The 144,179-nt window shown below is 40.2% G+C and overlaps 2 protein-coding genes across 4 annotated transcripts; one reads left to right on the forward strand and one right to left on the reverse strand.

Moving 5' to 3' along the window:
* Positions 1-31,803: 31,803 nt before the first annotated feature.
* EIF3H (eukaryotic translation initiation factor 3 subunit H) lies at positions 31,804-119,636 on the reverse strand. Of its 3 annotated transcripts, none has more exons than XM_021546491.4 (8): positions 116,520-116,649; positions 98,780-98,936; positions 48,603-48,770; positions 47,080-47,179; positions 45,528-45,677; positions 37,372-37,492; positions 34,067-34,199; positions 31,804-32,066 (listed from the first exon to the last, which is right to left on the reverse strand). In XM_021546491.4, exons 1-8 carry the CDS (start codon positions 116,637-116,639, stop codon positions 31,969-31,971), a joined length of 1,047 nt encoding a protein of 348 aa, XP_021402166.1. In that variant the 5' UTR covers positions 116,640-116,649; the 3' UTR covers positions 31,804-31,968. The 3 variants fall into 3 exon arrangements, with proteins under 3 accessions (XP_021402166.1, XP_085428593.1, XP_085428592.1); XM_085572467.1 differs by lacking the exon at positions 116,520-116,649 and adding an exon at positions 101,112-101,177; XM_085572466.1 differs by lacking the exon at positions 98,780-98,936 and having other exon boundaries at positions 116,520-119,636.
* A 10,994-nt stretch (positions 119,637-130,630) lies between these two features.
* UTP23 (UTP23 small subunit processome component) lies at positions 130,631-134,649 on the forward strand. Its single transcript, XM_021546404.4, has 3 exons — positions 130,631-130,863; positions 132,826-133,000; positions 133,877-134,649. Exons 1-3 carry the CDS (start codon positions 130,676-130,678, stop codon positions 134,261-134,263), a joined length of 750 nt encoding a protein of 249 aa, XP_021402079.1. The 5' UTR covers positions 130,631-130,675; the 3' UTR covers positions 134,264-134,649.
* The last annotated feature ends 9,530 nt before the right edge of the window (positions 134,650-144,179 follow it).

Raw genomic sequence — 144,179 nt, forward strand, 5'->3', positions numbered from 1 at the left:
ATCCCCAGGGAGCTGCCTTCCTCCAGGCTGTGGGAAGCACAGATCCTTCTGCAGATCAACAACCATGGCCCTTCAGTGCTTTTCTTCAAGGAAGAGGCTTTGCTCTTGTGTCTGACACGTCCCCAGCTCCTCGTGAGTGGCACTGGGACAGTGTGGCAGCCACAGGGGTGCTCCCAGGGAGCGGCTCTGGAGCCTCCAGACCCCACAGGGAGAGGAGATGTGTTGTCAGACCTTTCCTAGGGAGGCGTGCAGGAAGGAATTGTTCTCTGTTCCTGCGTCCAAAGCCAGGGGGAAGGGGAGCCCAGCTGAGTTGGAGAGGAGGGAGGGAGGGTTTGGGGAGACAAACACTGGATGGCAGGGGAGGAAGGCACTGGGACAAGCCTGCACATAGATGAGCATCCCTCAGTAGGTGGCAAAGGCTGCCAGCAGGGAAGAACAACACGTGGCCATGGAGAAACAGGGTCTGGGTACATGAGTGAGCAAGGAGGATGAACACAGGCCTTGCCAGGGAGCCAGCCCCATGAAGTACCCACAGCCCCAGGCCCACAATGCCTCCCTACATCAGTCTTCAAATAAACTGGGACACCACACCTTCAAGAAAAGATACAGCTATTTATAAGCATTCCAACTATGCCTTTGATTCTATTTCAAAACCCTAAGATATAATTTAGGTTTGCTTTTTTTTTTCTTTTTTTTTTAAGAAAAAAAAAAAAAAGAGAGAGAGAGAGAGAGTATCAGAGAAGACAGAAAAGAAAGAAGTTTAAAACCAGAAATACAATTCTACCATCACATCTCACCTTTGACTTACAAGCCTATAGGTCTCACTCAGCCCCTGCCTTCCTGGCAATCAGACCTTTTAATTCACTGATTTATCACTAAAATGTTATACAATTAAGTGTGTATTTTTTCCAAATATGAATTTTACATTTATCACCTGCTAAACACACATCACCCATGCCCCTTCAGGAAATGTAATAGGTATCACCATTTTACAGATGGCAAAATTAAGACATCAACACACTAGGTGACATATCAAGTTTGCCAAAGCAAGCCTATGTCAGAGATAAGGTGAGAGCATGACTGCTTCATTTTCTGTTCTGATGCTAAATGCCACGTTTTTCTTTCTAATCTATTTTACTTCAACCTGGCAACAATCTTAAGTCTGACTGGAGAAATAAAATCTTCAAATTGAATGTCTCTCAGTGATCTCAATGTGACTCTTACCTTCTTTTACACCAAAATCCTGCCATGGATGGAGTTTTTTGTTTGTTCTTGACAATAGTGTAGATTATACATTGTCTTAATCCTTGGACATACCCATCTTTTTTGGATACTTCTCTGTTGTATTACAAAGGTCATGAAGTAGTTGCAAGATCCAAGCTTGAGAAGTCATCGATCCAGATCCATGTTATTATCCATGACAGAAAGTTCCTTTGGATAAAATAAGCAGAATTTATGCTGCTGCAAATGGGTCACCTCATCAAGACCCACATTTTGCATAGCTTGGTTCACACATAGTTGTGAAAAGTCTCTGACTAGGCTTTGCAGGGGGAACAATCAACTTGTAAGGGGCAGCTCTGTCCTGGCCTCCTCAAATGAGGTGAGAGGACTATCTGAACCAGCATTTCATAATCCTGAACATGCACATCAAATCTGATAAATTTTAGAAGGCAGCATTTTAACCATGGCTGTGACCTTTTTTGGTCCTGGCCTTGTGCCCATGATATCAGTCACACGCTATGAGAACAGCAGCTGGGTTTATCACAGCATACATTTTCTTCTATCTAATTACAGTCCTGAAGACTAAATTATCTGCACAGCTTTGTTTGAAGTCTACAATGCCTGCTTTGAACATCCCTTAAACTTCCTGCCGGTCTTGCAAAATCGTTCTCTGATTGCTCTGGAGGGTTTCTCAAGGACCCAGCACACTGAGCAGGAGCCAACAAAGGCAGTGTCTTCAGGTAAGTGCAGGAGCAGAGTCTAATGTGCTAAAATTCAGCAACAGTATGTAATTTTACATTTTATGTCATATTACAATATATTTATATCCTTTCACTCCAGAAGTGTAGTTTTAATTCTTCTCGTCTTTAAGGCTTCTTGATGCTGCTTAGATGATACAAAAAGAAATGTTTTAAGGCATCAGAGCCCTTCTGCTAGGAAACATCATCCTTATAAAACAGCTTGCCTGCTGGCTTGGGAATGATGTAATGACTCGGGCCCTCTCAAGCCAGTGACCCTAGAGGGAAGGAAGGAGAGCAATGGGAAGGGCAGAGCAAGGACAGGGAAGGGGAAAGGCATGCATGGAGAGGGCAGCATGTAGAGTATGAGGATACCGTGACACAGCTCAAAGGATGCTGCTGCAGGGCATCCATCAGAGTGTGTTTAATTGCCACAGCCTGGTTTTTGGTAGCAGGGGAGAGCCACGGAAGTGGCTTCTGTGAGAAGATGCTAGAATCTTCCACCATGTCCAACAGAGCAATCACTGATGGTTCTGAAGATAGACATGCTACTGGGTCAGTAAGTGAGGCTGGTAACGCCTCTGTGAAGACATATTTAAGAAGAAAACCAAAACAGCACAAATGTAGGTTTTTTCCCAGGGGCAGGCTGTGGCCATGCATCACGGCCACCACCATCTTGGCATGGCCCCAGTGACCCTTGCCTGCCTGGCCACCCCTAACCAGCCACGCGCTTCCTCTGCCCAGTGCCCCCATGAAGAGAGACTCCAAACAGCGCCAGCGCCGCGGCCACCACTGCGGCAGCACTGAAACAACTCTCCAGGACAGAACCTAAACGAGATCCACCTCTTGGCACTGCAGGATCTGGCAGGAATCTTTAAATTAGTGGAACTTGTTGGAAATGGCACCTATGAGCAGCAGTTTTCATTCTGGTCAGAGAGGAGGAGGAAGTGAGGACATGTGAGGGAAAACAACACAGCGGCACCAAGGTCAGGGGAAAAGAAAGAGAGGGAGGAGATGCTCCAAGCACTGGAGCTGAAATTCCTCTGCCAGCCAGAGTGAGGACTATGGTGAAACAACTGTCCCCCATAATGCATGAAGTCCATAGGGGATGCAGAGACCAACTCACAGGCTGTGGGAAAAATACTCACACCAGAGCAGGTGAATGCCGGAGAAAGCTGTGATCCAGTGAGAGACCCAGATAGAGAGAGAGGATCCCTGCTTCCAGAGATAGAGAGCCTCTGCTTCCAAACTAGAGCAGCCTATCCTTAGAAGTCTGCACCCCATGGATGAATGACCCACGCCACAACAGTTTTGGGAAGGGACCCCATGGCATAGCAAAGAGGATGCCTCTCTCTGAGCAAACAGAAGAGGATCGCAAGTGATGAATGAGCTGACCAAAACTCCCACATCCTGTCTCCCTGTGCTGTCTGTAGGAAAGAGAGATGGCCTGAGAAGAAAAAAAATGTTTAAAAGGCATATTGTACTTCTCATTATCCTCCTCTAACTCTGTTAATAGTAAATTTATTTTATACCTTTAAATTTGAACCTATTTTGCCCCTTACAGTGTTTTCTCCCAATTCTTATCTCAACTCCTGAGCCCTTTATTTTTTTTTTCTTTTCCTCTCCTGTGCCCAGCTGAGAGCAAGAAAGGAGTAAGCAAATTACTTTCCTGAGTGTCTGGCATTTGGCCAGTGTCAAATCATGACACAGAGTCCAAGAGGTGCCCTGAAACCCTCGGAAATGCAGCCCTGCCTCCTGACCTCACAGAGGGTATTTTAGCCATACTGTACTCTTGGAACTCCATTGATACCTGCTGAATTTAACATTTGTGATAGCCTGAGTGCATCACTGAAGACACTGTATTTAGTTGTACAGTACGGGGGAAGTTACCAAAATATACTGTGAACAGACTTTTCATAAACACCATTTTCAAAATGCCTTAAGTATTATTCATCTCATTTTAAATACATACTGTATTTGAAACCTGCTTAAATATATCTTTAACTGAAAACTGGACAAGTTCCAGCAAAGTAATCTATACAGTTGAGCAAATGATACTCAATTTATGACCATATGTTATTTTATTAAATAAACAACAAAAAAAATTGTCATTCCCAAAGACAAAATGAAAATATCTTCCCAGAAAACATGTATTTACTTAATATTATGGTTGCTATACAAGTTAAGAGAAGCCAAGACATTCAAAATCAAGGCTATCCTTTATGCTTTTACCCAGCAGCTATATGAGGTAAGAGTCAAGCGCCAGCCATAACTTGCATTTCTTGTCCAGCACTGGTTGATGTACCAATTTGTATGTTATGGCAACAGGCTTCATCTGTTCTTTCAAACGCTTTCCTGCTTTCACAGTGCCTACAATAAGTATCCAGAATTATCCTCTTCCTGACTCTTTTATCTTCCATCATTTTTAAAGCCAGAGCTGCTGCAGCTGAGCCATCCTGAGAAGGTGCCACTGCAGAGTTGTGGGGCTTGGCACTCCCAAGTCCTTCGGTGGTGGGGCAGTGCTTGACAGCCTGGCCCCAAACTCAAGGACAGACTTTCCTGGGAGAGGCAAAACCCCAGAGGCCTGAGGGATGGAGAGGTGGGATGGGGGCCAGTGGCTGGCTGGACCAAGGGACCAGTATGTCCTGGCACAGGGCGTGCCTGGAGCTGCCACACACCACAGGCAGGGGAACATGATGCCTGTTCCTGCAGCTTTGGGCAGCTCCAGGCACCAGCTGCCTCCACCCAGCCTCTCTGGACTCAGATCCCTGGACTCATCTGCTCTCTCAGAGTACACTCCAGGCCCTACAGGCACTAGTGTGAAGATGATCCTTGCCCTGAGCAATGGTCACACTTAGGATCCAGCAGGAAGGAGAGCAGTGTATCCCCCATAATTTAGGAGCACTCAGGCAAAGCCCAGGATTTCACAAGTCCTGCTCAACCTTGTGATAAGGGCTTAGAACCAAGAAGAGCTGAGCATCAGCCATAGCAGAAGTAGCTGGTGAGCCTCAGTCCACAAACTCTGCTATTATTTACAGTACAGGTTGCATTAAAATAAGCACCTGAGCCACAGAACAAGACACCATCCTATCAAGTTCTGCGCAGCCTCCGAACTGAGGGATGATCCCCTCTCTGACAAGCACACTGGAAGGAGAACCTGACATTGTTCTTGCAGATGAGCTCTGTTCGTTTCTCTGAAGCAGTATCACAACATAAAAGCAAATAATTCCCTGATATATTTTCCTTGTCCACAGTATTTAGCAGCACAAGGAGAGGAGAAAAGGATACATTCAGGGACGGGTGTGGGAGAGGCAGAGGGCTCCCCAGCCAAGGGCTTGTAGGGTGAATGGCTTGTGCTTGAATTCAGTGCATGCTGGCTGACAGGCTAGAGGACTATAGGGTTGCATACCAACTGGAATTAAGATGTGCTAGTTTTCCTAGCTCCCATAATTTTTAAAGAACAGAAAGAAAAAAAAATTCTCATGGAATTAATCTATTTCTTATGCTCATTCCAGCTGTGCTTAATTTACCCTCTGCTATTTCTCCCCTCTGATCAAGGGATGCTGTATCCGTACATTCATATTTCCCCTTAAAATCCCTGTGTTGAGCAGAGCTTTTCTTAATTGCTTTAATATGCTGCATTTTGGGATGGGAGGAGCTGATCCAGAGTGACAACTGCTCCTTGTCCCCCAGCAGCGCTGCAGCCCCGCTCCCCACGGGGGTCCATCCTTCACCCCTGCCCGCTGCCTGCTGCCCCCCAGGCTGTGGTGCAAACAGGCTCTGGCTGCAGCCCACACTGGCCCATCTGACCCAGCTGTGTGTGCAGAGAAGCAACCACGTTATGTGCTCGACACAGTGACACCAAGCACCCTGCAGCAAAGCCAGAATATTCCCCTCTGCCTGGCTCACTTTCATTCATGGATTAAAAGGCAAGAGAGAAGCCTTTGGGCGGTCAGATGGAACCCAGCATCCTGGCAAGACTGCCCAGCCGTGATTTAGCAACCAACATGCCAGATGGGCCAAGCCTGGAAGAACAGGGATGGGGCGATGCCAAGCCAGCAAGGCAAGGGGAGCACAAAAGGGAGAAACCAGGGAAGAGGAGGGACATTCAGAGGAGTTTGAGTTTTTGTGCGAATGTGCTTGCCTCGACTTGCATCTGAAGCTTCTCAGATAACCTGAGTTCTGCACTTAGCTCTTGCATATCAGACGGACTGCTAGACAGAACATCTATGCTGCAGGCAGCCTAAACACTTGCAACAAGCTCTAATGCCACAGGAACATCTCTCTGCAAGCAGAGCAAGAGCCTTCCACCATCAAGTTGCCTTGGCTGGACCAGTGACACCAGTATGTTAGCCCAGACCCAGAGCAGGGACACATCTCCCACCACCTTCACGTGCCAGTTGCCTACTGACCACCCTGCAGATGGGGTGCTGCAAGACTGTGAGAGTACTGGCTAACAAACCACAGCCCTGCTTTCTTCAAGTGAAAGGAGTTTCCATGAGTTGTCCCGCTGGTTTCATTTTTCTTGTCCTTGAAACACTATCCCATACCCCAGACAATGTGCTATTCTGTTCAGCAGTACAGGAGTGTCCAAGAGGAAGGTACAGACCTCTCCTGAGGATGAACCACAGAGGGGTAATGTATCTAGACCCCTGCATAATGACCAGACTGAATATAACATAGCTCTTTGCCAAAATAATCACCCCATGTAGGCCAGTCTCATGCACTGTGCAAGTCATTAGGTCTCACATATGTGGCAGAACTGCTTAGCCAAATAGGAATTACATAATAATTTATGGGGGATAGAATGCATATTCTATGCCATAACTTCCTCCTCATGGAAATTTCTCTGTAGGTATTTCTTCCCAGCCCTGTTTCCCTGCTGAAGATGCCCTGACCATTATTCAGCCTCATGTGATGCCCTTTATTAGGAGTCTGTGGAGACGGCTCCCTCTCTGAAGTGTTTAGGATTCATTGCTCCCCTCTTTGAAAGCCACTCCAGGGAAGCCTGGGAGAGATCATGTAGCAGGAATTTTTTTTAATTTTATTTTCCTATTCTGGCCTTCCCAGAGACAACTGAACAACCATAAATAGACCAAACTCTTGGAAGGAAGGAAAAATAAAAGAGAGAGGCAGGCAAGATGATGATGTGAAGTTATGCAGTGAGACCAGGAAGCTGACAAAGAGGTAAATTATCTGGCCTTTTACAGAGATGGTCAATGGTGGTGTGTACACTGTCCCCTGCCTTTGGCTTTGGAACAACCCACAGGCAGCAGCCCAGTGTCTGAAACAAGCTGGGCTGGGTCTCCTGGGTGCCAGGGAACACCAGCACCACCATGCCCACTAACAGGCCAGCCTGGGGTTTCCTCCTCTTGTGGCCACAGCTATGCTTCACCACCGTCTGGCTGGCTGCTGCTATTTATTCCATGATTTTCTAAAAATGTGCTCAACCTAGATGTTCAGACTGCTGCCAGCCTCCTTCTTTAATAAAAGTAACAACAGCAAGGTATTGAAAATCACGAGGCATTTAGAAATATACAGACTCCTTTATGGGTGAAATAATCTAATAGACAAGCTGTTGTTAATTTACAACCTCAATTTTCAGACACACTTCTTGAGTCAAAAGTACTTCCTGCTCCATAATTCCTACAGGGACACAGGTGGCCCAAATTGCAGTATACATCTACTGTACATTAAAATGTATTTCGGACTTAGCTTAAACATTTTTGAAATCTCAAGTTTATGTCTAGACTATTTTAATCAGCTAAATGTCATAATAAGCCATATGTTGGGCTTGATAGGTTACATATACCAGCCCTGCTCATAAAGTATCAAAAGGTGTTTTTAAAAAGGAGTCTGTGTTTGTTTTACCAGGAAAATGGTGCTTTTAGTCAGTCGTATCAAACCTACTGGCAAAGTGCACAGGCTGTGACGTAACTACTGGGAAAGAGGGAGGCCAGAGTGGGCGCGGTGTGGGGAACAGAGATGGCTCAGTCCACGCCACGGGCACACGCCAGCTCTGCTGGCAGGGAGCCTTTCCCCTCCTGCCCTGGCAGCAGGCAGCTTCACCCGCGGGATGGCTGCAGGCACAGCCACTCACACACCCCACAGCTGCTTCTCCTTGAGGAGCATTCCTGGGCTGCACTGGATGAATGTTTTTTACGAGACCCTTCCATGCAAGAGCAAAGGGCACCAGCCAGGTCCTGAGCACCACTTTGCATCAGGTCTTACCTGTGTAGGGGGTGACTTGCTAGAGCAGAGCAGTGCTGGCAGGTTCTTTGGGTTACACCAGAGAAAAAGAGCTTTCACCAATAAAACTCTGCCATTACCAAATTAAATTAATTAAGCATAACTGCAAAAAATCAACCATTTTTTCTCCAGGGATTTCGTTAGTATAAACCAGAAAAATCAAAGTCTCTTTCCTGAGCATTGTTAAGCCAAAACGCCCAGCTTGGGAAATGACCCATGACTGAGGGATGCCTCATGCCAGAAGGACAGTTCCCTACCACGTAGGCTGAAAAGGATCCTCTGTTTGCTCTGGGCTGCAGAGGGCCTATGGCACACAGACACGTAGCTTGGACTAGCTCCAGCAGCCAAGGATATACATGCACACAAATTCATCACACTGCTGTATGAGATTATTTCCTTATGAAAAGCTGGCTCCCTTCTTGATGCAGAAATTCCCCTTCAGCTGCCAGCCCCTGCCACAGGGAGGTCTTGCAGCCCCAACTCAGGCACCCTGACCACCAGAATGGCTATGGGCCATGCCATGCCCAGTGTCCCCTAGGGCAGTATGTCCATCCCCCTCATTCTGTTCTCCTGACAGCCCTGGAGCAGAAGACTTTTATTGGAAAAACCACATATGGCCCTAGGAGACATATTTGTGTGTCCCAGTGGATTAAATCCCACGAGTTCTACGTCTGGGCACTTGCCTTTGGAGGTTCCCCAGAGACTATATATACATACAGGAGAGCTTAAAGAGTATTTTAATTATAGTCTTTCCTCAGGAAAAACAGTCCATTCAATGCACAGAGCTCCCAGGGGCAACACCTGATTTGCGACTAAAAGTAGAGTAACCCTCTGGTTACCCCATCATAGTTCCACAGGATGAACCATTTGAGATAACGGCTAGAGTAACCCACAAACTGTACATCAACCCCCCTCACACTATCCCAATTCTTTGGCTCCTGGGTAACTTAGCCAGTCACTTTCCAGATGCAATTATTCTTCCTCCTTTTAACAAGCCTCCAGGGCAGAGGATGAGAGAGAAGTTGTCACGTTCTCATTCTGCAAAGAAAGTGTATTTCCTCTGCAGTGTGAAATGCAGTGCAGTGGGGTGAAACCATGAAGAAGCAGAGCGTGCCCATGGTACCAGGTAAGAATACTGGCTTTTTTAAAAATATATTTTACTGTCAGTTTCTCCACCACAAAACGTAAATCCTTACGGGATCCCTTTTTTCAGAGTTCTCCTGTTTGCCAGCAGTAAACATCTGAGAGCTGTTTTTATTCCCACAACAGTTTATTGCCATGCAAATACCATAATTTTCAGTCTCTACAAACAGAGAGAGATCGTCATCCACCCAGTTTGTTACTATACTTGCTGGGCAGAAGGATGTAGTAAAAGTCATTATTGCTCTTGATGTCCAAACTGGAATTCCAGATTTTAACTCTTTCCCTGCCTCTGCAAGCTTGGGGTTACTTCCTCTCATGCCAGATAGTCAATTTGAACTCTGGTGTGAAAATCCACCCCATCTTCTCCCTGCCATGCTGACCACCTGCAGAGGAAGGAATAGGCACAGAGTTACTAAGACACACTGGTAACTCATCAGCCTGTGGAAATTGGTACAGCTTCACTGAAGGTGTCATGCTGAAGATATGCAACATTAGGGCTTATGGCCTTAGTTCCAAAATAATAATGAGTCCATGGCCATGACCCACAATTGGTCATTTCACTTTCATCCAAGACCCTGTATCACTGCAGTGTAGGTGTGCCCAACACCTTCCAGTCTGTCTGTCTGTCTATGCCTGGACATGAGGAGTGTGCTTGCTTGCCCCAGCAAGAAACTTTGACATGTAGCATTGCAGGAAGGGACAAGGCCAGCTGGATTTAGGTGGCCTCTCAGGGTGTTACTGGTATAGGCAGATCAGCCCCTTTAAGAGAGGACATGCATGCATATGTTGTAATTCTGCAGCTTCTGGGTGACTGATTCCCAATATGGGTGAACAGGAATCAAGAAAAGAAAGCAGGAAGCAACTAGGAATAAAATGGCAAGAGTAGACAGTACCAGCTGAGTCTCTTTTCTCAGACACGTAGTTCAGCTGGGCTGGGGACATCTAGTTTTCTGTAGAAGCAAATTATGATACTAGAACAAGGATAAGGAATGGGACCTGTATTCATCAGCAAAGAGAGGGTAAATTCTGTTGTTAAATCAGAGACACACTGAGCCTTGCCATCACAGTCACTAGGATTATGCATGAGCTTTCAGTCCCTCTACCTGATAATGCTCTTTCTTGCTTTAGCAGTTCAGTTTCAGCAAGGTGATAATTGGTCCAGGTAGGATCAATCCACTTAATTAAGGCTCTTTTAAAGCTTAATACAATGGTTCTTCTAATTCCTAATATCTTAATCATGGAAATGACATGCCTCCAGAGACTTCCAAAATGTCAGTCCTGGCTATGTCCTTAACAAGGGTCTAGAAAGAGCTTCTCACTCCTAGGTCCAGACATGTAACTTAGCCACAGTCTTTTCTTTCTGTGGGAAGAAAATCTGGATGTGTTGGAAGGGGAAAAGCAGTGTCCCCTCTCATCTGGCTGAAGGGAAAACCAGGGCTGTGAGGCACCTGCTCTTCCTGCCTAAAATCAGCTCTACAGGGAAATCAGGCACTTATTAAGGAGACCCAGATCCCATTAACAAGTACATCCATCTTTCCTGCCAATTTGATGCACCACTTTGTTCCCAGATGAAGGGAGTTGAACACAGCTGTTACCTTGAAGGTCAAACTCTGAGTTCAGTCTTGCACCTGAGCAGGCAAAGGACACTTCTTGGTGCGATCCTGCAATTATACTGAGACATCTCATCTAAACACTCTCACACACATTCTTGACATGAAACATTTTCATAAGCACATACATTCCTTTTATCATTGAAATGCTCTATGTGGCTTGTTTGGGGTTTTTAAAATCAAATCCTTGTGTAAGGTGGTCTCATTTTTAATCTATTTCTCATTAAAAGTTGTTGGGTTTTTTCCTAGAAGTAGCTTTGCTTTCATTTTTTGAGGGTCTGTTGAGATTTCCTTTTTTAAACTTACAACAAGGATGATATTTTTAACAAGCAGTAATTATAAAACACAATACCTGATAGCTTCACAGACAGATGGATCACAAGAGAGTGTAACTGGAGGCGGGTAGGAAATTACACCCCTACCATTCACAGATGCCTCTGTTCCTTAGACAGAGACACTTCTTCTGATCCTTGAGAGCTCTTTAATCTAACAAGCACACAGGGAAGAAAATATCCTCTTCTACATTGAATGTTGTTGACTACAGCTCTGTCAATCAACACAACATTTCAATTAGGTTTTACACAGTAGATTTTGACAAAACACTGTCTGTTAGACCGAAGTTGCTGTTTGTACAAGTTACTAAATGGTGTGATGGATTTTTCATTATTTATCCAGTCCTGAATCAAAATCTCTATCTTTCTAAAATATACGCTGCAGTTTCACCATAAATTGTTATGTTGGGAGCAGTTCTCATAGCACAAAATCTACGGCTTGTGCAATACTAGTCAAAACAGGAGTAAATTCAAAAGGAGCTTGGGACCACAAAGAGCAACCATTTTTTGGATGAGTTTTATGTTTTTAAGTACCAAAGAAGTACAAGGCTGCTAAGTCACCCAGGCATTTCTGAACATGCCTAAGTCTTGAGTAATCTCTAGTGTTTCTGTACCATTTCTACTTCCAGAAATAACCTGTTCAGTTCTATGATGAAAGGCACACACCCACACAGAAGTGCACAGAGACACCAGTGGCGCCTCAGTCAGAGACAAGAAACCCTGTCCCAGCTGCTCCAAGGCTGTCCCAGGAGAGCATCAGCCCCAGGGACTAGGAAAGACCCAGGACCATGAGTCCACCGGGGCAAATCTCGGGGGTACTGCATAGGACAGGACTGACAAGAGGACAGGATTGGGTAATTTGTGTTGTGTTTGTGTATTTCCATCTGCTTTACTCTGTGTTGCTTTCAGGCTGTGCTCAAAGGTAAGTTTGTGCACTCATGTGCTGCTGGGAGCATGTGCTCAGTGCCACTGTTGCCTGGGCCTGAGGCTGTGGAGCTGCAGCAGCTTCCCCTCTACAGGGCTACTGGTTTTGGCAAATTGTAACATAAATCTTGTGGGTATTTTCAGGCAAAGCTTGAAATTAAGCATCCATAACTCTTAAATGAATTGCTTAATGTCAGATTAAAATAAAGCATGAGCTGCAATGGTCATTAATAGAAGAACCTTGGGAAAAGTAAATAACAATATCAGATCCTCTTAATAAAGCCATGGTATCTCCATTCCCAGCTCTGTCTTAAGCTCTTCTAGGAGTGAAAAAGATAGACATGATATGGAAAATGATGGAGGGAAGGTCACAAAGCAGGGAAGGGCACATCCTGGGAGGTCTGCAGGCTGTCAGCTCTGTCAGGGCAGAGGACAATTAGATCAATTTAGCTCATATTTGTAGAAGTGTCCTGACCAAGCAGATCAGCCTTAAAGGACCTGATCCCTCCCAAGCTGCTGAACCCACTGACCCAGAACAGAGGCAATCAGGGAGGCAGCAAGCAAGAAACCTGAGAGGAAAAACACAGCCAAGCCCAAAGCAAATCAGATTATGGTGTTTCTCCTGGTGTCTCCCCTAGAACAACACCAAACACATCCAAGAAGAAGCAGTTATAAAAATATCATTCACAAAATTAGAAGACAAGGGGGAGGAGGAGGAACAGAGGGAGTTATTGACATCATCAGTCCAACAGACAGATGCCCACACCTCTGCCATCCCCTACCAGAAACTGGGCTACATCTTTATTTGTTGGGTTGGTTAGTTGGTTGGCTTGCTTTGTCTTGATAATAATACCCTGTGGCTTTCTTCTTGTTCACCTTTTGCATTTTCAGCCTTGAAGTTGAAAAACTCTAAAGTTTTTCTTCAACAAACTTAGAGCATTACTTAGAAAATTGCGTTCGTCTAATACAAAAAGAAACCCAAGATTCTTCTCTGCTCACAGAAAATGATAGGTAAAGGAAATATCAACATCAAGAACCCCACAAGATAATTGCTACACCATCATTTTTTCAATTGACTACAGGAAAGAACACATTCTTAGAGGGCAGATGGGGAGGATTCCCCTCTCATCTGCTCCTTTGACTAAAAAAATCCCAGTTGCTCATCTGTGAGGGATGATTTAGTTTTCCTTAGCTACGGGACAGGTAAGGTATGAGGAGAGTACAGAGGTCCAGTGCTGTCTCCACCAACTCTGCTGGAAGTCATGCACTTGGCAGGGCAGAAAGATTTGCTCTTTGAGTAGATTTGCTGTTGCTATTATGAGGAATGGGCTGCAAAGTGCCTGAGGCAAAACAGCAGGATCCCTCTATTTTAAAGAATGTGTGTGTACATCCGCTGAGTATATAAACCAGATCTGACAACCAAAGCAGCAGCAAAATTAAAAGAAAATGAAAAGAATGCTATTTATGACTGAAAAAAAATCACTTTAAGATTAGGAACAAGCAAAAGAGAGCCAGCAAACTATATAATCCTGTTGCCTTGTCTCTTCTAGTTTTGAAACAGCAACAAAAACAGCCATGACATCCATGTTTAAAATGTAGCACATGCCCCAAATGTTTTTACAGTGGCTGTTCACAAGCAGGGTTAAGCTCTACTGCAGCATAGCCAGATTTATCACTCAGCCAGTTGCCCACAGAACAGGATGTATGTACTGGAGACATTAAGTGCTCCAGACCATCAGCCACTCCTGAAAAAACTGGTCTGACCAAACAGATCAAAAGCCCAGTTACTCAGTGGTAACCTGCTCACTAATTACCCTTTGAACACGCAGTGATTGATTTACCTTTTCTTTATTGCAAGTGCATCATCACTCACCTTTCCTAGGTGGGTACCTTGGGCTCTGTTGCCCTGGGAACTGTGCAGGTGGATGCAGGAAGTGGGAACCTGTCACTGCTCCAGGACCAGCAGGTCTCAGCCCAAAGCCATGAGCTGTGCACTAAATATTGGCACGTGACATCTTTTGGAGGTGAAAGCAGCTTTCTCTTAGCATTTGCCCAAGACCTTGATTACAGGAATTAAGAGAAGGTAATGAAGTGATGTCAATCAGTCACTTCCCGTGCTGTGCGCCAGCCCTGCACTCTCCTGTCAGACACCCAGTGCATCTGTCAACTCCTCCTCAGGGCAGGTTGGGACTTTGAGTTTAACCTGTGACCACCAACTAACTACCAACCCCAGTGTCCATGGGCACAACAGAAAGACCCCACTGCTGGGGTGCAGGGCAGAGCAGCAGCACACACTCCTCTGCAGGGCAAAGTCCTGCTGACCAGTCTCCTGACCGTGTCATTCATCCCTAGGAAGGAGCTTGGATTCCCTGTGAAGCAGCAAGCTCAGCAAACCAAGACCACACTGAACTTGAAGTCCAGCTCCTGTGAAACTTCTGCTTCCACTGGGCTAGAGGAGAGTATCCAACTTTCAATTTCCTGCCTGCAGCAACTTTGAAGCTGGCCCATACAACTGAAATGTATTTTTTTTTTAATGTTAAATTAAAAAATTCCTACATTTAATACAGAAAAATTATAACAGATGCTGAAAGGTTTCTAATGTTTCACCTGAAATGCACACATTGGATTAAGCCCTTGGATGCAATGTCTGAATTAATGTAGATCATTGTAAAGAAATAATTGCTAAATTAAAGTCTATATGAGAAAACCAGTGGAGGTAGATAATTGCAAAACAAGGCATGTAGGACTAGATAGGAACACAAATTCTACCTCAGCCACTTATCAATATCAAAGTACTTCAGGCAGAAGTGATTATTTCAGGGAATATATGTAACAGCACATAAATCCTTCATCCATAGTGCCTCTGGTGCAGCCAAGTTCTAAACAGTCATCCAGCTCAGCATTGCTCCGTGGGGCCCATGGGCAATCCACAATCCGAAAGGCAACAGAAGGTGGTCCGGGAACTGATTGCAGAAAAATAATTAAGAAACTAAACCAAAACACACACACAGCATCCCACGCAGTTGGCAGGCGTTTATGTCAGTGCCTGCCTACAGGCACCGCTCACTCCCTGGCTGCTGGTGCTCAGATCAAAAAACCTTGTATGTCCTTTGATTTTAAAAGATTGAGAAATGCTCGTTTAGCTTCTGTGAAATAGGGCAGAGCTCTGACTTGGGCTCCCAAAGCCTGAGTCTTCTCCCACTGACTCAGGAACGTGCCACCTCCTCCCCACTGTTCCTCCATCACACAGAAACTACCAGCAGAATGGTCCCTGTCCAGTAACATGCAAAATATGCCTCTCAAATTCACTCAAAATTCTTACCCTGGTCCCAGCCCCATGGGCCCAACCCTCTCTTAGGAGCATTGCAGGAGCAGGACTGGACCAACTGTGCTGAGGTGCTGGGTGGGCAGTGCCACAACCCCAGAAGTGATGCTGCTTCACCTGCCCTTGCAGAACTGTGCCACCCATGGCCACCCCATCCCAGGAGCATGACAAGAAATGCCTGACCCTGAAGAGCCTGCAGGGCAATGGAATTAAACCATAGCTACAACTGAGAGATGCAGCTCATCCAGTAGCTAAATTTGCTATCCTGACAAGTACCAAAGCTTGAAAAATAATAACATAATAATAAAAATAATATTTTCAGGTATGACAGACTCTGCAGTGTTCCAGTGAGCAATTTGCATGACCCTGGAGGAATTATTGGGTATGCATGTTTAGCTGATTGATAGATTTTATTAGTAAAGCAGATTTCTTTGTTGCAGTCTGTTCCAGTCTCCAACTAGGAGTAAAAGAACATTGCTTCTCCCCAATAAAGAAACCAGCATCTTGTAACTGCCCAAATTTAAGAAAAATGTAGTCCAAGGATTTTATTTTTTTTAATTACCCTGTATTTAAAGAATTACCAGCAAGCACCCTGTTTCTCTTGTTGGGAGTTAACATCAAAAAATTGCCTGACAATTTTTCTAAGAGCCAAGAAAGTCAGCTAGTAATCATGTGGAGTTGTGTGGCCAAAGGTACATAAACTGGCTTCACATGGGACCAGCAGTAGATCAGATTGCATTGGGCGGAATGAAATAAAAAATCCCAGAAGTCTAGTTTCTTTGGAAATGTACCAAAACTGTCTAACCATACCAACCTGGCACATCGTATGTAAAAAGTGACTATTTCCTAGTACAGTATATGGGGTGTTTTATAGAAGTCAAAAAATCAGAATGGCCTTAGTCTGACATCGTAAACACAATATACTGTAATGTCATTGAGAGACTACTTGTTACCTACTTGTCCCAAGATTAATGCTGAAATTGAGCACACAGATCTACCTACAGGTTCCCTCTGAGCACAGACATGCCTGAAAAATCTCTTTGACATACAACTTGGAAATAGTTACAATAACTATGTAATAGCAGAAACCACTTCTGTTTAATTCACATATATTATTTACATTGGCCCAGGGAGTTTACAGCACTGGGAAGCAACACTAAGGGAATGACACCTTGTTGTGCAGCAAATCTTCTTTCTATCTGCAACACAGCTACCTTCCTGCTTGCTGTGACAGCAGAACTGTTTGGAGATACAAAGAATTTGGTTATTCTTTCTCCTCCAGTCCCTCCTCACTGGGGCAGCAGGGCAGGGACAGAGCCCACAGCCACCAGAGCAGGGCAAGCAGGTCTGCAGTGAGGCAGCTCCTCAGCTTGGGTGGCTTATCAGGTGCCATCCAAGAGGTAATTTTTCTCCCCCCTTTTGAAGACCAGGCCTGCAAAGGCAAGTCTGTGTGTAGAGAGGTTGCAGAAGATTAACAGGTGTCTGTTGCTGTACCCAGTTGATAAGGGTTAGGTTTTCCTGATAATAACAGATGCAATTCTCCTGTGCTTCAGATGCAGATGGAGGTTTGACAACAGGGAGGGTGTTGTCATTAAAGCCCATGAGCCCAGTCACAAACTGCAATTCTGAAAGTGACTACATCCTTAATCTATTCATATTTAGCACTTAGATTAGATTATCTCTTTTGACAGGCTGCACTGTGTCTTGGAGTCAGTGCATCATTCTTGCTGAATTAGATATATTGTCTCCAATGTAACTTACAGATCACCAGCAGCCTGAAGGCACGAATCACTTAGTTTTCAATAATAAGAAAGAATGGTAATTAAAAGAAGTTGCAGGGGAAAAAAAACTAACACAATTTTATGCAAATCAAAGTTTTTAAAAATGCAAATCAATATTTGTTAAGATTATAGTCTCAAATATAGTTTGTGAGCTCCTAAAGGAAAACACTATGACTTCAACTCTCATGTGAGATGCCAAGACTGCTAGAGCCACAAAATATAAAACGAAACAACAGTTAGATTTTATGACATTTGCTCTAATTGCAGATACTAATCACCAGGTGTTCATAGGCATGCAAAAAAGATAGCAAAAAAGAGTGAGAAAGCACTAGGAAACCAACATGACCAATTGAATTGTAAATAGCACAGCACCTAAACCTGGAAGTTTCTGCCCACAGCTCATTCATGCCAGCTTTCAACACAACTTTATGAAGCTGTATCCTAGTGAGGGCAAATCAGTCATGCTTGTAGCAAGAGTGTCTCCCACAGTTACTGGTTAATAGATTTGTGTGGTGATCCTTTTGGGTCCCTTCCAACGCAGAATGTTCTGTGATTCTGAATCTAACAAAGGTAGCCTTCCTTGCAAAAGTAATGCATGCAATGAAGAGTCTAAGTTCTATTTATGACACTTGCTCCTAAAGTACAAAGGTATTTCTGAAAATGGGAGTCAGACACAAAGATTTTCATGCTCTTCTTTTTGCCTTGTATGGTTATTAACTTGCAGCAATTAACTCGGCCGCGGTCCCGCTGGTGCCTCTCTCCCCAGCAAGCGTCAGTGGGTCTCAGTTTGCTCTCCTCGCTGCATTCCTCAGCTGCACCAGATGTCAGTCCCTTCCCTTCCTTCAGAAGGGCTAAAAGCTCATGCTCAGAAGGTCCACAGCCCTTTCTAGCCTCTCCATGTCTGTCTTGGGGTTTTACTCCTTCTTTTGCCATGAAAGGACAGAGCACAGAGGAGCTGAATCAAGTACAAGGTTTTTCAAGTTATCTGCTTGCTATTAGGTATCATTGTACAGCACTGAATTATTTATTCCAGCTTCCTAGGCAGGTGTGTGGCAAATTTCCATACAGCTTTAATGGGAATCAGATTGCCAACTTCAAACCCAAATTCTTCATCTGCACCACAGCATGACTGTGAAGTGTTGCTGAGCAAGGGCGGGGTGAACAGCTATGTAGGAACAGACCGCAGCCACAGCTGGGAGAAGTATGTGGGTCTCACTTAATAAAACTTGATAGAAAATATTTGTAGCTATTAAAAAATATAGACAAAGGCACGATACACTTCATGTAACCAACATGATTGTCTCACTAAGATGGACACAATCTGGATTTCAGAGTTTGATCATCAGCGGGGACTCACTCCACTTTCAGAGCACATGGGAGCACACACACACCTGCTGGCAGACACAGGAGAGGGTGGCACAGCACAGCAAGAGCACTCCTTGCATGCAGACTTGCTTTATTCCCATTTCCAGGTGCAAATTCAGAGTTTTCAGAATATCACATGCCCAGCAGGAAGAGGTGGATCTCATCTACATACAAAAGATATTGGATGAGCTGGGAAAAACAAGGTGGGATCCCCCATTGCAGTGTGATCTCAGTGGAGGTACCAGGGGGATGTGCACAGTCTGCATGCACCCGAGCAGGTAACCCCGTGCCTCCTCTGCAGCCGCCAGAGCTCAGGGCACAGGCATCCCATCCTTCAGCTGGTGCCCTCCCTGACCATCACACACTTCACAGAGAGGGATCAGAAGACCAGGTCCAACACAGGCAGCAGAAGACAGCTGAGATGAACCACTCTGGAGGTAAGTGGTACACAAGAGCCCTTGGCAGGTGGTAGCCTCTAGATCAAAGCCAGCTTGTGTGGTCTCATCAAAGGGCTTGCACAGGCCAGCAACCAGCAATCCAGGTGGCATGGCAGCCAGGATCTCAGTGGTATTGCTGGATCTGCTCTGGGAGTAGGCAGTGGGATGCTCCCTGGGTGGTGGCTCCCAGCAGTGCTTCCCCTGCCAAGTTGATTGCTAAATATTTATCCTACCAACCCAGAATCAGGAGAGTTTCGTGAGGAACCATGCACTTTCTGCATAGCACACTACAGACGTAGATGACCAAAAAAACCTCTAACCAAAGAGCAAGAAACACCCCTCACCCCAAAGAAACCAACAAAACCCCCCTCATTTCACAGGGAAACAACAGAATGTCTTTACTTGTTCCCTGCCATTGTCAAATATGATTCACAGTCAGATATTAAAATAAAATGGCCTCATTTTTACTGTCACTACTACGTTGTGCTAATTTAGTCAAAAATAAGACCTCTTAAAAATTACAAAAACCTGCACAGCTTCTGGAACAAAAATCCAGATCTGAGTGGAAGAACAAAAAGTTAGTACAAACTGACAGTGTCTGAATTTGTTTCTTTTAATAGATAAATGTCTGTGATTATCGCAAAAGGGGTAGAGCCAGCAGTTTTACTGAAGAGTCCTTGACTGAAGGGTCCTCACGGTCTCCCTAGGCTTGCACAAATTGAATGACTGCACTGCTGGCATAGCTGCTTGCCTTGCCAGCAGGGCATCGAGGGACGGTTGGGAAATTATGGTCTCAGTTATGGATGGGGAGAGGGAAAGCTGTGCCTGGATACTGGCCATGTTTGCAATGCTGTAGCTTGAAAGTGTGCCAAGGGCAAGCATGCCTTTATCACAGCAGAGCAGACAGAAGCATTCAGCACACCTGAAATTTAAGAGTTTTAATCCGAAACATCTCTAAGGGGGATTCAGTTGTCCAGGGTACCATGAAACCTTGGGTGAAGCACATATTTGGGAACAACTAGTGAATCCTAATTATTCACTTAAATAATTATTAATAATTATTCTTAAATAAGTAAGAAAATAAAATGGAAATTGAAATAAATGTGTGAAGGGGCTTTATTTTGGCCATTGTTTTGAGTCACAACACGGAGTGCAATATTGCTGCTGTCTCATCTGGCTCCATCTCCAAATGAGATGTTCCAAACCAGGATAACTACACTTGCAAATTGATTCAGTGAGCTGAGTATTGCAAACTGTGTGCAGCAGTGAAGGGGAAGCTCTGCACTGCTAGCAAAGCTTATTCTGAAAGAGACACACACAAACAGAAATGGCAGTCACTGGACAACAGCAAGATGGTGCTGGGGGATGTGATGAGTTCAGGAGCCTTGGTGAAAGCTCTGATTTGCAGACATAAGGGGTGAGGATACATTCCAGTTCTTCAGAATGTAGTGTCATCTGTAAACTAATACTTGAGAAAAAAGTTTCCTGTTCCACCAAGACCATTTTCACTTAGCATTGCCCTACACAGACACCTACTCTCTCTTCCCAGGTCACCAGCATAGTCTCACTACTTGCAGAAGATTGCTCATCACTGGCTTCAGTCTGCTCACGTTCATATTTATACCTAGTTTGAGCTGCCTCTCAGGCAGAAATCTTCACACTCAGTAATATGAAAACCCATCTTTGCATCTGCCCTTTATGTCTCCCTCACACATGGGCATTTCCTCAAGTCAGTTGATTTACTAGGGCAGGTAAATAGCTCTGTGCCTTCCTAATTCCTAACTTTTCCTCTCCCCCACCAAGACATTCCAAAATGATCCCCCTTTTGCTTACCCTCTTAGTGATCACCTTCCTACCAGTGTCTTTGAAACACATCCTGTTTTAAAGCTGGTCCCAGATCCACTGCCCTCTGACATGCCAAAGAACAGGAACTCACTCCCCCAGTCCTTCCTGTAACCTCAGTGTCCTCCTGCCAAAACCACAACACTCATACAAATCCAAACCAAGAAACATGGACCTAAAGCAGGTTTTTCAACCCTTCCATGTCAGAAATGACACATATTCTTAATAGCCATTACTTTTGTTATACCCCCCTTTGGAGACTTCAGACTTCATGTCTTTGGCAAACCAGTCATGTCAGAGCAACCTGTGATGGGCTCTGAGCTGGTGAACTACTAGCGAAAATCTTGGCCTGGAGATGACAAAGCTTTTCATAACCAGTGTGAATAAAATAATTCTTGCAAATAAAAATTTAGAAGTTCAAAGCAAAGGCTATTACAGTGTAACTTTTTTTTTTTGCTATCCACAATTTGTGATGACTCAGGAAAGGCCCTGCTATTCCTGCATGTATCACCCTTCAGTGATGAACAGGATTCAGGTTGAAAAGACTACAAGAAAGCAGAGACCAAGGTACCTACTTGTCAGAAGTGTCTCCTCCTGTTTGACTAGAGCAAACATCTCTGCCCAGCAGCCCACATAGGCTGTGTGCCAACAGCACACTCCATCTGCTCACAAACCACCACGTTTTTGTAAATGGTCACACCTGAGCCTGCTTTTGTCACTTGGGGAAATCCATCTTTTTGTCTCACTAGTTGTGAACACTTGTTCTTCACTAAAGTTAGCCCTCTTCATGTCTGCAAACTGCAGTTCTCTCCTGGCTTTCCCACTTTCTCTTTTCCCCCTGCCTTTACCTCAGGCCCAGATGCCAGAGCATCTCACTCCCTGCTGCACACACACCCCTTCTCCAGCACCAGCCAGCACTGCTGCCCCTGCTTTCACTGTGCCCTGCCCTCACCACCTGCAGGGAAGCATTGAGCAGAGCTTTATCACCAAAAGCAATGAGAAACTGCATTGAGAAATGGCATGGCCTAGCAGCACCTCCCAGCACTCATAATGAAAAACAATGCAGGAATTGGTGAGGCCTAAAAGATTTTTTAAAAATAAATTCTCTGTATCAGAGTCTAACAGGAGGTGGGTCTGGACCTTTTTTTTTGCCATGCTGAGCAATAGAGATGGAGAAAAGTGTGAGTGGTCATCTCAGGGCACAGCACAGAAGCAGTTATGATCTTGAGATGAGAAGACTTCATTCAAAGGGACAAATAAAGCAATGAATTAAGGCATCCTGGTGGCAAAAGGGCTATATTACATGTGAAATAAACAACTTTAATGAGGTTGCAACCCTGGATTTATAGTCCCATCTTCATGTGCAGGACTTCAGGTGCAGAACTCCATTAGCACTAATGGGATGTGCACAATTAAAGCCCCATCCAACAAGATGAGACTGCTGCTATTAAAATCAGCCATGATCAAGCTTCAAAGCTTCAAAGTTGTTCTCCCATTTAGCTCAGCAGAGTGATCTGAAAGAGAGCAGCTCGTTTGTAGCTGAGCTGATCACTTTGCAAGGTGCTCAAGTACGAGCACTTACTGTGCTACAATTCTCTGTATGGTGGATATGAATGGGTTGGATGCTACTCCTGCCCCTGGACATTTTAGATCTCCTCTGCCAGGAACAGGCTTCTGCTCTCCATGAATGGTCAGTAAAAGTGCTGGCTTCAGTCACCATCAACTCTTGCTTTCAAACTGGGGAGGTGCTGGCACAGAGGATATCCTGAAACCTCCCTTCCTCTCGATTCCTTGGCACGTTGGAATGGCAGAGGCTGGGCAGCGTGGCTCAGCTCAGACACAGCTCCCAGCCCAGGGCTGCCTGTGCCGTGCCCAGCACTCAGAAGGGACTCCAGCCAGCTGGGCACCACGGCCCAGCCAGGTGACTTACCTCGGGCAGTCATTCGTGCCTCTGAACTACTTGCTGCCAAAGACAGCTCTGGGCTGGACCATGCCCTGCCACAGCAGGTATTTATCTCTGAAAAAAAAAAAAAGCCTCTGCGGATTCAAAATGAACATGACACAGCATTGAAAATACTCCGGATTTTCATGGGGACAAAAAAATTGCCTAACACATACAAAATACAGGACAAAATGGCTCAGTATTTTAAATCTGCAAATGTCTCAACTGTTCTCAGGAGCAGAGCACATATTATACATCCCAGTGACAATATGCCAGCTGGGACCCTACTTGTTTGCCTGCTATTAAATAGTGCCACCAGGCAGACATCTCCAATTGAAAAGGGCAGCAGTTTATGTTATCAGTTTCTTTAAAAAAAACAATGCAGATAATACAATCAGAATTGCTTTCTTGCCAGAGGTAAAAGCTATTTAAATCTGAATAATTCCACAGCATATTTGAGGGTAATGGAATAAGGTGCAGAGGCTGAAAGCAGAACTACAATGACAAAACATTAAATACCAATATGACTTTAGATATTATATTGTGGTCTCCCAAGAGTTATAATTCTTCAGATATATGAAGCATTCAGAAAAATTGAATTGAACCCTTCATCAAATGATTTTTTATACAATATTAAAAATGTAATTTTACCAGAAGCCATGGGAACTCTTATGTTCTTAATACACTTAGAGATTTTTACAAGCTAACGTTAAAACTGACTGAATTGTCATACACATTCTTGTTCACACTTAAGTCTGGTCTGAAAGTTATTCTCTTTAGTTTTGCACTGTAATGCCTATATTCATATATTCTTAATACTAACAGATTTCAACAGTACAAATTTTTCACATCATCCCTGAAAAGTCCATGTTCACAGAGAATCCAATAGTTTCACCATCAGCTTTAGTGGCAGCAGGCTTAAGCCTAGAAGTCTCAAATCTGATAGACATTAAAGAATGAGCAAATTTCCTAGTTAATCTAATTTAGCTAGCACAAGAACATTCTCTACAAGGCCAAGGATATTACTGGCAGCACAAGTAGCTACACTTATGAGGAAGCTACTTAACATTTTCCATTGTAATACTCTGCTTCAGGATAACTTTGAACAATTCAGGCTAAACATTCCTGATGTTAGCTGTCTGACTAATAGGATCTTTTTTGGGAAGCTTTAGCTCAAGGGATTCAGTTATTTCCAAGGTTGAGGTTACAGAAAAGGGGAAAAAAAAGAAAAATAAAAAAGAGAAGGAAAACTAGAGTTTCATATTAAAAGCTCTGGCACTTCCATAAGGAAAAATAAGTTTTGATCTTAAAATTGAAAGAATGACCAAGGCTGAAGGCTGACAATAAGTAACATGGTGATCTAATTACAGAATTAAGAAACATAAGAAATTAAAATCAGGTGCTAAGAAGAGGGGAGGCAGAACAACCTTGTCTGGCTGGTAGCATTACCAGACCATCACATCTATGCATTTTGGCCTCAACACGGCTTTGCTGTTCGGCAGGCAGCAAAGCAGCTCATTAACACCTCTCTGCTGTCAGGTACACATAGCAGGTAATTGCATTGTGCTGCTGCTTTCCACTCTCTTGGCTCTCAGAGAGAGTAACTGTGTCTCCAACACAGCCTCAAATACAGCTGGCATGGCAGTCTACACAAATTCATACAATAATTTCTGCTTTACTAGACTTTGGAAATCTGAGCCCTCAAGAGACAGGAAAAACCTGAATTGTCAGTGCAATCTTCATCCTGTTACTCAGTACACAACCTTTTAATAGCCTAATCATGTACTATTTTCTCCATAAGATGTAATAATAAGGCAATTATACTTAGATTCTCCAAATGATATCGAGAGCCTGCTGAGCATGGGCTGGATTGAGCACATGAAGTACTTTAAATGCATATGACAGATGACAGCATCTGTCTTAAGGAGCATACACTCAGAAAATACAAAAGAGAGAATTGCTACTTCTTGTGCTGGAGGAATGGAGCACTGGGATTCAAGGGCCTTCTCAGGGAGAACCTTTATCTGGATCTATTGTATCTGGGTTTAGATAGGATTCCTGTTGGGCTCACATCTGTACTGCCAGGCAGATGTGAATGAAGAAGCAGCTCATATGTTTCAAATCAAGAAGAGCTGCCCTCTACATAAAGAAATTATTCACCCATGTCTATCAACAGCACTACTGACACTCTAGTACCTAGAGTGGCACATCCACTGCTATGGCCTGGTGGCAGGCAGAGCTTGTGGCTGGTGAGCAACAAGACATGGACAAGCTTCTCGCCAGGAATGGGGGTTTCCTCCTTTGGGATTGCTAAGCCCATGGCCCAGGTCCTCTTTCACCTCCCTCAGTAAGGAATACCCTTCTGTGTTTTGTAGGCGAAAAATAAAGTTTGGTTGGCCCAAGAGAGGAAGAATCAGCGGCCGCCTATGAAGGGGATGAGAAATTTCAGACAGATGCCTGATTTGTGCCACCTATTTAAGAGAGATGAAAAATACCATATATAAACAAAAGGAGCCTCTTTTAATAATGCAGTGATCTAATGAAAGTTCTTATGATTTAAGAAATATTCACACCCACAAATGCTGACTCTTCTGCCAGCATGTGTAATTTATAGACAAACACAAACCAGTCACTTTACAACCATGGAAGTGGTTTGGTGGTTGATGCAGAAGCCTCTCATAAATTACCTGATTTCCCTTCTATCAATACCTAAAATTAAAATGTCTGGCTATCCCCCCATAACAGACGTTTTCCTTGGAGTGTGGGAATTAATTAAATGCTCATGGAAGTCTTAACAAAAAATCAATTTGCGAATGGGAGTTCTTCACTTCCAAAGAGCTTGTTTGACTGCAGTCCACATTAGCCAGCCCAGGATGGATGCTGGTGGTCCCTGTGAATGCAGATCTGCACAGCCTCCCCTTCACACACTCTGTGCTGTGCACAGCTGGTGGTGTCAGCATTAATGAAGGATGATGTTGAGCTTTTCTAACGAGGCAGAGCTAACACAGTCATGCAGTCTCTTAGCTTGTCTGATACCTTCTGAACTCACTGGCCAAGTACCGTTACGAGACAGAGCAGCGGGCTGAGCTCCGAGGTTCTGGGCAGACCCGCAGGACAGGCGGGAGCCGCGGCCACGGGCTGGACCAGCACTCGCTCAGAAGTGAGAAACTCCTGGAGAGAGAAATGAACATCTAATGTGGCAGCTGTGTGTAGGAGTCATTGTGAACAGCTATTTGTGGTTGAACTAAGAACACCAAAAAGCCACAAGAAACCAAGCCCAGGACTGCTTGTGCTTACATATATAACTGTAGAAAGTGCTCTTCTATGAACTGAAAGGGTTTTCCCCCCTAACAATACTAGAAACACAGATGTCTTAGAATATGACTGCAGGAGTCACGTTAAAAATTATTAACTTTAATATGACCTTAAAGTCCATGAAAAGAAGTTGTTAACATCACTGGAATTTGTAATTGCTAATCATTTTGGAAACTATTTTCTTCATAGCCAGTAACAACAGATTTGCCAGACTTCTGCACAGCAATTAATATGATCATGCCTTTTTTAACTTTTTTTTCCCCCCAATGAAAAAATAAATATGTATGTGTGGAAATCACACATTTGGTCCAAAGCAGCTCATGTATTAAAATTCTTGCAAGACAGACTAGCCTTGATCTACTTACTTCTAAAATACATAAATTGGTCATTATTAGTCAGGACTTCCCTTTCAAGCACATTTTTTACGACATCTTGAAAAAGGCAAGTCTATTGCAAATGGCGAGTTCCAATTATAGAATATGCTTTTCTGCGTTAGATGCAATCTGTGAGCTAATAATTAAATGTGCTAATGTTAAAGAAGCAAAGTGAAATATTTTGAAACAAACAAACAAAAAAACCCCAAATTTTGTGACAGAGAAAGCCTATTTAAGTGCTTTGTTTTCAAATATCAGGATACATAAGCAAGCAAACACTGCATGTATTATGAGACCCCTAAAAGCTTTCAACCAGATTTCAACTTTCTAACCTGAGGGATATTGCTCTCCATACGTTTTACTGAGAGATAAGGGATGAAATCACACACTGAATAATGAAAACATGACATATATAAAACTATATATGTATTGGTCAAATCCAGAAGGGAAAAAAAAGATTGATGTATCGTATGACATTTAAGCAACATCACCCTCGGCAATGGACAGAGACTGAATAAACTGATCATTCAAACTAGAATGGTAATCCTTGTTACACATATTCTTTTCATCTTATGAAGTTTGGAAGGCTTCAGTTGTGTTTGTGATTGATTAATACATTTCTACTCTTCCTTGTTTATTTTACTGACACTAATGCCGTTTAATATCATTGTAAAATGGATATCGCCATTTTTCCTCACATATAAATGTTTGCTTTAATTGAATAAGACATTAACTTTTCTTTTATTAAGGAGTCTTTTGCTTTTCTCTCAGTAAGGAGCCTTTTGCAAAGCTGTTGTTTTTAGACATCCTCCACAGCTCTGCACAGTTCACTACTGCTAAGCATATGATGAGTTCTGTCAACAGCAATCTGTTCTGTCAATAAAAGATCAAAAATAAAACACAAGCCAAACTTTGTATAAACCTCCTTCCAGTAGTGAAGTCGACATGAAAAGGTTCCGAATGAGTTCCTCTGGACTAGTCCAAAGAGCAGCACCACCATCTCCTGAGCAGTGCCAAGGCTTTAAGGGCCCTGCAGCTGAAGGGCAGGGGCATGAGAAAGTTGAACTTGGGATCATATCTGACACCTGAGCAAATCAAACCTCCACCATAAGTGGAACGTTCAGATTACAAAATTTAAAGCATCATTCCAACTGCAGACAAAGCTTTCCAGAAGAATTCATGGAAAAGTAAATATAATGACAGAAGGCATGGGTTTTAGAGCAGCATGCTGGTTTTGCTTAAAAATCAACAAGCTCTGGGCAAAATCTGAAGAAAATTAAAAGGCAGTATAAAATTCAAGGGGATAAATGCACAGGCATGGAAAATCATGAGGGACGTATCTCTCACCCCAGGGCTGTCAATCCCGATGAGAAGCCGTTCTACAGACAGCAATTCAATTCCTCTTGCTGCACACACTGCACAGATTTTGACTGGGATATTATTTGCACCACCAGCTCCTAACGACATCTCAACAGAGCATTCAGAGTCCTTTGGCTGCCAAGTGAGAACCATTAAATAGTGCTTGCTTCTTAAAGATGCCTCAGATTGTCACCTGTGATTTGTCATATCAGAGATTTGTCAGAAGGCAAAAAACTGAGCAATACAGACCAACAAGATGAATGCATGGGCACAGAAATTTGCAAAGTATAAGAGCACAAACACAAAGATGCCAAATGTTCTTTACAAGTGTTATTGGTTGCCAATGCCAATCCCATTGAGCATCCTTGCTAGCACCAAAAAGGACATCTGCAACCTCACTCAGATCTTCTCTACTCTGCCCCTCTATGCACATTTCCATCTGCACAAACACTACCCATCCTTATGTGGCAGTTCCTTATACCCACACTGGTCAGCTCTGCATACATGTCCAGACGTCAACAGGACACACAGGAATAGAAATTATGCCTCCTAAATGTTTTAAGTATATGGGAGAGTATCATGGGAGCAGAAAAGAAAAGAGAACATGATAACCTGGGGAAAAGTGGGGGAGCACCCTGTGCTTCCTCCATGTGGGCAGTCAGCAGCAGAATGCTTTACAGCTTAGATGGAGTCTGGTCCAACTTTGAGAATACCAAACAGAGAATCGAAACAGTGCATCATATCATGATGTCAAGGCAAGGTCACATCAAGTATGTTCAGATAACAGAAACGCTCTCCCATTTAGTTTAATTTTCCTTAAATATTAATGTTAAGGACTAGATTCTGACGACAGCTGTGGCAGTTAACTGTATTTTTTTTTGTTTGTTTGTTTTTTTAGTTAAACCCATAGATGCTCCAAAGTTTAGCACATTTTCCTATGGCCTGTCCTGAGCATAACTGGGGTGCTGCTCCAACCAGACACATTTCAGCTGTTAGAAATCTGTTCCACCTTGCTTTGAGCTGAGTGGGAGCATGTACCATCCATTGCTGTGACTACCTCAAACGACCAGAGCATGGAATTTCTGCCCCTTTATGCAATACCAAGCTGCATCCACCCCACCCTTCACCAGCAAAGCCTTTTTGCCTACACAGAACAAGGGTACTGGAAAAGAGGCACCTGTAAGTGGCAGCCATGGCACTGGGACCTGAGCTAGTGTTGTATTTAAGGGAGACAGTGTTTCATATCCATGCTGGCTACAATTATCAGTACAATTAAACATTTCACAAGTAGCAGTGGAACAGAGACAGTAAATCTCACAGCAAAATCTCACCAGCAATACTGGTGAAGATCCTAAGTATTAAACAACTAGAAGAAATGCTGTTCTTCTCCAGCATCAAAACTAAGATAATTGTCACCTTTTTTCTCCCTTCAGATGTCACTTTTGAAAGACTTGCACATCTAGCTCGGACAGCCTGTAATATTCACACCAATTAGAGATGGATACCATAGTAACACTTTCTCTTATAAGGATTACAGTTCTGCAGAAATAAAAAATAAATTACAAGCCAATTATCACAACACAAACCTGCAGGGTTGGGAGCCTGACAGGAGATGACAACTTTATGCAGACTGTGTGTGTAACTAGTAACCACAGGGTAGGTTTTCCCTTGTGTGCACATTTGTCTTCTGTGTGCATGTGTTACCTGTGGAGACGGAACCATGGGGCAGAGGCCATGCCTGCCTCTGCAATGGCTTGCTGACCAAAAAGAAGTTCTAACTTCTTTATACGCATTTCTCAAAGACACTATGTCACACTAGTATATGTCACTACATATTCACTAGTATACAAAAAAGCCTTTCACAGACAAGAAAGCAGAAGAAACAGGTAGTGCTACGATGATCAGGAATAGAAAGGACGTATCTTGTGGTGAATGAGCTGCCAGGTCACTTACATTAAAGAACAAAGAACAGGGAAAGAACAAGTAAAAGCAAAGCTATAGAAATACATAGATAGTGGGGAAAGTCCACACCGAATCCAGTATGAAGATGCAGCCCCAGCCCTATTAATCTCCAATCTCCACAATGTCGATTCTCTTTAATTGATCAACACCTTCAAGTGACTCCACCTCTCTTGCCTCCCAGAGAAGCTTCCTCTTGATTATTTCCACCATGACAGAAGACCAAAGTGTCATTCAGCACAAAACAGTTAAATCATCTCCAAAATCTGCTTACACCTCACCTACTTTTGTAGCTCATTTCCCTTTCTGACACAGGTCTATGCCTTCAGAAGCTACAAATCTCTTCTGAAGTCTTCCTTATTTCTTAATGGACTTTAATTGACATTTAGCACATTTTCAATATGGCTAAAAAAAAAATCCACTGAGCTTGTTAAACTTTAGCGCAGATTACTGCTTCCTTCTTTCTCCATTTACATCCTCAACCCTAAAGAAGTAATTCAAAACACACAGGTTGTTTTTAACCTGTTCCAAGTATTTGTTTTGCTAACTTTACCCCTCCTAGTATGTATAATGTTACTGCTGCTTCTTTCCATACACATACAGAATCAGTCTTCTATTCCCTGTTATCCAGAAGATCGTTTTTTCTCTCTCAAATGTCTCATCTTAGCCTAATTATCTGCTCCTACTTCTGTTCCCTGGTGGTTATTTTGGTGCTACAGAAAACTAGAAAAATTAACACAGTTTGAATATTTTTGTATAGGAAATGAAACTCAATTATGTGGCACTGTAGCAGGATACTTCAGTGTTCTTTGATTTCAGAGGAGTTCACTGTATGAAAGCTAAGAGAAAGAAAAGGTGCCAAAGGTTTCCAAAGTAAAATATCAGCCTGGCAATTTGACAGATATGTGAGGGCTGAACAAAATTTGCATGCATATCTACATAAATACTGCAATCACTATAGTTTAGACTGGAAAAGAATAAGTACTTAGTCTAAACCCCAGGTTTCACACACTTCTGACTTTCCAAAATATTCACCTTAGAGGATAAAATATTCCATGCTAGGTCCATATTTAGAGGATATTATTTTAGAAGACCAAACCACACTTCTTCAGCCATTTTAAGCTCTTGGTATTCATATAATAATACGCAAGACCTCAAGAAGAAAAAAAGACAAAATCCTGACAGCAACACATGTAAGTTGCCATGTACTAAATATCTAACTTTCTTGTTAAAAAGATAAGTAGACCAAGTTCAGGAATAAAGACTCATCCACATGACAAACCTCCAGCAGATGCTGCTCTTTTACACCACACTGGCTGCTCCGGCTACTTTCTGGACTTTCTGTCATGAACAATTCAATAGCATTACTGGATTGTACAGAATTGCTTAGGTTGAAAAAGACCTTTGAGATCTCCAAGACCAACCATTAACTGGTTTTCATTCCAGCTTTTTGTTCCAGATTCTGATTTCAATCCAGCTGGTGGCAGCTAGAGGAAATGGGAACAAGACTAAATATGGTGGTGACCAGTCCCCATGTCCCACTGGTTTTGTATGTTCTGAATGTGAAGTCTAAGAAACATTTGTTATACAGAAGGACCATTGCACCAGACTGTCCAAAAAGATTAAAATAAAAATGAGCAACTGCCCCAAGTGCCTACAACATTGGAGTTGTAACTTCTCAACCAAAACTGGGAAATCTTAAATTTCTTCTCTAAGTCAGTTATACCGAACATTTGTAATATTTGTTTTTATTTCTGACTCCAAGTTAAATAAAACCTGTATTATTTGCTATGACTAAACATGAATAACTGCCAAACATTTATAAAACATGAGTGACCACAGAAAATTCCAGTTCAATTTGGCCAACAAGTAAGAAAATACTAAAATATCAGTAAAATGGGCCTTTATTTTTCTATTAGAAGAGAATTCTACATAAACCAAGCTGACTCTGTTTTACAAGACTTTCCTCCCAATATAATAAAGTTTCAAGATGATCATGAACATTGTAAAGTTGTAAATCACTCTTCTTGTTGAAGGCTTCAGCAAGGTTTCTTCAGTTGTTGTAATCTTGGAGCGCTTGAGCCATGAAAAGCTTGCCCAGGTTCTGTGCATTGAACTCCTTAATATTCTGGCAATAGGTATTAATTTGACCTGTCAAAAGGAAAGAGTAAACCCTTGTCAGTTTTGAAATTCAGAAAGACACCCCAGAACACAGTTTTTCAAAAGCAAAATGTGTGTAAATCATTGAGGATTTATAGAAAAGCCACTAACTCTGCTCATCTATTCAACACTTAGGAATTTTACATTTTCAGGATGCCCAAATATATTTGGAAAGAAGAAGAAACTAAATTAGTAGAACAGGTAAATTCGTATGCTCAAAACCCCCTTAATTTTCCAGCAATACTACATATGATTTCTGAAAATACATATGACAATAAAAAGAATAAGCAACTCTTGCTGCTGAACTGAAAGCTCAATCACATTAATTCTACAATTTAGCTGCTTCTAAAAATTCTACAAGACTAAATTTCAGTTCTGTTCTTATGCATATGCTTTCTCTATTAAAATATTTGAAAGAAGTATTTTTCAGCAGCACAATGAACATTGTGCCATTCCTCTCGGACATTCTGCTAGCCTTTTTTCCTACCTAACATTTAACTTTATTTCAAAAATCATCAGGGTATGAAGATTTGTCAGCGCTTGACAAATCAAATGTGCCCATCAAAACATTATACTCTTACAGCTACAAGTTATTTCCCTTGTTAGCTACAAATAGCAAAACCTGAAGCCAGTTTAATCAAAATTAAGTCTGTTTAGAAGGCAAATAAACTCTCAATTTAATGCTCTATTCGAAAAGTTTTTCAATGCCTCAGAGACAAATAGCTAAGTTTTATTCTTTATCCACAAACTTTACTTCATCAAAGTTGAAGTGGATGCTTTCAATTCTTCCCCTGACTATGATAAACGAACAAAGAAAGAAAGTGCTTTGGCTGTCTTTTCCTTTAAGTATAATAGTTTTCAATTCCTTCTCTCATAAGGGGTGATTCATCCGAAGCTTTCACTTTCATAAAACACACGTCTACACATATACACTCTTCAGTTGCATTTATAAGCCCTGCTAGAGCTGAATATTTAAATACTTTAATGCTGTTAGGATTCAGTAACTGCTACAAACTATAAAAACAATAGGGTTTTCTAAAAGCTTCTGTAAGGAGTGATAAATCAAGAATATTCTTTCTTCTAAACACAATATTATCACTGTGAAACTATTAAATATTAAAATAATAATCTCTTGGTCACATCAAAATTCAGGTAATTCAAATCCACTTTTTCTTTAACGTCAAAGCACTCTTTGATGTACAGTACACTACCAGGATTTTGAATTTTCTCTCAGTAGAAAACAAGGTGGTAGCTATCTGGACCAAAAAGCCTGATACAATTAAACAATTTGCTTTCTCATGACATTTTCCAGACTTATTTTACTTAGCAGGGAACCAAGGTTGCCTGCTCTCTGTTGACACTGTGAGGTCCCAGGTATTTTTACCCTTTCAGGAAGCACAAGACAGGCACTGACAGTGGCTATGCCTGCAGCCCACCAGTGAACTGAAGGAACTGGGAGGTGATAGCTCTATCTATGCTTTGTTCCCAGTTATATTTTTTCTCTCCTGGCAGTGCAAGAATATGGGGATAGTTTCCCTAAATCTCTGGCCATAAAAAACAAGTAAATATCTCCATTCTACTTGAAATTAAAAGCAAAACCTTCTCAGTTGCTGCAACAACCCGTTCAAACCTAGAAATATCAATAACCTGGGACTGCTCTGAATCAGAAGCTCAAGCCCAAAGAACTTATTCCTGAGTCTTATCTGTACAGATCCTGGATTTCTGGAGCTGAAGGAGGAGCTGGGGCATGAGTGAAGGGGTCAGCTACACCCATCCATGCAGAAAGTCTTCCCTGTAGAGCATTTCTCTTATTTAAAATCTCAAATTTACAATATCAAGGATAGGATCTGCAATGCTACCAAGCCAAAACATCACCACATAATGGCAAAGGTAATGAAAACTTAAAATGCTTTCATAGAATACAAATGCACTTTTCCCCAAACAGATATTCTTATGTTAAAAGGTAATTTGAAAGCACTGCTAAACATTACCTGCAATAAGGAGTGACTCCATTCTTGGAGGTGGTTGTGGTGGTTTGAAAAGCTTATTGATGTCCTCCTCAGGAAGAGGGGGCTCTCCTCGGCTTTGACGCTGTATATTTTCTTGCTGACGTCTCTGCTGATACTGAAAATAAAACAACAGCATCAAAATGCAGCAGGATTTACAAAGCTGTAAAACAAAATTTATTTTCAGATGTTTTCAACAAACCAGCAAGGGTGTTTTAAAAATTACATTATTTAATGCAATTCAGGTTACTACAAACAATAAAATGCAATTCACAATTTACTGTGAATTCACTGGCAACAAGGCATTTCCCACCCCACACACTGGCACCTTAAAAAGGTGAGATAATGGAGATTCATATAGTACTGAGGTAGTGGGGTTAGCTTCTAAAATTTTTCAGAGATAAACACTGTATCTGATGGAAAGAATACAGCATGGTTGAGAAAGGCCTCTACTGCCTCATGCAATAGAGAAAAGCAAGGGTGGAATATGTAGGTATGAGAATCCACCATCTCAGATAGTTGCACAAATCAAAAACTCTCCATTTTATGCAAGTTAAAGGTCAAAACAATATTAATGTTAAAGGGGAAGAGAACTTGATTAAATAAGGTATTTTAAGCCAAAAAATATTAACTCCAAACTGAGAACAAAGTGGTGGCTGAAACCAAGCACAATAGTTCATTTCTCCAGTAATATGCTAGAACAGCAGCTTGTAAAAGTTTTTCTGATATATATATATCTATAAGGAAAAAATTATTTTCTGTACTTCTCTTTGCCACAGAGATTACTCAAACTTTATAAAAATTAAGACAAACGTTTCTGCAGCTATCAGATAAACATTTGTTCTTGCAAAGCTCATAAATTCAGGAACTATGTGAGATTTCATACTGTATGTGGCAGTGAGGCTTTAGTTACAAAGTTTTTCCTCAAAGTCACACATTCAACATAACAAAAAAGTATTTAAGGAGACGAAGAGTACAGAGTGTTTTCTCTTGCTTACTTAAATGTATTTGTGATCCATTGAGTTTGAAAACAGTTCTTACTTGGTGGCACAATCAAATGAAGTAATTTTTTTTCCAGTAGTAGTGACAAATACATGTTTTTGGACAATGTTAAAAATAAAATCTTAAATGCCCATATTTGTATGTGAATTGCATGCAGTTTCTTCTTTCTTTGCATTACCCCATTCACTTCTCAGCAGTCTGCCTATTATTCTTTATTGAAATGGCTTGCTCTTAATCACAATTGCTCCATTTTAGAAATGAAGTTACGACCACTAAATATGCTGCAATGAGCCACTACTAAAGCAGCTATAGTTAGTAAAGAAATTAAGTGAGACACCATGGAACGTACTTTGCTCTGCTTTTCAAAACAAATAGATCCCCTTGTTGTTAACAAAAACCTTTGAAGCAGATGTCATCTTTCTATTCAAATTAGGCAATAAGGGAAAAAAAAATCTGAAGATACCATGCATGAAGCTTCCATGTCCTTGGGAATTCCATGGCCACTGATCATGTGCTGCTTCCCTAAAATATTCCCTGTTCAAGCTACACTTTACTTATGTGAAAAATTGTAGCTTTGATTTTAAAACAGTCAGTGATTAAGTCTTTTTAATAATCATTTTGTGTGGCAATAAATGCAACCTTTTATCTTAAAAGTGATCTGCCATTCTCAGTTGGCCAATATTGAATCTTGTCATATCTCTGTGTGCCAGATAAAAGAGCTCAAATTTATTCTTCATGCAGGAATCTCTTGAGTAAGCAAGTAACTTGTTAACTTATCACATTATGTGAATTCTGTTCATCAAAATCTTCTCTCCAGAGTTTCAAATAATTCTCATAGTGCTTTTTTCCCATTTATCACCATCCTCCTACAGTCAGAGCATTGTTATATCTGTGCAGAAAGAGCAAAGAAAGTAATACTGTCTTCAAACACCAGAATAGTTAAGGTTGGAAGGGGCCTCTGGAGGTCACCTTGTCCAACCCTTCTGCTCAAGCAGGGTCACCTAGTGCTGCTCTTCATACTCAAGATTCTGTAATCAATGGACTTTAATTCTAATTCGCTAATGCTCTGGATTTTAAAGAGGCCCTTTGGCACCAGGAATTGAAAGTCAGCATCACCCAATCAGCATCACTATTCATTGATACTAAACATAACTCAAATGTCCTTTTCAATCAGAGAACAGTCCAGCTTCTTCACAGTCCACTGGACTGTGTCTCTTTATTTCTAGATGCATGACCACATGTGATGGTACTAAGACACAGTTTGGTTTGAAGCAAAACTTGTAGTTTCATGCCTTTCATTTACTGAATGTATAATTCCTGTGTCCATGGTATATTTGTAAATTATTTTGGTTTATCCTAAATCACTAATAAACATGTAAAATAGCAAAGAAAGCTAAATCCATACCATATACCACTAGAAGTGAATTCATTTGGTAACTGCTGAATGAACAACCCGTTTTATAAATCTTCTTGTACTGTGTTTGTGTGGCAAGATTTTAGTAGCAGGGGGACTACAGGGGTGGATTTTGTGAAAAGCTGCCAGAAGCTGCCCACATGTCCAAAATGGCCAACAGCATCTGGCTTTGAGATGGACCCACCACTGGCCAAGGCCAAGGCCAAGAGTGACAGTACCTCTGGGATAAAACATTTCAGTGGGGGCGCGGTGCCGGGGGGAAGGGAAATATGCCAGCTAAGAGAAAGGAATGAGAGTATGTGAGAGAAACACCCTGCAGACACCAAGGTCAGTGAGGAAGGAGATTCCTCTGCAGCCTGTGGTACACAACATGGTGAAGCAGCTGTGCCCTTGCAGCCCATGGAGCAGGGGAGGAATGTGAGGGGACCTATCTCTGAGGAGGAAGGAGCAGCAGAGATGTTATGATGAACTGAGGAGGAAGGAGAGAATGTTGGGACTGAAGTTCAACCCAAAAAGTAGGGATGGGTGAAGGGAAGGTGTTTTAAGATTTGGGGTTCATTTCTCATCATCCTACTGTTTTGATTGGTAATAAATTAAATTAATTACCTGTTTTGCCTGAGATAGTAATTGATGAGTGATCTCTCTCTGCCCTTAGATCAACCCAAGAGACTTCCACATTTTTTCTCCCATGCCCAGCTGAGGAGAGGAGTGATAAATTTGCTTTCTGGCTCATTTGGCACCCACCACACTGCTTAACAGGTGTATTTTTGAAAGATCTTGCTTAGATCCCAATTCATCTGTCTTGGGTAACACAACCTATACTGTATTTTGTGTGAAAAAAATGCTCTCATTTAGGTTTCTCCATGCTACTAACCTGATGTTTCTGCTGCTGCTGCTTGCTTACGTTCCTCAGATAGGTATTGTATTTAACAATGTCTTGGCTCATCTCATCCACTCTGTCCATCAGCAGCTGCAGACTCTTCCCAAGATGATTACTGAAATAGGAAAAAACATTCATGAAAGATTGAATTTATTACTAAAAAAAAAAAAAAATTAAAATTAAAAATTCATTCTGTCTCTTGACCAGTATTTCTGCACAAATGGCACCATTTGCAAAATTTTAAGTTCCTGACTATCTTTGCTCATATATTTATTTGATGATACTTTACAGGGCATGTCCTTCTCTAGTATCTTTGCCTCACTGCATATACCAAGTTTAAGTGTTTCAGTCTTTCCAGGAACCTCCCACTAATGAAAAAACAATGCCTTGCATGAATTTACAGTTATTAGAGATGCAGGTCATACATCTAAAATAAAAAATCTGATGCTTTTGTGACATGCAACCCAAGCAACATTCCAGATGTGCTCAAAGTATTTGGTTTCAAATTACTTTTTAAAATTCACTACCTGAAGTTGGCGTTGCACAAATTTTTAATTATCCCTCTGTTAAATATTATTCTGAGTAAGAACAGTTAAGTATTCTTCAGAACTCCACCTCGTTAACCATGCCTTTAAGTTCAGCAGACGTGGTTTGATCCTAGCTGTTGAGAGGGAGTCTGTGTCCTGTCCAGCCAGCTCCACATTCCATACCATAGGCAACATGGAAGCTGCAGCAGGCTGGGTGTGTCCAGTTCCAGTTATGCGATCTACTGCCTTGGCCAGACAAATGCAGTCTGTGAAACAACTTTTATTGTTACCATTTTTAGCAATGGATTCAGTATTTTACAGGAATGTTCAACTTAAGGTATACCTTCCAAATCAAAGTTTTGGAAGTTTTTAGTTTGGTGCCCATGGAGACATCCTCCTAAATCGTGTTTACAGGGTAGAGCAGTAAAAGGACACTTTCTGCTCTCTAGTGATCCCTTTGATCAGAAGCTGTTTTTCTGGCTCTGTTGTCCTACTTGGCTGAAGACTAACAACTCAAAAGCTAAATTCCATCTTTCTCTTCCTCAACTGAAATCTACCAATAATCATGAGTTTCTTTCCAATTTAAAATCTGGTGCACTTCAATGTCAGAATCACACTCTTCAATCACTGTTTCACCATGTTATCTGAGATTCTCTCTTCTTTCATAATGCTTTCCTACCATCCTACAGTCTATGGACTGAAGAAGCTCTAACTGGAAGACATAGGCACAAAGTCAAAAGAGAACCACACATGCAATACTGTGCACATCCCTCTCTAAGTGTAAATTATTTCCAGAATCCATAGAACTCATAGCTGGAAACAGAAGCTGATCATGCACTTAGGAATACCTGCAGAGACTAGAGCTGGAGACACCCTTATCTCTGAGAGCAAGGACAGCTGTTTCACTCACTGAGTTGCTCACTGAACAAAGGTCTGCATCAGGAACTTCAGACCACAATTTATTTACAAGCCAGAGTGTAAAATTGCACTTGCATACAGAGGCAGATGGTGTGGCGGATTTCAGCTCCACAACAGCAAGAAAGGCGCCACTATAATAATTATTTTTAAACTTCTTGGGTTGTTTTTTTTTGGTTGAACATTTCAAGCACATGATATTTAGAACTGTGGAATATTGCCATGGCCAGGAGCGTGCATGTTTTCAGTTTTTTATAGAGTTTATATTGTATGGAGTTACTGTTAGAACTGGATATTATCAGAAAGGCCTGTATAGGTACACACTAATACCCTTGTAAGGTATGTGCAAAACAGAAATACATAATTATTTTACAGATAGTGTCTACATGAAATATAGTGGTTACAAAGAATGATTTTATGTGAATCTCTTTGGGACCAGCTTAGAACAACAGAGTACAGAAACAGAGAGTTATTGTCAGAAGTTGCAGTAACACAGTGTTTGCTCTCATTGCCAGGGCAACAAAAACCAGATAACTTAAACAGATGTGAACTGAGACACGAAGTGATAAGTACGCTGCAAATACAGGACCAGCTTTTCCCTCAGTTCTCATGTGGCTGATAGCCTTTTTTGCTCCATCTCTTAAAAAACAAGAAAGACAAATAGGAAGCAGTTTTTAAAAATGTATATGTACGATCTCTAAGCAAGTTTTATTCAACTAAAGTTTATTCTGCTGATACTTTGCTCCAGCCCATAACACTCATCATACATTTAATTTGCCCAAAGGGTGCTTTAGGCACCTCCATACATTGTGCATTCCCTACAGCAGATCTCAAAGATCACACTGCCAGGTAACTAAATGCCCACTATGCATCAATACAATTTAAAAAAAAAAAAAAAAAAAAAAAAAAAAAAAAAAGAGTTAAAAAAAAATTTATATATATATATATATATATATATATATATAAAGTAGTAACAGTAAGTGCTCCTTACATCCTTATCTAGACTCACTTCCCTACAGGGCTCTGTAGACAATGCAGAGCTCAGCACTTCCATTTGTTGTTGTTCTGGGGGGATCAGTAATAAAGGAACTGCTATTTCAATGGCTGCATTTCAGTCAGCAGATTCAGCAAAAGAGTCGATTAAATTGAGTTTACATTTAAATGAGTGACTAATGCAGACCAACAGGAACAGACCTATAAAGCAAAACAGCTGGTGCTGAGAAACCAATGGCCATGCTACATGTGTTGGGGGGGGTTCTTATCACTACTTCTGACATGGTCCAGTGATCTGCAAGTAGCTGAGGCACAGTAATTATCCTCCCAAAGCCTCTTTTCAGTTTAGTTTCATCTGAAACAAATCAGGTCTGAGATCACACAGTGGTGATGACCTGAAGGCACTCTTGAGTTGAGCTAGAAGACAGCTCCACCTTAAGAGAGCACCAGGAGACCACCATTCCTCTGGTACAGTGAATCTTCATGGAAGAGAACTATCAGCTTCCATCACAAAGTCCCCCCCTCTCACATGGGGACTGTGTTGTTTTTTGTGAAGAAATATAGATAAGAAAAGGGGGGAAAATTAAAAATCAGAAAAAGTACCTGCCATGTGGATTCTTACACATCTAATGAAGAATAATCTAATGTGAGAACACTCCTTCACCACAACTGTTTCCAAAATCATGGACCTGTAAGGAGTGACCCATAGAAGTTCTGGAAACTTATAATTTGAGATTTATTTGTGTAGATTAGATAGCATAATCAAAAATGCCCCAAAATTACTTACACATACAAACTGCCAAAGGTAAATTGTTAAAGCCTCTTTACATCATAAAACACGCTAGAAGCGATAGCCTGGAAAGCAGTTTCTTGAGCTGTGCATTTTTTCTTTAACAGCCTTATATGTGATGGGATGTAATTGTTTACCCACAGGGGCAGATACAAGACCAGGTCATAGACACATGAGATTCCTTGTTTTACAGAGTCCTTGTTTAACAATTATCAAATACAAGGGTCAATTAATTCTGAGAGTGAAAAGCAGAAAACTGTGATTAGAGTAGCCTAATCTGCAGATAACACTGATGGCCTTTCCTGTCTTGCTCTTCCTGCTAGCTTCCTGTAGTTGGCAGTGATGGAATCCAGCACCCATAGAAGGAAAAAGCAACAACTATACATTAACCAAACTCACAGATCACTCACTGCACGAGGGCATCCTCTTGGGATCCAGATCTGGCTAAGAGACCTGAATGCAAGCTTTCCTCTACCCAAGGGAGTGCTCATACCACTAGTGCCTCCCTTTGCAGATATATTTTAAGGAGAGCAAAGATCCAGCTCATTGAGGCCAGCAAAGGCACTTTAAGAGGTTCCAACATCAGCATCTCCGTGCCTCTCCCTCTCTGCCCACAGGTTACAGCACTCTGAGATGCACAAATTCAGCTGTTTGTGTGGGCACACTTCAAACTCTTTCAGTGAAACAGTCTACTGTAAATGCAAAAACACCCCCTGCTGGGTTTTGGTTTTTTTCTAAGGCGGCAGAGGGGAAAGCTGGAAGGGAGGAGTGGGAGTCTGACTTTTTCCATCAGACTATGCCACAAAAGCTATTTGTACAGCCATATTCTGAAACAGATGAGGAAATAAAAAACTTTGAGGGTGGGAGGGATGTAGAGATGAAATGGGGGTAATGGGGAGAAACAAGACAAGCAGCTGGGACTGGAACCTCAAACTGGCTCCACTTCAGTAGCATTCATAATGGGGAACTACACATGAAGCCCATCTTTACTTTAGCATCTTTAATCAGAAAAGGACTCCAGACACACTTGCTAAATGTCTGAAACACCCAAAATGAAGCTTCAAGTCAGACACTCAAGCTTCAAAGAGAAGCAGCAGTTCCTGTGGCTCCCAGTGCCCATGTGCTGCTCACTAGTTTTGCCTGTGCCCAGGTGCAGCTCCTGGGCTCAGCTGGCACTGCCTGCATCTCCCTGCTCCTCTGAGACCCGAGTCACGGTGCTGCACCAGGCACCCAATTTTGGGCTATAACAATCCTGAAGCTGGAGATGTGCAAAAAAGACAGCCCCCTAAACTTGCCTACAAGTGCCATAATTGGACCCCCTCGCTTTTTTATTTTGCTTGTACCATGGCTAAGGAAGATGAGAACAAGAGACAGCAAGAAGAAGGGTTAGAAAATGCTGTATCTGCTGTTCTTTTTTTCCACTTTCCATCAGCTCCACTGAGGCCCACTCTCAGCCACTGCTTTTTGGGAAAGGTGCCATCCTGTACAGAATTTTCCTCCTGGTGGGAACAGCTTTGGGTGGATTAGAGAACTACTGCTGGGCAAAGCACATCTTTTTCATTAAAAATTTGTAAGGTATGTTCCCACCACTTAGCAGAACTTGTTTACATCTCAGCATTTCAGCCTGTGTTCAACCTGTGCTGTTTAAGAGGATTTTGTTTGAATGAGATATGTAAGTCAAGAGTCTTGAGTTCCATTCTGTCTTTGATGTGTACCTTTGGGCAACACATTTACTCTCTCTTGTGTCAGGTTCCCCCACCTGCAAATTAGAGATTTTCATAATTATCTTAATAATCCGTTAAGCACATTGAGAGTTTTGAATAAGCAGTGCAATGTGTAAAGGTTAATACTGTTTTTAAAAGCCAAAGCAACCCTTCTGTTACTTCTGCAAAAATACTGCATCTGATGTTTGAAAAATATAATTGCCAAGTAGATGTTAGTGCCGTAAATGTTCAGCACATGTTTGCTTCTACTGACGCACACTATTAGAAAAATTGCTTGAGACAAATTGAGATATTATAGAACAACCCTATTATGAAGCTAGACCACAAAAAAGCTTTTTTTAATTTAAACTAGATCATCAATAGAATAAGGAAGAGATGGATGAGAATGAGAAAGTTGGTTGTAATTATTTCCCTGCAGATCTGGAACATTATCTGACAGGATTTTAATTCTTGAGTCTCTATCAAAAGACTGGCAGTACTCCAAGGTCTTCAAGACATTTTGGTCCTTAAGGGTAGCAGGATAACTGTTTGAGTAAAAGGCCTTTACTTGCTATTACTTGCTAACCCTGTGCTACTCTGCCTTCAACCCCTTTGCCTAGAGTACTTGAGTCAATTCACATTTCACAAGAGAAACACAACTTTATGTCCAAAAAAAAGTAAATTACTATATACAATTATCAGAAATGTACTTCAAATGGAGAAAGATACTAAGATGCAAACGAAGTGCCTCAAATAGGTAGAGCTTTAAACTCAGACAAGGTGGGTGGCTGAACATGTGAAAATCTTGATGAAGCAAACTCTCCAGAAGAGAGGAACTATGGGTAAATAATTGTATTGCCAAAATCATTGTTTCAGAGAGTACAGAAGTTCAGGGATGCTCCCAAGGAACCAAAGAAGTCCCCCAAAAGCCCAACAAATCCAACATGCCAAAGAAATAAAACAACAACAAAACACAAACAAAAATAAAAACAAATAAAAATAACAAAAACTTAAAAAAAAAATCCACATACAATCAAACAAAACAAAAAACAAGGCTAAACCCAAAAAGCAGCTTTGAAGTTACTGTCAACAACAGCAAAGTTAAGTGAGGAAGATATACACCAAAATTAAAAGTTGTTATCTGAAATGTTTTAGCCTGAACTGCTGAAAGACAAAAATAAGGAAATATGAAAATAAAACTCCAGAATAGTGCAGGTTGGAACTCCCTACTTGAGGTAATAGATGCTTTGACAGAGCAACCTTCGTAGCTGAATTCAAGTAAAAACTAGCTAAATATTTCAGCAGGCAGTACAAGTCACCTAACCTTGAATAAACAAGCATTAAAATGCTTTAATTTGCCACCTGCTTTGCCAGTTATACCAATATAAGATATCATTGAATGCAACCTGCCTGGTAACTAAAAGCAGCTATCAAATATTAAACAAAGGACACATACAAAAACTTTCAAACAACCCACTGCACTTTCTCCTTCAAACCAAATTAAGCACCTTAAGTTCCTCAAAGAGACCAGGTGAACTTCAAAAATCTGCCAGGAAAGTCTGTTTTTTGTTTTGGGCTGGTAATTCTCTTGTTCACCTCTCATTCCCTTTACTGATATGAAGACCAACACAAAAGCCTGTCTTGCACCAGACATTTAACATCAGAACGGAAAGTAATTTGTACAATTCTTAACTTTTATCTTGAGTCAGGACAGTGGCACAGAACAGTTACTACATAAGACCTAAAGCTGTGATCTGTTCAAATTACTTTCCATTTCCAGAACTGTATTGTGTCACTAGCAGCATCCCTTACTAAATCTAGGGTGCCAGGTAGTCTCAGCCCTTTTTACAGGAGGAAATCCAAAGGATCAACCAAGGGCAAGGCTGCCAGGCCACCTGGAAACTTTCTGTATCCTCAGCATGGTCCTCATTTTCACCACAAAGTGATGGAGCTCACAAGGAATCAAATCATTGTCATATCCTACATCCAGTGCTCACCCTCTCCTCAAATGGGAAAAACTTTGTGATCTTTGACCATGGAAAGAAAATTACTTACAGAACACCTGCAGAGTCAAGCACACTGAGTATCTCAGAAAGGATTCTTCACTTCATTAATTCCAATGTGCAAAGTAACAACTTTACTGGACAGAATTACTGACTAAGTATTACTTGTGGCATTTGTAAATACCCCAGCAGAATTCAAGCCTATACCCATTCTCTCGATCACTTTCTCTAGAAGCTCTCAAATCCCTCTAAACATCCACATAAGCTCAAGTAGAGAAAGTGGAAAATTTCTGCTAACTTAGGCAACATAGGGACCACTAGAAATACACATCCATTAACTTCAGCCTTACATGACAGGGGAGGGAAGGGGAGCAGGAGAAAAAAGGAAAAAGAAAAAAAGCCACTAGGATCAGAATCTTGGCAGACAATAGCTTGATGCCAAAGTGAAGTGTTTTACCTCAAAAACCTATTAATGAATACAGCCTAGCTTCTAAATGCAACAAGATACTGCATTAGTTTGCCTATCTAGCTATTTTGGTCACAACAATAATAATACAACTGTATTGTGTCGTGTAAGATTTAAATACTGTTAAATTTTTGACAATACTGCTAGAAGTCATGCCTACTTTGTTATAAAAAGTGTATTTTCAGGGCAAAGTGCTGCAAGAATAAAAAGTTACTCCTAGACAACGTTATGAGAAGACCATTTTGGAAACGCTTAAAAAACAATTTCCAACATCATGAATGCTGTCTGTCATGACAATCAGTGGCATTTTTGCCAGTTTCTCAGAGCCTTTATTATTTTATTTTCAAATTCATCCTGCTACCAAAGAAAAGGAAATGCATTTTCTTTTTAATTAAAATAATTTATGCAATTACTAACAGAATATTTAACAAAACATATTTTTAATAGATCTATTTGGCTGAATTTTTCTGAGTGCCCGTATTTTCTTGTAAAAACACACTCTTCTGAAACATTTATACATTTCAAGCACTGCAACTATATGAGGATTAGAGACTGAATTTAATCCTTGAATCTAATGCTACAGTTTTACCATGCAGTTTTTTCCTTCAGCAAAAGAACATGAAGGGTTATTGCCATTAAAAGTCAAGGCAAAGCTTCCATGGACTGTAATGAGACTGGGATTTCACCCAAGGTTTTAAACTGTGGTTTGGGAAAGCGAATAAAAGTACATCTATTATTGTAACAAGTACTTACCTGCTAGCCAGACTGAGCAACTCATGTCTATCAGCTACTGCGGATTTCTTTTCCAGTTCCCACAACATCACATTGATCAGGTATGAATTCTTAATTACAATAGGCACTTCTTCAAACATGTTTTCATATGCAATATTTGCTTTTTTCAAGCTGTGGAAAAAGTTATGGAATATTTACTAATATAAACATTATCTCTCTTAATCTTAATCTTTGTTGAATTGTTGCCCCAACAAACAACAGTTTTGTAAAAATTCTTCATTTTCATAGTTCCACAATTAAACAAGAGTCAAGTTTTGTTAAGAAAGCATTTGCATGGCAAAACCTCACGTTTACAAAGACTAGGAAAAGCTGCTGTAGGAAAAATTCTCAGAAGACAAGCAGCCGCCTTGCTTTTTAATAGATTACCTATGCAAAAAAGCCTCCAGCGAGATTGTACTGACAGGATTAACTCTGCCCCTTCCAAAACATTTTACTGATTTTCCTGCCATCAGTGTTTCTTGAGCAGAACTAAACAGTTAGTCACCACATGATGCTGAAATACCTTTAAATAGCATAACTACTACAAGGAAGAACAATTTTCCCAATAACTGATAAGTAAAAATTTTACTGACCAAAAAAGTAGATTCACAAAATATTGTATGTTTTAGAATAATTCAATTCTGTGGTGAACATTAAAACGTACATTTTTAGTGTGTATTTTTTTACAATACACACATAAAAAACTATTGTTGTTGCCTTATAATAAAGTAAATAAAGTCACAGTAATACTTTACATTAAAATGCATATAAAAGTATGATTTAGAAGTTTCTAAGGAAATAGAGCCTTAACTTCTTTAGATTCATACTAGATTTTGGAATAAAACCTTTTGCTTTTTGCCTCCAATCCCCCTTTTTTTTTTTGACTGATCACAGATTTGTTTGCTCATAATTACAGTTTAAGACACCAAGCAATGAAATGAATACATTTTTCCTCAACGAAGTGATTTTAACAAGTTGTTTGATCTTTTGCTATGGAACACCAATCAGTTGGAGTCAAAGGATGCTAAGGCCTGCATCTGTAACAAGTAGCTAATCTTTTGAAACAGAGTAATTATCCGACTTTACTCCAGAAAATGGTGTCCACATGGGGAGTTAATTTGGAACAAACACATTGGGACAGCTATTCCAGAATACCTGTTCCATTTTAATTCTGGGGGAAAAAAGAGCTTAAAGATAGATCATCTATTTCCCTTCCCCATTTTTTTTTTTTATTTTTCTGTTTTCGGCTCTCTTCCCACATACAGCTATCTACATTGTGGTCCTCACAGCATGCCCTCTTGACTAGCCCCAACCCAGTTTGGGTGCCCCACTTCTGGAAATGCCCAGCCAGCCTTTCAGACCCCCTCAGCCCACTGTGCTACTGCACAACTGTCACAGCCCATAGAGGCGCGTTTTCCCCAGCACACACCGTTACATGAGAGTTTAGAATACAGTGTTCCATAATCCCAGGTACCCTTCTGCATCCCAGTAACTCAGCAAGCCCTGTGAGAAAACATTATTTGAATTTACTTACGCTTCTGGAGAGAAGTCTTTTTCCTTGCAAACTTCCATCAATTTGGGAGTCAGCCTATATGCCTTCAGTGACAAAGACCCTTGGGCAGTCTTAATGGGATCTATTATTAAAAATGAAGGAAGCCTATTACTACCTAACCGAGACTGCCTTTTTCTTTTTAAATATCTGAATGACATAAACAGGAGGGAAATTACTAAGTTGTCCTAGGTAAAAAAAAAATTAAGACAACAAACACAGGAAAGACACTATATCAGAGGCAGTCCTACTGCACTGTATGTGAAATGCAACCAACAACCCCATTAAAGGTCTAATTCACATTTATTTTTTTATATGAATTATCCACAGAACTTATGTAAGAGTGACCTCATTTAAATAAAGATTCTTCCTTCCAGTCATTCTGCAATAAATTAAAATATTCATTAAATATCATTTTATATGAAAATAAAGTAATTTTAGAGTAGCAATAACCTAATTCAGATCAAGCTGCCATGCTGCTTTGTGCATGACAATGTAACTGGTATATACAAAGATCTGTTTTGCCTTGACATATTCTGCCGAATTTAGGGGGAAATTTTCTAAACAAACTGTTACATTCCTTGGACAAAGAAGCTTAACACTTGCAGCATGATAACAGCTGAAGCATGCCAACACAAGAATAAAAGCTGTGTTAACATTCATGTTGTCTGAAACTTAACACAGTAAAACTTTTAGCAATTGGTGATAAAATGAAAACCAAAATAGACTGAAACAAGTGGAAAATTCATCAAGGTCTGATGATGCAATGTTTCCAGCCAATATAAGTATACTTTAACAACTTGTTCTTTACTGTAATCCAATTGTTAACATACTGAAACAATTTTGGGGCAGCTCATAAGATTGATCGTATTCATTAGTATTTTTTCTGACAGATACTCAGGACGTTACATTTACTTCTCAGCTGGAAACTATATGCAAGTCTGCCAGATATGGCAAACTGTGAGTGTTTGGGGAGGGGGAGGCTATAAAGCTGTTAAATTGCCTACGGTTCTGATACAGCACAGAACATCTGGTCTGGAGAGCTTGAGGAAACACCATTAAATAGGCAGAAAAGAAAAAAATCTTTGTGCTAAGAAACAGTCCAGGTTTTGTATGCTTCTGTCAGAGGTATTAAAAAAACTTGGCAATTCGTGTGATGATTGGTCAGTCACGTACAGAGCCAGACACGCTAGCAAGCGGGGTTTGTTAGACATCTGGTCGGGTTCCACCAGCCCCTTCCATGAGGGAGGGGAGATGAAGGAATAAAAATGAAGCAGCTACTCCAGCATTCCAAAACGTACACATCAGGGCTCTGATAGCAAGAAAAATAAACAGAAAGAAGGAAACCCTGTCTAGACTTAGCTGCTGCTGAGGCTGCCGTAGACACAGGGTTGGTATTTACTCGAAAAGGCCTGCCAGGCTACTCTTACAGGCAAAAGACAGAATACAAAAATAGTAGTAATAATATTAAGAGGGGAAAAGAGTAATAAAGGAAACCTCATACTAACCGTAAATGAGAACTACAGACTCCTCAATTGCATGCTGGTAACTGAACTGGGAGTCCAGGAGGGCACGGGTGACAAAAGAGCCATAGTATGTGGACTGGTACCAGCCAACGTGAAGATGATCAATGTTTACATGGCGCAGGCTTCGCATCATTTCCATCTGGTATTGGACTGGAATAAATAAAAAGCATGTTAAAAAAGTAAACTTACACAATCAGTACTATTTAAAGAGAAAGCTTGATATTAAATGAGTATGCTGTATTTTATTTTCATTTTTGCAACTGCCTAGAAATTTCTTTACTCACTGGACTGTCTTCATTAAATTCCAAAGTTTCCTCAGAGAATGAGAGTAAGACCAGCCTGAGTAAGCAGACCTTTTTCAGCTGCAGTTAATTGCAAAAGTGATCAACAAACTGTTACACGTCATTTACAGTGTGCATTACCTTCTGCATTCATAAAAAAAAAAAATCTGATACTGGGTTTCATTAAGCAATAACATTTTACCATTTAGTAACAAAGACTTATTGTGATTTAAGTTGCAATACTGTCTGGAATTAGGTAACTTTTGGAATCAAAAGGAGAATTATTTAATGAATATATGGAAGAGATTATAAACTGTGTCTTTTCCACAACATAAAACTACATTTTCAGTATTGAAGCTTGGGAAACCAGCTATAGCTGTTAAGATAGTTTTGATTGCATTTTATTTCCAATTTTCAGCACTGTTTCTTCTTTTTAGGTGTATATAAATGCAAAGGATGCATGCATGTATATATTATTGTTTTTAATATATATATATATATCTAAATACAGCAAGTTACCTAAAACAGTAGAGAACATATTTTTTTCTATTTTTCACACCAGCAGCTGTAAAGTTTCATTGTACCAACACAAAAATTCTATTTCTATTAAATGCTTCATTTAAACAGATCACCTTCATGGAACAGAGTTCTGTTGAGGAATATTTAACATAATCCCATCAAACAGAAAAAGACACTTTATCACTTATCAGACCTCTTAAATAGACAAACACTGTGCCTGCTGGTTAAATTTCAGGAAAGAGAAATCAGTGTGATTATCAGATGAACCAATATTCGGAGCCAACTCATAGGAAATCAACTGCAACAACACTACACAATCCTTAAGTTCCGTCTGCAGCTGCAAAAATTACAAAGATAACACACGCACACATACCCCATGTGTTCATTTTTGGTAATTTTTTTCAAGGCTTCTCCTTGTACCGATGCAAATATGATATCCATTATAAAAGACAGAAACACAAATTAATTACCCATAGAATGTGCTACATTCTCAGACCCCACTTCATATCCTTTCAAAAGGGGGGAAAAAAATCCAAACATATTTAAAGATATGAGGAGACATTCTTCAAGACTGGACAGATAATTTTCCAACTTATCACTCACCCTTGCAGCACAAACTACATTCTGCAGTCTTCTTCAATTGCCTTTTCATTAAATTGCCATATCTGACTGACTTTGTACTAAAGTAACTACACACTTACAGAAACCCTTGCAGACTTCTATCAGTATATGCTGATGATTGCATTCTATACCCTAGTATCTTAATAGAAATTACTTAAAATTTGTGTTTCATCCAGGGCCATGATGAATGAATCCTGAATCCCATTCAGGATAATACAGCATCCTGAAACTAATACAGCAAAACCACCCAGGCTTTGTTCTGAAATGCCCTAACACAGACAGTGAATGGGAGACCTGGCTTGATGTGAGTGTCTCTAAACCAAGGCAAATCTGGAGGTGCCTCTACACTCTTCAGGGCAGCCTGCACAATTGATCAAACAGATATTTCCAAGTCAGAACGAAAACCTTTCCCCTTGCCAAACCTAAGCAAGCTCATTGTACTATTTCCAGAAACAGAGGCCAGGCTGAATGAAGCTACTTACCCAGAGCCTAATGCTTTTGCATCTCAGTGTTTAGCTCAAAAGCAAAGATCTGTTTGTCAAAGAGGCTCAGTCCTTAAACTTTAAAAGATTTTGTGGATTTTTTGGAGGTGAAAATGGTAAGTTTCTAAATTTTATGATTAAAACAAGAACACAGATCTCCTCTAAAACAAACTAAAGACCTCTCAAGTAAACATGATTTTGAATTGAAAAAGTAATAATATCCAGTTATTAAATGTAGCTAGAATAAACTCTCTTGGTCAAAACAAGCTTTTCAAAGATATATCTGTGTAGAAAGCAAGAATGACTTGTTTTTCACATGACTTGCTACAACATGCTAAAAAAATGAAATTATAGTTAGATCCTTTGTAGCCAAATGAAATCATTAAGAAGAAAAACTAGAAAGGATTTTCAAAAGCAGTTGAAACAGATAAAGGATTTTGTGATAATTAAATTAAATTTAATTAAATGTGGATTTTTAGATAGCTGAGTTAGATTTCTTGCAGTGGCAATTCTCTTGTGATGGTGGACACACTCAAAGTAGAGGTGGTCATGTAACGATGGGAAAAAGATACTTAGACATAGATTCCTATGAAATCATGTGGCTGATACATCCAGATAATTTCCACCTTGAGAAGTGTCATATCCAAGAGCAGGAAAATATCCAGATCTTTTACAAACTTGAATGAAGGCATATCATGCTCCAAAAAAATGTTCTTCTGAGAGCTAACTGGTAACCAAGTTCCAGGACAAGTTCTTTTCTTAAACACAGTACACCCAGCAACATGTAAGAGATGTAAAACGATGCAAGAGATACTATCCAGAAGAAAAAGAACACACTGAAAACCATCCAGATTTCATGTCAGCAATTTCTCCTCTCATGACTGTTAGCAGTCAGATGATAATGAAGGCAATAGTGGAAAAAATGTCAAAAAACCAATAAAGCATCAATAGCTAACATCTTTGCCTTGGGAAAACAACTGCAGAAATTAAAACATGATGCAGTCCCCACCAGGGAGAAATGGAAACTCTTTTAACCAAACATATATATTTTATAACATGTATTAGTAGCTAGATAGCTCCAAAAAGCTGCCAACTTGCACAAATGGATAACAGCCCCCAAGCTGCTTTTGTTGATACCTTTACCACTGTTTCTTTACATTGTTTGCCCAATCTACAGAACATCATCTTTTTACCTAGCAGCTTAGCAAAGACTGGGCAAGAGCTCCCTCTCTCCTTCTATTTATTACTCAATCTGCTAGCATTTGGGACAGTTGTGAACTTTTTCTAGTGAATTCACTGTTTCGTGTCACAGTTGCTCCAAAGCCACTCTGCAAAGCTGACACTGAAAGAGCCACTTGGTCTAAGAGTGCCCAGAACTGAGGTGAGCAAAGAAAAGGGCAGGGGAACAGCCAGACCAGGATGCTGCCTCCTTCTCCCTCACATTTAGACAGTGTACCTACATTTTAAAACAAACTATTTGTTCAGGGATATCTTTATGATGAAGAAAGCCAACAGCCACACCTGCACTTCCCAGCGGTGCTGCCTGCACTGAGAACATGCAAACTCTGTCTCCTGAGCACCTGAGATTCTTAGATTTTTAAAAGATTCTCTCTTTTCTTAATATTAAAAAACACCACCTCCTTCCCCTAAAATGGCAATTTTTTGTTAGTTTGCAAACAAATAGGCAGGGGGAGAGAATTAAGGAAGCTAGAAAGCATTACTATAATCTGGCTAAAGCAAACAATGTGCAAAACTATACAATATGGGGTTTTGCTCGAAAATTATTGACTTGTGTGGATTTGTATTACCAAAATGCCTTGACTGACAAATCTTGACAGTAAACCTTATTACAGTAGTTTGCTTTAATAAACACTGTAGAAGATTTTTTTTAAATAACAGAATAGCATAAAGACATTTTCCTTTTGTAGAAAGTACTGCCAATATTAGAAAATTTATCTAGGCTTTAACATATAGGACATATATACCCTACCTTACCAACAAAAAACACCCTCAAAAAAAACCAAACCAAACCAAACCAAACAGAAAAAAACACAACCAAAGGAAAAAATACATATTATATAAGATACAAGACAAAGAATTGAACCCTGGTGTAATGGCCCATTCAACACTGGGACAATTCAGCCATGTTTTCTATACTTTAAAATATCTGGTCAGTAATTCCAATATTTGAAAACCTAATTTCAGAACAGGTCAAATCAGCTGAAGCATTGAAAAAAATCCCATCATTACTCTAAAATGCAAACAAATCTAAAACCCTAAAGTTCAAAAACAACTAGCAAATTATGTAAGTTTACTTATTACTGAATTGTTTCTTTACAAAGAAACATTCATTAGAATTCACCTCTTGTGGGATCACATATGCACATTGCTGAAATTCAGTCCTTAAATAGTTACTGTTATCATCAGAGGAGATGCATTTCAGCCTGGCCACATTCAGACTATCAGTAACTATTGTGACAAGTGAAACCCATGTGATCAATAGTGGCCTGGAGGCAATATACTTGATGACACCTCACCGGCTCAAGACCTTAATTTCTTAAGTTGATACACCTTAAGAAATTTGATTTTAAGAGCAGCAATCCACCTGCCTCCTAAAAAGGCATGCCCCATTGGAATGGAAGGACTCTGTAGCAGTGTTAGGTGCCACAGACTGACTGGTTTTATGCTGCTCATCACCAAGCTTGCTGCAGTGGACCTTGTGCAGAAGAAGTAACAACCAACTCTAAGCTACAAACCACTAACATCTGTGTAGCCTTTGGTCTGCCACTCACAACTCAGTGTTTGCCTCAACCCACGTCTCCCAAATTTGTCCTTTAACTGTGCTCAAAGAGCAGAAGTTGCATGTGCCTTCAGGAGGGCAGGTCACTGGTTCAAGAACAAAGTGGATCTTTACTGCTCCCTCACCTACAGCCTCCTCACAAAGATACTCTCAAGAAGAGTGAATCTGAGGATAAATATTGTTTCCTCAAAAAATGCTGAGCACCCAGAAGACAGACAAAATAAAACTACCTAAAATTTACACAAAACTAGGCATACTGTCCAAGGGACATAAAAGTGCATCATAAGAGACAGCATCTAGTTTCTGTGCTAACACTTCTCTGAATTTAACTAGTAACATGAACATAGCAAATTTAATCTGGTCAAAATATACTGAAAAACAACCAAAATATTCCTTTTACAGGACCACTATTAATGTGGGTAGTATTTTTAATGCAATAATTTATCTGTTTTGAAGTGCTACCATGTGGTAGCATGCGTACTGAACAAGTGCTATACACTTTGCAGGACAAAAAAATTTGGGTTTTTCTATACATATTAACTTTGCCAAACCACATGTATGCTTCAGACAGTATCTTCAATGACTAAACCAAGCTAACAGATGCTAGTTCAAGGAACCAGCATATGCATTTGAAAAAGAAGAAAAATTGATTTATTTAATTTAGCACAGAAAATTATGAAGACAACAGATTAATTTGTTTCCCTCCACACACACAATCTCAATTAATTGTCTAAAAAACTATGAATCACAGTAACTGCATCTATTGATATCAATTCCAATTGTGAAGATACAAAAAAAGGAATGCCACAACCAACTTGCTATGGTTAAAAAATACAACTAAAAAGAATAAGAGAAATAAGAATTCAGAATTGATTCCAGCAAAGGCAATATTTCATCTGAAAAAGCCTTTAGATACTGTTGAATATATTTTTCAGTCCAAAATGTGCACCACATATGCATACAAATATTTACAGATTTTTATCTACATCCAACCACCTCACACATACACACTTCTCCCAAGACAAATGCACAAGCTCAGTAACTCAACAATTCTCCTATTCATGGAGAAAAAAATTAAAAGTAAATATTGCCTTCCTCAATAATATTAATTTCCTCCTCTGAAATATCAAGTCAGAGTTACAAAACAGTGCTCTATTTTATGCACTTTTACTATATAGGACTGAAAGCACCTGACCTCTTCTAAACTTGGAACCTAAGCAGACCAGGATCTGTAGGTAGCTGGATGGGGAAGAAAATCACATGAAAATACGCAAAAGTCCAAGAGTCATAGTTGTAAGAGCACAAAACAAAAAAGCAAGTCAAAAGACTTGATTCAACCACATTTTAATTGCTAAATTGAAGAATGAAAAAAAAAAAAAAGGGTAGAACATACCTGGCCAAATCAGAGAATCACTATCACTAGGCTGGAAGAAACCTTCAAGATCACCAAGTCCAACCCAGTCCTAACACCTCAATGAAACCATGGCACTGAGTCCCACATCCAGTCTTTTTTTAAACACATCCAGGAATGGTGACTCCACCACCTCACTGGGCAGACCATTTCAGTACTTTATCATCCTTTCTGTAAAAAACTTTTTCCCAATATCCAACCTAAACTTCCCTTGGCACAGCTTAAGACTCATTCTGTAAGTTGCTGCCTGGAGAAAAGAGACCAACCCCCCAAATACAGTCACCTTTCAGGGAGTTGTAGAGAGTGATAAGGTCACCTCTGAGCCTCCTTTTCTCCAGGCTGAACACCGCCAGCTCCCTCAGTTGCTCCTCACAGGGCTTGTGTTCCAAGCTTCTCACCAGTCTTTTTTTTTTTTTTTTTTTTTTTTTTTTTTTTTTTTTTTTAAAGGAATTTTGTGTTCTAATGAGTTAGCAACAGAGGAAGAAAAACCGAACACTCACAAATCTGCATTTTTTGTACAGGCTATGAGATAAACTGGCTACAAATCTTTAGGATTCCCCTCCACCTATGCCACCAACACTACTGCTCTAGTAAGAGCCAACCTCTTCTGAGTGAATGCTCATTACAGCAACTGAGGCTTTGCTAGTACCTTCATGTTTTTCCAAAACAAAAAGGTCCTTGCTTTTATGAGAAAGAATGAGAGAAACAGAAGAGGAAAGACTCTTCAGTACCAATTCATTATGTACACTCAGTAAACTCATTCATTTTTAACCTCAATCACAAGTCAATGTTAGTTTTATGACAGCACTGTGTGATATTAATTGTGCTCAACAGAATAAAGTACAGGACACCCAGAGGAGATATCACAATCAGTAGGAGAACAGTGAAAAGTAACAGAAAATAATAAAAATAAAAACCAAAATTTGGAGTGCTTCTGTCGGGAGATACCAAGTGTAAGCATGTACCTCCAGACTATTATTTATTACCAGTTCAGCCAGCAGTTGCCAGAGCACATCCCCACCAGAGCTGATGACCACACCCTGGGTACTATGCACAGAGAGAACTGTCCTGGGATCGGGGACACCCCAGCACAGCCAGCAGTGACTGCCCATGACTACCTTGCTGCTTTACAGAGGTGGCTCCAAGCCACAGGCCAGCACAAGGCCAGTTGACAGTTCCTGACAAAGTAGGACAAGGTAGGAAAGGGCAGCTCTGTCACTGGTGGGAACAAAGGATGAGGACAAGTTTTGAGAGCAAATGAGTAAGACAAGGGAAAGGGGAGAACAGGAATGTGCGTGACAGGACAACGGGAAAGCAGAAAATGGAAGCACACCACTTCCTGCACATGTGCTGGCACTTGCCCAGGGTTTGCTGACAGTGAGCTCGGGGCTCTGGTCTAAGCACACAACCAGTGAATTAGGAAGCAATCAAACCCATCAACCTATTACAGCATTTTATTAACACATGAGCAAACAGATAAGCCTTTGGACAAGCTAGATCTCACTGACCACACAATTCTCTACACAATTCAAGATAATGGAAACTTGTTCTGTTTTTAAGCAAGTACTTCCAAGCCTCAAGATGACTCTACATATGATGGGTAGGACTGTCAAAGTACCTTGTGAAATTGTCTTCCAAGGTATGCAATGTTATTCCGAAGGATAAAAGCATTATAATACTATCTTTCAGAAATATTAAAACACTGAGTTTTCAAAAGCCATTTTTAATTCAGAAATCCACTAAAAATTAGCATATTGAAATAAAGTTAAAATCAAGCAATAGAATTCAACTATTTTGTTGGCAATGATTATCAAGAAGAAATGGTCAAAAGAAAAAGCAACATATTTCTGCCATATCTTTGGAGTATTTTTTTTCATTTATCTAGAAAACTCCATCTTCACAGCATCTTACTATCGCCAATTAATCCTCTATGTCTTCCTATATGGCAGGTAAATATTATTCTTGTCTAAGCATCCATTCGGCTTACTACACTATTATTTCTACATTGATTGAAGACAAATTTGAAATAAGAACAAAATCTTTATCCAGAGAAAAAGTTTCAGTCAGCCTACATTGTCATGACAGCAGTAAATTGTACTACTAAAAATGCCATCTGTGCAGCCTAAAGCTTGCTTTCCTTGTAAGACGGCAGGAAGATGATATCTCATTTCCCAATAAACATCACATGCCTAATGAAAGTATCAACTGTTTTCTATTAGGAGTGTATTCTCATGAACTTCAGCACCTTGATGCCTTTACTTACACCAGTTTTGTCCAGTATAATGCTAGTTGCTAACATGCAAAGTAAGATTAAAGGCATAAAAAGGAATCAGCATAGTCAAAAAACAACTGTGTTACAATAACCTCATATCTAACAAAACACAGCCTTTTTTAAAAAGTGGCTTTTTAAAGTTTCCTAAGATAGCCTTAACTTTGTTTAACAGCCATTGAATTTAGCTTGGTTACTCTAGTAAGGATACATTAACAAGTAAAGCTCTTTCTTTACAAAATATCAACACATTCTTTACAACATATCTACCTTAATGCTCTAGTTACAAAGCAATTAAGTACACAATAACACAAAAATGTGTGGTGAAACTAATTCCTTTCCTAAATAAATGTCAACCAGATTAATGTATTTTTTATGAAATTTTATATTACATAAATACTCTGAGAGGTTATTCAATTACCTGGAAAAATTTGGAAATGTTTAAAGATTAATGAATTACACAGTCACTTTTACTTTAATATAACACAGATTTTCATATTCAACAATTTGAAAGCAGAACAGGAACAGACTGAAATGGAAACAACTCAAAAATCCCTACATTTTGAAAATCAGTAATTTCATACCATATGCATCACAAGAAAGTCAGTCTCATTTAGTCAATAACTTTTCAGTAAGTGAAGAAAATTATGACTTCACATAAGGGGTTTTGGGCCTTTTAAATTCCTCATCTCCCTTGAAACACACAGAAAAAAACATCCTTCTTCTTCATAAAGCTTCAAAGTTTGGGTATTTTCTACCAATCACTGTTTACATTGCTGAAATTCAAAGGGCAGTGGGAAGTGGAGGGACATCTTCCACAACTTACTTAAAGTCAAAACACCCATCTTGTATTACAAAATACAATGAAGCAAGTGGTTTTCTGATGGCTTGGTATTAAACATGGATAAGTCTGCTTTCAAGAATTTCTCACGTTGTTCTTAAGTTTCAAGCTCGTAAAACACGGTCTGAACACTGAAGCACACACAGCCCCATATAGCAATTTTCCTGAATTGTCTTTATAGCAATTCATTGCTGCTGCCTATTTCTTCAGTTGAACGTTACACCAGCTATTTTTCTGTGACCTCTATCAGTCCATCATAGACAAAACACTACTAAACATTTAGCAGAGAGAATCAGTGAAGTTCTAATTTTTGGCAAAACAGAAGAACATGGTAGTCACCCCCATAAACTCATCCTTTGAATCAAAATTGCACAGGTATTTTATTAAAAAATAAAAAGATTATTGTATCTTCAGCATTGCCCTTACTGCTTCTTCTGCTGGGGCCTACTGTGCAGGGCAAGACCTCCCCATGCACTAGGAAGGCCTCAGCATCTATTGCTCCTTTCAGAAAGGCAGAAGGACCCCACACCATCCCCGAATAAGAACAGCACTTAACTATCACCCCTCATTTAACACAGCAACTAAGAGCTTTGCCTAGTACCTAGATGAACACAATGCCACAAGGACGCTTCAGCACACCTCTTACAACACTCTTAGAACCCCATTTACATCTCCAAGTAGCACATCCCATTGAGGACACAGACTCAGACATCCCATCTGACCAGCTTAGAGAGCAATGACTAAGCTGAAAGCTCTAACAAAGGGCAGCTTCACTTGGATCTCTGCTGTAGGACCATCTACAAGTGCTCCTCCTGGCTGTCAGCCAGGTCTTCAAGCCATGAGCAACACTTTAATTCACAGGAGGTACAAGTAAGTCAGAATTCAAGCCAAGCCCTACCCAACAGACAGATAACAAAGTATCTCTTCACTACACGATCCAGGGTCAGACATTTGTTTAGCCAAGCACTGACTTCAGATAAAATGAGTCAAGTCCTTTTGCTTGCAATCCCTGCCACAACAGAAATCTTTGCCCTTCTTTAGCTTGCAGGCAAATTAGAGTGACAGGTTCCCTTTTGGTTTAGTTCTTGAGCTAATGACTGCCACTACACAACAGACACACATATTCAACACCACTTATTATCACTAGGCAACTCTTCAAAAGAGGGAAAACTCAGCTTTTATTATCCAAACTCTAACACAAAAAAATCTTAACATGCAGGCTTACAAAAGGATAAGTAAAAAAAACCTCCACCTCAAGATTTCTCTAGATGAAGTGAAAGGTTTGTATTGCACATGTGGAGGCCATGGATCCATACAGAGATGATGCCTAATGAGAGCCAGAACTGAGTATATCAAACAACTCAATTTTTTGAGGGGCACATCTTACGCTAGTATTTTATTGTAGCATGATGGCTACCAAGATCTGTTTGCAACTCTCTTCAGGATAGTTTTATGTTTGTGAAATAATATGAAGGAAACTGGTTTTAGGTGGGTTCAAAAGTAGAAGACACTGATCAACATTTTCTATGGAGCTTGATGAAAAATACTCAATTTCGGAGGAAGAATAGGCCTAGTGGTTCAAACCTTGTGAAAGCATTTGCCCAAAAGACTCCTAAATTACTGCAATTAGATCACAAGACATTTTCTGCTTTTTTATTAAGTCTTCCCTGCCAACCAACAGCCTCCTTTGCTCCCTAAATATTACATAAAATATTACATGCCTTTCAATGTGATAGGCAATAGCATTAGCAGGGTATTGGAAGAAATTATACAGTGGCCACATATGCTAGCAGGCAGCAAGAGCTTGCAATAAGAGACATGATACTGACTAAAAAAATTCATCACCCAGAACTGATAATATGCAAATTTTCAACACATCTTATCCCATACAGCTAAGCAGCAATGTTAGAAAAAAAGCCAGTGTTATGCTTCATTAGGTAAAACCTTGTTTTTATGCCAATTCCAAGACAGAAAATTTCAAGAACATCACTAATACATCATTGTGCTGTTTCCTTACATGACTACTACCACAGCATCTATCAATTCTTTAGCATGCACAACATTTAATTAGTAAAGAGTATTACAGTACTTAAGTTTTAAAAGTGTACTATTTCAGGCATAACAGCACAGACTTCTAAATAACTTCAAAATGATGCTTTAACACAGGGTTAGCAAGTCACAACAGAGATGCCATGGAAAGGCAGCAGGTGCAGTTTTGAAAGGCTCAGTGGCAGCTACTGCGCCACTTTAACACAAGAACCATCACAGGTAGGGAGACACACACACACACACACCAGACCTTGTTTTAAAACACAGGAATCTACTGCAGTACCTAAATAAGAATGGCTCAGTTTTCAGAGACTTTCTACATGGATGTAAGAAAAGTAAAACCTGGTAGACCAGAGTGGCATTTCAACTGGTCAAGACAGATCCAGACTAACTGCATTAACTGCATTAACATTTTCCAAATCCTCACACTATATCAGACTTCCAACCTTGCTCTGGACAACCTGCATAGTTAGTTACTACATGTCCCATTTTCTTCCCAAGGAAATCAGATGCATCATCATCATCACTTACTGCCTCCTTTATTTGCAGTCATGTATATACACATATAGATACAGATGTGAGGGGGGTGGAAGAAGAGGGAGAGAGGAAAGAATAAATACATACATACAACCCATATGTAAATATATATTTAATCATGAATTAAGGTGTATTTCCCATGGTAAATGTTAATTACCATGCTTTTACATACATAGAAAAAGGAAGGTAATGTCAATTTCTCAGCAAGACACAGAAGGCTGACAGCATTTGTTTACAGCATTACAAAGTTCATCTCAATCCTTATCCCCACTCCCCCTGATCCAAAAAAAATTTCAGCTTATGATTTCTCACCACAGCCCAGATAATAACATGATGGTGAGGGAAAATCAGGCCAAGGTAACTCAGAACAGAAATCCCCTTTTCACTGAGCGTTTCTGCTGTATTACTGAGCGTTACAACACTGCACAACATCTACCGAATGGCATCATCATTGGTATTACTCAGTGGTGTTTCTAAAGCCCAAGCTAACACTAGTAATGACTGCATCAGTATCACTTCTTTAAAGCATCCTGAAAAAAACAATGAATTCAGGCCACATTCAGGAAGTCTATTCCATAGCCCAGCAAGAGGAACAATAAAACCAGCGGTGGTTAGATATCTGAGGTGAAAAACAGGAGCAGCCTTTGGCACACAGCAATTTGAGATTGTGCACTATATTCAAATGCAATTATATGAAATAATTTAAACAAAACTAAAACACAGAACAGCTTAAGAATATTTAATTTAGAAAATAAAGCTCATGGCTTTTAGATCAAGCTACACAAGACAGAGTCAGGATGAATTCCTCGTCTTTCTAGGGCTTGTAACATCATATGGCAGGATTTTGCAAGCCAAAGCTAATATTTCAGCAACATAGCACTTGCAACTTTTATATCTAAGTGTGGCTTGTTCTTTTAAAGTAGCCAAGAACTGAACTCACACCCTGTATGAACAGGCAGAAAAAGTGTTCTGTGCCAAGAAGGAAGTTATAAACTTAAAGAAGGTTTTTTACATTGGAAACAAGTTGGAAAGTGGAGGGGCAGATTCACTGCAATCAATTCTTTAATGAGTAAGAGAAAAAGCACAGTACATCAGAACTGGAGGCAGTAGGCTGCGGTTCCACTGCTTGCTCAGCTGAAGGACTCCCTGATGGGGGCTGGACAAGTCAATTCTTTCCACTCTCGCTTGTTCTCTGAAGACTACAAACCCTTGGGACAGCAGCACTCACCATTTATTCTGAACAAAGCCTCAAAGCAAAACAGTTTCATTTGAGGAAGAGATGAATCATCAAATCACTTGGTGGTACCTATTTTTCACTGACTGCCAAAATGCCTTTGTAAAAACATTGTAAATACAAACTCAAATTACAGTTGGAGGGGGAAAAAAGACTACAACAAGATTAATACTATCTAAACAGACTTCAGAAAAAAGCCACAAAGATGATGAGCCATGCAGGGCTGTGAGCAGCAGCACTAAGTCCATCCAGATGCCAGTCACTCTTTGTGTGCCCATGGGATCAATACTGGGTCCAATACTTGTCTGTCATCTTCCTTAATGACCTGGATGATGGGATAGAGTGCACCCTCAGCTAGTTTGCCATGATAAAAACCAGGCAGAGGCTTGTGCTGACTTCCAGAGTGACTTAAACAGGCTGGAAAAAAGTTCAGCAAATGCAAATGCAATGTCCTGCTCCTGGGGAGGAAGAACCTCAGGCACCAGCACATGCTGGGGCAGACTAGCTGGAAAGAAACTCAGCAGAAAATGCAACTGGGGGTCCTGGATGGACATTCAGATGAGCCATCAATGGACCCTTGCACTACAGGGCATTTTCTTGGGCATTAGGCAAAGCATTCCCAGCAGGTCAAGGTAGGTGATTCCCCTCTGCTCAGCCCTGGCAAGACACATCTGGGGTGCTGTGTCCAGTTCTGGGCTCATCAGCATGAGACATGGACCTACCGCAAAGAGTTCAGGGACAGGCCACAGAGGTGACTGGGGACTGGGACATCTGTCAGTCAAGGAGAGGCTGAGAGAGCTGAAGACTCAGAGGGATCTTATCCCCATAGATGAAGATTTTGGAAATTCTAATTTCAATATATGATGAAACAGTTTATTTGTTTGCTTTCAAACTCTGAGGAATGGCAAAGTTCCCAACAGGCTGTCGAGAGAAGCCGGAGAGTCTCCAGCCTTGGAGACAATTAAAACTCGTGTGTACAACCTGCTCTAGCTGTGCTGCTTTGAGCAGGAGGATTGAACCAGAGACCTCTAGACACTCCTTCCAAGCTCAGCAATTCAATGATTCTCTGATTGGAAGAGATGGCTCAATAAGTTAGAATTCAGTGAAGAAAAATAACAAAAAGAAATGCCAAACATTAATTTCAGTCACAAAATCCATTTTTTTTTAAACAGGGACAGTATCACGAAGTTCTGTTAATTACTAAAATAAAAACATCACAATGTAAGTAAACCAAGTTTGGCTTGAGTAAAATACAGGTTTCCAGAAACAACCATAGTGTGAAATCTCATTGAAAGAGATTTTTTTGTGTTTCAAAAGCATTCATTTTCATTCCGCAGTCATCTTTTTGTTAGTTATTGAAAACGTTAGAAGCAATTATACAGAGGACTATGTAATTCTCAAAGGATTCAGCCTAAATAGTTTTTCAAATGCAAACAAGACACGAGTCACAATAGGTGCAAAATCTTTGGTTAACAGCCACAGACTATATTTATTTTAGACACTCTCACTGAATGTCAAAAATGTAACAGAAATCGTTTCAAAAAAATTAACATGGGTAAGCTAGTCTGAAAATATTTTGTTATACAAACTGTGCTTAGATTTGCATCTGCAGTTCAATATGGTAAGCAAATACAAAAATACAGAACTGTCAAAGGACAAAAAGGAAACAAAGCCAAGGACTGAATAACACTGAACTGCAATGTCAAGAGGACTTGAAAATAGAGGCCTAGAGAATTCATTTTGTTCAACAGAAACATGGCAGAAAGAAATGCAAATTAAAAAGCATCTTAGTACATTGACCATGATGTCCTATTTTTAAAGTTGCATTTAAATTTTAAAAAATAGTGTTGTAGCCATCAAGAACAGACTCAGTAAGTTCTCTCTAATATCAATAAAACCAGAATTACAACTAGATGGACTGCTGAAGACTTCTCTGCAAGATATTACAAAGAATGCTATCTCCTGAAGTATTTCACTGAAGAAACTAAAAACTTCCATTTGCTACAATTACACATTTATACCAGAAAACAGTTCAAAATATTACAAGTTTCATGAGTGAAACAGTGGCAACTTTGAGGTATCTGTTAAGGTGACAATTCAATAAGAATAACCTCAATTTATGCTCACCTAATTATTTTAAACATGCCAATATATTTTATTTATAACAAGAACAGTATCAGGTCACAGCAGGGAATCTGCAAACTTTGTAAGACGTTTACTCTGCTGTAGATGAAAGATGCTTATATCATTCTCAAGAGTCTCTAAACAACTACTTAAAAATCTGTAATTTGTGTTTTAAACACCTCCTCCATATTTTACCATTAGAATATACTCAAGAGGACTGAAAAAAAAAAAAAATCCTTCTTTCTGTGGGAAGACTGAGTCAGTAATGCTTATTAGAGAGCCTTAATTTTTCCACACAGATACAGAGCTTGTGGTGTAAAGCACAAAGCCTTAGCCATAAAACACCAACCAAATCATGCTGATTGGTAGCATAAATACAACAGTTTTTTCACTGCCCAATACATTCAGCTGCTGATTAGCTAAGTGTCTAACACAGGCTTTTTACAAATAATCTTTCTTCAATTCTTACACTTAAGGAGTTCAGGAGTTTTGAAACCACATCCCACTCCTTCAGCAAGTGGAAGATCCCACAGCAAAAAAAAAAAAAAATGTCCTTATGTCCTTGCCAAAGTCCTGAGAGTTAGAACTCACAATTGCACTACTGAAACTTCTCTGCAGGAGAGCTGAACTGACAATGGTTTCACAAATCCAGAGCTCCACCTGGCACTCAGCATAACCCAGTCCATGGTGATCCATGCCATTTCTGCGACAGACAACCACTCCTCCAGAGAGACTTCCAGGCAACTGGCTAAATGAGCTATATGATCACCCCAACACAACTGAAACTTTGCCCATTCCATTGCTGTTCTTTAAAGGAGAAAGAGGCCAGGGTCTTCTCCTCTCCTCCTCTCTCACCAAAAGGCCATGTGTTGATCCAAGTCTATTCTCACAGCCTCCTTTCTTAGGCATTACTTTGGAAGCATGAGGAGGATCAGGAACACTACCCTGGACTTGCAGATATGCTAATTAGCTTTTAAAACAGACCTCCAAATTCCCTGACATGTCCTCACACTATTAAACGTGCTGATGAATAAAATGCACTAAGCAGATAAACATTTCACTTGCTACCCTCTACAATTTTCCTGGTAAAACTTTCTATTACACGGGTTTGTTACACTTTTTTTGTTCACAGACACCAGACACACATCAGCTTTTAGACAATGCTGTAACTCAAATATGGCAAGGGCGGCACACGGTTTGAGCATGGGAGCAGCTGTGGGTGGACAGAAGTTGAATTTCTGATACCTCATTCCGCACAGATGTGAGAGCCTTTGTGCAAAGACAAAACTAGTGAGCCACACAAGTGGCCCAAAGATGAATTTCCTTCAAGAAATATCAACTGCATCAGCCTAAGGGAGCTCTTCTTGAGATTCACAATTATTACTTAAATTACTGAGGCTTCTTCATCCAAAAGACTACTTTACACTGTGAACAAACTCTAGCAGTAAATATGCAAGATATCAAATCACATGAACTATTAATAAATATAGACATAGACAATAAGCTTACATAAATATACAAAATCGGCTCTGTTTAGTGTTACATTATCTTTACAAGCAAGCTTAGTCTAAGTCAGACTGGATTATTATACAAATGAAAATTATAAAATATCTTGCTGAAACAATCTAAAAGAAAAATATATTTAATATGAGACATTACAATGGTTCTTCAAGTTATAAAAGCTTTCCTTTATCTCCAAATATTCATAACATGTTTAAAATATATTCTGAATTTTATTTCTCACAGTGTTTGATATAAAAAACAAACCAGAAGGTTGCCCTAAAGATAAATGAAACATCTGGTGGAACATGTAATAAGCTTCAGGCTCACATCTGCTACTGAAGTTAGTATTCCCGCACCATAGCTACAAGCTCTATGCAAAGCTCTACAAGAATAACTGAGAACAGGGAGGATTATAGGGAACACATTCCTCAATCTAAATTGATATTTCCTCTTCCATCTGAATCAACATTATGCTTCCATATGTATGCAGTAATGCCCAGTCCTAACCCTTAGTGGAAAATAATTTCTAAAAGTAAAGGTATCTCAATTAAAACCTATCCTATTATTTTATATCATAAGAGGTTTTAGGCAGTTTTAAACATATGAAACCATTTATCTAAGTATATTTATATACATAAATACATATAGCTAAAACTGGATATGTGTATATATATATATATATACACACACACACAGTTCCAATAGTTTTAGACTACAAGCAAACTTACAGTTAATTCACCCATGTATCATTACATTTTACAAAACTTATTGGCAAAATAACAAAGAGTAGACAGTATACAGCATAGTTACTGCAATTGTATAGAAGTGAAGCCCCAAGAATTTTCAAGCAGTACCCGATAAAACTGACTAAGGAACAAACTATGTGTAATTCACATTCCTGTTTCTATAAGGAGATTGCTCTATATTTATCTTTTTTTACCCATTCACTCCTAAACTTTCAATTTCTTCCATAAACAATGACAGCAAAATGTTTACATTTAATACCAACAGAAATTGCTTTATATTTGTGACATTTTAAAAAGACCCTTTTGTACCATGCAGAGTTTAGAAAAGGCAGATATCTGCACAGCAGGGAAAAAATGCACTTACATTTTGCAACAGCTGTGAAAGATCAGTCCACCAGGGAAACCAAAATCAACAGCAAACTGGGAAGTGTTTAGGAAATAAAATGTTTCCATCACCTCATACTATCATTCACTTCCATTAGTACTGACGAAAGAAAGACTGGATTTTATACAGTGTTATAAATGCTAGGAACATTACAGGCAGTGGAAACAGAACTGATCACTAAACATTGTTTGGTGACCAACAAAATTGGTCACCAAACAATTCTAACATCAAACCCAGGACAAAAAAGCATAAATACCCAGTGAGCATCTGGTTAGTCAGAAGATGAACAAGTGATATCCACATCCAAACTTATTTTTCTCGGATAAAAATTTCATAGTATAATTGAAAGTGATTAAGATGTTTAATCACAGGAACATGGAAACTTTTTCAAAAAACAGATTACATGGTAACACAAACTCCCTCAGTAGAGGGCCCTTTTCCCACACTTAAATTTGCAAAAATGCAATGATTATAATAATAAAAAAATAGTTTTATATATATTTAATAGAAGATATGGGAGAAAAACAGGGAAAAGATAAATGTAATGTGATCACCTAGGGAACAGAAATTAAGGACTGGCCACAGAAAAAGTGATCAAGCCAGTAATGTCATGATACAAATCACACACAATACCAAGGATCTATCATGAAGAAATAAAATTGCAATACCAAGCTTACAAAATTATTAGGTGTTACTTGTGTCCTGCTCCTTGACACCCTGAAGAAAAGGGATGAAAATGAAAGATTGCAGAATGGACAAAAAAGGACTGCTTCTGACACAAGGAGAACTGAGGTGTGGGGAGGGCACTTGCATTTGTTCATATTTAAGAAAAAACAAGCAAGCCCCAACTTCTCTACCAAATAACTGTTGCAAATAATCCACCTTGCAATGTATCTTTGGAATACTCTGAAGACAAGTGTGTTGCAAAAGTTTTTCAGAACTCAAAGCAGGAGTAGGGGAAAAAACCCACCCCGTATTCCCAAAAAACCCAAACCAACATAAACAACCTAAATGTCAATCTGATGCAGAGAACCTTATGAAGCTTTCATGCTAGGGTCTAGAAATCATTATTTATTTACAATGCCTTGTACACAGTAGACAGTTTGGATAAATCTCAAGTATCATTGAAATGCTCAAGTAACCTGTCTTTGTGAGCTCAAATTTAGTTTTTCCCTTAATGAGAGTCATGGCAGCTACTTAGCTTTTTTACAGAATTTGACAGTCTACAGCTGTGAAACAGGTAATATTTTGCTCAGGCTTATTTCAGAATTACTGTATCTGACATTATCTGCATATTTAGCTAAGAATAAAATAAGTTATGACAATAATGTTTACAGCTCTTGGTAATTTTATGATAAAATAAACTCTCCGCTGTGTTAACAGACAACAAAGTAAATAAGCTGTAAACAAAAATTAGACTGTTTCATGTCACACTCAATCCTCTACCCTCAACTGCTGCTGAAATGGGTGGTCCATACCAATCCTCCCTCCAGCTACATGAGCTTCATCAATGTGCTGGATTCACTCTCCAGTAGATGAACAAGCTGATCTGCCTCGCTCTGTGGCCATATAAGCCCTAGATCCTGCACAAGGCAGGAGCAGGCAGCCAAATGCACACAGGAACAGGTGGGACCACTCCCATCCCTCAACCAATAGATTAAATCACATGCATTATGAAAGTTCAACTGCAGAGAACAAATCACTCCTAGAATGAACAGCACTGTAACTAGAAATGTCCAATCCTCTTTTTTTTCCTATTCATCATTTTAAAAAAGTCTGTCCTAAAAATATCAAAGAAGGGATAAATTACATGTTATGGTTAATTTACTATTCTTGAAGCCATCCAACTTAATCAATACACTGTTGCTTTCAGGCCACAATACAAATGCCTTGGTTAGCTAAGATTTCCTTTGCCAGGGGTGCTTATATGACAAAATTTAACAGCGAAGAACATATTTAAATTAAACTCTACCTACAAAGGTCTTCCTATAGCAATGATCATTTGCTTCAGAAACTGCAGAGCAATGAAATGGTCTGCTCCCAGCAATAAGTGCCCTATCAAGAGCTATAACAGATTGGGAAAAACACCAGCAAGACACTTAAATAACATTAAAATCATTTAAAGTAATCCAGAACTTACAGAATTGATCAAATAATACATATGTACTTTGTTTCTTACATTTTAGAAATTGAAAAAATATTGTAAAACTAAAAGCAAGGGCCCTGTGTCATTAACTGGAAACGTTAATTCACTGAATTTACAGTGTGAAGGATAAATACATAGAGCGCCTTACATACCAACACTGGATTTATGTAGCAAATGATTAAAAAGGAGTGTCAGAATTCCAGAACACAAATCTTCTCCTAACAAAAAAACAAACAAAACCAACCACAGAACCCCTCACTTCTGTGTGGAAAGCTGTCTAAAGAGTAAGCATTTGGTCTATCATTGAAAACAGGTATTTGAGGGGGCACTATATATCAATACTAGAAGTATTCTAATAATTAAAGATCCAATACAGTTTGAGACAGAAAAACATGCAATAGAAAAGTGCATTAATAGTCAAGGTCTTCAGGTCTGGTGTTAGAATTACTGATTTGAGTATTTTTACGTAACATTAAGTTAGGAAGTAGTTTCTGAAAATTCTATCGCCGAGCAGAGTTTCAGGACTTGAAAACATTGACATATCTTGTTTTAAGTCATTCTGTGGTCTTCTCTCTATCCTGAAGTGTGTGCAAATCAGTCCCCATCCATACACACAGACCTCTGGTGCTATTGGCAAATAGGAGTAAGATAAGTTATGCAGAGGAAATGATGGTACATAGTGTATTTCAACGTATGAAATGAGGGAGAGGGAGGGGAGAGGGAGAGGAGAGGGAGGGGAGAGGGAAGGGCGAGGGAGGGGAGAGGGAGGGGAGAGGGAGGGGAGAGGGAGGGGAGAGGGAGGGGAGATTTCTACTTTAGTAGATTGTCAAAACAGCAGAATAACTAAAAGGCTTGAGGTATATCTTTAATTTTACAGCAAATGCAGGATCAAGTCCCTGAATTAAGCTTGATCCTTCAGACTGGATCATAACAGCATGTTCCCAATTAACACTTCCACACCCTTTCTAGGCAAGTTACATTCTTGGGCATCTTCCTCTTCAATGAAAGCCACTTCACCAGCTCAGGCTTTATACAACCCACTAGATCACCTTTTACCCATTTCACAAAACCTCTAAACTTCCACTCTGAGTAGGACAGCTGACAAAAACTAGCCAGTGTACTTTCTTCTTATTACTCCCATCTGTCTTTCTTCTTTGTCCTAACGTTCCCTACAGGTCATTTTCTTCTCAACCCAAGCAAGCTTTACTTTGCACAGAAAATCCCAACTTGAAACACATCTGCTCTTTTTGATACATAAAGCCCACCAAAATACAGCCATTCCCACGTACAGGATCCACAAACCAACAAATAAACAATTTAGTCTCTTGGTATCTTCTTTTTTAAAAATCATTATAATTGGCCTTCCTTTAGCTTTGACCAGTATACTGATAATTTTGTCATATCAATTCACAAAGCTGATACAGATAGTTCTCCTATTTAACTGCTTGAATACATTAATAAAGAATGCTGGATGGGAAAGGAAAAGTTATTGTTACAACAAATATAAGTTTATCTCTCTGCTTTTAAGCTTTTGTCTAGCTTTCCATTTTCTGCATGTAAATATCAATACTAAAGGCTCATTTCCATTTTCCTATTCTCACACTTCCCGTCAGCTTTTGGCATTATTTCAGCTACATTTTTTACAAAAAGCACAAACATTGACGACTTTGCTTATGAAGAGCTGTCCAAAACCAGCTGCAAATCATTCACACTTTTCTTTGAGGAACCACTCCTCTGTCAGGATGCTCGAGAAAGCTTGATAAAAATCTATTAATTTACCAGGTCTATTTTATAATCCCAACACTCAAGTTGCTAACGCTTCCAAGCAAGGGAACACGGCAGTTGGTGCATCACACAAATGCAGCATGACCACATTTTGGTTTACAGGTACTTTGACAGGAATAAGCAAACATACAGTAACCCCTCCAGGGTCACTATTCTAGTGCTGGTTTTACCTGCCTCACCATCAAATGGATGCTGCAAGCAAGGAGGACACTTTGCTAGGAACTGAAGAACCCATTTACACACATCTCTGAGCCACTTAAATACAATTGATGGGAAAAGACTGAGTTCCACAAAAAATTAGCGAGTAGCTTACAAACTACTCTAAAAATCCTCTGAGATATTGAACTTCTAGGCATATAAAAAACCAGCAGAGAAAACATGCTTGTGTTTTAACAGGGACAGTTCATTAAACTGAATACTTGAAAGGCTGAGGTACTGTAAGAATCCAAACACCAGAACAATTTTTAAAAAAACTGTTTCAGCATATACTTAAGAACAAAACCAAAACAAAACAAGCAAAACACTCAGGGATACAGGCCACTCCATCTCACCAGAACACTGAGTGCAATTACAGTTTAAAATGTGATTAAACAAAGAACTCATGAGAGGTTTTGCAAAAAATCAGACTGCATCAGCTAAACCACAGGAAAAACTTGATTAAAAGCATGTACCTTATTGTAAACCAAACATGTTACCCTTGAAGTTTATACATTGAAATAGTTCTGTCTAGTAAAATGGAAGATATCTCACCTTATCATCTCTTTACTTGCATATTTCTGTGAGAGTGTAACATAGTACTGCCTTATAAACTTGGAATGAAAAACTATCATCTCCTCCAGTAAATACTTTCAACGTTTAACAGGTTGAAACATTTAACATGTTTGGGTTTTAACATTTGTTGCTCAATTCTGATCACTGTTGTGCTTTTTTTATGGCCAGATTACAGGTACATTCTCATCCTAGAGTGAAATGCCAATTGAGATTTCCCCTGCCACCAAATCTACTACTCTCTAAGATGGAGAGAGTAAAGTTACAATTTTATAAAAGCAAAGTAAATCTAGGGAGATTTGTTTCAATAGAATAAATCTGGCCTTTGAAATATTAAGGGACATTCCCAGCTTCTACCCTACCCTTCCTCCACCTTTGTAAACTGCTCCCTTTGTCTGCAATAGCCCACACTTCCACAGCAGCTACCAAAAACTCAAACAATTAGAAGAACCAGAAAAATCTGCATGTTACCTTCATGTTAACACCTTCTGGCTATTTAAAATAGCCAAAAAAGGCATCTGAAAAACAGAGATTCCTTGTGCCTGCAATGTTAGATGTTAGTGTGACTAGATTATGGTCAACTCAATTTGTCATTATCTTTTTCCTCAATTAGGTGAGACTAGTGGAATTTTCAGAACCAGGTAAGTAGCTGGCTTATTGTAAAGAAAAGCTTAAAAATCCTGCTTCAGTCTGCCCATTTGATGGAACAGTGAAGTTACCAGACTTTTGTGGAATTGTATAAAAAAGTAACTGAAAATCTGTTTGGCTTGTTTGAATTTTTTTCCCCTTGGTAATAACTGACTTATACAAAGTAGACGGGAAAAAAATTAGGAGCCATTAATTAATTATACTTAGAAAAACAAAGTGTTAAAATATTTCCAAAGATTTTACCTTTCCCCCTTTTCAGTATCACAGAAAGAACCACAAGCTTTATTTATTCTGGAATGACTTACAATCCATTTTTGTCTAGCTGGTTATAATACTGTGCAGTTTTCTAATAGATGTGAAGTATCCTTTTTTCAATAACAAATTACACAACCTATTAGCAAGTCAGCTATTTCTCTTTCTTTTTCAACTACCATGAAGGCCATCCAGCAATAGTAATTTACTGAAATGTATTTTTTTTTTACTCCTAAAGAAAACAATGTAACTATGATAAGCAGCAGACAGAGCAGACCTCAAATACTGTGACTCTTGTAACTGTTCAGGTCCTGTTCCCCAGCTGGTTTTACAATGACACATTTAAAAAATCTCAAGGAAAATTTTTAGAAGTTATGTTTCTGTTGGGAAGGAGGAAGAGCACTATTTACATGCCCAGTTTTCAGGTAAATTATGTTTAAAATAAAATCTAGCCTGAAACATCAGAATACTAGTAAACATGGTGTGCTGAAAACATATACTACCATCTGACAGCACCTCAAACAGATTCTAGTCATTAACTTCATATGTGTCCTGAAGTGACAATATTTTGTATAAACAGCTCACTTTGCTTAAGAAAATAATCCTGTTTTCTTGAGTATGTTTGAAGCAAACATCTTTCCTGGTATGCAGACAGATCACCTTCCAGAGTATCTACAGAGCACACTGAGTTGTTGTAATATGTGCTTTATATGTGGTTTTTGCGAAATACTGTCTACCATGATGGAATACATAATGATTAAGTACTTCTAGCAATTTTTAAAAAGCATACAAAGCATGTTTCTCTGACAAAAAGGGAGCAGTCTGATATGGTCTGGCCCTTCACATGAAGATCTACCTAATACTCAAGTAATTACTCATTTCATATCCAGTTCCTTCATTTTTAGAAAAGGAAAGCATGGTTTCATATGTAGAGGATTAGTCCATGAAAGCCCAAGGAAAGAAAAAGCTTCAAATTATTTTTTTAACAGAAGACATAAACTGAAAATACAAATTACTATTAGAAAAGAAAACACAACATATTCTAGCACAGATGCTCACATTTTAATTTTGTAGTGTTTTGTAGTGTTATCAGATTAGGTGGCACAAGGCAAAGATTACTAATCCTCTTTTCATACAAAACACAGATTACCAATTTATGGTGAAATACATCCTTTGCTGTCAGATGTTCAGCAATTGTGTGTCTGAGAGTCACAGAAAAGCCTACATGAAACGTTGTATCTACATTTCTGGCATGACTAAGGGAACATATATTAGGTTTCCATATGGAAGTTCTCTCTTAGGTTAACAGCAGGAGTTATTTTAAAAAATTACACATTTCCCTCAGTGTCAAAAACTTGCAGGCCTCAGGGTCTCTTGTGGAGGCAAAATAATCACTTAGCACACAGTTCATCAAATTTCTCAAATGCTGGTATTTATGCATTGAATCAAATCCTTTGATTTTTACAATGTAGAAAATAAATTTACCCATTTTAGCCTTATCTTTACAGAAAGAGACTATACTAAAAAAACAACACCCTGCCTTTTAACTGCAACTTTTAATCACCACTTCACTCCCAGTAACACAGAATTACAACTCCCACTACAGTAAATACACTATTTCTTCACGTACAAAATCTCTTCTCTCTCTCTCCTTCCACTCTTAGCCAATTTAACAACTGTATTTCTTTCCACTGTCCCTGCTGCTTAAGCTTTGCCTGTTTACTTATGCAACTCTCACTGAGTAAATACAAAACTAGTAAATTACCATCTTATAAACAAAAAAGTAGTACACTATCATCTTCTGCATTTCTCACTGATACATTTTTTGCCAATCCTTTTTTGTCTATTTACCACTGGGGACTAGGGCTAATTCATCCAATTTTTTTCTCAAAAAACATGATAAAGACACCCTTTTCCCAGTTAAAACTGTAAGTGAACATTATCTTGCAGTCCATTTACTGCTTAAATTTAGTAACTCACTTGGCTTGTTCAAGTCCCAGGATGTAACTAGCACATCTCTATCCTCAGCAGAATGGACCTATAGTACTATTTCACTGTTATGATATAAATTAATTACTACATAGTTTCCATTACACAGAATCTCATGACATCCATTACATTTGTAAAAATTACTTATTATCAACAAATAAAAGGACACCTGCTTTTACACAGCTAAGTTTTTTAAATAATGAAAATGTATTTTTTTTTAAATATAAAATTAATAAAATGTAATCTTCAAATCAATATTGACCTGCAGTGAGATTACTAGTGTTTTACTCTTCTTGGGAGTAAAGTCTAATTAACTTGCACTAAAAGTAGTCAATTCAATTTAAAAAATAAAAATAAAATCTCTTCCTTCAGGGCTGAATCATTAAAAGCTAAAAACTCCATTTCCAGCCCACTGTGAAGGGAAACAGTAAATAGGTGTTTCAAATAGGTCAGCTGGATTATTTTCTGTAAAGACAATAACACGGCATCTAAGAGCTACATTTTCTTGGGTGTTATTATTTTACAAACTATTTTGTAGAAGAGGGAAACAAAATAAATGTATCTTTCAATGAAACATCAAGCTTCTAAAAGAAGTTTCTTAATATTTCTGGGGTTTTCTGCATATCTTAAAAATAATTGTGTAAAGCAACCAGGAGGCCCTACTACTTAGCAGGATGCCAATTTAAAAGGAGGAAACATCTTCTTTTGCCAGATTCCAAATGAACTTGATGTCCAGACCAGGAACAAAGAATCACCATGCTCTGAGATAACAATTTAATAAAATTTGTGGCATCTGAAGTAGCAATCTTTACCTCAGCATGATATTTGCAGGCATCAAATTTAATAAAATGGCACCAATAAAAGTTAATCAAAAGTGATTAAATGTATTGGCAATAAAACAAATTTTATGGCAGCAAAGTCAGTTCTGTTCTGTGTGACAAATGAAGTGAGCACTGAAAATGGGTGATACATCAATACCATTGCAACAATGAACAAAGTAATGCAAGTCTGGCAGGAGAGAAACTCCATGCAGGAAGAGCACAGAAATGAGTAAAACCCAGAACACCATGCATTTTGTACTACACAGAAGAGAAAAACAACCAAAAGGGTTTGCTTTTCTTCAGGACGACCATAACTTTACCTAGGCTACAGCAACAGGTAATGTCTGTTTTTTTAATTAAATTGCCAAATGCAGAACAAGTACCAAACACTAGAAAAGTCACAGTCAGAAGGTTTGCAGGTATTCTTACAAGAGACTAATTCTGCTCCTCTCTCTACCCTGCCAGTTTGAACACTTACCAGTATGAACCTCTGAAAGTTGTAACGCACAAATTGTGACCCTAATTAACTTTCTTGGAGTCGGATGATAAATTGGAATGAGTTGGTTACTATTACCTGTATGCATACAATACAATACAATCATTTTCCACACACAGGGGGTAGAAGATCATTAGGTGATCTTTAAGGTCCTTTTCAACCCAGGCCATTCTGTGATTCTGCAGTTTTTAAAAACAGCATAAGCAGCTGCACTTGGCTCAAAACCTGTCAACTTGTCAGTTGAACTTAAAACTGCTGAATTCTTTTCACAGGCAACAACAAACAGAACGAGAGGAAAAGGCATCAAGTTGTGTCACAGAAGGTTCAGGTTGGACATCAGGTTGAATTTCTTCACTGAAAGGGTAGTCAGGCATTGGAATAGGCTTTGTAGGAAAGTGACAGAGTCACCATCACCAGAAGTGTTCAAGGATTGCTTGGATGTGGAACTACAGGCTATGGTGTTCAGTAAAAGGCTGGACTCAATGATCTTGGAGGTCTTTTACAATCTTAATGATTTAAGTTTTCTCCCTGGAAAGAATCCATTTCCCTTCTCATCACAGCAATCACCTTGTGCCACCTAAAAAGTTTCTAAGATTGTCTTCTCTAACAAAGACAAGCTTTGTACGTCTGTTTCAAAATATTTTTCTTTAAATTATGTTCAGCCCTAGTCACTCTTATTTTAAGGAAGAAATACTGTATGGTCTTCCTAAATGAGATGCAGATCAGAAACAAAAGACAAACCACAGGTTTGGAGTAAAAAAAAATAAGTAAAAAAATTTCATCTATCTTGAATACTTCACCTTATGATTTGCCTTGCAGCATGAGATGCATTGTGCCATATTAAGAAGTAGAAAAAATCTCTACTTCATCTTGTGAGGCAAAGCAGCTGAAATGAAAGATTAAAACCAATTACTGGTTCTGTCAAGTCCACAGTACTTTAAGAGAAAATCCTGTGTACTTTTTCCTTTTTTCTCTACAAAGCTGAGGTCAAAAAATGTGTTCTGCTTACTGAGCACGATTATTATATTTTTCTCACTACTTTTGACTGTCTAATGTCTTAAAATCAAAATAAAGTCACTACTAATAATTGGTACACATAATATGAAAATCATGTTTTATGATGTGGGGAGATATGTATGCAGTGTCCATTTTTATCCTTGTGTACTTTAAATCAGAATATATATTGTCATAAGTTAAAAAAAAATTCTGAAGTACACCTCTATCTTAAGAATTACTATTTGAGTCACCTTTCTGAAGATAGCTTTTCACATATACTACTATAAAGGATGCAGCCTGTAGCACTGTTTCGCCCAAAACACAAATTTCATTTTCATATCCCTCTTTAACCAATTACTTGAGGTATCCTTTCCCAGGACACACTTATCTTCTACAGTCTCCTGTTCTCCTAGTATGGAGAAGCAGGAATTTTACACCGACAGGGTTAAAACAATAAAAAAATAGTTCTGGTTATTTTATTCATAACATGAAAAAAAAAGATCAATAGGAAAAAGCTAACTGGAAGTTTACTTTGGGTAACAGAGAGGTGTGTCCACACACTAAAAGAGAAAAGCAATTTTATTTAATGCTTGTAAATTCAACAGAGACAAAGTCATGCCTTCATGGCAGCATTGTTAACTACTTTTTAGTTCACCCAGAACTGCCCAGCCATCACCAGCAAAACATGTATTCAGCTTCAAGCATAGCAACTCAGGCACTACAGGATTACTGGTTTATGATTTCTTTTAGTGACAAGAACAAAAGGGAACATGTGAAGAATGTATTTTGACACCTGCATTTTGAGAAGAGTGGGAAGAAAGTCAAGACTTAACCATTTCTATGTTACAACTCTGCTCTTCAGCATTTAAAAGAGACAGACAGTTTGCATTGCTCTCAGTTAAAATAACTGAATTTCCTTTTTCAACAGCTGTCACCTGTGAGACCAAAGGACCACAGGGAAAAAAAGCACAGGGAAGGAACTCGCACAACTCAAGAGGAACAAAAAGACCTAGAATCAATTACTGCCTTTTGTATAGGGAAATTAAGTGTTGTGATGCTAGACATTCCAAAATTAACATGACACGAACTTCAAATATTTCTGCCACAATTACCCAGGCATCCCAAGGAAGTTACTTCAATTCTTCTATGCATCAGCTTCTTTAACTGTAAACTAGTGATAGTTTTTACCTCACAGAGAGGTTATGAGGCAATTAACTGATCATAAAGCACGCCAAGATCGTCAAATGAAAGGTGCTATGCAAGTGCAGGGTATTAATCTCACACTCCAGGTACAAATCATTCTCTTATCCTACCTTTTACCTAGTGTTGGCAGCTTTACAACCATTAAAACTCTCTACTACACACATTGGCTCGATTCCCTGCAGCAGACATCTTAGACACAGTGCACTTTTGTGGTTCAGCTACCTACACTTTCCTACATAAAACAGGGCATTTGGTTCAAGACATCTGCAGCTTCAGGTAGACTGCCCAAACACACAGCCTGCAAGCTGGATACAGACTGTGTTTGGCTGCAGGACTACAAGATCCATGAAACTTCTGCCAGCTCCATGTAATGTATGTTGTTAGATACCACCTAATGAGCATAAAAGCTGTGAAGTAGAAGCAGCAAAAGGACCACCGGCCACCCTGGTGAATTTAATTTTTAATTGCATATTTTTCAAAACGTGCATTGGTTCTATTACCAGTTAGAATGCTTACACTCCATTCATCATAATGTTATTTAAATAATATATTAGATGGAGACTTCCTTCTAAATTAATAGCACAATTTTAAGTTTGGAGCAGGCAGTAACATAAACACTGGAAAATTTACACTCAGGATCACTGGTGATACAGATTCAGCAGAAGTAGCAAAAAGGACAGTGCAGCAGCTTTTATCAGCCTGCTCTGCAGGTCAGAAGACCAAGTAGAAAAAGGGTTTCCAAGCAGGAAGTGCAGGGGAAAAAGAGCAGCAGTGCAAGCAAGGGCAGTTCTGTTCTATGTTAACAGGACAAGCTGGGGGAAGGAAAGAAAAAGATCAAGGCAAGAGACAAGAGAACTATAAATCAAATGTAACCCTAATGCCATAATCTGGACAGGGAATGGGAGAGACTTTAAAAAAGAGGTGACAGTAAAAATTGATTTATCATAGAGTGATATCCCATACAAAGAGATGGAATAAGACGCCAAACACTTTAGAAATCTAAAGAAAATACAGCATTTGCAAGGTTCCAGATAGGACAGAAGAGCAGTTTTGGAGTCTGCACGTGTGGATGACATGATGACAACAAAGCCATTTCAAAGATAGCCTGGGACACTGAGAAGGAAATGCAAAACAAACCATAATGATGATCAAAGTTACACAGCACTGGCTAAATCCACTTTAGTCCTGCATTCACTATAGCTTCAAGTTATGATTTACTAGTATAAACAAAGTCATTTTTTTCCTTCCACAGGTCAGAAGTGTTTTGCAGTTCCCCAAGCCTGAAACCTATGTCCCTTTCCAGTCTTTTCCTCCAAGTCTCTTTTGAGTAATTTTCCCTTTTCACAGAGCCAACAGCAATAGCATTTTATAGATCTTCAGTGCACTACACACCTCTCTTCTATACAGAGACAAAAGGAAGCACACATATACCTTTACCCAAGTTCTGACAGGAGAAAAGCATTTTGGGAAGAAAAATATCAACAGGACTTCTAACACTTAATACTTTTTAAATTAGAAGACTACTGATGCCTACTGACTCCCCTTTATGTCACACTATATTAATTCTGTACCTACATAACAAAACGTGGGGGGACCGGGGTGGTCTTAAGTTGTAAGACTTTAAATTTATATATATATAGACAAAATGTATTTAGCATTAGTAAATAGATTTTATGAAATTTCTAGTTATTCATCCATGTCTACAATTCTTTTATCACTTTTAGCCACAACTTGATAAAATAAGAATGGTGACCTGGTGTTAATCAAGATATGACAGTGATCTTTGATGATACTGGAAGGCGTATTATTTTACCACTTTACAGAATTACAGAATAAGATGAGTTGGAAGGGATCCACAAGGATCATCCAGTCCAATTCCTGGTCCTGCGTAGCACATGACCAAGAGTCCTACCATGTGCCTCAGAGCATTGTCCAAACACTTCGCAAACTCTGTCACTGCTGTCACCAGTTCCCTGGGGAGCCCATTCTGGTGTCCCAACACCCTCTGGGTGAACAATTTTTTTCCTGATATCCAACCTAAGCTTCCCTGGCACAACCTCAGGGTGCTCTCTTGGGTCCTGTCACTGGTCACTACAGAGACAAGCTCAGGGTCTGGCCCTCCTACTCCCCTCATGAGGAACTTGTGGACTGAAGAGCTCTTTCTTCAGTCTCCTCCAGGCCAAGTGACCTCATCCATTTCTCATATGGCTTCCCCTCAAGGACCTTCAACACTTTCTTTGCCCTCCTTTGGATGCTCTCTAATAGTTACCATCTTTCTCATACTGTGGCACCCAAAACTGCACCCAGCACTTGAGGAGAGGCCGCCCCAGAGCAGAGCAGGACAATCCCCTCCCTTGCCCAGCTGGTGATGCTTTCCCTGATGTCCCAGGACAGGGTTGGCCCTCCTGGCTGCCAGGGCACTGCTGGCTCATGTTCACCTTGCCATCAACCAGGACCCCCAGCTCACTTTTCATGGCACTGCTCTCCAGCCTCTCATTTTCCAGTCTTTCTGTACATTCATGGATGCCCCATCCCTAATATAGAATCTGGCACGTTCCTTTACTGAACTTCATATTGTTTGGGATTGCCCAGTCCTCTAATCTGTCAAGGTTTCTCTGCAGGACCTCTCTGCCTCTGAGGGAGTCAACAGCTCCTCCCAGTTCTGTACCATCAGCGAACTTGCTCAGTGTCCCTTGCAGTCCCATGTCCAAGTCATTTATGAAGATGTTGAACAGCATAGAGCCCAAGATGAAGCCCTGCAGAACCCCAGGAGTGACAGGTCGCCCTATAACCCTTTGTGCCTGACCCATCAGCCAGTTGCTCACCCACCCCATGGTGTGTTTATCCAGCTGTGGACTGGATACTTGGTTCAGAAGGATCCTGTGAGAGACAGGAATTCAGAAGCTTTACTGGAATCCAAAAAGATTCCATCAACTGGCTTCTCTTAATCAACTAGGTGAGTTACATGACATGAAAGGAAATCAGGTTTGATACCAGGACCTTCCTCCCATGAAGCCATGCTGGATGTGACCTACAACTGCATTGTCTTTCTGGTATTTTTCAGCATCTCTCAGAATATTTTCCTAAACTTAGTCAGGCACTGAAGTGAGACTGACTGGCCTGTAGTTCCTGGGCTCCTGCTTCTTGCCCTTCTTGAAAACTGGGATAATGTTTGCCAGCTTCCAGTTAGCTGGGACCTCTCTGGATTCTGTCTAGAAGACATCTGCTCTATTTGTTTGCCCTTTCATTTTCACACAGAGAATCTCAATTGAGTCATTGCTAACTGTGAGCTCCATACATTCAAACACTTATATCATGTACAGTAACAAACCCCAGCCTCTTCTGCCCTGCTTATCCCTCCTGAAGAGCCTGTAACCACCTAACAGGGCACTCCAGACACAGAACTCATCCCACCAGGTTTAGCTTATAGCAATAATGTCAAATCTCTGGGACTGGGACAAAACCTGAAGCTCCTCTTGTTTGTTCCTCATGTTGCATATATTAGTGTAGAAACATTTTGAGTGTGGTAGATTGTATCCAATACATGGTAAAGCAGATTGGGAGATTCACTAGTACTCCTTTCCTTAAGTTTTGGCACACATTCCCATCACTCATCACTGGCAAGCCTTGCTTACTCCTTTCTTCCTTCCAAGCTAGTTTAAAGCTCTAACAATGAGCCTCGTTAGCTCCTGTGCTAGAGCTCTTCTTCCCCTTTGAAACAGATGCATCCTGTCAGGTGTTAGACTGGCTGTTGAGCATACCATCCTACAGTCAAAAATCCTAACATTTTTTCACTGACACCAACCTCAGAGCCATTGACCTGATGGATCTCCCTATTCCTATCAATATTACTCCTTGTTACCAGAAGGATCAAGGAAATCACTACCCACGCTCCTGACCCTTCTACCAATCGCACCAGGGCCCTAAAGTCTCTTTTGACTGTCTTCAGACTTGTCTGTTACTTCATCACCACCAACTTGAACAACCGAAGTGGATAGCAATCAGAGGGCTTTACTAGACTGGAGAGTTTTTCAGTAATGTCCCTTTATCCAACGCCCTAGGAGACAGCAGACTTCCCTGTGAGCAGGGTCCACTCTGCATACTGGGCCCTTTTGTTCCCCTTAGAAGGGAATCTTCCATTGCAATTACCCCACTTCTTCTGCTAAAAGAGGAGGTCATGATGCAGAGTAGATGTGGCGTTGCTTTAGGAGGTCCCACTATCCTGGAAAGACCCTCGCTCACCTCATCAGTTGTCTGGCTTTCTAGTTCCAGAGCCTCACACCTTTGCAGAAGGTCCTACTTGTCAAATTCCATGGAGGAACCCTCCTCCTGCAATGTGCAGTGACCTGCTTCCAGCCTTCATTGTGAACAGACCCTTGACTAACAGTCCTTTGACTAATTACCCTGCAGGATTCTGAATCCACCTGCTTTTCCTCTACAATGGAGGTTTAAGACTCCCGAGAGTCTTGAGACTGTGGCGCCTCTGAGAAGAACCGGTCAATCTCTTGCTCCTTTGTTGAAATACTATGTAGCCTGTACACTTCCTCCTGTAGCTCCTTCACCTGGTGCCACAGCTCTTAAACCACAGCACACCTTCTGCAAAAGAACTGCTGGCTCCAGCCTCAGGGAGAGGTACCAGGCACTCCTGGCAATCTGTGACCTGGAGAGCAGCAGTACCAGTAACTGTAACTGTTAGCTGTAGTCTTCAAAAATAGGCCTTTACCTGAGTCAAGGATCTCCAATACCTTACTAGGAAATAAAACCAAAAAAGTCTACTTGAGCTGAAGGCCCAAAACATTAGCAACACCTTTCCTAAAAAATGGCCTATCCAAAAATGTGCTCTCAGAAATGACAACAACTATTTTTATCTAAATTTACAATAAACAAATAATTTTATCAATGTATTTCCATATTTAAAACACACATATTTGGCTGAAAGACTTACAAGTATGGTGGAAGTAACTTAATGAGTTAACAGGGATTGGGAGTGTACATTAATGTTATGCTTTGACACTCGAATATAAAAATTGACCACTAACATTTGCTTCTTTTCACCAATAGCTTTTTAACATTAAGTAGAGTGCCACATTTGAGATCTGATCCAGACAGAAACAAACCCATTGATGAGAGAGAGCTGAAAGTCTCTTAATCACACAGGCTGGGTCCAGAAAACCTCAGGCAGTGGCCATCTGTCCCCACTTATATGGCACTTCCAGTTCACAAGCAAGGGCTTGGCTGGAACTGCAGCTGGTGCAAAGGACCAGGACCCCAGCCTGAAGCAGGCAGCAGCACCAGGTACACATCAGCTGGGCACCAGGAGGAGTGACAGGACCTCAGTCCACCAAGGCAGCCTGCATCTCCCGTGGACACATGTTTAGAGGTTCACTTAAGCTTTGAAAGTGAGTAAAAGCACAGTGACACAAGGATGAGAACTTCTGAAGCAAGGAAAAGTGAAATAAGCAGGAAGGTTACAGACAGTGCATGCGCATGGCCTGAAAATACAGACCTACTGCTATTTCAACTAAGACTATCGCTTCCTTGAATGCAAAAAAGTCAAGTGGTAAAAGTTATTTAAAAATTTAGCTTAATGATTAAACATGATTTGTTCTGAAACAGAAAATGTGGGCTAACAGAACAGTCACATGCATATATTTAATGAGTTTTAATATTAACACTACAATTGCTAAAAGTATCAAGAAAAAAACAGATTTTCCAATAAAAAATATATATGGAAGCATCAATTGAATGCAATTCGAAAACAGAAAAAATGACCAAAATCAGACATTTTAAAATGGGGAATATTTGCCATATTTCCCCTTAATTTGCCTATTTCCTACTAAAATCACCTGTTCTTATTTTATAAAGTAGCAGATCTTAAAAGACATTTGGGCATTTACCATGTTTATCATGTTCACATCAACTACTTTATGTTAAAAAGGAAAAACCTGCAACATATAAAACTGAGTAAAATGACAAATAATTGAAAGTAAAATATTATTTCTTCTTTATACTATTCTAATGTACTTGAACTACATCAGTTGAGATGTTTTCATGCAAATGTTGGGTTTCTATTTCATAACTGTACATATTTCAAATTAAAACAAACCACCTTCACATCAGCCCCTGCACAAATGAAGACTTCCACATATAGGAGGGTGTATGGAAAATATTACTTAACTAGTTGATCAAATTACAGTAGTTGAAATGCATCAGTTTCAGTAACTTAAGTCTCTTTCAAATTCAGGATAAATAGAATATCAAACTCATAGGGACAGAGCTCAAAGTCATCTGATAGCCGTTTCCTCCCATTACACAGTTTGTAGCAAACATCTGGCTAATGTATCCTCCACGACCTCCCCAGATTTCTACTCAACCTGCCCTACTGTACCACTACTCTTATGCTGTTTCTCCTCATGACTGACTCACTCTTAATACAAGTTGAACCCGCTGCTTCTTCTTGCAACCATCCGGGACACAGGAAAAAATCTTGGGCAAAACCATTTTTCTTTAGCGAGATTTAATCAAATGTCCCTTCACCGTCTCTACACTGAAGAAAGCAAAAGCCCACAACACAAACAATCCCAGTGAAGAACTACCATCACCATTACTATAAAACACTTTCTGTTACATAGCTGTAGCAGGGGAAAGGAGGGGAGAGGGAATTTTCAGCAGCAGATAACTTGGCAGGAAAAGCAGTGTTGTTTGAGGCTCAATAATATGCTCAGGTATCCATGACCAAACCAACACCCAGATGCCACCAAACAAGCAGCTCTCCTACCTCTGCCCATCAGCAAAGCCTCAAAGAGTTATAACCTACATGACCCGTATATAGTGATGGCTTTATTTCACAGCCACAGAACTGTATCCAAATTTTATCAATAGGAAGAATAAAAACAGATCTTTCCCCTGTTCAAATTATTAAGATGGATCAGATTTTATTAATTGGTTAGCAAGTATGAGCAGGATCAGAGACTGGACCCAAGTAAGTGCTCCTTCTTTCATATCAAAGTGCCATTTAAATGCAAGAAGAGAAAGCAAAGGGAAATTTTAAGGAGCACATCTGCATTGTGCAAAGGGCTGTGCCAGGAACTCAAGGCTGGACCAGAAGTGCATTGCAGAGCCCTGTCTCCTGTGACACCAGTTCCTAAGGGACACAGCTGTAACAAACCAACACACACATGGCCTTACTGTTGTCTACCCCGATCCCTCCATCCAAGATGAGAGCACCCCACTGCATGTAATCTTCTCTGTCTGCTGCCAGCAAGCCTGAGTTATTGCCACTCTCTACAGGGCATGATGTGTCCCACATCTACTGAAAGTCATCTACTGCTCTTGCAGATTACAGGTCTTGTTTAAACAGGTGCTTTTATTCCCAGGTTGACACATTGAACTAGCATCTCTCCCATACCAGTTTCCCATTTGAGTACTGTCTTGATTTTTGCAATTCCTCTTTGTATTGTGTCAGATTAAAATCTAAATCACAGTGATGACAAGGAACATTGATGTTGTAAACAGACACCTCTTTAAATAAAGTTGTGATCAAAGCATCAAGTAGCCCAATAAAACCCAGGTGGCTCTAGCTTATCATATGCCATACTCATTATTTCAAGTGTCCCATTTAATAGATTTCCAGGTGTCAACAAAAGGTTTGTGCTGTTTTTTTATTTCTGGCTCTGTTTATATATCTGGTGCCTTTTGATAAGAAGGTCCAATATTTAAAAAAAAGTTTAAAAATACTAATTTTAAAATCAGGCATTTTGCCACAGCTGGCAAAACCACAGAAACCAGTGTGTCTTTGTATTATTCACCATCTACATAAAGCATAGCTAATTACAGAGAAATATGAAATGACTCATGTTTGCCATCATTTTCTGTGGGCCAACATGTTTATTCAAAAAAGTCAAAATAATTTTAAAGTGTCAACTTTAAGAGATTTAATCTGAAAGTTTCATGTAAAAATACAGTCAAAAATTTTAACTACTTATAGAAGTCATTACCTTTAAAATTACTATAAGATCTGACAGCAAGCAGACAAAGAGAAAAAAAAAACTGATTTGACATTTATTCTTCATTTAACTTTGTGCTTTATGTGTCCGAATGCATAAATTAATTATTCACTTGAAACATCATTATAAGAAAAATGCCTTGGAAGATTTGGTCAAGTATCATACAATGGAACACTGTGAATAGCAGGAACCTTTTTCAAGTGTCATTTTAAAAAGTAAAACCTAGAGCTCAAATTTCTTTGTTTGAGGATAGAGGGATGTTTTGTTTTTAATTCTACACCATTGCATCAAAGTAGAATTTTATAAGGTACTTCCTCATCCCTCACCCTGTCATTCATCATTTCAAGTAGTGTCTTGCTTTCTCTTGAAGCACATGGTATTTTCTGACCGAGTATTTCAATTTCTTTTCATACAAAAGAGACAAAATTTTTGCATGGAAATAAGGTTTAGAGGTCTAATCTTTCTGAAATGCTATGGCATTTCACCTCCCAAACCCCCACTTGCCTTTCGGCTATAACTGAAATTTCAGTTTCCAAATTAGCCAGGTAGAGATGCCAACAATATTCCACTGAAAGCCATTAAGAACTGGACACCTAAACTCCTGTGCTGTTTCTAAAATGTTTGAGCAAGTATGTGTTTGTATAATGTTCAGGACACCCAGAGCCAGCTGACGCCTCTGGGCATGAGCACAGTAAAGCATAAATCAGGTCACGCTTCCTAGTTTGAGAGCTACACAGCTTTCAGGGTGGAAGCACTAACCTCATTCCAATTTACATCTAAACATTTCTTACTCCCACTCCTTATTCCATCTCCTCAGCATTCCTCATATCTTCAACACTTGGTGCCTATTGGAAACCATCACTGCCTCCGAGTCCAGTAAATTGACCAATGCCAAAGCCATCCTCAGCTGTGCTTTTCTCTAGTCTTCTGTAAGTAACACACCACCAAATGAACTTGAAATGATCTAAAAATAAAGCACACGGCAGAATGAAACTGTATATAAAAAAATACATACATACATAAATATATATGCTTGCAGGCAGACATTTCATTAACATTTTTTGGTTTTGTAATTATTTTTTCTGTTTCTGAGGAGAATTGTCATATTTGGTCTAGTTCCTGAACAGTTGGTGTTGCTCTCTTGTCTCTCTTATACATGAGGGGAGGTATGTAACCAGACAGCAACATACCAAGTCTAGAAAACCATTCTCCGTAGAACTGAAAAAAACAAAAAAAAAACCCTACCCTTGTATCTTTAGTTACTCCTTGTAGGACTGAGGACAATGTTTCTCAGCTACAAGAACCACTAGGCTCAGGGGACGAAGACCATCAGAATTTCCTGAGTATACAAAGAGCTCCATTTTTACAAGTGCCTGCTGTTCCACTGCGTGAGAAAGCCTTTCGAGGTTCAGTGTGTACCAGGAGTGGCACCCAGTGTCCAAACTGCATCCTTACAACAGCGTTTTCAGTTCCCTTCTCAGCCTCTCCGTGTTCCTTTCTTCCAGGCTGCAGTTACAGAAAATCAGCAGTTCTCTGCTTAAACTGTGCATATACTCTAAGCAAAGCAGTTTTACACACACTTTTTGCCAAACTGTTTAAATCAACTGTGCACAGATGAATGAAATTTTCAACTATTCAATGTAGACAACAACTATTAAGTCCAGTAAAATACTTCATTTAAACCACAGAGATACAGATTTAAACGCTGAATGAAATCAACATTTGTGTAGACTATGGTCTTTTAACTATACTCAACAACTGACTTCACAGTCCCAGGCTGATTTATTCTCAATCATTGGCACTGCTTTGATAGTCCAATCCAGTCTTCCTAAACATGTTTTGTTAGAACTGAAGTAAAAAAATCACTAAAAGAATTGGAAAAAAAATCCAAAACAACAAAGCAACAACAAACAATTTTCATGTTTTGCAGCTATGCAAGATTTTAAAGATCATCTACAGTGCTTTGCTAAAACAACTGAGTAAAAATGAAAGTAACAAATCTAGAAAATAAAATTGTTTTGTTCTTCCCAAAACTGATCAGAGGGATAACACTTGGTTTTAAACAAGATTTAATACCTGCAATAAGTTATAAAGAAAAGTTTTCCCCAAATTGCTGCAAAAGCTACAATTTCTAGCTTTTCTTTCCTTTCACTACCACGGAGTAGCAAAAAACAGATCAAGATAAAGCACTTAATTATTATAACAGTTATCCTAAAGCATTAAACAGTTATTTTTCTAGCTGTAGGTAAGAGCACAGTATGGAACAATGGAGCAATACAAATTGGTGAAAAGAAAAAAAAAATCCTTATTTCCATCTACATTTGAAACAAATTGCAAACACCCCTTTCAGTAATTTTGCCAAACTTCACCTGGTCAGTTTTCCTTCTTCAGTAATATCAAAAAATTAACCCCCACCATAACATCTCTCCCCTCAAATAATGAAGCCCAGCACTATCTGCCTCACGTGTGCAAGCTGCAAGAACATTACATGCAGCTCTTCAGGAGTCAAATGCCTTGCAGCTAAGTGAAATTCTGAGTTCATTAAAACCTAAAAGATTAGATCTCAGCTCCACTGCAAATATCTCTAAAGAAGCTTTTGTTTCTCAACCAAAGACACAAAACTGGCACAATTTAATAGTTTATCGAGAACTTCCAAATAATGATGCTCAGAGTCTGTAGTTCCTCCCTTACCCCTCTGATTTCTCTGCTGCATGAAAGAACACTATAAACCTGCAATACACATCACATGGATCAGGTTTATATATATATGTATATATATATATATATATACACACACACATATACACAAAGACACTGAACAGCATGTTCAAATCCGGGAATTACTCCCCCAGTAAGATTTATTTTGTTTCAACGAGACTTCTACTTGCAAAAACATGCACACATTGCACAGCAAATACATCTCTTTTTAGGTGCCTAATATGGCCAGGGAAACCATTTTGATTATTCTGTGCCCGCTTATGCATTGTCCTACAAAACAATAAGATAGAACAGCAAGAAACTAGCAATTGAGTCTAAATGCACATCGGGAATCACTAAAATCCATGCTAGCCAAGTCAGGAACAATATGACTGATGAATAGGCCATATTACATTGAGATTGTTAGCAAGTGTTAGAAAATTATCCTTAGCAGATGTCCCTTATGACCTATATATATCACACAAAGAATATGCCTGTCTTGTTTTCTAAAAAAGTTTTAAGAAATCTTTCCATTTTTATTACTGACTAGAACTCCACATGTCTGCATGTTGGCTATTAATACGTACAGAGGATTTATCACACTAAACTTACAAAGACATACAAGTATTTTACTGTAAACAACCTATTTTCATGTATATTTTTCTACTGCATGAATTTACACTGTACTGAAGCATGTAATCCAATAAAAGAAATCAAACTGCGCATTCAGCACAGTGAAACAAAAGGCAAGATACATATTACAAGCTACATACTACAACTACAACTTATCAACTGATACACCATAAACCAAAACAGAGTAAACTTCTTCAGTGAGATGGGCGAGAGCCTTATCTGCAATAAAAAACATTTTGTAGATGCAGTCAATAAGGAATTATATAAATCTAAGTTACTGTACACTACTACATGTGCAACTATGCACACCCTGCTCATCTTCACTAGAGCTTTAAAGTAGATTTTACTTTCTTAAATTTTGCTGATACTAAGATTCTATACACTGGCTTACCTTCACACTACAGAGATAAGTAAGATTTGCTCAGTTTGAGCTTTCTCAGTTTCTCCATATATTTTTGACTGCACAAGATTTCACAATACATATTAATCATAAACAACTAATGTTAAAATAAAGATACAAACATAAATTCTACTAAGGATTTTTCTCTCTTTTCTAGAACACCTTTTTAGAACACCTTTAAAGTTCCACAATTTTTTATAAAAAAAAATCTTATATCTCTTTAACTCCACTGCTGCAGTGGATTTCCTGCCAGCAGAATGGATTTCGAGTCTGTTCCTCAACTATTAATTCCAAATTCAGTCCTGAACCTTGGGCCAGCTTCTTGTCTCTGCCTTTCCATCAAAAAAATAAATATGAACACTATGAACAAAGGAGGTGCAACTTAGGTTTCATGTGTATTATACTTTGAGTATGGAACATTTTCTTAGAGAATAATGCTACATAATTTTTCCACATTATGCAGTTGATAAGTCCATAAAACATTACTGAACAAGTAGTAAGAATGAAAATTATTTTTCATAATTTACTGCTACTATTTATTTCAATCAGTTTCTATTACCTCTCACACAGATTTATTGATTTGAACTGCTTTTCAATAGACCTATAGGCATTTCCTTAATTTTAGCTCTCAGAAAAAAAAAAAAAAAGATGTGATCTGCTCATTTGGCTGTGCTTTCCTTTAGCTCCCTCAAGTTTATTACAGCTTTCTTAGGGAAAGGAAATGGCTAAATACTTGCATTAGCAAAAAAGGAAAGGAGGGGGAATGGAAAGAGGTAATAAGAAGGTGTTGAAAGAACTCTCTCTTCCTCTTGGTCCAGTCCCACTGGGAAAAGAACAGATGAGTGTAGAGTCCAAATGTATGGCCAAGGCAAACCACAAGGTCCACTAATAATTGGTCCCTTAAGAAAGGTCATGCTACAGACTCAGCAAGACATACAAAAAGCACAGAGAGTGAGATCCAGGCAGTCCTGCTGCAACAGCCATTCCCGTACCACATTGTCCGGGACCAAGGAATCATCATCAAGGATGAAGAAGCTGGAAGTTTTCAGTAGAACTGACAGTGTTGTGTTCACAAGCTTTTCACTTCCTTCTGAATGAAGCTTTAGTTCCTCCAAACACAGAGGTAGACACAAGAGCACATATTAAATGTGTGTGTGTGTGTGTGTGTATATATACTTTCATTATTTATTTGGGTATGTGCTTCTGTGCTCTTTTATGTCTTTAGTCAATGCCGAGCTGATTATATTAGCACCAAAAAAATTAAATTCAGAATAGCTCATTTGTAATATTTTACCAAAACTGAGGGTAAAAGAAATTGGGCTTTCATATTGCTGGCCATATAAAAATTAATGACTTTCTGCAAGTCTTACAAAATTATAAGAAATATCCATATAACAAACTAATTTATTGTATATCATTATTACAAATAAAGAATACAGCTAAGATAGAACACAAGCTATGAAGTAAAACTTCTGGCTTCAAGATGAAATCTTCCATATAACAAAATGTTTAAATGCATAGCTGAGTTGGATACAATCTCCCAGCTCATTTTAATGCGAAAAATCAGTTATATAAATCTAACTACCTCTCTCTTAAAAGCGACACTTTTCTAACTTTATTTTCAGGCTAAGTAAGCGAATATTCTTAAACACAATTTTCAGTAAAGTACAGCATGGAAGTTTATTAAGTATCATAATAAAATTCCTGCAATTACGAATTACGGAAAAAAAATCAAGCAACCTACAACAGATTTTAGGCTAGATTTTTCTGTTTAAAATTGCTCAAGGAAAAAAGCCATTAAATATGTTTTCTTTAAAAAAAAAGCTAAGAGATAGTAGAACATTTTGCATTTTAAATGAAATTACACTAACTTATTTTGCAGCAGAATTTAAATGAAAACTGATTTAAATAAACTTTAATATGCATAGTACTTTAGAGAGCAAAATTATTTCTGTTTTTTGATATAAAATTAGATGTTGAACACAAGGATTAACCTACTACTTTAAAGTATTGCCCCTACAGTAAAAATCAACTTGAGAATCCAGAAATGCAGTAAACAAAGCAGTTCAGGCAGTTTGTGCAATACTGTCAGAAGAGGAATTGTTGATATGCAATTTTTAAGTCTGCAGACAGTAGTGTAAATCCCTTTAGATATGCCAAGGAGTTCCATCACAATTGCTGCGTTCTCTTTCTTAGTAACGCGTGGTAGAACTGGGACGCAAAGAAGCAAACCCGCAGCACAAGCAAGTTCCTGCCCTGCTTTTAGGATACACTCACATGGAATTCTCCCCATCTAGACTGAGCCTTAGAACACACGGCACATTTAGGCTGATTTAAGAACCGAAAAAACACTGAGTCAGGACAGTCAATGCACTTTGTAACATATTTTCTGGATTCGTTAGTATAAAAGATTAGCTGCCGGATCAGACGAAGGTACCGCGTGCCCCAGCGCTGCCGCACGCCCCGCGGCACCCGGCCGGGAGGGCGGCGCGGGCCGGGGCCGTGCGCTGGCCACGAGCGCCCCCTGACGGCGGCTCCGCGCTGCGGGGACACACGGCCACGGGAATGGGGGAGACACGGGAATGGGGGAGACACGGGAATGGGGCAGACACACGGGAATGGGGGAGACACACGGGAATGGGGGAGACACACGGGAATGGGGGAGACACACGGGAATGGGGGAGACACACGGGAATGGGGGAGACACACGGGAATGGGGGAGACACACGGGAATGGGGGAGACACACGGGAATGGGGGAGACACACGGGAATGGGGGAGACACACGGGAATGGGGGAGACACACGGGAATGGGGGAGACACACGGGAATGGGGGAGACACACGGGAATGGGGGAGACACGGGAATGGGGGAGACACACGGGAATGGGGGAGACACACGGGAATGGGGGAGACACACGGGAATGGGGGAGACACACGGGAATGGGGGAGACACACGGGAATGGGGGAGACACACGGGAATGGGGGAGACACACGGGAATGGGGGAGACACACGGGAATGGGGGAGACACACGGGAATGGGGGAGACACACGGGAATGGGGGAGACACACGGGAATGGGGGAGACACACGGGAATGGGGGAGACACGGGAATGGGGGAGACACGGGAATGGGGGAGACACGGGAATGGGGGAGACACGGGAATGGGGGAGACACACGGGAATGGGGGAGACACACGGGAATGGGGGAGACACGGGAATGGGGGAGACACGGGAATGGGGGAGACACGGGAATGGGGGAGACACGGGAATGGGGGAGACACACGGGAATGGGGGAGACACGGGAATGGGGGAGACACGGGAATGGGGGAGACACGGGAATGGGGGAGACACGGCCACGGGTGGGGAGGGGGGGACGGACATAAATGGCCACCGGGAGACACGCGGCCACAGCGGGAGGGACACCCGGACAATTCACTCGCCTCGGGCAAGAGCGCTGAAAGCGCCGCTCCTCAGCGCTCGCGGTACACAGCCATCCCCCGACACACACCGCCGCCTCCGACACACACGAGTACACGCACCCACACACCAAGGCACGCACCCGGTAAAACAGCCTTTTATTGAGATTTCTTCTTTCTTACCCATTAAAGACAAAAACCTCCAGTCATTACAGGTAAGTCTGCACAGTATGAAAACTTCGGCAAAACATTTAACAGGCTGCGTGCCTGCTACTCCATTGAACCATCACAATTACACACACCACGTCAGTATCAGCTTCCTTTCAGGAAACAAATCAAGGGCTTGCATTAGGCACAGGTAAAGTACAAAATAATTCAGGTGTGGTTAGCAGTTTTATTAAAGAACCCTGAATACGTGATACATCTTATTAGATGACAATTAAGTACGTAATAAATAACGTTTTTGTCAGTATATTGCAATATCAGTTCTGGCAAACCACAAAAAAAAAAACCTCAAATATCATATGACAGCATTTTGAGTGCTTAACAACTATCCACTCTTTGTGGATAGTCAATCATCTGAATTCCTTATATAAATTAAACCTTATTAAGTCTATGGACTATTTCAGACATTCATTACACCCAAATGATAAAAAAAGAAACAAAAAAACAACCAAACAAAAAACCTTAAAATTCTATATCCTTTTTTACATAAAGAACGAAATACAACTTCATAAACGCATAGCCAAACCTGACAGACTTTCACCAGCACTCAGTAATTGAAAAGTCAACATTTACACAGTATGGCTTTCTTCCTAAATTACAAAGGCCTTACAAAAAACACTGATGAGGAATTTACATAAACATATTACAACTGGAACCAGAACCAAGGTTGTGATTAAGGCGCTTTTGGGTTATCTGTTCCTGTCCTTAGTGAAATAAAACTCTAATTTCATGTAACCTGATTTCTTCATTTCATAAACATTCCATTTTCTTAAAGCAAATGACAACAGACATGAGCTACAACTGTTGTATCTAAAGAGAATAAACCTACACCAAAAAAAAAAAAAAAAAGGAAGAAAAAACAGCTAAAATTGTATCTGCCAATTCAGAACAGTTATAGTCACTGCATGTTCAAGGTCTGTCACACAATACAAGAGAAATACAAGATGATAAATACGATGATAAAACCTTTGATTTAAAATGAGAATAAAACAAGAAAAACTGACAAAATCTAGCCTGGACAGAAGCCTTTACAGAAAGCAGATGAACCAACATTGCTGAGGGGGCAGTGATTTAATGACACCAGGACTTCTACAGCAATACTAGCAAAAGAAATCAACTCTCACAAAGTCCATTTGGACCCCACTGCAACAAGGCTTATGAAAGGTCTGGAAAATATGTCTTAAGGGAACAGCTGATGGAGCTGTGTTTGTTCAGTCTTGGGTAGAGAAGGCTCAGGAGGGACCTCATTGCTCTCTACAACCATCTGAAAGGAGGGTGTAGTGAGGTGGCAGCCAGCCTATTCTGCTGTGCCTGCAGTGAGGACCAGAGGAAATGGCCTTAAACTGAGACAAGGGAGATGCAGATTAGATATTATAATTTTTTTTTCCCATGTTAAAGCAGTCAGGCATTGGAATAGGTTGCCCAGGAAGGTGACAGATTCACCAGGGCTGGAGGTCTTTAAGAGGTATCTGAATCTGGTCCTGGGCGATGTGATACAGGGGTTACAGTGATAGTACTGGACAACAGTTGGACTTTATAATCTTCTTGTTTTCTTCCAACCTTGATGATTCTCTGCTTCTGCAAGGACCACTCACCACAGGTGAAGTGCAGGCAGCACTGCAAGTAAGGCTCAGCAGCTCAAACTGCTGCTGCCCCTGGCCAAGTAAAACCCTGAATAAGCACTATTTATGAGCTATGACACCTTTGTCCACATGCAACTGCACCCATTTGAGGCTAAAAAAAATGGTGGGTTAGTGGAAATCATGCACTATGTTATTTTTAGTTGTTACTGAATGATTACACAGCTAAATACAACCTAAAGCACAATAAACTGCAATAATTGAATCTTTAATCATCCAGCTAACTTCTAACCTGAAAACCAAAATTAATCTTTCTAAGTAACAAAGTAAAAATCATGTTGGGGGATGGGGGAGAAGGCATCAGCTTTCCTTCTGGAGCATTTCAGAGGGAATCTAATAAAAGAAGAAAAAGTTACAACCATATAGAACTCATATTGATGTATAATTATATAACTGTCTCAAAGTTCTGATTGGCGTATTTACCACAGGACTTTATCATCTTAGCATTGTAACTAAGTTATTAAAATACATCACACTGAAATAAATCTGTTGCAAAATAATATCTCACAACATCTACAATGAGTGACAAGAGATATACTTTATTTTGAACTGTTGTATTTCCAAGAAGGGAATATGAATTTCCTTTAAACTGGGAGAAAAGTTACTTAGTGAAAAGGACCGAAGATAAACTCTAAATAAAATGAAAAGGATTGAACTTAACATGCTGCTTAGAAATAAACAGACATGAGAAGTACATTTATTTATCAGGAAGAACACAGAGAAAATAAGGGTTTTAGTAAACGTTAACTGAAAGACAGCAAAACTATGCTCAGACAAAGGCTTGGAAGTGCCCTAAAGTGAAAGCACTTCTCAGAAAACTACCCAAACAACCTCAACAAGCTGGAATACTACAACTTTTCACAGAAGTACCTAAGCCAAAGATCCTTACAGCAGAAATCTGATTTCCCCTAAACAAGAGTTGAATATGTGGGGTGGAGGATGTGGGGAAGGAGAAACAGGGGGCATGGGAACAGGGGTTGTATGTGTAAATCACTGAAAGCATCTTTATAAAATTTAAGATCAGTGCTTTGAAAAATAAAATCAATGCCTATGAGGATTTAAGTGCTCCAGCAATAAGGGAACACAATTACGTGAAAAGTAAATGCCTAACCAAAAGCCCAAAGTGCAGCCCTAAAATACTGAACATTCACATTGAAGCATCTTCTGCTGAGGACTCAACAATTCTGCAATTTTCCTCTATTAGCTCACACATCATCAACTAAACTTCACCTACAGATTTCTAACAGAGAGCTGGGTTGAACCCTCTCACCCCCACTAAAAATCTCATGCTGCAGCAGGCCAGCCTAAGTGTTTAAGACTTCCCTGACAGGAAATCTAACCAAAAAAATTGCACTTTGGAAAAAGAATCATAGGAAGACAACAGTGCAGGAGAAACTTTCTAAGATGAAAAACACCTGTGGACTCATACATGGTGGACAGCCCGCCCACATCTGAAATAAGAATTACCTGAAGCTAAAAAACCTCTTTCTGTTTTCTGTTGTTTCAGAAGTAGTCCAATACAAACTGCATTAAAAAAAAAAAAATGTTCTTGCACTCAAAGACCAAGCTCAGATATGGGTTTTTTAAAAAAATAATAATTTTTGAAGGAACTCTGTAACAGCAAATAGTCAAATTTTGATATTATCTCAGGCATTAGCAGCAAGAAACAAAATGGCACTATAACAAAAGCAAACTACGCATATCTAACAAAATGGTTGTTGTAAGCAAGTTTAAATACATCTTTATCAAACTGATTCTTAAATGTCATGCATACCTATTTCAAGTTCAATTTAAGGATATTTTCTTAGCACCCTCAAAAATGTGTTTTATATTAGGTTTGCACAGCTTAAAAGAGGAAAACATTCAAGTAAATGTGTCTTGCCAATTTATTTGCAACAGTTTATTTGCTCAAATATCACCCTCCTGTACAAAAGCTCAAATTCTCTTAACAATCACCTCGAGACCACTAAGGCCTACACTAAGGCAGAAGATGATACAACATCATCCTGACAAAAGAGCACAACATTAGGTATTATTCTGTGTGATAGCAGCACTGAAGTGCTAAGGCACTTTCCCTCTGTATCTATAGGCCTGAATTTGTGCAAATATATAAAGCCAGGTAAGGAACTGAAGTAACACACAAGTCATAGGGGGAATGAGGTGCCTTGTTTTCTTTGGCTTTTAGCATCCTGAATTTTAATATTCTGGCATATAACAAGAGATTTCTCTACTTGAATTGTCTGCACCTAAAAGAAAAAGAATCTTTTAAAAATCTGGCAGGATGCTTGCATAGGGAAACACAGCTCCAGGGAAAACAAACGGGGCATTTATAAAACATTATTGTTTTTTGCATTGGCAAGACAGAAGACAACTCTGAGGAGCCTAAAAAGATACTAAAGGCTCAAGCTAGCAACTTCAACAGCCATTTTGTTTAGGTTTTCATCTTCCCTAGGCTCTACAACAAAGGTTAAAGAGCTCAACACACCCCTAGTAAAGGGAATGCAGAATGAACACAAGCATTTTGCATTTCCTAAGTGGTTCACTCTATTTAACTGTATTTCACTGAGAAGAATACAGAGGCAACATCTCCGTGATCCATACAGTACAGGCTAAGGAAGATGGAAACAAATGGGAAATTCTCCTGAATTAGCTTACAGGGTTTAGCACAGGCAAGTTCCCTGACTTGGCTGCAGATTCCCCATCACTGCCAGAGGCAGCATCAGCCTCACTGCCACATGCTCACTTCCCACTCTGGCCAGAGTTTGCTCTGCTTTCTGTGCCCACAGCATGGGAACAAAAAGCTGAAAAGCTAAGGGGTCCAGGTGGGGGAAGCTTTGCCTTCGGACCTTACTTAATGTAAGGAAAGACTTGTACCAAAAATCACTTTCCTGGAAGGAAGTTTCTCCCAAACACCAAGAGTTGAACCCTGCATACCAGATCACAGGCTTACAGCTCAGCATGGGAGCCATCCTACAGTGAGCTGAATCCATCTCTGACACTGAGAAATTAGATTCAACAGTTGCTCTCCTATGAGCTACATGGAAATAATTCAGCCATTTTCTACTGAAAAAAAATGAAGCATAGGGTCCAATTAAGAATTTAGATTACTTCAATCCTTTGAATAGCTCCAGAAGTGAAGGAATTTTAAAATATTTTTTAGGCTTTAGTAAAATATAGTTCTGACTCAGGCACCATGTTATTGTAAAACAATTCAGATTCTTTTTTGTTTTGCACTCTTCTTTTCTTTGACCTAACTGCATAATCACACAAAGGAAGCAATAAACAGTGATGAAACCTTACCAATTTGCAAAGAATTCTTAAAATTATCTCTGCTATAAAAGCAGAGTCCAAGATTGTTTTGTTGTAAGATAAAATATTAATTTAATAATACCTAATCTCATTATAAGCAAGAAAAAGCAGTTTATACTTACAGATTACTTAATCTTGCTCAAACTGAATTATCAAACAGAATCAACTGCAACTACTTTGACTGTATCACCTCTTTAACTACTCTCAAAGTTAAACTGACTCTTTATGCCCTAATAAAGTTTTTCTACTAGTATCATTAAATACATACATACTTACAATATCAAGATTAGAACTGGTAAGTTTTAAGCCTTTTAAGTTTTCTTTATTATTTTGATGTCATTTTGTGCCAAGCCAATCATACTAACTTACAGTGTAAATAACAAAACATTACTAGGACCAGCAGAAAACACTGAGACAGAAACTACCCATGCTACATACTAGCTCACTTAGAAAAAGCAAAATGATCACCCAGACTTCAAATCAGCCAAAGCCTCTCAAACCTCACAAAGCTCTGCTCCCCAGATTTTCAATGAGTACTTAATGCATACAATTAAATCCACAGAGAGGCAATGTATGTTCCAAGCTCCATCCAGATGTGTATATATGCACACACGTACACACAGCCATTTCTCTGAAAAGCTTTAAAGTGATTATGAATTCCAGACAGGAAACTAATGTAACTTCCTGTGTGGAGTCTCATCCTAAAGTAAATGTCCATGTAATACAGTATTCATTCCCTATAACTTCCCTTATACAGACAAGCTTTATTTGGATATTCAGGACAGCACTCCGATTAACCCACTGACACCTCAACCCACAGTAAAAATTCTCTGAGTACATACAAGCTTCTGCTCACCATGAGGGGAAAAAAGGTCTTTTTAGCCCATAAAAATCTTTTTATTCTAAGTTTTACAAAACTGTAACTATTACCTTCATCAAAGTCTGCATCATCTTCTGTATGTTGAGGGAAAGGGAAGCAATTTGTGATTTCAAGTCTATCATCCACCACAAGACCCAGCAGCACACCTTGGACCACTTCATTCCCCTGTCCTTCTTCTTGGTAATGTTTAATGATCTTTAACACAACCTAGAACACAAAACAATAAAATCATAATATGCAATGCATTATTTTTGTCCTCAAACTATTCATCTGGAATTTAAATTTGTTGCATTGTTTAGAGCTTAAGCACCAGCAATTTTAATACAGGTTGAGGAACAGACAGCTATCCTAATATTACAGGGAAAAAACAAGATCATTAAATTAACCATCAAAATGCAGTTCTATACCAATTTTCTGAAACACCATTCTAAAATGAAATACTGACCCTTTTTACTTTAGCTTGTTGCTTTAACTGTGAGCTTTTAACAGTATCTTGCAGGTCCAATAATCCCCCTCGAGGGAAACAGTGCAAAAGGAACTAAACACATCTCAAAAAACTATGCAGAAACCAGTAGGAATTTTTTAAAAGGAGCAGATCCCATTAAATTTAAATTACATTAATCTTCTAAAGTACATCTCACTGCAGTTTTACTTCAGATGATAGTTCAAGTTATATAATGTGAATGGCATGTCATAGGGTATTTAAGGAAAATCTATGATTAAGGAAAAAAAATGCACAAATTACTCATAATATTTTTAACAACGTAATTTCCACTTCCTTCCTTAAATCTGAACTCTACAATGAATAATTCTCATGAGATGATACTGTAAATTGGAACAGTATGAACAAAACCACTCAAAATAGTCATTTGCTAGCAACACTTCATATTTGAATAACATTTTATACTTGACAAGAACTACAATAAGGTAAGACACTAACTACAAACATTGACTTGAAAGAACTTAGGCTCTGTCCACTGTAAGAGAGGTTTATTTTACTAGACCCTAATCCATCCATTGAAAATTCAACAGAAAATGTCTGATGATTATGTTTTCATTAAAGCGATACTATTTGAGTATCTGTTGGCAAACAGACTAGTTTAGTAGATTTCAGCTCAATTGCCCTTAGAACAGTCTTTGTACAAGTACTGGTTTTTAATGAACATTCTATGGGGAGGGAAAGAAAGGAAGTTAAGCTCCAACTTACACATCAGGAATATCTATTTGTCCCTAGCTTTCTCCTTTGTTGACTAGCAGATGTCACTTTTTGTAAAACACCATTAATGTATTAAAGCACTACAATACAGATTAAATGAAAGAAAATGGAGACTAGAATAGAAATTATTTGCAAATAATTATTTGCCTCCTTGGGCTAAAATGGGAAAACAAGCTTCATACTTGGAAGCAGGGTAGAGAGGGTAAAATTGAAAAGAAATACCCATTTTAAAGTAAGTTGGATTTCAGTATCAAACTGGACTAACATCCACTGATTCCTTGTTTATTTACAGTATCACTCATTTGTGCTTCCTCTTTAATCTAGATATACTTGTACTGAAGCTTCTCAATCATAGATAGAAAACAACATTCATTCACATCTGTCACTCAAAACCTTTGCAGCCACACCTTTTTAAAACAGGTCTAAAGAGCAGAGACACAAAGATACTTTGGTTATATACATCTTATTTCATGGGAAAACAGGAAATTATGACCAGTAGGCAGTGAAGCAGTATTTAATAGTGATGGAAGCACTACAGCAACCACCAGTTTGAAATCACCTGGACATAGCAGATGAATGTATCACAGAGTCAGTACGTAAATAATATTCAACTTGCATTTAGTGTAAAGCTAAGGTTTATCCTATATTTGCCATAAGCTCTGTCTTTCACAGTCATGGCATCCATAACTACCCTGCCAGAATACAGCACAGAGTATACTCGGTTGTCTACTATACAACTATTCTCAGCACCTTTACAGTCTCGTAAGCTTCACCTTTTCCAGTATTTTTCTCATTTTCTCTTGAGCTCTGTGTGCACACTGACTGTCCCTGTAAATGTGAGTGTTATTTGCTTGTTTGATTTCATTCCAGGAGCATTTGTGATACAATGCCAATTTGCTGCAGTGTTTGTGATGATAATTGCCCACAGAAAGCAATCACAAATGAAACAAGCATGGGCTGTCACAGAGTATCAACGATTTTTCAGAGAAAGAAAACTAGGAGATTTTTCAGAGAAAGAAAACTAGGAGTTTAAGGTTCTTAAATGTTAACCAAATACCCCAATACACAATGAAGTTATTACACAAGCCTGCACTTTTCAATCTCCAGACTGAAGACCAGAACAGACATTACCCAGGGAGATACAGACCCCAGGGATTTAAGCCTACCTGCAACCTTGTTTTCCAACAGAATCTGAGAAAGGGAGCAGAGAAGTTCATGAACTCAGTACTCCAAATTTCACAACCATTAGGACACTGCAGAAGTTTGTGTTTATGACTGCACTGGAAAATACATTAGCTACTGAAATCGCTTATAAAAAGATGCATCCAATGACAGAGGATTTTTGTTTTCATTTTGTTCTTGGATCTGGACAGTTTTATTTAGCACATAAGACACCAGTCTTTTGTACAGCAGACTTTTCAAGGCAGATTGAAAAACATGCCACCAAAACACTACCATATGACTGACCAAGCAGGAAATGTGCTCTGAAACTTGTGTTTCAGTACTAAAAACAGACCTGCAGGTGTAAAGCAGAACTATTTATCTAATAATAACATCAGCCACAACACTAAAAATGTCATTTCCATTTTTTTGCTAGTCTAGATACAGCAGGAAGAGTTGACCACTATGCAAACACTAACTCCATGATATTTCTGACTGAATGTACAAACCAATACTTCATACTGAATAAACCACATATACCCAAGAAAATTGAGCACTAACTTGTATCTAGATATTTCCTAAAAGATGTTATGCTTGTGAAGCATCAGAACAGAACCAGAGTAGTTATATTGGTCTGAAAACAAATGTAGTAAGTGTTAATATAAGTAATGCAAGTAACACAGCACATTGAAAAATATCCATTTTTCCAAATAGCACTTTAAAAAAATCCTAAAGAAATCTAAATGAACACCAGTATAAGCATCTTTCAGTCAATACTGATTCACCTTCCAAACACCATTTATAACTCCCATCCAATTATTCCCCTAACAGGAGATATTGCTCCTTTGTACAAGCTATGACCTGTAGATCCTTCATTGCTATGCCATAGCTACACAAAATTAACAGTACCTGAACCAAACCATTTCAACTGCTGCTGTTACTAAAGTAACACAGCTGGCCAGCCAGGAAAGGTTATGTGTTTAAGGAGAAAACATATCAAATAACAAAAAAGCCCTCAGATTTCTAAACTCTAATGCCCTGAACACAAGTCAATAATCATATGCAGCACAGTTTAGTAAATCAGCATGTAAGAAATATCCAGGTACACAGTGACTCTTTAAAAAAGGATATACAAATAATTCCTAAATAAAACTCAAGACTCCCCCAGTCTTTTAAATTTATCGTTCAAAACACCAAAGTAATTTAATCACTTGGAGTAGCCAATTGTCAGATTTTATTGACCATTAGTCCTCAATTAAAAAAAAAAAAAAGCTGCAATTCTGCAGTGCTTCTAATCTCTAAATCTCCAAAGCACAGCTCAAACATTAAGAATAAAGTCAAACTAAAAAAAAAGTTTTAAAAAATCCAAAAGCCATTCTGAAACTATTAAGAACATCAAAGATACACATTTTAACTGCATACTGCCAAATTTTAAATTGGGCTATATCCCGACATCATAGTTGTTAATTTCAAAAGTTTGTGCCTCACTACAAAAATACATGTAACATGAACCCACAGCTGAAGTACCATGAGCCTTTGGGGAGAAGCTTCTGTGAAGATCCCACTGTAGGGACATGAACATATCAAGATGCACATTTCTGCATTTATCTAAAGAGAAGCAACAGCAAATCAAAGCACTGAGGATTCATTTATGGCAGTGTTCCAGAGAGCTGAATGTCATCACATTGAAACCAGATTTCCAGTACCTGTGCCATGTCTTACACATGTGAAATCAAACGACAGAGCTTATGTTAGCCCAATGAATACATGATGTAGCAAACTGATATACAGTCTTAAATTAAGTATTTATATCTTTTTAAATGCTTAACATTTTTTGCCACCCAAGAAAGCTTTGTGGTCACAACCATTAGCATCAACTGCCAGCATCTGGGGAAGAGGATGGGGAAAGAGTCTAAACAACTCTGTGTTATGTAGCTGGTTTCAGCATTCACGTGGAAGTTGCCACAACACTCACATCCTCTCAGTACTTAACACTACTGCAACGGTGATCAATAGTTAGCTTGGCAAAAGGGTCTTGAAAGCTATGACTGCTAATAATCTGTGATACAAAATACATCCATATTACATATGTGGCTTTCTCCATACAAACCCTTAAAACTCAAATCATGAACTTCTGTATTTGAGTGTTTCAGCATGAACAATTTACTTAAACTCCTAGCATAAACTAAATTCAAGAGAGAACTGATAATGCAGCTTTGTAAATGGACAGATCACAATGTTAAGTCATTACTAACAATGACTCAGGCAATCATGTTAACCTCAAAGTTGCCTGGAATCAACATCTTCTTGATACACATAAAATGCATAAAATGCCACCTCTGGATAAAGAGTTGAACTGTTTAGCAATTAATACCCACATGAAGACATATCACATTTTACTCTAATTTAGTGGCCATGTCTCCTTCCCCAGGTAACTCCATATCAAAAGCAAATCTACACATGGTGGTGAGCTGAAACAAGGAATTAGCTGTGGAAAAATGAAATTTAATTGAACAGTTCTGAAATCCTCAAGTAAGCATTGAATGGCTTTGTTTTTAAACAAAGACTAGGAAAAAATACAAAAAACCTAGATATCATGAAACATGAGCAATGTTAACATTTTAATAATTCCAGATGAGGTTTTTACAGCCTACAGATAAGTGCTTATCCTACACTTACAAAAGTCAAGTTCTGGAAGCTGACCAAAAAAACTTGCCTTGAGCTGTTTGTCTCCTGGCTACAGCACCATTTGATAAGACAATAACAGAGACTCTCAACGTTCCTGCCAGGAGAAAAGGAACTCTGAAGTAAATTAAAGATATTACTGCAATGATTAACATTAAGAGAACATATGTCTGATACATGACACATTCTTCCAGATGATTAAGGAGACAGATGTTTATAGACACACATAGAAAATTCCACCTTAATCAGTGCAGTCCACAGATATGGGTTCTAGAAAGCACTGTGACAGATAACACGTCAGAAATAAGTACAAAATCAACAGGTTGATACCCCGGTCTCATAGCTGTTGGATATGAACCTTCATGGCACAAGACTTGCCATCACATAAAGTCATGGCATGAGTTTCACACCAAGCTAAGTTCTGTGGGTGACAGTCCTGAAGGACAGAATGCCATCCAGAGGAACCTGGACAAGCTCAAGAAGTAGGCCACAGGAACTGCAAGAGATTTTGTAAGAGCAAGGGCAAGGTGCTGCACCTGGGTCAGAGCAACCCCTGGTACCAACACAGGCTGGGGGATTACCACTCCTCTGAGGAAAAGCTGAGAGATTTGGGCTTGCTCAGCCTGGAAAAAAAAGGCCTTAGGGTGACCTGAGTGTGGCCTTCCAGCACCTGCAGGAAGCCTACAAGAATAATGGAGAGGATTTACAAGAGCATGTAGTGACAGGACAAGGGGGGATGGCTCCAAACTGAGAGTGGTTCTAGAACAGATCAGGTTAGGAAGAAATCCATGACTGTGAGGGAGGTGAGGCACTGGCACAGGTTGCCCAGAGAAGCTGTGGATGCCCCATCCCTGAAGGTGTTCAAGGCCAGGCTGGATGGAGCTCTGAGCAACCTGGTCTTGTGAAAGGCTACCCTGCCCATGACAGGGGGGCAGAAACAGATGATTCTTAAGGTCCCTTCCAACCTAAACCATTCCATGAGACTAAAGATTAGAGGTGAAACTGAATTTTACATGTTATACTAATCTCAAGAAATGCGACAATTTCTACTGATAAACACAGAATTCATTTAAATGCATATTCCAGCTTATTTGCAGAGATCTTTGAATTCTTCTAGATTCTGTTATTGAACAGACTGCATTTTTAACCATTCCTGACATGATGGATGTCTAGACATTTTTTCTTTTCTTCATACTTAACTTTAGAATAAAAGTTCTTAAAGCTATTAGACCAATTTTATCTCAGAAGAAGTAAAAGAAAAAAATTTTAAAAATAATTTTCCACTAAGACCTTCAACATCTTAAAGTAATTATTCTGGCAGATATCTTCAGTTCTAAATATGTTTGGGGGCCAAGAAAAAATTAATTCCCTGAGAAGTAATCAAAAGCTACTTAATCTAACTATTGTGTTGAAAAACCTAAGGCCAAGACTAAGTAGACTTAAAAGCAAGGTAACTTCAGAAAAATGTTGTTCTGAACAGCAACTTCAGAAATAACACTGTTCTATCTAGTAAGTAAAGCAGTCATCTTTTGGACAGAAGACCTCAAACGCCCTGCAATAATTTGCCTTTATCTTGACTTGCTAAAGGCAAAACACCATTTATGAAGTCTTTGTAAACACAGTTTTTGGAATAGTAAGCTTAGATTTTATGTCACTCAACAGCTAATTCAACACCAGATGTTAAAATCTTTATTTCTGAATCTGAAAAAAAATTGGGGCTTAAAAACAATAATTATATAGGAAGCATAACAGAACGATGCATGTCATTTCATACCATCTCAATTGGGTGTAAATATCAAAATATCCTTTTGACATGAGCAGAGCTTTCTTGGAGCTGAGCCTAAATTCACCAACAATGAACAATGTGTATTGATCTGAAGCGGGCATCAAGCAAAGAACGCTACATATATTTTCACAATGAAATTATAAATTATAGGAGGGTGTCAATTTTGTCTCGTGTAGGTCCTCAGAACCAAACCATTTTGGAAATCCATGATAAATTGACTGGAAAATTGTCCATCTTTAACTATGAGGGGATGATGCTACATGCTTCTGTACTATATTAATATTTTTGAGTATTAAGAAGCACATGAAAAGCATCCAAAGCTTTTTGTTACCTGGATGTCTTACTGCATCACTTAGTACTGTAACGCTTGCTTAGTTTGTAAACCTCAAGCCTTCAGACGATTTAACTGCAAGAGGGAACATCAGTAACCTTTCTGCTCTACAATATGTGCATGAGGCTAAAGAAAACTACCCAAATCATAACAGATTATTCATGTAAAAAGTCTTTTCTGTCACTTCTGCCTGGTTTAGGAACCATTTCCCCCAGTAACTACAGGAATCTAGATGGTTTCCCAGACTACCTCTTACTTATAGCTATCTCACTTTCCTTCAGCATTTGGTTAGGGTTTTTTTCCCAACAGGACAAAGAATGTGATAATATCCATATACAGCAATAAGCCAGATATAACATCCCTTGTCACTTTATCTCAGTAAGTGGCTGACTCAAAGCACAATTTCTAGTCACTGGCCAAGAAGCATTTTATCAGTTCTTCCTAAACATTAACTGCTTATGTGCACTTTTTGGAGTGGCTGAAAAAGCTGTACCTTGCTCACCCTGAAGCTTAGTCTAGAAAAAGTAGACATTCTGTTCATATTTCACTTTCTGAACACTCTTGCATAGATAATGTGCAGCTCAGCAGCATGCTCAACACAAAGTACAAAGCTTCAACCACCACTGAAATATCCCACAGAAAACACTTTAAAGTAGCTGCTCTTTCAGTTGCTTTATTTCTCTTTTTAAGAATTAACTTCCAACTTGATGTGACTTAAGTGCTCTAGAATTTCCCTAATAGCCAGAGGGAAAACCATTCTAACATGAAGGGGGTCTCCCTACAGCGACACAGCCTGGCTACACCTTCCAATAGCCCACACTTCCAGTCAAGGTGGTTGTTCCTACAGTGCAAGCCCAGATTCCTACAGACACTGCCAAGTGACTGACACACAGGCTATTCACTCACTGGAAGCAAGCTTAGCTGCTGCAAACATGGGTTAGCTGCTCCCTCATTCTATTACTGGGACACTTTCAAAGTCACCAAGATTAAAAAAAAGTCATAACCTATAAAAAAAAAGCTACTTCAAATTACAAAAATCACTCATTTCATGTAAAACCAGACACAGAACATGAAAGAGACTATTTCTCAATATCTAGAACTAAAACTGGTTAATATTCAAAATATAAAATGGAATAGACAAACTGAGACAAGACTCCACAGGTAGGTGAAGTTCAGACTGAAGAACTGAAACAGTACAGACACCAAGCCTGTTTCTGCACAAGTTCAACATTAGAAGGGAAGAATACTGGGTTTTGACTAGAGGCATGTTAGGTTTTCATAGGCTGTGGTTTTCCTTGACTCTGCCAGGAATTTACATTCATCAGCTAATGTCTTGTAGGTACCATGAAATACCTGTTTAAGTCATTTATTTACTCACGTCCAAGTGAGCTGCTTGTTCTTGCAAAAGGAAGCAGTTAAACACAAACTGCAGTACATCAAAAGAAAAACTAATTAAATAGTGGAGAAAAGCAAAGGCTATTAAAACAGAAAAATACTGTATGTTAATCAAGGTGTCTGTTACCGAACAGACCAATCTCTTCTTCATTTTTGTCCCACTACACTTGACTTTTACAGTAGTTCAGGTTAACAGCTATCTCCAGGGTTAATCACAAGCCATTAGCACACTTTAATATTGCCTCAATGTAAGTAAAAATGCACCATTACATATGTGCATTGAAACTCTCCATTGCTGTGCTCACATGCTGGTGAAATGTAGTTCTCAGCAATACAAAGTTTCATAACACATTTCACAGTACATGGATTTGTGCACATTCCCATGGAAACCGTCAAGGCCACGGGCACTGCGGAATCACTTCCTCACAGGAACACCTCCATAAGACAGCCCCAGGACCTCATCCTGCAAGGGCAGGGCAGTAGACACTATTAGCACACTGGCAGAAGGCAGGGACAGGGATGTGATGAGATAAACATCCAAAATTCTGCTGGTTGCAAGCAGGATGGAGCATTTCCCTGGAACTACTTAGTGTATTATTTCTTCTATTTCCCAAATCTCAGTGAAAAAAAACTTTTGAAAACATTCAGTCTTGCAGGCAGTTTTTGCAAACTGCCAATATAATTAATATTTATTATTTTAATGAATTCAATATCTAGCCATCATTTCAAGAATGAAAGCTGAGGACTATACTCCTTCAAAGCACAACATATGGAAATGATATAGAAGTGGTAGAGACAGGCACAGTTTCAACATTTTCTGCTTGAAACTCCAGAACTTACATTTATCCTTCAACATACAGCAGATACATGTTCTATGTATTAGTGAATCACCAGAGCTCAAAATTCATGGTGCATGAGGAGTGTGTAGCAAGTATAGTCTTCAGCATCAACTTCTAGCAGCTTCCTATAAGAAGTTTTAAAGATGACAGCTAAAAGCAGCAGTAGCAATTTTAACAGCCTATTATTTAAACAGATTGTGCCACACTAGTACCATTTTGAAGCTGAAGAAAAACTCCAAGACAGTTACCCTTATCTATTTGACCTTCAAAAATTAGCAAAGTAAGGCAGACCTAGATGGAGATGAGGGAGTGGGGGTTCATCTGATTCATCTGAGACCACTGATCTTTTCCAAAAAACATACCCTGCACAACAAAACTGGAATATGTTATTTAAGGGTGTGTCTTTAAAGCATGACTTCCATATGCATTCAACAGATGCTTCCAAGTAACCAGTAAAATCCCTACCGGAATGACTTCCATATCATTTTAATAATTTATAACTTTTTGCACAGTGATTTCTTCCACATTGAAACACTCGGCCTTTCTGGCAAACACTTGGTTATGTGCTCAGAGACTGCAACAGAGACAGATCCTCCTAGCAACAGCTAGTGCAATCCAGAGAACCAAGCCTGCATGGAGTCTCAGTTTTCCTGCTGACTTAAAAGTATAAAACTGAGGAAAAAAAAAAGCCCAAACCATGAACATCAGTTATTACTTCAGCTTTCCCATCTTTCGAACACAGATTTGCCTTTCATCATCATCTGAACACTGCCACATGAAAATCACTTCCAGCAGAGTTCCATTTCTAATAACAGCTACTGTGACAAAGATTAAAAACAACCATCTAATTTTATCACTGAGAATGCCAATGCAGAAGACAGTACTTCTTTCAAATTGCTTTCAAGGAGTGATGACAGCTGCAGTAAATATCCTACGTCTCATCTAAAGTTTAAAAAGCTTTAAAACAGCTAATTTTTTTGCATTGATAATAATATAATAGTAAAAAGCCCCAAGACCTAAGTGCTCAAAACTCAGCCCTACACTGATGAGTTTGTCAAACTCCATACTTTTCTCAGGTATGCATGAAAAAGTACCCAAATATCGGTAAGCAATTTACACCTCCAAGTTCCTAAACACCAAAGAATTTGCTAAACAGGAAGGGGTATGCACATTGCTTCTTGCACAGGTATGGGCTCCAAGGAACAGGAAGGATGTGCAGCAAACACACTGCAAAGCAGGATACAACATGTGAGCAGAACAAAGGCAAAGACCAACAAGACTTACATGCTCAAAGCAACATCCAAACACTCTCTTTCTTGAAACAAACCCAAATATTTACAAAAGGGAATTAGCCTGTTATTGCATGCACAAAGCAAAATTCAGGCATATCTTCAGATTCCAGTGAGTAAATAAGCCTGTCTATTAACTTTAAAATTTGATAAAGCCAAAAGAAATTAAGAGAATGCTTATCTAAAATAAATTTCCATATAGAAGTCATTCAAAAATACTCTCACACTTATGCTGAAGTAACTTTGTGTATGCACATTAAAAAAGACATTATCAAAGTTAAGCTCTATTGTCTTAGTTTTAGATTACTGAATAATCATACAAAATACTAACAAGAATATTTATTATATAAGCCTAAATTTTTTCCACTTGGTACATTAACAATTAATTTACTTTCCATTAAGCTGGTATGATTTTGTTATGCAGTAATGTAATTAAACTGTTGCACACTGTTGGTAAAGCCAGAATCACATCTCTGCAATCTTAATGCTGCTGGAAGAAAATCATGCTCAAAACTGTACCATCGCTGAGAAGGTATTTTAAGCTTGTCTGTAAATATGGAAAAACAACATCCAAAGTAAACATATCAAAAAAATATCTCTGGCAAAGAAAGATTAATGATAAAATACTATAGCAACAATAAGTTGAAGATACATGATCCTTTTTCAAAGATTAGGAGTCAAAAAAAAGTTTGCTCCTTTTCCTACAAGGCCTTTCATACAGTCTATAAGATTTATTTAAAAGGTGAATAGGGTCTAGGAGTTGCTAATTTCATACACATCACCAAGGACCTTTAAGTAGCTGTACCTGCTGGGTTCCTCCCTGGGGCCTGCAGTTCTGCATACACTTCCCTCACCTACACCACACTGCATGTCAGCTGCAAAGCTCTAATTCTCTTACAATAAACTGAAAGCTAAAGGAGAACATTTCAGTGTGCAAGAAGACATAATGCACTGCCCCAAAAACAAAGTCATCACTGCTCAGCTCCCAATGCATTGAGTCAAACCTGACACCAATCAGGACAAAAGGTTACATCTAAAATGCAGCAGATAATAATCGTTACATTTTAATCACTAAAAGGTAGGAAATTATTTGAAAGATGCCTGGTGGAAATACTCTTGTCCTCTGTATCAACACGGCCACATAGGAATCACAAAACAACAATCTACTATTTTCACAGGAGCTATGAATTCACAATCACCATGCCAGAGACCAGTTCAATGTGCACATAAGAGGGCCAAAAATCAGAGGATTTTAACTGCTAGTGACAGCAGTGTAGAGGGCAACACATTATTTCTTTTTGCATGCAGCAAAAGAAAGAAAAGCCTATTTTGAAGTAAGACTTTCCCCTTGAAGGCTTGAAGTTAACACTGCTCAACACATTTAAGCTACCTCCACATTTAGAGTAACTCCTTTTGTCAGCACACTAGTTTGATGGCATGAAGCAATACCAGATGTTCCAGTTCTAAATGCCTCACTAGGGTACACTTACCATGACACTTAGGAGATGCTGAGTGCACCACTGCACTCTTACAAATCATTTAAAGTTTGTGCTCTGTTAGCACATATCCACTCCTATCCACCGACAAAACACACTGAAATTTGCATTCTCAGAACATCGTGATATAGGTACTTTACTGCAGTTCAAGAAATTTCACTAAGCCTGAAAATTGTTATATTGCAAGGAGGCTCTTGCCCTTTCAACTTACCAGCACACATTAATGCTTTCTCTTCTGAATTTAAGCACAGATTATAAGTCAGAAGTTCCCTACTGGGTTAGATTCATGTAACTCATTGTTAACACATGAAGATTAACAGAATATAAAACAAAGCTCTTCTGTCTTCTCCATGGTTCAAGATATCCATGAATACATCAAGCCAGTATTCAATTCACACATCAACTCTCAGAGCCAGCATAATGTGCTCCAACTCTTTAGGGAAACAGGTCAAGGAAAAGTCAACAAGATTAAACTTCAACTTAAAATTCTATTTTAACTCCTTTAGAAGACACATAAAATACAATACAACCTGAAGGATGTTATATCCTAAAATACTACTCTACAGATCTGCAACATCAAGAAACTCTACAAATAACAGCAGGCAGAACCCACCACTGTGCATTCTTGCAAAGTCTTCAGAAAGGGTAAAGAAGGAAAAAAAGAAACACAAGAAATGCTAGGAAAAGCACAATATTCACAACTTAAGAAATGTCAGAGATTTCAGTCAGTTCAATATAGGCTTTACCTCCTTTCTTTCAATAATATCAAAACTTGTCATTTAAAAAAGTCCTTGCACAAACATTTGCAAGAAAAGTGTTAGAAATTGATTTTCAGTAACCATGGTAACTTATTTAATTTACTGTGATCAAACATATCCTGAAGGGCTCCTCCCTTTGAAAGCTGAGGATACAGTCCAATGTATCCAACCCCTTTATGGCAAAAATGGATGGTAATTAAAAAAAAAAAAGGCACAAGCAACTTAAATATCACAATCATGAATAGAGCAACTACTGAAAAATAATTCAGTAATGATGTGAGGGGTTTTTTTAAATGTAGGCCCATATAGTCTTATCTGTTTTTGTAAATCAATAAATAAATAAATCCTCTATATATACTTACCATAGATAAGAATACAAAGCACTAGGCATACTACACCATCACCAAATCAGGGATGATGTAATGAAGCTTGAAGTAACAATCTTTGATTAAATCAGTTATATCTGACACAAGAGAATGCTACACTGTAGCCCCACTGGTGATGATGGTGCACAAATGCAGACAAGGTCTACAACTTTTAACCATCTTCTTGACATACTTATGTTTTGGCCAATGTATGTTTGTATTTACTATAAACAAACTTACAGATATCTTAAGGTATAGTGGCAATTTGTTACTAGCATTAAGGTTTTTGCACATCAGCAGTTATGAAGATATAAGAACAGAAACCTATAGGTATTTTGAAAAAACTACATAACTTCTGCTACTTCCTACAATATGTAAAAATTTTGTGCAATGAACATATGTGTAAAAATAAATCATATGCAGTGGTTGAGTAAAAAAGGAAACCATATTCCCATTAAAGAAATTATAAACTCAATGAATGTTATGGCATGAGTTATGGATCTAGTTATGTTACTCTGCAAGAGCCATGTATAAGCAAATGTTTTTCAGTCAGCTAACACTGATCTTCAGAACCATTCATAATTTTTTGAATGTGTAAATAAATGCAAGTGTAAGATTTAAAAAGACAAAGTAATTTTGGAGCTTAAGAATTTAGTTAATTAATTTAGTTACTTCTATCTTCCTTCCTAGAATAACCTCATGAAGAAGATTTCAGAGAATGAAACCCCTTCCCAGTAAAAACATAGTGCCTTTTAACCACCCTGAAGGCAAATGGGATTCATAAGATCTCTTATCTGGCCTGGCAGCACACTCACCTTGCTAGGAGTTCCCCATCTCCCATCCCACAGCTGCTATTTTCCAGAAGAAAGTTTCCATACATCCATCAGCCACATATTAGTGGTCTGACACAACCTACAATCCACCACATGGAGTATCTGGTTTTGGATATTAGTGCAATTTCTGAATGACACAGACTTTGATGCTCATCATGTAAAAATGCTACTTATTTAACCTAGCAGATTTTATGCCTTTGAATAATCCACCAGTTCACTTCTGCCTTGACAGTTTTCTGTGTTGCCTGATATCACTACTAAAATAATGAGAAATGCATAAATATGCCAAGAAGTTCTCCATAAGAGCAATTTTAAACAGTGTAGTATGGTTAGAAATTTCACTAGGGAAGCATTTTAGAGAAGTCTCCAAGACTTGATGGAAATCTAAAATCTTCCATTAACCTAAAAATCATTCAAAGTAATAATTATTTCTTATGTTCTAAAATACATCACCTTATAGTTTGAAATTTATTGCACCTTGCTGAAAGAAAATACTATAATATCAGTGAACCAAATATGATTAATTTTAGCAGCTAAATTACAAAATATTTGGTTACCATTGAAGAATCTCTAGAATAGAACAAACCTGAGTCCATCAACACCTCTTGCAAAAAATAAAAAGAGGCAAGCAATTTATGGCATTTCTGTACAATCATTTCTGACAGCTTGTGATAATCATAGAATGAGAGAATTGTTTAGGTTGGAAAAGACCTCTGAGATCATCGAGTCCCACAGTCAATCCAACCTCAGCACAGTATTCACCATGAAACCACCTATTTAAGTGCCACATCTACATGTTTTTTCAAACACTTTTGAGGAATGGTGATTCCACCACACTGGGCTGCCTGTTACAATATTTAACCACTCTTTCAGTAAAGAAATTTTTCCTAATATCCAATTTAAACCTCCCCTATACTAACCTGAGGCAATTTCCTCTTGTCCTATCACTTGTTACCTCGGAGAAGATACCAACCCCACCTGGCTACAGCCTCCTTCCAGGGAGCAGAACGAGTGGTGAGGTCTCCCCTGAGCCTCCTTTTCTCCAGGCTGAACACCCCCAGCTCCCTCAGCTGCTCCTCTCAGATTTGTGCTCCAGACCCTTCCCCAGATATGCTCCAGGGCCTCAGTGACTTCCTTGTAGCAGAGAGCCCAAAACTGAACATGGGATTTGAGGTGCAGCCTCACCAGTGCTGAATGCAGGGAGACAATCATTCCCCTGGCCACAGCACTCCTGATCCAGGCCAGGAGGCCACTGGTGTTTTTGGACACCTGGACACACACTGGCTCATGTTTGGTTGCTGTAAACCAGCACCCACGGGTTCTTTCCCACCAGTCACTCTCTCCCAGGCCTGTGCACCACTGTAAACACAAGCTCTCTTTGGGCTCCTTGACTGGAGAAAACTATCCAAATTTCTACAATAGGAAGGACAACAGGACGCAATATATGGCACTTGATCTGATCTTTTTGTCAGGATGGCCAAAAACAAATACGTGAATTCTTACATCTCACCTGAAAGAAAAACACATTTTATAATGTGCTTCTGGAGGGTTATTTTTCACTCTGCATTTTCTAATTTTTTACAAAGACCAGGCCATCTACACTGGAATCTATTTTCAATCTAAGTATTTATTAAGAAATTGAGAAGATTAAAGTAAGAAAGAAGTTAACTCCAGGATGCTTCATCTGTACCAGATTTTAAAAAGAGGTCTGAGAAGCAGACATTGCTGCATTGTTACATATTAAGGTAACAGCATAACATTTAGAACTTCTTATTTTCATGACAGATACTGGGGTTTTTTAATTTATTATTCCTCTGAAACACCAAGCTTTTTAAACATACTTTCACCTTCTCACATACAGAGATAACTGATGCATCTTCTATTTTGCCCTCAGATTCCAAAGCAGCCTACCTAGACATGCCTTTGCTTTCAAAGCAGCCCCATTTGAAGGATTAATTGTGACAATGCCAAGAGAAGAGACACCACTGAAGAGAAAGAGATCACCAACTCCCCTGATGCCCATCACAATTCAGAATTCTTGGCATGTAATCACCCTGGTCATCATCAAGATGACTGAGGAAGTCCTGTTAATTTGTGAGGGCAGATAAGACATTTAAACCAGTGAGGTATCAGAAACACTTCAGAAGAATTTCAGTAAGACATTTGAAGGACTTATAACTGAATAAACTTTGTTTGCAAAGCAAACAAATTTATGCCAACGTTTCTGTCCATCACAGATGTCAGAGAAATTTATGAACCAATGTCAATGTCCTGAGAACACTTTGGCTAGGAGACATCTTCAGGGGTGGAAAGTTGAAAGCTTTCATAGTTTTCAGTAAATCACCTCCCTCTGTAGTGACACTGTGTGAGAGGCACCACTGTGCTGCACCAGAAAAAAATACAAGGAGAAGGGAAAAAAAGCATGAAACAAACAAATAAAAAAATCCTAAACACTTGCTGGACTGTCAGAAGCAGAGCATCAGAGACACTCACAGTTGATCTGAAACAACAGCAGCTCACAAAGCAGATTATATGCCTGATAGAGAACAATCAGGAGCAACATAAATCAAATTTACCAGCTTTTATCTAAGTGTTTGGCACCAGCCTGCAGCAGGAGCAGTCTGCTATCTACTGCTGGGTTTTTACGAACATTTCACAACCAGTCAGTTTTCACCACTCCTTGAAAATGCTCCATGCACCAAAGCCACGGGCACACAGATAGCTGGACAGAGCAGGGCAGAAAAAATGGGATTCAGATTTCCTCTTTCACAAGTCCTTCTACACACAAATAAATTATTTTTCATCTTCCCAAATATTTACTACACTGTATATCTCCAGGATAAGAGCTGAGGACTACCACTAATAATGCCAAGCAGGCTTCAAAGTTTGTCTCAAAACTATGATTTTATTTTTCATAACCAGGGTACCAACTCCTTCACACTCCAGCTGTACAATGTTCTACTGACACTTGGCAAAGCTAATGAAGTAAAAAACAATGTTTCCACCCCTAAGTAACTTTTTCTCCTTGTGTCATTAATAGTGTTACCAACTTTCTAAGGCCTGAACCAACAAACACAAAAAGATCCAGCAGCACAGCCAAGAACCACCTTCAGTAGATGCTCTTCCACTTCAGGCCTGCACTGATTGTCTGTATTAGGATGGCTCTGTTCTTTGTCAAGTCATTTCACCCGTCACTTTATTTTATTTCCCATTAAGCAAACGCAGGGGGTCATGGCAGCCCTGACAGAGAAGGCAAAAAGCACAAGGGTGAGGGAAAAACCCACCGTGCTCTCAGCTCTTAGACCTGCGGCATTTTCTGGCAATAGGGTATGACTGTGAGTAGAAAAGCAGCAAAGAGCAACTCCGGGCACAGGGGCGGCGGAGCTGGAAGGTGAAATGGGACATTTAAAGAGAAATCACTCTGCCCCGGCCCGGCTTTTGCTTACACGGGGCGCGAGCCGCTCCCCTCACACGGACGAGGGCGGGAGCCCGGCCGCAGGGACGCGAAGCCGTTCTCGCCCGCGAGAGGCGCCGGTCCCAGCAGACACGAGGCTCCCGCGGCACCGCCCCACGGCGGGCCCCGCCGGCGGCTCCAGCGGCCGCCTCGCCCGCGAAAGCCCCAGGCCCCCTGCTCACCAGCCCGTCGATCTGCACTTGCTTGACGGCCGAGTCTCCCGCGGCGGCGGCCTTGCCTTTGCCCTTGGCGGCGCCGAAGCCGCCGCCGGCAGCGCCCGAGCCTTCCTTGCGCGACGCCATGGCTGCCCGCGGCCGGAAACGGAAACGCGCCCGCCGGAAGCGCCCGCGCGGCAGCGGCGGTGCGCGGCCAAACGGGCCCGGGCGGGAACGCGGATCGGGGCCCGGCACGGCGGCGGTGCCGGCTCGGCCCGGCCCGGCCGGCCCGAGGCTGCCGCAGAGCCTGTGTGGGTCTGGGCCAGCTCATCCGACAGGAACGGCCGGGAGAGCCGCCCTGGCGCCTGCCCTCCCCACAGAGTCATTGCCTTGTAAAACCGCCACGATGTCCAAGCTGTGCCCAGACGCGCCGTGTCACCTGCACCACGGCGCTGAGTGCCGCCTCCAGGCGTCTTCAACACTTCCATCCATACCGACTGCACTGCACGGGCAGCCCATTCCGGTGTTTAATCGTCCTTTCTGTGAAGAAATTCTTCCTGATGTCCAACCTCCCCTGGTACAGCTTGAGGCCATGCCCTCTGCTCCTGTCACCCTGGCGCTATTTACCTGGGAGATGAAAATTAAGAAAAGATGTTCTTTGACATTTGCTCTTGGTGTATCTTCAAGCCTAATCAACAAGAAAGGAGACTTAATCTGTGAATTAGATAGCAGCTAACAAGGGCTAAGTGATGTCCAGGCATTAGAAATTAAAAATACTTGTTGCCTTGTTAAGGACTAGTGCTGGATATGCTTCAGTGATCTCAGACCTAGGGGGAAGTTAACAATGAGCTTGGGAAGAAGGATGTGCCATTGACAGTGGGCACAAAGAATGCAGAATTTATGGGCCACGAGGACATTTGACAGACCCCTCAAGATGAGGAAGAAACTAATAAGGACAACTCAACAACTGTGCTGCATCAGCTTCCATGAGGTAAAAAGCAATTCCAGCAGTGGAAAATCATGACTCAAGAAAGCCACCAACTCAGAGGAAGAGGAAGACTTAGCATACAGACTAATTAACATGAGAAGTGAGAGAATCATTAACCAATAGAAGATAGAACACTAATTAATAAGATAACTAAGTAACTTCTTATGAATGAACATTAGTGCCTTTGTTAAAATGCATAAATAGTGAAAAGTTTTGGTAGTCATTTTGCTGGCTTTGTGGATTTGCCACCCAGCACCCCTTTCTGCAGAGAAGTGTAAAAAAATGAAATACCTCAGCTCTGTGTGGATTGGCTTCTTGCACACCAGGTGAAAGAACCTGTTTGGTACCACTTACAGGGAGATGTAGAGAGCAACATGGTCCCCCTTGAGCCTCCTTTTCCCCAGGCCAAACACCCCCAGCTCCCCCAGCTGCTCTTCATCAGACCTGTGCTCCAGAGCCTCCACCAGATCCATTGTCTATCTCTGGACTTGCTCCAGCCCCTCAATGTTCTTCTTGTAGTGAGGGGCCCAGAACTGGACACAGCCCTTGAGGTGTGGCCTCACCAGTGCTGAGGGGAGGGGAAGGGTCACTGCCCTGGTCCAGCTGCCATTTGGCCCCTGGCAAAGCATTTCTGACAGCCCAGAAACCTCCATCTGTGCATTTCCAGGGCCACCTCAGGCAGTTCTGATTCCACAGTGATGTGAATTCCCAGCCCTGTTGCTGGGCCAGCCCTGGGCTGCAGCGAGGGCTCCCCAGCATGGTTGAGGAGACTCTGGTCTTGAGGAAGTATTTACGCCTAATAAACCTGCAAATGTTAAGGGACATGTACTTCTTATAGATTTGAAAGCTTTGTGTAGTATCTTTACAAAAGGCAAACTGCTGTGGGGTGATGTGAATATCTGTCCTGAGCATGAATAACGAGACATCAGTGCCAACTCTTAACATTACACAAATCCCTGAACTATCAACTTCTGCAATTCTCAGGAATGAGTTTGGGTTGCATTAAAACAGTTGGTTTTGCTGCTCCATTTTGTTTGAGGTAGGGGTTTCTTGTGTGAATTTTTTTAAATTTAATTTCAAACTCTTCAAATTCCTTCTGAAAAATGCAACGCGCTATGAAAGGCAGCCCTACCAAACCCCCCAGATCTGTTCAGACACTATGCCAAATATGTGACTTCATAAAAATTTATCTTTTCAACAGTGTAGTTAACAGTCATTTCTAATTAAGGGTGAGGAACATATTTATCAAGACCAATATTAAAACGTATCTGCATTTGCCTGCGGCCACAGACCCAACATTTGCCTGTTCCTATAAAACGATTCTAACATCACTTAGAATAGTCCTTATCAGTTGCTTGCATTGATGCTGGAGCAAATTGAAACAAAGAATTGAGTATAATAATCATCCCAGCAAGGCAAAACATATCCTAAATTCCACTGACATCACTGACTAAACTGCATTGACCCTAACAAGAAATCTGGGCATCCAGAAGAAATCTGGGCATCCAGCTTTGCTGAGGACACCTTGTGATAGATGTCTAAAGCAGGGTATGATGGATCCCACTTCACATTTTCCATTGGGAAAATAATTCTTAAATGGAGATGAAGGGGCAGTTCAGAATGGCAGCATTGCTATGTCTGAGATTGCAAGGCAAGATGTATTCTGTTGCCATCTGTTAGAGGTGTGTCAGTTATCTTCTCTTAATTGGACAGTTTTCTTTATCTCTTCCGCAAACCAATCCTCCCACCACGGAGACATCTGCTGTTAATGGGCCATTGAATGTCACTGCATGACTGATAAAAATTACAGCATCCCACTGCAAAATGCTCCTCCCAGAGGGAGGAGGCAAGCATTTCCACCTGGATATAATGAGTTTCTGGAACATCAGCATGGCTTTTTCTGCACTGGATTTCCCAGAGGAATACCTGCCTCTTCTACTGCATCTTCAGAGGAAGACTACACCCTTTTCTACAGGATTACTGCTCCAACAGAACCACACCTAACCCTCCAGGAGTACTGCAGCCATAATTCCCAATTGGACTGCTGCCGACACCCTGACTAACAGGGTGTCAGTTGTATTCTGTCAGTGTTGTTTTAGTTCACTGCATTGTTTATTTTATCTTTTTCTTTCCTAATAAAGAACTGTTATTCCTGCTTCCATATTTCTGCCTGAGAGCCCCCCTTAATTTCAAATTGGTAACAATCCAGAGGGAGGGGGTCTATATTTTTTTTTTAACATTTCAGGGAAGGCACCTGCCTTCCTTAGCAGACACCTGTCTTTCCAAACCAAAACACACTGAGGTCAAATGTGCCTTGTGCCCCAAAGAAACTGAAGTGCATGTGCAGTGGGATCAGGGAGATTTCCTACAAGCAGTTTGTAGAGAGGCTGATGCAATAATATCCCTGATCTTCAGGGCAGTGTGCTGTGGCCAGCGAGCTCAGCTATCATGTAGGTATTGAGTCCTGCCCTTAGGTTTCCATGAAGGCTGCACTCCCACTGGCATTGACTTCTGAAGTTTTCCTAGATAATGGAGTTAATTCAATATTATTATTTAACTTAGCTGTTATATTAACATGAATATCCAGTTTTAATTCACAATATAATAGTCACAGAATCACTGAATATGCTGAGTTGGAAGGGACCCATCAGGATCACTGAGTGCAGCTCTGGCTGCACAGGACATCCCCATGACTCACACCATGTGCATGAGAGTGCTGTCCCAATGCCTCTTGAGCTCTGTCATGTTTCATGCTGTGACCACTTCCCAGGGGGGCTGTTCCAGTGCCCAGCCGCCCTCTGGGTGAAGAAGCTTTTTCTGATCTCCAACCTAAACCTCCCCTGACTCAGCTTCATGCTGTTTCCTCAAGTGCTGTCACTGGTCATAAGGGTAAAGAGATCTACACCTGCCCCTTTGCTTCCCCTCCTGAGGAAGCTGTAAACTGTCATGAGGTCTTTCCTCAGTGTCCTCCAGGCTGAAGAGACCAAGTGACCTCAGCTGCTCCTCATACAGCATCTCCTCAAGGCCCTTCATCACCTTGGTTGCCCTCCATTGCCCTCTTTAATGGTTTAATATCTTTTTATATTGTGGTGACCAAAACTGTCCCCAGCATTCAAGGTGAGGCTGCCCCAGAGCAGAGCAGAGCAGAGCAGAGCAGGACAAGCCCTCCCTTGCCCAGCTGGTGATGCTGTCCCTGATGCCCCAGGACAGGGTTGGCCCTCCTGGCCACCAGGGTACTGCTGGTTCACGTTCATCTTGCCACTGACCAGGACCCCCAGGTCCCTTTTCATGACTCTGTTCTCCAGCCTCTCATTCTCCTGTCCCTACACAGACAGGGTTGCCCTGTCGTGGGTGCACAATCAGGCACTTGCCCTTGTTTTTCTAAATCTGTTCAAATAGTTTTAATTAAAGAAAACAAAGAGTAGGAAGTAGTACTGTGGTAATACAGTGATTTTCAACTCCCATCCATGGACTGCTGGAGATCTGTGGAATACTTCAAAGATGTTGTTGAAGGGTATTTGAATAGGAAAATATACCTTCTGAAATGCATAGTGCTTTACCACTGGCAAATTCTTAGGGAGCTGAAAAAGAATGAAAACTCCTGGGATAATATGAATGTGATGTATTATCCTGACCTATGAAATTTCTAAACAGAAAGTCAATGTAATTAAAACAAAAAACAAAAACAAAAAAAAACCAAAAACTCAAAACCAAATAAACAACAAATGAAATCAAACAAAACAAAACAAAAAACCAACCAACAAACCAATAAAAACCTAAACTAAACCAAACCAAAAAAGCCCACAACCCCCAAAAAAATCAAAAAACCCCAACAAATAGCTACAGCGTGGAACATTACCATGTTCAGAGCCATTGCTGTGGGCACCCAAAATATCCCTATCCAAGGGACTGGCATAGGGCTCACTACTTAATGCACTGCCAGAATAATTGAGTCAATTTTGTTAATTATGATTAACATGAAAAATGAAAAACAAAAATCAACTTTCTACTTTACAAAACTCACCAAATAACTGGGGGCAAGAGGCCATAAAATTTCACCATTAAAAATTCTGAATTCTTGAAAAGGAGGCTGTGGAAAGGATGTCAGTGTGAAGAACTCAGAAACGTTGCCCAAGCTACTCAGGAAAACCACAAAACAGAAGACTTTCATCACAAAATACTTTAGAAAATTCAAGAAGTGCACAATCTCCATTAATCATTTTTAAATTATACTCTAAATCAAAAGACAGCTGGAACCAACCAAAAACCCTTTAATTCCCCAGTTCTGTTTAAGTTAAAACCTTGGTGAAACTGAGATGTGTCATATCCCCCAAAGCACCTCTGCACCATATCAGAGCTATAAGCAGAACTAGAGTTGCTAAATAGAAATTATCTGATTAAGGTTCAAAGATATAATTCCTTCCAAATCTCCAGACTGACTTTACCTTAAGGGCTAAACCAACTTGAGTTTCATTTATGTATGCTGCAGGCTAAGACCGTGCACCAGAGACGGGCTAGCCTGCGATGACTTGTTACCACTTGGCAAATAGGTAATGTCTGAATTCTGTGTTTTTCTTCCCTGCCCTCTCAGCAATTCCAAGTATTTCGAAGCATAATGAATACTTTAATTTCATTATCACAAAGTGTAGAGGAATAGGGAAGAATCACTTAGGATACACATAGCAGTTTGTACTTGCACTGAGACATAACAACACCCAAATACAAACTTGCACAAATAACTCGAGTTGCCTAAAACATTAATTATGTTAAAAAGAGAAATTACTGTTTCTAGTAAAATAATATGCAAAAAGAGAAATAATTGTTTCCGGTAAAATAATCTCCAAAACTAGATGGCAAAAGATTCTCCTAACACAAAACCGCCATATAATATCTTGCAGTTTACAGAAGTTTCAAGCTCAGAAAATCTCAGTGTTCTGAAAGAGGTGCTGTATTCAGGCCCAAGCTTTCAAACATGGGGAAACACTTGAAAGGCTTGTGATACATCTCTATAGGAATACGTTCGTGACCTTTTTCAGTGTGCCACAAAGGGAATGTACTTATGCTGCCTCAGCAGGCCAGTGCACTGCTTACAAATTAAGTAAGAATCCAGCACCTTTTCCATGTAAAGTAAGGCTTGTATGTAGGAGGAGTGTAGTGATTTTAAGGCTGTACTTAATCCTCATGTTCAGGCATAAAGCTGTTCTACATAACTCTATGCTTGGCATGGCCTCTACTCCTTTTGAAATCCCTTTCAAATTCACAGGACACCTTTTGATAGGAGTCTTTCCTTTACATGCCACTCTCACATCCCTTTGAGAGAGTGAAAGTCCTAATGACAAGAGGTCCCTCTGAATCTGTGAAGATATCTGTGGTGGGTTAACCATGGCCAACAGCCAAATACCTACTCAGCTCTCATCCCCCAGCATGGGGGAAAAACAGAAGGCTAGCAAGAAGAAGACCCATAAATAACATTTCCAAAGCCATGGAACAGACAAGACTCCTTAAATGCTCATTCTTTTCTTACCTTTGTTTTCCCTCAAAAAAAGATGTAACAGAAAACCTCATGTCTCACCAGCAGATGAAGTTGTGCCAGGTGCAAAAGTATAGAAGCTATAACTTCAGTTATGTTCAGCAGCCATGTGCAGGGCAATTCCAAATTCCAGCCCCAGCCTCAGGAAGCAGCCTTGTGTATAAGCCTTGTGTAATTCAGGAGTTTCAGTGATTTGTGTCCTGCTGACCACAGCAATTTAAGACTCAAAGAAATAAAATATCCCCAGGCATACCAACCCATGTTAAGGCAGGTTCTTCCTGATATATGAGGCAGCACTCTGTTCCCAATTTGTTCAGATATCACTGATCACCAGTTGCAATTCACTGAAGTCAGGACCTTTGCATACTTATTTCTACAGCATTTACAACATTTTGTTTCACTGATAAATAATCACCCTCTGAAGTGTCAGGTATTCGTCTAACGTTTACTACTTTCCACAGAGGAGCTCAATGGGAAAATTTAAGATCAGGTTACATAAATGCATAGGCATTTTGTGCAGATGGATTTTTAATTACTATTATTTCTCATGAGGCTAGCTGTGATTTTAGAAGTTAATGATACCAATACTCAGGTCTATTCCACTTTTTTTTTTCTAATTTTCTTCAAGATAATCAAAGTGAAGGAATTGGTTTTATTGTTGTTGTTTGTTGTTTTTTTTTTTTTTTTCATTTGAAGTAGGAAATGGTAACTAATAAGGTGCAGGAGAGAGAGAAAAATTGTAAAAGTAGGAGCTGCAACAGCATGAAAACCCCCAGGGACAAACATCAAATGCAATAAGGAACTACGGGTCTAGAATATAAACTTGGAAAATTCAATTTCTTTTGTGTAAGAATGGAGGTTTCAGAGGCCATTGAAGGTTTCAGCCATGCTGTTATACAGGCAACCTTTTAGCATTTACTGGACAGAAGTATAAGCATTATACTAAAATAAAATGGACAGTAGCATAATAAGGTATTTCTGCACATGAAGGAAATATTAAAAAATATAAGCTCTTTCCTTGAGAAAGTTTGGGGTTTTTTCACCACTCAACCTTTTTTCTCTATTTTTTTCAACAGATGTTTTCCAATAAGTGCTTTTAGTTACCTTCTATTCTTACTAACTTTTATGTTTCAAGCTATTTTTTATTACTAATGGATCATTTACTACTGCATCTCAAACCCATTAGCATACAGCTAACAGGAGAAAAAAAATGACAAAGGCATTAACAATAAAATTCCCTAATTAAAAATGCATTTGATAAAACAAACTCAGACATTTTAAGTGCTAATTTTGGCCTGGAAAACAAAGACAAGGTATTTCACAAAGTTATCATATTTTTCTAAGCAGAGCTAAACTCTTTTCTAGAGTATCAAGTTAGAAAACTATGTAAGTGTAGGGAGCATGTATGATTTATTACCACACTGTAAAAATTCAATTTCTCTGTTCCCAGTAAACTGATTTCTCCCTGAAATCAATGAAAAGGTGCAAAGATACATATAGTATCGCAGGCAACTGAACTGAGTTCTCTGGCATAAATCAGAATTTTGGCCATAAGTTAATTTCTTGTTGGAGGTAGGCTTCTCACATAATTTCTCTTTTGATGTCAATTTGTTCAGCCTTCTCTTCATAATCAGTTAATTAATCAACCAATTAATTGACCCTTCTGATTCTTGATGACACACAAGCCATCCCATGATGAATATAACAACCTATCTCTAAGGAGAACAAGAACTGAGGAAATGGAAATAAGCATACCAAAAATTCAAAATGTTTTATGTCTTCTGAGCATCCTGTCATTGCCAAGGTAAGACCATGTAGGTGTTCAAGAGAACTAAAATGGTCTTATACTTACTTTGTATCAGAAACAGTAAAAGGGGGAGAGGGATGTTCTGCTCAAAATGAACCAATAGGTACAATAGGAGATGGGGTGTAAAGCATCACTCTGTTATTCCCCTCTACCCACCTTGCACATCAGGTGTAGGATAGATAGGGTTCGGCAAGGTATCTTCCTCTCTCCTGTATTCTTCACAATTCACAAACTGAAATTACAATTCCAGTCCTGGGTACTCCACTAACACTTCCTATTTTTCTACATTATGGCACTTTTACATCCTTCAAGGCTTATACAAGTGAGTACAGAGGGACCAGTATTGCAGTATGTCACATGTGGTGCAGAATGCAGCTAATCGGTGCAGATCTTGAGGAACAGTGCAGGGAGGGAAGACTGCTCCAAAACAATGTCCTTGTGTGTCCTTACAGGTGTATGAAACCAGTTGTTTAACATGTACATCATTATGAGCTGCATCAACCAAAAATGCTGCATAAACTAAATTATGTGCATCAGAGATGTGTATCTATCCAGAAAGTTTAGCTACATTGGATAAGATCTGATTCTGTTCTGATCTGTTCTGATCTTTCATGTGAATTTAGTTCAAGGACAAAAAAGACAGCAAAGCTAGTTTAACGTTTGAGAAACTGTCAAGAATCCCGCTGGTTATTTTCATTCCTCTAATTTCTTTCACCTCTAGTAAGAAAGGTGAAGTTGCCTGCAAAATCTTTGTTCTCCAGAGCATTCTCAAAATGCATGCTACTATAAGCAGTCACTTAAAACCTGCATTGATATTCTCTGTATTTTATTTCTTACCCTTGTGAAACTAAATATGCTGATCTCTACATTAATTGTTTGCTTCCTATGGTACACAATTTAAAAGATAGTTAATGTGGGACATACAGTGATGGGCCATTACCATGGTAACAGTAGAGCCAGAAAAGCAGAAGGCTTTGTCATACACAAAATTCTCATCTGCTGAAATCATGCCAACCCATGAAGGAAAAATAGAACTTGTCACAGCCATGGTTATTATAAATCCAGATACTGCATTCCCATGAAATATCAGAAAAACGGGCACTGTAAAAGAAGAGTGCACATGATAAAGACTAAAATTCAAAAGCTCAATACCAACCCCAAGGCAATGAAAGGAGGGGCCACCAATGAATAATATACATTCTGACAAATACAATTTAGCAGAATCTGAATCTTCTTCTATGGCCTATACATATCTCAGAAAAATTTTCAAAAAATACACCTAGGAAAGTATTTTCAGATACCCTCCAACAATAATTTATGAGCTGTGTTTATTACAGTTTTGTTTATTTTTAAATGTTGAAATTGAAAACCTTACCCTTTTTTTTTGTATATCAGTTCATTTCTCATATTTAAGCATGTTACTAAGACTTACTGCAGATAACCACTCAGCACATTTGCACAAAGCAACATATTCAGATTAAAAAGGTCTGAAACAGGACAACTTTGGGAGAATCAGAAGCTATTTTCTCAACAAGCTACAAGCATTTGACAAGTACCAGCTATTAGGGGAATTCGTTGTTACTAGGCCTACATCAAAGCTCCTTTGATTCAGAACAGCTTTTACTTCAAGTAATCCATGTCACTGCAATTTTGTTATTTAATTCTACTACTGCATTACCTGGCACTCAAAACCAGAGCTGAACTCATTTATGCCAAAAGATAGTCTGCTCTGCAGAGAGCTGATCTTCTGCTGGAGCACATTTTGTGTGCAGTGTGCCCAGTGAAGACCAGCTTCCTGTGATGTCTGGTTCATCTCTGCACAGGCTTGGGAAGTTCCGCATGAACATCTGCTCCCACTTTGGATACAGAGAACAAAAGTCTTCTTCAGTGACACCTTTTTTCATAAATACTGTCTATTTACCTTCAAGGTATTAATATTATTGAGAAAGACACAGGAACTGTTTTGTCAGATCAGAACTATACCCAGAAACTTGTATCGTGTCTGGCAGCAAACAAGAACTTGTATTTCAGAAAAAGAAGTTCCTCATTTCAAATTCTGTTTCCTGTCCTTGGACAAAGGAAGCCACATTAATAAAGGTAATCTTAAAATAACCTCTACATTGCTCCTTAGGCTCACTTCTGAAATGACATTGCTGATAGGCAGGCTACTGAAGATGCAAGTGGTCTGTTAGTGCTTCAATAAAATGTTCACCTTAAAAAAAAAAAAAAAAAAAGACAAAACAAAACCAAACTCCCAAAAACACTAGAACATGCAAAACCCCAAACTCCAAGTCTTTTGGTGGTGCAGCCAGATAATTGATTAAGCTTCTTAATTAAAAATACAATGGCTAGAAATTTCTAAAACATAACCTTTCCCTGAGCTTTATGACAAGCTTTACTGTGCTACTGACAGTCTTTGTAAGGGTACGTGGAAGGCAAAAGCATCTGGTTCATTGCATTTGTTTAGTATAAAAGATGACAAGAGGGCATGTGAGCTATGAAACACACACAGGAGTACAAAATTTGCTGATAAGTAGATGGTAATGAAGACAAGTGTGGGGAGCAGAGGCTTTGAGGCCATTAAAGGAGCAGCCCAGGAAGACACCCTGAAGAGGGTCTGTTTGAACTTTGTCTCTGGTAAGAATATGAAAACATGGTTATCCATGAATTGATAATCCAATTGATAACACCACAAGGTATTTCAGGGGGTGTATAGCACTATGTAAAATTTCTTATGGTGTATCGGCAGGAGTCTGCAAAATTTTCTACAGAGTGTCCACAGAACTGGCCAAAGACAGGGAAAGAGAGGATCTAGGAAGACACATGGGAAAATGAGATGTAAGGGGACTCACATGTGAGATGGCAGTATTCAGTAAATTTTTCTTACTGAGCTCTCTGTCTGATCACAGCAACTAGTCCTATCTTTTTATAAAGCTTGTTTCTAACTCTTCTTTTGCATCTAAATATCCTACCCCAGTGAATTTAATCCTGTGGATGTGTAATCTGCTATCAGATTTAAACTGGACTAGCCAGTGAGCAGGAGACACATGTACATGCCCAGGAGGGCCAGGGTCCAGGCATGGGCATTGGAGGGACCGAGGGGCCATGGGGATTTGTGAATGAAGGTGTTCTGGTGAGTACAGGGAGTGAGGATGTGTGAGTGATCCCTGGGCATTTCAGTCCTGTTCAGCTGGAGAGGGGTGGCAGCACTTCACTCTCTGAATGTGCATTATGTGTCATTTCTAGTGGAGTTCTGTGTGCTGTGCTAGTCTGACTGGCTGGCTCTGTTAGTGCCTCCACGTGTGCCACGCTTGTCCAGGACACATGGGAGCATAAGAATCCTGCTGGGTCCAGAGAGTGTATGTGGATGGATTTCAGCAACCAGAAGCAACAAACCCCAGGTACCAGAGAAGTCTGGATTCAACACCTCTCATATATCCCTAGGCTTATTTTTTTTTAAAAATCCACTTTACAGATGGCTCATGGGAATAGTAAAAGATTTGAACTTGGAAGGAATATGGTGGATTTTAGTTTAGGAAAAATACTGTCAAAATATGAAAGAAAATGCTGAAAGAACTGTACTTCTCTGCACTGCTATAGTAGTCTAATAGACCTTATTTTTAATATTTTAAATTTATTTAAAATAAATTTTAAAATAATTGCATACATATGAAACATAATTGTACTGAAAGTAGTTTATCATCCAATTAATGCCATCTTCTGACCAATGAAGAAGGAGAAATCTATGCTGTGTTTTGCTTGCTAGACAGCCTTCTGAACATATTCCACATATACCAACTACATTACAACTTGTCTGTGATTATACTATTTACCAGAGAAACAGTATCTCATTATAATGGTATTTAACACCCAACTCTGGATTATATCTTACTTTCCACTTAGTTCAAAAACTAGTTTAATCTCTTCTTTACTTGTTTTTCACTTTTATCTCCATTCTGTAATAGCAGCTGTTATCATTGGAGATTCCTCATTCCAGCTGTAAAGTGTGAACAGTGCTCTTAGCATGGAATAAGTGCCTGTCTTTGGGCAGTTACTTAGTTGTCATCACACACACACAGAATGCAAAAACAAACAAGCAAAAACCTACTTGAAGAAAAAATGATTTCTCTAGAAAGGTTTAACTTTGGAGTCTTGCTGAATGTTTTTGTCCAATATCTTCAACAATGAAGCTGCAGTTAGATAGGAGAACTGAATCAACATGGCATTATGGAAACACATCAGCTACAGGACTGAAGTTTAATGAAGACTTCTATATATAAGACTATGTCTAATTATGAATTCAATATTTTGCTTAGCTCATAATAAGGCATATATCCATGTATGTTCATGATACCCAGGAGCACACACAACACCACAGAAGACAGCTGGAAAGAAGGGTTCAATGGCAGAAAAATATTGTCAACAGTACAACTGGATTCATGGAAAATATTCTTAATCATCTGTTCTTTGCACTTTTCATCTTAAGTGCTTTAAAATACTTTTCCATGTAAACATTTGAATTTCTAGAATAGTAATCACTTTCTCTTGACACTAACTAACTTAGAAGAACTTTTTTTTGTCCATGTCTATTTGCTAGCAAAAAGGCCAGTATGACACCTGAATATTTGCTTAAATGATCTTAGAGCAGCCTGACTGATTACAACAAACTGGCAGGTGCTTGCCATGGTTTTGCTTGCAGTACAGTTGTTTCAGGCAGAAAGATGTCTCCTGTGGAACCTGCACAGCAAGACAGATGTCTCCAATTATCGTTTTGATGGTGTTAAGGTATCACATCCTCTTGCCTGACTAAAATAGGGCATTAAGTTTGGTTTCTTAATGCCAGATGTCTGGTGTGTTCATGTTTTGTGTTGGACAGGGAGGAGTTTGTGCACTTTTTCAATGACAGCTGTGTCCCCAGACTGCAGTGCAATTAAATTGTCTTGGGAAAAAAATTAAAATGTAGAATATGTGCTTTTCAACTTCGGTTTTGTGCACATTGAACTTAAAATTGATGTAGCCAATACAGGCAAAAAATATAAATAGAACCTGACTAAGCCTTCTTAAGTATTCCTAAGCCCTCCAGGTAACAAGTGTCAGGATGAGAGGACGTAGCATTATGCTGTGCCAGGAGAGGTTTAGATTGGACATTAGGTGAAATTTCCTAACACAAAGGGCGACTAGGCTTTGGAATGGACTGCCCAGGGAGGAGGTGGAATCACCGACTGACCGTGGCACCAGTGCCACGGTGTGGTTGACAAAGTGGTGCTGGATCCTAAGCTGCACTCGATGACCTCAGAGCGCTTTTCCAACCAAATAGATTCTGTAATTCTCTATGCTGATGTGTGATTAGACTGCAGTCTCTGCGACAGCAACTGCAATTTTATCAGTACAGTGAACTAGCAAAAAACAAAACTCGGCATTTCTTATCTTAGCGAACGGCAGCAGCCAGCACGGCACGGCAGAACAAGGGGCAATGAGCCAACCCTGAGGTGACCCGTAACAGGGCGGGCCGGGCAGGCGGGACCCTCCCGGCCGGTCCTGCTTCTCCGGGGGCGGCCGCAGGGTTGCCCCGCCCGGTCCCGGTCCCGGTCCCGGTGCTCGGGTGAGGCCCCGGTCCTGCCCCGCCCGGTCCCGGCGCTGCCCTGCCCGGTCCCGGCGCTGCCCCGGCCGGTCCCGGCCCTGCCCCGCCCGGTCCCGGCCCTGCCCCGCCCGGTCCCGGCGCTGCCCCGCCCGGTCCCGGTCCTGCCCCGCCCGGTCCCGGTCCTGCCCCGCCCGGTCCCGGCTTTCGCGGGGCGGCCCCGCCCGGGCCCGGCGCAGCTTCCGGGGCAGCCGCGGCCGTTCCGGGCGGCGCGGGCGCCATGGGGGTGACGAGACAGAAGCACGCTAAGAAGATCATGGGCTTCTACAAGCACAACTTCCAGTTCCGCGAGCCCTTCCAGGTGCTGCTGGACGGCACGTTCTGCCAGGCCGCGCTTCGCAACAAGATCCAGATCCGGGAGCAGCTGCCCGGGTACCTGGGCGGCGCCGCGCAGCTCTGCACCACGCGGTACGGCGGGGGAGGCGCCGGCGGGCGCGGGGTAACCCGCGGGGGCTGGCAGTCCCTCGGAGCCAGCCGGCTTTCCGAAAGAGGCACAGCTGCGGGGCAGCGGTGTCCCCCGCTGGGAGGGAGGGCCGGTGGGTCTCGTCCCCCCGCAGCGTCCGCTTGGCGAGGGGCTAACAGCGGGGGCAAGCGGAGATCCCCTGCGCCGGAGGAGCTCCTGCCTGGCGGGGTGCAGCTGCCGCCACTGCCGGGCTGTTTCCCTCTCGCAAGGGAGGACCAGGATGGGCTAGACAAAGACGCAAGTAAAGCATGCACACTACATACTGAAGTTGCCTCCAAGTTGCCTTTGTTATTATTTGATTAGATGTAGTGTAGATATTAAAATTCAAAAATGCAGTTACACTGTATATCTGCAATAGCAGAATAGCCAACTCCCTGCTATGGAGGCAAATAGTGACAATAGCAGAGAGAGGTTTACACTAGGCTCAAAAAACACACGGAGCCTTCTTGCACAGCGTATGGAACTGGCCTGCACTTCTAAACAGTATAAAGTATTGAGTCATGTCCTTAGCTGTGAAAGGTTTGGGAATTGCTTTGATCCAAACTATTCCTGTCATATTGAAACATCACTTCTTGCTTCTTTTGTCAGCAGTATCTGTTGGTCATTTTGACTACCTTCCACTTAGGCCAGCTGAATGGACATGTTTTCTCTGCAGTCAGAATGCTGACTTGCTGAGACCTCAATGTTACGGAAAGAGCCTTGCAGGGGAAATGAGCTGGCTCGCCGTGACCCCCAGTCGGGGTCTCACTAGTGTGGGGCAGTCAGGGGAGAATCCCCTCCCTCACCTTGCTGCCTGTGCTGCTTTTGATGAAGCCCAGGACACAGTTGGCTTTCACATTGCCAGCTCACGTTGAGCTTCTTGTCCACCAACACACCTCCCAGATCGCTCTTGTCAGGGCTGCCATCAATCCATCCTCTTCCCAGTATTTGTGCTTAGGTTGCACTGACACATATACAGAACCTTGCACTTGGGATTGTTGACCTTCATAAGGGTTACACAAGCCCATCTGAAGCCTCTCCAGGCCCATCCCTCCAGAGTGTCAACAGCACCACACAGCTTGGTGTCTATGGCAAACATGCTGAGTGTGCCCTGGATCCCACTGTCCATGTCTCTGATAAAGATGTCAAATGTTCCAATACCAACCCCTGAGGAACAACACTTTGCTCTCCACTTGGACATTGAGCTGTTGACTGCAACTCTTCAAGTGCAACCCTCCAGTCAGTCCATATCCACCAAGTGATACATCTGTCAAATCCATGTCTCCAGTGTAAAGATAGGGATGTTGTGTGGAACAGTGTGCAAAGCTTTGCCTAAGTACAGTTGGATGACATCTGTTGCCCTTCCTTATCCAGCAGCATTGTAGCTCTGCCACAAAAGGCTACCATATTTTTCATGATTTCCCCTTAGTGAAGCCATGTTGCCTTGTTTTCCTCATGCCTTATATACTTTCCAGGAGGATCTGCTCCATACTCTTGCTAGGCACAGAGGTTAGACTGACTGGCCTGTTGTTCCCCAGATCTTTTATTTCCATTTTTAAAAAGAAACTACATCTTCAAATTTTTTGAAAAGTTAATTTAAAAATAAATTAAATTTTTAAAATAATTTTATTTGTTAGGTAGTGGTTCATATGCTCTGTGGTATTCAAGCACAAATTTAAGGACTTAGCATTGTCACTGATGTGAATTATTTTTAAATCATTTAATATATCTTAATTTTATTACTGGTTAATCATGTTTACAGCCAAGGAAACCTTGCTGATGTCTTTAGATGGGCTATTCCTTTCTGGAGTTCAGAGCCTGAACAACTGGGCGTTGCTCATTCCTGTGTAACTCACATCAGCCTTTTGCTGTTGTAAAAAATATGAGGGTTTTTTTGTTTAAAAATTACTGTCTCTTCTGGTTTTCAGATGTGTTATAAAAGAACTTGAATCACTGGGGAAGGCACTGTATGGAGCAAAATTAATTGCCCAGAGATTTCAAGTTCGAAACTGTTCTCACCATAAGAATCCTGTGAGTGGTTCAACCTGTTTACTTTCCATGATTGAAGATGGCAATCCTCATCACTTCTTTATTGCTACACAGGTAAAAGCTCATGGGAAATGTAGCTTCATTTCTTTTGAAATGATGTTTTGATACCTAAGGAATAAAGAAGCCTACAGTAACCCTGATTATGAGGTTTTTAAATAGTTTGTGGGAATTAATCATGTAAAACCTTACTTGCTCTTTAATGTATTTTCTAATAATGAAGCAGGGAATATTTTCTCCTACTTGAACAACTAGATTTTTTTTTACTTTGTAATGATATTGCTTAGTTTAGCTGAACAAGCATGAAAACATACTGACTAGGTATTGACATGTAAAAAACAACTCGTGAATGTTAATTTCCATATTACTTGTGTGTGCATCCCCTTTTCTGAACTGCTTTGTACACCACTCTGGAAAATGAAATTAACTGTAAACATCCATATAACTTCAATTTAAAGACATTTTGAACTAAAGAATAAATAACTATACAAATAAAAAAGACTTTTTTTTCTTGGGCTTTTTATTAGGACTGCATGTATAAATGATATACAGTATATATAAAAAAAGTTTATAGCAGAATTATTTATAGTTATGCAGGTTACAGGAGTTTAAAATTATTACAGAAAAAAATATGTTATTGTGGTGTGGTGGTCTGCATACAAGTGAATTGGGAGTTTTTAATCAAAAAATGTATGTATGCATATACACTCAGGAAAAAGGAAAATGTTGGTAAATTTTGCATCAGAAGTACAGCTAATCAGGAGAGAAAATTTAGTTGCTCTGAAAGACACTGCCATATATATCTGCTAGATTAATTTTCATATCTTTTTCACAATGAAATTTATCTTCATAGTTTTGTATTAAAAGTAGATGCATTTGAATTGCAAATACCATTTCATCTGAAAATATTGACTAAAGTGTTTAATTTTGCAGGACCAGGACTTATCAAACAAAGTGAAAAGGAAGCCTGGAATTCCTCTTCTCTTTATTATTCAGAACACTATGGTGCTAGACAAACCTTCTCCTAAATCTGTGGCATTTGTTCAAAAGTTGCAGACAAATCAGCTTGTTCCAGAGTACCAAAAAGAATGTATTGTGGAGCTTAAAGAAAAAGAAGGACTAGTAAAGCAAGAAGGTGAAAAGAGAAGAAAACGCAAAAGGGCAGGCGGCCCCAATCCTCTCAGCTGTCTGAAGAAGAAAAAGAAGAAAACACAGGAGGGTCAGGAGCCTTCTGCTGAAAAAAAGAAAAGAAGAAAAAGAAAACGAAATAGAGTCAAAGCAGGAGCCATGCAGTCGGTGCAGAAGAATGAAGGAGAATAAACCCATCTTTGCAGACAACACAGAATTTGAACATTGTTTGAACTTTGAAAAAAAAAAAAGATAGATTAATATGCAGTAATGTGAAATTGAGTTGTTAATATTAAAATTTATTTTTATGATGTGGTACTGCTTGCTACTGTATCTCAATATTTATAGGTTATTGTCCTAATAATTTATTCTGTTATTTAGTGTTGGGTTTGTGACAACATATTTAGGAACCCTCGTATTTCATTATTCTCTCCAGCATCATGGTTTGTGATAAAATTCACATGCTGTGTAGCAGTTTTTTAGAAATGCTTTTGGGCTTCATATGGATTTCAGTGGGATATTAGACGTCTTTCTAAATTGAGGTTGCTAATCTTAATAAAATCAGTTTTTACAGCTAACCTGTTAGAGATTATGAAACTGACCTAAAATAACACAATAGCTTATTTATTTCTGAATACAAAAGTTAACTCTTGCAAAGAGTTGCCCTCAAAAGCCATGTTCAGCCTGAATTTCTCTCTAAATACCATGTGAACCAATACATCTCTTGGTGTTGATCTTTATTTATTAAGAAAATCATGGAGGGTGTGCAATTGTGTTGTTATTCCTGACATAAGGGCATCTCTAGTCTTGCCTATTTCACCTGTAGTTTATTCTTTATATTTAATAGGAAAAATGCAACTTAAAATGCTGAATCAAAGCACTGGTAGCACCTAATGCCACCACAGTAGCAGAGCTGTGCAGGAGTGTAAGGAACAGATCAGAACAGGGTTGGAGGAGAGTTGTGGTTTAACTCCAGCTGATAGCTCAGACCCATGCAGCCATTCACTCAACTTCCCCTGCGTTGGGATGGAGAGAATTGGAAGGGTGAAGTGAGAGAACTCGTGGGTAAAGATAAGGACAGTTTAATAAGGAAAGTAAAAAAAGCATGCAAAACACAAGCAGTGCAGAAATAGGAATTCATTCACAGCTTCCCATGCACAGGCAGATGTTCAGCCACACCCAGAAAAGCAGAGCTCCATCAGGTGTAATGGTGACTTGGGAACAAAAATACCACTCCAAATGTCCTCCTACCTCTTTGCCAGCTTCATATGCTAAGCATGATGCCATATGCTATGGAATATCTTGGGTCAGTTGGAATCAGCTGTCCTGCCTGTGTTACCTCCAACTTCTTGTGTCCACCCTGCCTACTTGCTGGTGAGATGAGAAGCAGAAAATGCCTTGACCCTGTGTAAGCACTGCTCAGCAATAACAAAAACATCTCGACATGCACAAATCCAAAAACACAGCTACTGTGAAGAAAACTAACTACTCCATCCTAAAGCAGCACAAAGTGTTTCTAAAATAGTTTCAAGTACCTGATTTTCTATAATAGTGATTGCTCCCTATGCCTCCTTATAATGTTTGGTGGCATTACAGTCTGAAGTGAATGACCGAAATGACAATAGAGGGATGTACAGTATAGCACATGCTGTGGCATCAGTGTGCTGTCTGTGTTCACAGGCATCTCTTGTCAGATTTTAAACTTTTCTCAATGCATTTCTTCTTAACTGAGATGTTCTTAAAAGGAAAGCTTTCTGCTTCTTGACCTACATGGGTTTAAACTGTGTGTTCTAGACAGTTCTTCAGTGTATCATGCTTTTGAAAAGTAGTTCTGCATTGTCTGCACAAGTTCTTGAATGTCTGGAGTATTTAGCTATAATCTGTGACGATTTCTGTTGGCTTTTCAAACTATATAGATAGTTGTTTCACAGAGTTTGAGAAATAGCTTGAGTGATGGGGGTTGGCCAGTCTTAGCAGACTCTGCAGGGTCACATCTGGCAGCACAGAGAGGTGCATGGTGTGCTCTGTACCTGCAGCATGGGACACTGCTGCAGCCCCAACCCAGGCCTTCCTCACAACACAGCTGTTAGGAGCAGGCTGCACCTGCATTGTTCTGTATGAGACCATAAGCATCTTTGGGACAGACTGTGAGAGACAGAAGGGCAGAAGGGCTGGGCAGAAGATGAAAGCTTTAATTGAAATTTAAAACAGTCACGCTCATCGTGATGTTGTTCCCACATTGATTGCTGGAGTTCTGAGGAGAAATTTAGTAACACTTAGAAATACCTTGATGCAGCATATTTGACACCTTTCTCAAGCTGTCATAGTCCCTGTACCTTCACTTCTTTGGGTACAGTCCCATATTAATCTATTTTTTATTCCCATTCCTCCATAAATATTGCTTATATTTCTTCCCCCTCCCGAAACCCACCCACAGACATCACTGTAAGTGATGTAAGTAAACCTTGGAGCAAAGTTGGTTTGCCATCAAAATCTCATTAAGAGTCAAAAGTATATTAAAACGCAGAAACTTTACTAAAAAAATTGTTTTCAAATAGAGCAGAAAACACCCTAATTATTTACAGCAGTTCCTTTCAGTGTCATTGAAACACAAAGCTTAAATTCACCTTTTTTAAAGACTGTGAACAGACACAAACATAATTTCTGCAAAAAAAAAGATAATATTTTAACAGTCATCTAAAGACTCCCACCTTAAGGAATTTAAAACAGCATTTATCTGTTTCCTTAGCATTTGAACACAAACTGACTCGTGGTGCTGCCATTGGAAAGAACTGGAATACAAAGGGAGTGAGTTCTTAAGAGAAAAACTGTAAAATTCATCTGTCGTATGTATGTATACGTGCAACTCTCCTGTGGTAAGTAAATTGTCTGTGAGCTCTGGGAGAGAGCTCCCACCCAGGCAACAAGCAGAGGCTATCAGAACATGTGTTTTAACGCTTTGCAATTTGAAAGAGAAGCCCAGCTAGTTTCCAAGGGAAGCAAGTGCAGCAGGGCAAAGCTGAGTGGCTGTGTTTGTACGGGCACATCAGCAGCCCTGGGAGCAGCCCAGCGCAGCCCAGCTGCAGGGCGGGCTCTGCCCGGGCGGGCTCTGCCCGGCTCTCCCCGGGCCGGCTCTGCCCGGGCCGGCTCTGCCCGGGCCGGCTCTGCCCGGGCGGGCTCTGCCCGGCTCTCCCCGGGCCGGCTCTCCCCGGGCCGGCTCTGCCCGGGCCGGGCTCTGCCCGGGCCGGCTCTGCCCGGCCCGGCTCTGCCCGGCTCTGCCCGGCCCGGCTCTGCCCGGGCTGGGCTCTGCCCGGGCCCGGCTCTGCCCGGGCCGGCTCTGCCCGGGCGGGCTCTGCCCGGCCCGGCTCTGCCCGGCCCGGCTCTGCCCGGCTCTGCCCGGGCCGGCTCTGCCCGGGCGGGCTCTGCCCGGCCCGGCTCTGCCCGGCTCTGCCCGGCCCGGCTCTGCCCGGCTCTGCCCGGGCCGGCTCTGCCCGGGCGGGCTCTGCCCGGCCCGGCTCTGCCCGGCTCTGCCCGGCTCTGCCCGGCCCGGCTCTGCCCGGGCTGGGCTCTGCCCGGCCCGGCTCTGCCCGGCTCTGCCCGGGCCGGCTCTGCCCGGGCGGGCTCTGCCCGGCTCTGCCCGGGCCGGCTCTGCCCGGCCCGGCTCTGCCCGGGCCGGCTCTGCCCGGGCCGGCTCTGCCCGGGCCCGGCTCTGCCCGGGCCGGCTCTGCCCGGGCCGGCTCTGCCCGGGCCCGGCTCTGCCCGGGCCGGCTCTGCCCGGGCCGGCTCTGCCCGGGCTGGGCTCTGCCCGGGCCGGCTCTGCCCGGCTCTGCCCGGGCCCGGCTCTGCCCGGGCCCGGCTCTGCCCGGGCCGGCTCTGCCCGGGCCGGCTCTGCCCGGGCCCGGCTCTGCCCGGGCCGGCTCTGCCCGGCTCTGCCCGGGCCGGCTCTGCCCGGGCCCGGCTCTGCCCGGGCTGGGCTCTGCTGGCTCTGCCCGGCTCTGCCCGGCCCGGCTCTGCCCGGGCTGGGCTCTGCCCGGGCTGGGCTCTGCAGCTCACCCCGCTGTGGCTGCGGGCTGAGCGGTCCCTGCGGGTGCTCTCGGGCTGCACTGACTCTGCCTGCCAGGTTCTGGGAGGTTCAGCTGGCCCAGGCTGTGAACCTTGGCAAGTCCCTCTAGGAATTCAGCAGTGTGAATCTCTAGGAGCATCCCTAGGCCTGTGAGAAACACCACTGTGGGAGCAGCCACAGAGCCAACTTTGCTGTCAAAGGTGTACACTCCATGTACTGCCCAAAAAGCCACTGCCTTATTTATAAGTAAAAAGTCTGGAGTTGTGTCACAGCTCTGCTATATACAGGGTTCCCAATATAACTGTTCTCATGAAGTTTAGGATGGTTTTGCTCTAGGGTGTTAGAGAGACTGGATTCAGTTTTGAAACTACAGAAGCCAGAAGTAAATCAAAAGGAGCTTGACCAAAAACTTCTTTGGGGCTATTGATTTCCTCTTTTCTCAGGCACTATAAAAATGTACCCCAAATCCTAGGCAGCAGCTCACTAAGTCTTTTTTTTTTTTTTCTTTAAACAGACAGGGAAATAACCAGTGTTACACAATATAATGTGTGCTACATGTGCAGAGTAATAGAGGAAAAAAACAACCAGCCACAGTCTGCAGGGCATTAATGTTGAATTTAGGATGGAGTCTGAACTACAAGCAGCAGAAGATATTTACCGAGAGTGCCTGCCAATTCAATTGGCTGGATTTATATGTTAGTGTGATCTGGTACCGTACAACAAATCACACCCTGGGCATCTGTTAATGACACTAAATAGATAGATGAGTTAATTAGAAGTTTCTGGAACCTGGGATGTTTATGAACCATTAAAGTAAATATGAATATGGTATGACTTGAGGAATAAATACATTCTGGTGGTGAAAATAAAATAGGATGTCCAGATCAGTCCTGCTCATTTGTTTTCAGCTACACTGATACAGTGTGAATGACTTCTCCATCAGCTTTATAGTGCTCCTGGAGTTTCTTGAACATGTTCTGTCAGATACAAGATGAAGAACATCGGAACAATACCATTATTTATATTCACTGCATCTTTCATATAGAAGTTTCACAAACAGCCACTGTATATTTCATACCTCTGTGTGGGCGTAATATCTCACACAGGGAGCAGCTAGAGATACGGGAATGAACAAATAAGAGCCCCAGCAGGTGTTATCATTTACAATTTAAGGGAGAAAAATTGCAGTGTTCCGAGAGAGAATGACAGAAAGCAAAAGTTTTTGTACCCGGAGAGTCAGGAGTGAGAGAGAGACTGCACCTTGTGATTTAGGAATGGCCTAACTAATGCCAGGAAAGAGGCTTGTGATGTATTTCTGGTAATTATTATGTCTGTGCACTCCAAGCCCCAGATTTGTCTCAGAGAGCTCAGCTGTCTGCGTAGAGACAGTCATTTTGTAAAAGTTGCTACAGCTTGTTATAGGAGACAGGCTGGGCTCCCTCAGGGGGACTTTGTTTTCAGATTTCTTCTCCTGCAGTTGAGAGGGAGAGCATGCAGCTGTGCTTTGTGTATGGAGATAGGGAAACAACGAAGCTGTTAACAAGGGTCCAATTAAAAACACCCGGAGCCGAGAGCTGGAAGGAAGAAAAAAGACAATATATTAGTCACTGAGATTTAAAGAAACCAAGGAAGAGAGAAAAAAATATATATGAGGGTTTCACGGTGTTAACTGGAGGAAAGAATTGGTCAGCAGTGAAAGGTGAACCAGAAATGGCTCAGCAGTCAAGGAGAGTAGGGAACACAAGTTTTTTTTAAAATCTTTCTAATTACCTTAAGAAAACCTCATTACCCTTTGTGGCTCAGTTTCTGTCTTTCCAAAACAGCAAGCTGAACTGACTCGAAGATCTGCTTACAGATCCTGTGCTGATAGCCCAGGAATTCCTGCAGAATGTCAGTCTCATGCCACCAAACACTTTTTGTCTTTATGGTTTTTCAATATCCCTCGCTTTGCAGCACTGCAGGTTTGCAGCCAAATCATTCTGCTGTAGAGTTTGCCTTACCTTGCATATGGCTCACTGCCCAGCATGCAGATATTACATCCAGGAGCAACCCTACTCATGCCATTACTGATAGGGTTAATTGCTCCTGAGGGTACTCACAGCAATACTCTGGGATAGCCAGCCAACACTTCTGGCATGTTATGGGCTCCTTTTAAAGTCTAATCCCCTTCCAAGAACTCAGTAGGGGACCTCAAAAGTTTCTTGTTGCAGTCTTGACTTATGGTTGATCCAGAATGATCTTGTTGCCATATTAATTCCTCTGGGGCCAAAGATGCTACTGATCTGACTCTTCAGGGTGGATACTCTTTCAGACTGTCTTGGAAAAACACAGGAAAAATTTCACTTTGTGAATTGGCACTCACTTTGACAGCCAGGTTTTCAGAAAAAAACTAAGAGAACAAACACTTTTCTAGAATTCCTGGCTCCCCCTTTCCACCCTGACCTTTCTTTCAGCTCTGAAAAATACAAGCAGGGCTGTTCTGGGATGGTCCAAAAATCTGTCTCAGCCAGCATCACGCCTCCAATAGTGGCTGAAAGTTGTTCTCAAGAGTAGAATGAAAATTGACAAAACATCCTCTTGGTACTTCCCCAAATGACTTTCGAACTTTCTGACAATTTATTAGGGAGTTCCTAACACAAGAAAAATATTTTCTTTTTAGCAGCAGACAATGAATTTCTGTTTCACTAATTTGTTCAATCTCTCCTTGAAACCATGTAAACTTTAAACCTTCTGTGGCAAGGAGTTGCATAACCTGAACACATCTTATGAAAAATATTTACATGCGTCAATTATGATTCTGCTGCCTACCAGCTGGCCCTTATAACAGGTAACAGGTAGAAGTTTAAGGATCATTCCTTAGTCATCCTTCCCATGCCACTTATGCCTGAATAGACAACTGTGATATTTCCCCTCATCCATCTCTTTTCCAAGCTGAAGTGTCTTTGGCCTCACAAACAGCAGTACCTAAAACAAAAGCAGATTTCAGCTTAGTCAGGCACACTTGAGAAAACCACAGTCTCTGCCTTCAGATGGATATTCTTCAAGGAAGAGTGTGGACAGGAAGAGTCTTGTGGGAAAAGGTGAAGGACAGGAACTCTGCATTCAGCTCTTTGTTTGTCACAGACTCCATGCATGCTTGAGCTGAATGCCACTGCCCTTGAACATGTCTGGGCTTCTTGCCTGTGGAATGACAGTGAATGCACTTCCCTGACACCTAAGCTCTCCAGAGACTGGCATTCACAACTCAACTGGCTACTGTGCTTATACTGTTCTAAGAGCCCAGTCTTCACCAAATACACAATAAATCCTAACTATAACTCGGCTGCACACTAGGCTTAGGATTGTATCCCTGTACCCTAAAATTAATATGTAAGTGTAATTTGAATAAGGCAGAATCATAGAACAGCCCAGGTTGGAAGAGACCTTGAAAGATAATTTGGTACAACCTTTCACAGAAGAGGGAGATTAAATTTGATTATCTAGCACCCTGTTCAATGATGTCAGAAAAACCTCCAGTAATGGGGACTCCACCCCATCCCTGGGGAAGTTGTTTCACTGAATGATTGATCTTTGTGTAAAAAATGTCTTTCTTATGTTGATATGAACCTTCTGCCAGTGACACCTGTTCATGTTGCCCCTTGTATTCTCCATGTGGATCTTTGTGAAGAGGCAGTGTCCTCTTGTAGTCACCCTTTAAACACAGTGATGATGTGACTCTCCCTAAGCCTTCTCCGAGGAAAAAAGACCTAACTCCTTCAGTCTTTCCTCATAGAGCAGGTTCTGAAGCTCTCTGATAATCTTCATAGCCCCTCTTTGGACCCTCCCCAGTCTGCTTACATCTTTCTTGAAATGTGGGGGCCAGAACAAGACACAGTACTCCAAGTGCAGCCTGACAAGCACTGAGTGGGATGGTGAAGTCCCTACCACTGCAAGTGAAACCCCTGCAGATGCAGCCGAGGATCCAATTTACCTTTGTGGCTGCAGGCACACACACTGCTGCTTTGTGGTCAGCTTGTCATCTACCCCCAGGTCCCTTTCAGTGATTCTGCTCCCCAAGCACAGATCCTGGCCTGTCCTGGGCTCTTTGGTTATGTTGTCCCAGGTGCAGGACCTTGCACTCCTTAAACTTCATCCATTTCTTGCTCTTCTGCTCTCCCAGCCTGCCCAGGTCTCTCTGAGATGCCTCTTCCTTCTGACATGTCCCCCTCACTACCTAGTTTGGTGTCATCAGTAAACTTGTGGAGGCTGCTTTCAGTCCCATCATTCAGATCATTTATGAGGATGTTCAGCACCATGGGGCCCAGTGTCAATCCCTAGGGGATTCACCCTTCATTTCCATGACTTTTCAATTATTATAGATAGTGGCCTCGCACTGAGAAGTAGCTAATTTCCCTGCCATGTTTAGCAATGGTCCTGTGTCTTACCTTATTGGTTATGTGTCTGAAGACCCATTTCTTGTTGTTCTTGACATCTCTGGCTAATTTCAGGTCTAGCCGAGCTTTAGCATTCCTGATTGCCTCTCTGCATGCCCTGCCATGGTTCTTGTGGTCCTCAAAGGCTTCGTGGCTGCATGTCCATAGCCAGAATCTTCTCTCAAGTCCCATGTTTGTATTTTTATCCCATTTGTAGGCCTTGCCTCTCAGTATGCATAATGAATTTTCAGAATATAAGTTGCCTGCTCATATTAGATTTTTTTTTATTAATTAAACTGGATATTAAAAAAAAGAGTTCTGTATCATCATTAGAATGCCCACAGAACTGCAGTGTTTCTTTTTTATTTGTGTAGTAAACCCTAAACTTTGTGTTGCCCTAAACACAAAGAGTACCATTGGTGTTAAGCTTGACTTAGAGATAAATTTGACAAATATTGGTGCTATCAGAATCCAGGCAGGCCTGCCAAGCTTCTGAGAAGAATATAGTAAAAATTAAAATGGGGATATGGCATTCATACAAATCACTGCATTATGCCAGACCGTGGAATTTTCTTCCATGTATTTGTTTTTTTGTGATTTCTGGGGGACTTGTTTTCAAGTCTGTATTTACTTCTTAATGATAGTGAGCACTAGAACATTGTTATTACATATGCTTGACAATATAAAAACGGTAGACAATTAGCTTCAGTTATGTAAAGTATCTGAGGGCTGTTTAATTTATTAGATTTTTACTTGGACTCTGTGTGTAATGGACTAGGAAATGGTAGAAATAAGGCTGTATAATTAGCCTGAAAAAAATCTTCTTTCCTCCCCCCACTCCTTCCTTTTCAACTAATAAGATTTTTAATTATTATTTTTTATGGTTGTTGTTGCTGTTGTTATTATTTATAACTTATTTAATTATGTACTTTAGAATAATTTTTGGTGGGCACTTGCCAGTTTACTAATATGCACTGCCCACTATCTGATGGTGTCAACAAACACCATCTGTTCACTTGTGCCTTCCAGAACTCTCTGAAGTAGCTAGCTAACTCAAGCTGCAGGTGGTGGGATTGTTCAAAATACATAATTACCAAACTTCTAAGGAGCAAAACTTTTTTTCATGTATACTTTTATAAAATCACACTTGATTTTAAGGCTTTCTCAATTTCCCTCCAGTTATACACAAGCTTACCTCCACCACAAAGTTATCTGATAACATTATTCTGAAAAAGAAGGCTAATGCTCTCTTTCACGTTTTTTACTGAGGGATTTCTCAGCATGTTTTTTTTTTTTTCCTGGCCAAAACTGTATATCCCAATCCCTGGACACATTTCTCTTGACATCATGCTCACCTGCCTAGTGATAAGCACCACTTTTTTTTGTATATTTGAGTGTGTGCTAATGGGACACACTTGAATATACAAAAGGTATGAGCGGGTCATCCTTCTAGCAGATTGTGGACGGGAGACTGGATCTCAAAGCCACAAGCCCTCGTGGAGGACAATGCTTGAGGCTTGGCTCTTTTGTGGCTGCTCTGCCCTTCCCTTTGGTTACTAATGAATTAATCGCTGTGTTGGAACATGTTCAGAACAGAAATCTCAGCAGGTTACAGTAATAATAAAAACAATAT

Source organism: Lonchura striata, chromosome 2, assembly GCF_050655825.1.
Source record: "Lonchura striata isolate lonStrDom1 chromosome 2, ASM5065582v1, whole genome shotgun sequence".
NCBI lineage: Eukaryota > Metazoa > Chordata > Aves > Passeriformes > Estrildidae > Lonchura > Lonchura striata.

Bases quoted from the DNA above. Each gene is read 5' to 3' on its own strand.
- UTP23 (XM_021546404.4), top strand. From the start codon at position 130,676: ATGGGGGTGACGAGACAGAAGCACGCTAAGAAGATCATGGGCTTCTAC. The intron at 130,864-132,825 runs GTACGGCGGGGG...TCTGGTTTTCAG, and splicing joins GCGCAGCTCTGCACCACGCG to ATGTGTTATAAAAGAACTTG. The intron at 133,001-133,876 runs GTAAAAGCTCAT...TTAATTTTGCAG, and splicing joins ACTTCTTTATTGCTACACAG to GACCAGGACTTATCAAACAA.
- EIF3H (XM_085572466.1), bottom strand. From the start codon at position 116,823: ATGAGCTGGCCCAGACCCACACAGGCTCTGCGGCAGCCTCGGGCCGGC. The intron at 37,493-45,527 runs GTAAGTACTTGT...TTCCTATTTCAG, and splicing joins TTGCTCAGTCTGGCTAGCAG to TAATCATCTTGGGAAGAGTC. The intron at 34,200-37,371 runs GTTAGTAGCATG...TTTTATTTTCAG, and splicing joins AGCAGCAGCAGAAACATCAG to TATCAGCAGAGACGTCAGCA.